Source organism: Salmo salar, chromosome 16 (assembly GCF_965601325.2).
Source record: "Salmo salar chromosome 16, fSalSal1, whole genome shotgun sequence".
In the NCBI taxonomy this organism is placed as follows: domain Eukaryota; kingdom Metazoa; phylum Chordata; class Actinopteri; order Salmoniformes; family Salmonidae; genus Salmo; species Salmo salar.
In genome coordinates this window covers 25,348,571-25,492,749 of record NC_138306.1, presented here as the reverse complement: position 1 = coordinate 25,492,749, position 144,179 = coordinate 25,348,571, and the positions used below count along the sequence as shown (strand labels likewise).

The 144,179-nt window shown below is 42.4% G+C and overlaps 7 protein-coding genes and 1 long non-coding RNA gene across 13 annotated transcripts in view; 5 read left to right on the top strand and 3 right to left on the bottom strand.

Moving 5' to 3' along the window:
• The window catches only part of LOC106573420 (CD9 antigen), a 6,471-nt gene extending 3,775 nt beyond the window's left edge, over positions 1–2,696 (top strand). For both annotated transcript variants that reach the window (XM_014148450.3, XM_014148451.3), the window contains exons 4-8: positions 552–626; positions 747–848; positions 1,133–1,219; positions 2,147–2,230; positions 2,378–2,696. In XM_014148450.3, coding sequence (XP_014003925.1) covers positions 552–626; positions 747–848; positions 1,133–1,219; positions 2,147–2,230; positions 2,378–2,443 — 414 coding nt within the window. In that variant the 3' untranslated portion in view covers positions 2,444–2,696. The remainder of the gene's footprint in view (positions 1–551; positions 627–746; positions 849–1,132; positions 1,220–2,146; positions 2,231–2,377) is intronic.
• A 9,880-nt stretch (positions 2,697–12,576) lies between these two features.
• Positions 12,577–23,275, top strand: zgc:77752 (protein tyrosine phosphatase domain-containing protein 1). The gene is made up of 11 exons (XM_082963249.1): positions 12,577–13,424; positions 13,563–13,643; positions 13,743–13,861; positions 14,165–14,302; positions 14,453–14,724; positions 18,641–18,943; positions 21,814–21,930; positions 22,187–22,288; positions 22,395–22,475; positions 22,592–22,702; positions 22,786–23,275. Exons 1-11 carry the CDS (start codon positions 13,249–13,251, stop codon positions 22,924–22,926), a joined length of 1,641 nt encoding a protein of 546 aa, XP_082819375.1. The 5' UTR covers positions 12,577–13,248; the 3' UTR covers positions 22,927–23,275.
• Positions 23,276–54,009: 30,734 nt separating this feature from the next.
• LOC106573419 (uncharacterized) lies at positions 54,010–59,702 on the top strand. Of its 2 annotated transcripts, XR_001321343.3 has the most exons (4): positions 54,010–54,245; positions 54,541–54,576; positions 55,519–55,830; positions 59,417–59,702. It is a non-coding gene; the product is annotated as an uncharacterized LOC106573419 (long non-coding RNA). The 2 variants fall into 2 exon arrangements; XR_001321342.3 differs by lacking the exon at positions 54,010–54,245 and having other exon boundaries at positions 54,311–54,576.
• A 2,481-nt stretch (positions 59,703–62,183) lies between these two features.
• Positions 62,184–70,074, top strand: bend7 (BEN domain containing 7). 2 transcript variants are annotated; one of them, XM_014148445.3, is made up of 10 exons: positions 62,184–62,579; positions 63,805–63,882; positions 64,040–64,384; positions 64,662–65,143; positions 65,271–65,378; positions 65,452–65,569; positions 65,688–65,801; positions 65,899–65,940; positions 67,517–67,567; positions 67,749–70,074. In XM_014148445.3, the coding sequence occupies exons 1-10, from the start codon at positions 62,510–62,512 to the stop codon at positions 67,805–67,807; spliced, it is 1,467 nt and encodes a 488-aa protein (XP_014003920.1). In that variant the 5' UTR covers positions 62,184–62,509; the 3' UTR covers positions 67,808–70,074. The 2 variants fall into 2 exon arrangements, with proteins under 2 accessions (XP_014003920.1, XP_014003918.1); XM_014148443.3 differs by having other exon boundaries at positions 65,896–65,940.
• A 1,888-nt stretch (positions 70,075–71,962) lies between these two features.
• LOC106573416 (selenide, water dikinase 1) lies at positions 71,963–84,901 on the top strand. Of its 2 annotated transcripts, none has more exons than XM_014148441.3 (10): positions 71,963–72,064; positions 74,899–75,027; positions 75,341–75,437; positions 75,523–75,626; positions 78,436–78,543; positions 78,645–78,799; positions 79,005–79,095; positions 82,461–82,560; positions 82,833–83,045; positions 83,150–84,901. In XM_014148441.3, exons 2-10 carry the CDS (start codon positions 74,932–74,934, stop codon positions 83,362–83,364), a joined length of 1,179 nt encoding a protein of 392 aa, XP_014003916.1. In that variant the 5' UTR covers positions 71,963–72,064; positions 74,899–74,931; the 3' UTR covers positions 83,365–84,901. The 2 variants fall into 2 exon arrangements, with proteins under 2 accessions (XP_014003916.1, XP_014003917.1); XM_014148442.3 differs by having other exon boundaries at positions 72,021–72,078.
• Positions 84,902–85,302: 401 nt separating this feature from the next.
• LOC106573415 (carnitine O-palmitoyltransferase 1, liver isoform) lies at positions 85,303–100,298 on the bottom strand. 2 transcript variants are annotated; one of them, XM_045697060.2, is made up of 19 exons: positions 100,234–100,298; positions 92,367–92,526; positions 91,967–92,106; positions 91,476–91,647; positions 91,228–91,329; positions 90,935–91,072; positions 90,680–90,757; positions 90,460–90,567; positions 90,089–90,173; positions 89,683–89,878; positions 89,377–89,562; positions 89,090–89,195; positions 88,086–88,202; positions 87,726–87,890; positions 87,396–87,530; positions 86,684–86,836; positions 86,456–86,569; positions 86,096–86,188; positions 85,303–85,971 (listed from the first exon to the last, which is right to left on the bottom strand). In XM_045697060.2, the coding sequence occupies exons 2-19, from the start codon at positions 92,505–92,507 to the stop codon at positions 85,873–85,875; spliced, it is 2,328 nt and encodes a 775-aa protein (XP_045553016.2). In that variant the 5' UTR covers positions 92,508–92,526; positions 100,234–100,298; the 3' UTR covers positions 85,303–85,872. The 2 variants fall into 2 exon arrangements, with proteins under 2 accessions (XP_045553016.2, XP_014003915.3); XM_014148440.3 differs by lacking the exon at positions 100,234–100,298 and adding an exon at positions 98,231–98,500.
• Positions 99,251–103,544, bottom strand: LOC106573414 (kelch repeat and BTB domain-containing protein 13). Its single transcript, XM_014148439.3, has 9 exons — positions 103,229–103,544; positions 102,619–102,877; positions 102,245–102,433; positions 101,906–102,090; positions 101,399–101,750; positions 101,156–101,301; positions 100,716–100,870; positions 100,397–100,554; positions 99,251–100,303 (listed from the first exon to the last, which is right to left on the bottom strand). Exons 2-9 carry the CDS (start codon positions 102,874–102,876, stop codon positions 100,121–100,123), a joined length of 1,626 nt encoding a protein of 541 aa, XP_014003914.3. The 5' UTR covers position 102,877; positions 103,229–103,544; the 3' UTR covers positions 99,251–100,120.
• Positions 103,545–125,499: 21,955 nt separating this feature from the next.
• LOC106573520 (zona pellucida sperm-binding protein 4) lies at positions 125,500–130,152 on the bottom strand. Its single transcript, XM_014148639.3, has 8 exons — positions 129,445–130,152; positions 128,993–129,180; positions 128,658–128,755; positions 127,514–127,671; positions 127,245–127,437; positions 126,763–126,910; positions 125,834–125,909; positions 125,500–125,706 (listed from the first exon to the last, which is right to left on the bottom strand). Exons 1-8 carry the CDS (start codon positions 130,073–130,075, stop codon positions 125,603–125,605), a joined length of 1,596 nt encoding a protein of 531 aa, XP_014004114.2. The 5' UTR covers positions 130,076–130,152; the 3' UTR covers positions 125,500–125,602.
• Positions 130,153–144,179: the final 14,027 nt, after the last annotated feature.

The window sequence follows — 144,179 nt, the reverse complement described above, 5'->3', positions numbered from 1 at the left end:
TTTGAATCTCCTCATGGACAACTTTAGCATTTTAGCTAATGAGCAACTTTTCAACTACTTACACATTTTTAAATACTTTGCAACTACTTAGCATGTTAGCTAACCCTACCCTTAATCATTTTAGCTAACCCTTACCCTAACCTCTAACCCCTAGCCTAGCTAATGATAGCCACTAGCTAAATTTAGCCACCTAGCTAGAATTTGTAACATTTCATAACTTTAGCAAATTCGTAACATATTGTATGTTTCACAATTTCGTAACATATAATACGAATTGTAATTCGTAACATATCATACGAAATGGGTGATGGACATCCACAAATTAATACATACGAAATGCAACATATCATACTAAATGGAGTGTCTCTGATTTACATACAGGATAATATGAACTGCACTGAGACCAGGTTGGTCTCGCTCTGTTTCTCTCTCTCTCGATTTCTCTCTCTCGTGTGTGTCCTAAGTCCCTTCTGACCAGGGAGTGCTTTGTGTCAAAGGGCACTTGTCAAATTAAATACACAGCGGTTCATGTGCGTATTGGTCTCTTGCAGTTCTTCTTCTTCCTCCTCATCATATTTGCCATTGAGGTCGCCGCTGGAATCTGGTGTTTTTCCAACCAAAGCAAGGTCCCAAAACATATTACATCCCCTGTTCTGTGTTACATTAAAGCCCTTCCCCTGCTATTATCTGTGTTACATTAAATATCTTTCCTTGCTTTGTGTCACATTGCAACCCTCTCCCTACAGGTGGTTGATGACATCACTCAATTCTATATGGAGACATATCAGAACTACCAGAACACTCGACAGGAAACACTGAGAGAGACACTCCGTCTCATACAGACTGGGGTAATCATGTGTTTAATTTGTGTTCAGCCATGTTGGGGGGGTTGGGAGCCGCCTTATGCGGTGGGCTCTGATTGTACAAGGATGCAAATGCAAAGTTCAAAAAAAATAATTTTTTGCATGAAATGAAATGTATGCTTTCACTACTGTAAGTCGCTCTGGATAAGAGCGTCTGCTAAATGACTAAAATGTCAAATGTAAAATGTAGGATGCAATTCACTACAATACACATTTCCACATAAAAACAGATGGACACCTAAATTACCATTCAACCTTATTTGTTACAGTTGGACTGCTGTGGTACAGGTTCCGTTGTGGACTCTGCCAAAGACACCTGTCCCCCAAGAGACGGGCTGGATAGCCTCATCACCAAGGTAACCCCCTGCTCTGTGATTGTGTTTGTGCTCAGGTGTTCCTTTTTCTGTATCTCTACAGTCCCTCCTTCTGTATCTTTACAGCCCCTCCTGATTTGGCCTCGTTTTTGAGCTTGGTCATTAATAAATGCAGCGGCTATGACTGAAGCAAAACGAGAGTTGTCTTGAGGGGGTGGTTTAATGCAGGCATCTCTTGTGTATGTGATCACATGTGGCAAGTGTTTGTATATTCACTCTGCCAAAACAGTACACAGTTACAGTCACTCACCCTTCTAGATAACTTGAAGCAGTCTAAACAGTTCTTGCATCTTGAAGTCGCCTAGGCTAGCTAGTGCTAGCTAGTGCTAGCCAAGTTCTTTCGCCAATTAGCTTCAGCCGGTTGGTGTGCGACCGTGGTAAAGTTGGTTTGACATTGGGTAGCCTATCTCTGAGGCTAGTTAGGGACCGTCAATAAATTACACAATGCAAATGGGACAGTATTTTAGTTGTCTCGTTAAATGCTTTCAATATTTGTAAATGCATGTTTTACATTCATAGTTGGTTTGAGGTTTTTCAAATATAGACATTTGGAGCTATTGACATTGTCCTATGTACATTGTGTATTTGACTGATGGTCCCTAACTAGCCCCATAGGGATAATGTCAAATCAAATTGACCATGGCATTGAGCCAGCTGTTGGCAGGATTAAAATAAACTCAACCCAAGGAAATCTGTTACAGTACCCTTCATTCTGTGACAGATATTTTTTTCCTATCATCTTTCACATTTCAGTTTTGGACAAGACTGACCTAAATTATTACTTTTAAACTTTGTAGTACATTTTGTCACTCAAATAAATGTTTTTGACTCACATCGATGCCACATTTTCAAAATGAGAAGTTGCTTTTTAGGGGCAGTCGCTCTTTAATATGTGTGTGTGTGTTGCAGAGCTGTCCTGATGCTATAGACGAATTGTTTGACTCCAAGCTGCACATCATAGGAGGAGTGGGCATCGCTACTGGAGTTATCATGGTGAGACACACACACACACAGTGCAATGGAAGACCATGTTATCCCACTACGCTCCATTACAGATAGATAGGCAAACAGGTTGACAGAGAGACTTCCCTACAGTAAAGAACTCTTAATTTACTCTGTATTTCCCATTCTATTCCACAGATGTTTGGGATGATCTTCAGCATGCTGCTCTGCTGTGCCATCAGGAAGTCACGGGAGATTGTCTGAGGATGTCATCGTTACCATGACGGCGGCCGTTAATGTTGCATGATGTCATTCCTAGTCACATTAATTTTGTCAACCAATAGAGAGGCTGTGTGTTGAGAACGGTCGGCCTGAGCGCTAGCAGCTGTTCAGGTCCACTGGCCAACCAACTGCCATTTATATGATCCGCTAACCTCTGTAACAAGGATCTGCTACACCTGGTTCACCTGGCATTAAGTGCGCAAGCGTTGCTAAATAAATATAAACATGCATGTTATTCAGTCATTTCATCCAAACTGCTTGCACGTATCAACTGGCGTCTGCGTAGCCAGGCACTAAAATAGAACTTGGTTCTATTTTAGATGCTTGACGTGCTGCAAGATCCGCCTCTCCCATCTATTCATTAGTTTTTACGAGTGTACTAACCCACGTGGGTGATTGAAAGATGAGGTCCACACTCCAGTCCAGTTGGTGGCAGTAATGCACATTGAAGTTAGTTTCCAACCGCCATATAAAATCCACAGAAGTAGAAGAACTATGACTGAGGAGAGATTAATCAAAGAAAACTAACTAAAAACGAACAAGGTTTTCCTTTATATGAGTGGATTAATTGTCGAAGTAGAGAACACACGACTTTGTATGATTCAAAATGGGTAGAAATTCTACAAAGATCCAGCTAATAAAAATACCATATGCATTTCAGGTAAAATAACAACCCAGTGTTTATCTCCCAGGACAAATTAGCTAGAAACAGCAAACTAGCTAAATGTCTATGAATGTTTCATGAGTGTTTCGACATGTCCCCTAATTACTATAGTTGGTCGACAGTTGGTTTTGGTATTTTAACGCGTCTAGACAAAATCCATGTTGTGCCGGTTTGGTCGGCATGTAATCACAGCGCTGCGCAAATCACCTTGGCTGCGTTTGCTCAGGCAGCCCAATTCTGATCTTTTTATCACTCATTTGTTTTTTGACCAATCAGATCAACTCTAAAAAATATCTAATATCATGAAGTGATCTAGATTAGCTAATCTGCGCAGTGCTTTTTCTCAGGCTGATCCTCTCGAACACAGTGAATCTGCCCAGTGCACAGGTTGACCCTCCTAAACCATCATGATGATAACATCAACAACATGCATGCCAGTCTTTCCTGGTTGACTACAACTCATCTTCTCCGTCTCTCTCTCTACCCAATTTGAAAATGCCTTGAAGTCTCTGTTTTTGTAAAGCAGTTTTCTATTTGTGACTGAATATCTAGGTGAGTTGTAGTCAGTTTTACAGCATATCTCGGTCTCTTCCAGATAAGACATTTTTATAACACTCTTGCCATCTTACACTGGACAGGTTGGTTGTTGCACAAAACAAATTAGCCAAATAAACTGTAACCTCTTGATCTTCATTCTGGTTTCACATTGATGTGTGTGTGTGTGGTGTGTGTGGTGTGTGTGTGTGTGTGTGTGTGTGTGTGGAATGGGTAAGAGAGGGACGTGTGTCAGCCTTCACAGCTTCCTGCCACTGTGGAGAAGAACAACCTGATCCCATCAACCTCTCCTTCAGTTTTCTTTATTCTCTGTCTCTCTCTCGCTCTCAGAGCTCAGACACCGGTAGGATTGTCAAATGTTTGCCTGCCGACAGTACTTAGCACCTCTGAACAGTTTCGGCAGTCCATCTCTTTTGTGTTCACACAGCAGACCTTGAAGTCGTCAACCACTCAGCCTTGTTAAAATACTCCAAACCAGAAGGTGGCAGTAGCGTTGTTTGTTAATGCATATCCATGTGGTTTGCTTTATGGTCCAGTCAATGCTAGCGAGGAGGAGGTGGACCGGAAGCAGGTGGCAGGTGCAGAGGCGAGCAAATGTGAGTGTTTAATCTATAAAAGGCAAATGTTACCTTTATTTTATTTTTTGGAATATTAACCGACGGCCTGTAAGGTCCGGACCAGTAGACATCTTATTATAAATGTCATCCTATGAAAATGGTGGCTTTTTGAAAAGCCAACTTTTACACATTTTTATTCCTTTTTTTTTATCAAAACTTATAGGCAGATAATAGTTAACCCCTTAACATTATAAATCAATATAAATGACAGCTTAACATATTTTTATATTTTTACGACATTACATAAAAAAAAAATGCTTGTGCTGCCGTTTTGTCACTGGTGTTACCTATATTTTAGATGACAATTCAGGCTTTCTAGAATGTAATTTCAGTCTAATTTGCATATATAATCAAAGACAAAAGGTTAATGATAATTCTAAGAAATTGTTTGGATTAGTAATAATTTACTTTAAACATGCATGTGTAAAGTTCTAATGTCTGACATTTTTCCATTTATACTAATGTCTGACCCACCATTTTCTTTGCTCCTGTCTTTTTTCCCTTTCTGTGAGATCCTTCATGCTCTTTCTTTTTTGACTCTCTAAATCTTTTAAGTAAGTCTGGTGTTTTTCTTTAAGGTAGGCTGCTCTGCGGTGTGGTTCAGCATCCCTGCGCTGTCTGTAGTCTTTGCTTTTCAGCAGCACCTAATTTCGCTATATCTATCAAAAGGAAAGCCATATGATGTGATTACAATATTGAACCAGTAATAAAATGCTAATAAGTATTTTTTTAATATAATTGTTAAGGGTTTTATAAAATATTACGTTGAGAAAAAAGATTGGTGTTATTGATTGTCACTGGCGTTATCGTCATGTCACTGGTGTTACCAGCAAGAACAGTAACACTAGTGATGATAACACCAGTGACAAATCTGTAGACAAGAAGGCATATCTAAGATGGTGGCCACTGTAGCTCAAACCACACTTCTTAAATTGTAAATTAATAACTTAATCATGTAATTTTATTAATAAATGTAATCCAATTTCCTTTCCCCTTACTGAGTAACACCAGTGACACATCTTAAGTACTCGCATGAAATTACCAAGTTAATCATCAAATTGTTAACATGTGAAGAGAGAGTGCACACTCACCATGTGCTTTTCAAAACAGTCCCATCTCCAATGAACCTTTGACCCAGGAAAAATTTGGCAAGGATGTTGCATTTTTTCAAAGTGGTGGTTTTTACACATTTTAACACCAGTGACATGAAATTGAGGGACAGCTATTACTTGTAAATTATTAGTAATATTTATTTGATATTTTAGTTTTTTAAATAGTCCACTAAATAACTATAGTACTTTCCTTTGAATTATGACATTTAAAGAGGGAGAAAAATATATTTTTAAACTCAAAATATGTAACTAAACCATGACTCCTGACCCGAAGCTAATTTCATGGTACTGACCGTGCTCTACAATATATAAAACATTGTTTGCAATATAGCTGTCTTACATATGTTTTATTAATAATAAAACACTTAAATTAAACCCCCCTCCAAAAATGTTGTGTCATTATCTCCCACTTTTAAGTGTTTCTCCTGGTGAATAAGCCCGGGACAGGAAAGCCACCATTTTTGTAGAATGACCCAATATTGTTTTTCCACACCTTGCAAAGGAAAATGCACAATAGCCTACTTACTATGATGTAGCCTACGATCACGGTTAAAATGCAAAGGTACATGTATTGATATTTATTGTAAGTGAAACCTGAGCTTCTCATCCTGGAGAATAAGACTGAATTAGACGAACTCAAGCTTTTCATTGACAATGCCTTCTTCAGGATCATTGGGGGAATGGACAGCATCACCGGCACCGATATCTCCACGGACATGTCAATAGAACAAGCTTCTCGAGATGCAGAAACTCATCTACAGACTTGGAATTACATCCAGTTGAAACTTATGTACTACAGTCCATCAACAATAAATGATTGATGCTAGAAGTTGTGCATAAAGGTCTTTGACCTAAAAGCCAGTCTGGAATTCAGCCAGGTCCAAATAAACGACTTGATCAAAGACAACCAACAGCTCAAAGGTAATGTCAAAATATTCACAACTACCATTAATTCATCATCAAGTGACAATAAAATGCTCAAAGAGACATTAGTCCTAGAGTCCCGTTCGATGAGAGAGAACCTGGTTTTCACAGGTCTTTCTGAGAATGATGAAAATGCTAAGGAAATTGTTAGACTTTATATGACCAAAACTACATATCCCAGCAGATGAGGCGTAAACATTTTTTGGCACCGAGTCCACGGAATGGGAGGCTTGGGAGTCAAAAGACCTGGTGCTCCTGGCTTCATCGTGGCCAAATTTGGTCATTACAAAGAAAAAGTGCCGGTTAAATCCAAGGGTAGAGAATTATAATGGACAAACTTTGGGCTTAATGACCAGTTTCCCAAATAAATAATAAATAACCCAATGCTTAAGGAAAATAGATGAACTGGCTTTGTGCCTATATTGTTTTTGACAAGGTCTATATTAAGACTTTGAAAAGGAATGTGGATGCTACCATGATTACGGATAATCTTGAATGAATTGTGACTAATGACGACTGAGAAAAGTACAGACGCACAAATATCATACCCCCCCAAAAAATGCTAACCTCCCCTGTTATTGTAATGGTGAGAGGTTAGCATGACTTGGGGTTATGATATTTGTGCGTCTGTAACTTTCTCACTCATCATTATTTACGCCAAAAGAAGAAAAAATGCTTAATTGTCCCAATAATTATGGAGGACACTGTATGTTACTGATGACCAGACATCCAAATATCTTGTCAAGCTTTCTTCTATGAAGTTACATCCCAGCTACAGAAAAAAACAGTGCTTTCTCAACTAAGATGCCCCAAAGCAACGTCTATGGTAAGATAAAATGACCTAGGTAATGCCAATTATAATTGTAATGCTCTTGCAAATTATACAAAAAGAAGAGGTGTTCACGTGGCTTCGAGATTTTATTTCTGTAATGAATAATGTAACAAACAATGATCAATTCATAGTTGTTGGTGATTTTCATAGTGTGCAAAATAGAAATCCATATAGATTGGGGATTCATTTGTATAATTATCATCCAAAAGCACTTTCTGCAATCTCTGAATGAATGTCTACTTTAGATCTGCTAGATGTTTGGAGATTAAGAACCCCTGCTCTGACTAGATAGACGTGGCATAGAAATAGGTAAGCTAGTGGCATCGCCTACTTCCTTATCTCCTTCACTCTGGTCTCAAAGATATCACAGTCTACTATTGTTGACCGTTCATGGTCAGACCATGGACTTATTTATTAGTCTCTGACTACAGTAGAATATCCTAGAGGACCTGGTTATTGGAAACTCAATTAATCACTGCTAAAATATGAAGAATTTGTTCATGATTTTGCCAAAAGAATGTGGGATTAGCTCAGGTTGTCTGGGACACTTTCAAATGTGTATTCAGATGCCATTCAATCAGGTGGTCATCATGGGGGGAAAAGCTATATCTTAGGAGGGAAAATGAATTAACTGAAGAGCTAAATGACAAGCATAAACAAAGTGAGTGGACTCTTCGATTGAAATGCTTCTTTTGATCAAGAGTAGACAACATGAGTTTGAGAGTCTTAATGCAGATGGTATATTATTTATAAATCAAGAGTAGCTTGGATGGAAAAAGTGGAAAAGTGTTTCTTAGGTTGAACAAAAGGAATCAACATAATAAAAATGTCACAAAACTGCTTTCCTCTGAAGTGCTTAATTTATTATCACTCCACCAGATATTGCAGGAGCAAGTACAATATTTCAGTATAACTTTTTATTTTGAGGAGCAGCTAACCCCATTATCAGAACTTGACTGTAACATCTTCTTAACCAGGTAACATAAATACAAAAAAGCATGAACTACTCATGGAATTTAAGTATTTTCTAATTGGTAAATCTCTTGGCTTTGACCTGTACAGGGTATTTTTTACAAAAATCATAGAACCTTTGCTCACCTGCTTACATTTTTCCTTTGAACAGGGGGAACTATCAACAACCCAAAGAGAGGGACTGATTACATTACCATTGAAGCAGGGAGCAAATGGCCAATATATGGAACTATGGAACCTTGACCTGTTCACCGGACGTGCTACCTGTCCCAAACCTGCTGTTTTCAACTCTCTAGAGACAGCAGGAGCGGTAGAGATGCTCTCAAAGATCGGCTATGAAAAAGCCAACTGACCTACTCTTGAGTTGCTGACTTGTTGCACCCTCGACAACTACTATGATTATTATTATTTGACCATGCTGGTCATTTATGAACATTTGAACATCTTGGCCATGTTCTGTTATAATCTCCACCCGGCACAGCCAGAAGATAACTGGCCACCCCTCATAGCCTGGTTCCTCTCTAGGTTTTGGCCTTTCTAGGGAGTTTTTCCTAGCCACCGTGCTTCTACACCTGCATTGCTTGCTGTTTGGGGTTTTAGGCTGGGTTTCTGTACAGCACTTTGAGATATCAGCTGATGTAAGAAGGGCTATATAAATACATTTGATTTGATAAAAGCCCTGTAAACCTCAAAAACTAGAGAACCCTCCCTTTATTGTGACACCCATATTCTATCAAAATGTTTAGTACTTAGAATGTAGAAAGTAATATGCAAAATGGCTCAAAGTGAGCAATCTGGTTTTATTGAGGGTTGCTACATTGTTGACAATGTCTGTTATTTTCTGGAAACTATTAGACATCATGAAAAGTAAGAAAAAGCAGGTTTGGTGTTTATTGAAGATTTTGAGAAGGCTTTTGAGAAGATGGGATTTCATTTATAGATGCCTTAACTATATACATTTTGGCAATCTATCGGCAGTCGATTGTCGGTGCTGTTTCATGCTTAATGAGTTACACGCACGCACGCAAACACACGCACACACACACACACACAGCTTACACAAGCCTTATAAATCTAAGTCCTCTTTTGGAAAGCTATAAAGCAGTGTCACAACCTGCACCTCACACACACACCTTGCAATGACATTGTGTGTGTATGTAGTTAGAGTTTAACTCTAATGAGTGCTTAGTTCAGGTCCATGTGGTTGGCTGAACCTCAGCCTTGGTACTGTAATGGTTGTCAGGGCTGGAAGTGGTAAGTGTGAACCATTGGAGTGTAGACAGCTGGGCGTAGGCCTCCTCACCCTGATTACATCGTGCGTGTCCTAACCCTAACCCTAGAGTGGTAATACATTGCACTTACAGCAGTAACTCTAACACTGACCCTAACCCTAAGGTGGTAATACATTGTACTTACAGCAAATTCTCTAGTGTACAAAAAAGATCTCCTCAGAGAGTTGAGTCAACTCTGAAAGTGATGAGTCTATGGAACCATATTGTAACACAAGCTAATTCTCAATTTTTGCAAACATGTACAAAAAGTATTTCAGCAGATTTTCAAATCAAATAAGAAATCAAATGTTAATGGTCACATACAATTATTTTGCAGATGTTACTGAAATGCTTGTGTTCCTATCTCCTACAATGCAGTAGTATCTGACAATTCATAACAATACACACAAATCTAAAAGTAAAATAATGGAATTAAGAAATATATAAAAATTAGATTGAGCAATGTCAGAGTGGCATTGACTAAAATACAGTAGAATATAATACAGTATGAGATGAGTAAAGCAGTATGTAAAATGATTTAAACATTATTAAAGTGACTAGTGTGCCATTATTAAAGTGGCCAGTGATTCCAGGTCTATGTATATAGAGCAGCAGCCTCTAAGGTGCAGGGTTAGATAACCGGGTGGTGGCCGGCTAGTGATGACTATTTAACAGTCTGATGGCCTTGAGATAGAAGTTGTTTTTCAGTCTCCCGGTCCCAGCTTTGATGCACCTGTACTGACCTCACCTTCTGGATAATAGTGGGGTGAACAGGCTGTGGCTCAGGTGGTTGATGTCCTTGATGATATTTTTGGCCTTCCTGTGACATCGGGTGTTGTAGGTGACCTGGAGGGCAGGTAGTTTGCCCCCGGTGATGCGTTGGGCAGACCGCACCACCATCTGGAGAGCCCTGCAGTTGCGGGTGGTGCAGTTGCCATACCAGGCGGTGATACAGCCTGACAGGATGCTCTCAATTGTGCATCTGTAAAAGTTTGTGAGGGTTTTAGGGGCCAAGCCAAATTTCTTCAGCCTCCTGAGGTTGAAGAGGCACTGTTGCACCTTCTTCTCCACACTGTCTGTGTGGGTGGACCATTTAAATGAAATTAAACTGAATATTGGTCTTCAAATCGTTTGACTGCTGGTTTCATCGTTTGATTCAGGTCTAGTGTGATGGAGGCAAAACTAATAGCTAAAGTCAGTGAGCTAGCTAGCTAAAGTTAGCCATCTTTTGGCTAGCTATAATTGTACAAAAGCTGACGAAAACTATCCAAGTTAATTTACTTCCATTGAAATGGGTCAAAAGACTACACAACATTTCATACACACAACAGCTGTTAGAAACAGCTACGTGACAGATAGCTAGAGACTAGAGCTGAACTGGCTGTGGTAGCTACTAGCTCACTAGTTCATTCTCTTCAGACAGAACTTCAGTCGAGAGGGGATGAAACATTACTGTAGCTAACGTTACATGTCAGTTACACAACTAGCTCAGCGCTGGAAATAAATACTTTTTTCTGTTAAGTCAAACAGCAGTTACATTGCCAGCTACACAAGTCAAATAAAGATTAGCCAGTTTCTGCGCAACACACACAGAGACAGCAGCAACACTGTGCCTTTTCAGAAGCTTTGCATTCACGCAGACTGTCTGCACACTCTGTGGTGTCCACACGGTCCTAAATTCAGCCGGCCGAAACTGTCAAACAGCCTACCTGACCGCTCTGAGGCATCCACATGGTCCTTAAGAACATCTTTCCCAGTGAAAGTTGGCCCCTGGATTTCAGGCTGTTTTGAAAACCCTTTTCACAACAGATACATACTGACCTCTCATGGACACTGCCTATAGCTGCATGTGGTCTCAATAAAATGTATACACTCATCTTTATGTGTCTCTATTGGGATATAATTGACCTATTCAATTGTCTTGTATTTAGGAACAGAATAGTAATGCAATTTTAATTGAAAGATGCAGTAAATCATTTTTATTGTGCTAAGGTCAAGTCAACAATAGTGAAATAATAATTTCTTTAGCTTTCCAAATGTGCAATATCACAATCACAGCAACACTTAAAGACATAATCAAAACGTGTCCAGATGGCTGAGAAGGATAAGGTTCATGTAGGCAAGGCGTGGACAGGAGTACAGTATAGGTCTTATATAACAGAGATTACTATGATTTGTGAATGTCTGTTCTAATGTTATTATGACAGCTAATAAGGCTTAGAGAACCTGGGGCGGCACACAGCAGTGCGTGTGTGTGAAATGGAGCTCGCCTCTCTCTGAGATGTCACCACAAAGGTAAGACACGATACAGAGAAGGGTATTGTTTTAAATTAATGTACGTAAAATGAATCAGAAAGAGATTATTATTATCAGTCAATTAATTATTATTATCAGTCAATTAATTAGTGGCACTTTAATGCAAGTAAAGTTGTATGGTGTGGTGCCGGACAAAAATATATTGTTATTATCATCCAATTCGATGTATTAAATAACTGCACTTTACTTTAACCCTATTCTCAACCAGCTGGTAGAGCATGTTTGACAATTACTTATTTTCTGGGGACAAAATATCTTCACTTGAACTTGATTGGTCAACTACCCCAGCCCTCCTGCTCAATTTACATAATTTGTATCCTTTTTGGTTGCTGCAGTTCAGTGTTGTGGCACTCTAACTTTGCCCACTAAGATGGCTGTAAGAAAACTCAAAATCAGTCACCAAAGGTATGGGATAAACGGCAGGATTTAATTTGTTGAGAGATTTATATTGCAATATTCCTGTTATTAGAGACCTTGAAGAGTATGAATATGAAAATAAATAGTTAAAATGTAAAAAATATAAAAAGCAATACTTTAAAAATTAAATGTGCTCAACCAGGCGATTGATATGTCAGTAGAAACGTATGGTGGAATAAGAATAGGGTACATTTATTTTGATGAATAATATGAATGAATTGGCAACATAAATAGGTTAAACCACATTTTATGACCCATTGGGTCAATTAATCAATATTGAGACTTAAAGGGGTACTCCACTCAAACTATCTTTTAGATTTAAAAAGAAATGTCCACTTGTTGATACAGTCGCAAAATATTTTGCATGTTAGCAGTCAAGTTTTCAAGATATTGGATTTTCAAGAATCATAGTGTAAAAAAAAAAAACGATCGGAAGTTCTTATTTGAGTTTTTAGTCATAGGAATTTAAGGTTAAATATGTTTTAAACAAGAGACAGTTAAAGGGTTTTAAGCAATCAACTGTCTTGTTACGATGCTGGTCAATCTAGTCACTAGAATGTTTATAATACTGTGATAGAGAGACATATCTGCAACATTTATTGACTATATTTTCTTTACTTTTCCAATTGTACCAGCTACTGGACTCTTCATTTACCACACAGTCCCGTAGGTGAAGTTCGCCAGTTCTGTAACCCTACAGAAGCTCTGTCAGTAACTTTAGACCTAGCCGCCTGCATACTGTATGTACATTAGGATACTTCCAAATTAACCAACTTGTTGTTCTTGAGGGCATATTGACTTTACATCTCTGCATGAGGCTGAGCTAAGTCTGTGAACTACTCCTGGTATTTGCACTGCACATGTTTATCCCCTCCCACTGGACCAAGAGGCTATCTTGTCTCTCTGGAAGTCAACAAATTAATTCAGGTGTCTGCATAAGGCCAGCCACCACAGTATACTACACACTATAACCCTGCACTTCATCATACAATATTGTCCACTGGGCTAAGGAGCTAGCTTGTCCTCCATAGGTTCAACAATTTACTTCAGTTCTAAGGTTTAAACTGACTCTGTGAACAACCCCCACTACGGTACATACTATCCACTATGCCCACGGTGCCGGTGCCTCGTCCAGCCTACTCCCAGGCCAGAGAGAATCTGGTGAAGGCCATCCCACCCAAGATCATTTGCCTACTGGCCTGCGGAGGATGGGACTGCCGCTATGAAGGACCAGCCTGCTGGAGGCCCAGCCAACAAGCTGTACAGGGACTCTTCTCACACTGGTGAGGAGGGGGGAGAGGGAGGGAAGGAGGGAAAGAGATTCAGAAGAGAAAGAGGTGGGGAGGGAGAGATCTGCATGGTAAGGGATGGGAAGGGAGTGATGATTGGAAGTTCTATATTCACTTCTGTTCTGTTCGCAGGGTGACTGATGACATTGTGGCCATGGCACGACCCTCCTCTCACCTCATCAAGAAATACAACATCATAGAGCAGTTCCAACGGTAAATAGTCATGTATATGTGCATGCTTGCATGTCTACCGACGTGTGTTTGCGTGTCCACCCTCTTTCTCCTCTAACTGATCCTGTTCTCTCTGACCAGGCTGAACATCAAGTCCATCATCAACATGCAGTTGCCTGGGGAGCATGCTCACTGTGGCCCTCCACTGGAGCCAGACACTGGATTCACTTATTCCCCACAAACCTTCATGGAGAATAATAGTAAGACTATACTGTATTTATACCTACAGTATATCTACAACACACACTTTACTTTAGGATTGTCTCTGTGGCCTTTCGTAAATTAAATATGTGTTCTTGTCTTTCCTTCTGTGTGTGTGTGTGTGTGTGTGTGTGTGTGTGTGTGTGTGTGTGTGTGTGTGTGTGTGTGTGTGTGTGTGTGTGTGTGTGTGTGTGTGTGTGTCTGTGTGTGTGTGTGTGTGTGTGTGTGTGTGTGTGTGTGTGTGTGTGTGTGTGTGTGTGTGTGTGTGTGTGTGTGTGTGTGTGCGTGCGCGTGTGGTGCAGTCTTCTTCTTCAACTTTGGCATGCCGGACTTCGGTGTGTCGTCTCTCGTGGGGATGATGGATGGAGTAAAGGTGTTAGCCTTCGCTGTGAAAGAAGGGAAGGTGGCGGTGCACTGTCACGCAGGCTTGGGGAGGACAGGTGTGTGTATATGTTTGGAGAATATGGTTCTCAGTACATCAATTGTCTTTATTGTTCACTTCATTTAGAATATACATTGACTGCAATCAGAAATATATTGTCCATAAACGATCCTGCAAAAATGGGCACACCTCCTGTCATTGTTGACAGGTGTCCTGATAGCCTGCTACCTGGTCTACACTCTGCGTGTGAGCCCCAGTGAGGCTGTCCACTACGTGCGTATCAAACGCCCCTGTTCCATCCAGACCAGGGACCAGATCAGCCTGGTATTTGACTTTGCTCGTCTTCTGGGCCCTCAGCTGGCCCAGTACCCTGACCTCAGCCTGCGCCACGGGGCCCAGTTCACCCTGCTGCAGTACCTGCACCGTCAGGCCCTCCTCCTCCATGGCCAGGAGGCCCGCACCCTCAGGCACACTCCCAAGGTGTCTGTTTTGTATAATTATTTTGGCAACACTATCTTTCTTTTAGGTAATAAGTAATGTAGGGTAGAGTGGGGTAAGTTGACATGCAGGGGAGAGTGGGGTAACTTGTCAAGTAGGGGAGAGTGGGGTAAGTTGTCATGTAGGGGAGAGTGGGGTAAGTTGAGCCAAACCTTGCTTCTAGGAAACCATATACAAAATGAATCATTTTACAAAATTGAGCAAGAAGTCCTAATTTCATGGAGTCTGTGAAGGAAGAAACCACATGGAAAAAGTGGAAAGCAAGTTGGGTAAAAAAAAAGAAGGATTTTCACGAAGTCAAATGAAGTCATTGTGTTAGAGCAGTGGTTCCCAAACATTTTATTGTCCCGTACCCCTTCAAACATTCAACCTCCAGCTGCGTACCACCTCTAGCACCAGGGTCAGCACACTCTCAAATGTTGTTTTTTACCATCATTGTAAGCATGCCACACACACACACTATACGAAACATTTATTAAACATAAGAATGAGTGTGAGTTTTTGTCACAACCCGACTCGTGGGAAGTGACAAAGAGCACAAATAATAATATGATAATAATCAATAATTTTGCTCTTTATTTAGCCATCTTAAAACCTTATTTGTTCATCAGAAATGGTGAATAATTCACCACAGATTAATGAGAAGGGTGTGCTTGAAAGGATGCACATAACTCTGCAATGTTGGGTTGTATTGGAGAGAGTCTCAGTCTTAAATCATTTTCCACACAGTCTGTGCCTGTATTTAGCTTTCATGCTAGTGAGGGCCGAGAATCCACTCTCACATAGGTACGTGGTTGCAAAGGACATCAGTGTCTTAACAGCACGATTTGCTAAGGCAGGATACTCTGAGCTCAGCCCTATCCAGATTAAATTCTGATTAAATTCTATTCTCACAGAACCGCTTGTTGCAATTTTGATGAGGCTCTCTTGTTCAGATATCGGTAAGTGGACTGGAGACAGGGCATGAAAGGGATAATGAATCCAGTTGTTTGTGTCATCCGTTTCGAGAAAGGACCTGTGTAATTGCGCACCCAGCTCACTCAGGGCTTCGCTATATCGCATTTGACATTGTCCATAAGCTTGAGTTAATTTGCACACAAAAAATCATACAATGATGGAAAGACCTGTCCTTGTTATTGCAGACAGAGAAGAGCTCCAACTTCTTAATCATAGCCTCAATTTTGTCCCGCACATTGAATATAGTTGCGGAGAGTCCCTGTAATGCTAGATTCAGATCATTCAGGAGAGAAAAAAACATCACCCAGATAAGCCAGTCATGTGAGAAACTTATGCAAGCGGTCAGACAAGTGAAAGTTATGGTCAGTAAAGAAAACTTGAAAAATGGGTGGCTGATTATTTCTGGCTGGCTACTCTCCTGACATAATCTAATGTTTTGCTTTCGTTGTAAAGCCTTTTTGAAATCGGACAGTGTGGTTAGATAACTTCTCTAGGGCCAGTGGGACGAAATCGTCCCACCTACGTAACAGCCAGTGGAATCCTGTGGCGCGTTATTCAAATACCTTAGAAATGCTATTACTTCAATTTCTCAAACATATGACTATTTTACACCATTTTAAAGACAAGACTCTCGTTAATCTAACCACACTGTCCGATTTCAAAAAGGCTTTACAACGAAAGCAAAACATTAGATTATGTCAGCAGAGTACCCAGCCAGAAATAATCAGACACCCATTTTTCAAGCTAGCATATAATGTCACATAAACCCAAACCACAGCTAAATGCAGCACTAACCTTTGATGATCTTCATCAGATGACACACCTAGGACATTATGTTATACAATACATGCATGTTTTGTTCAATCAAGTTCATATTTATATCAAAAACCAGCTTTTTACATTAGCATGTGACGTTCAGAACTAGCATCCCCCCGCAAACTTCCGGTGAATTTACTAAATTACTCACGATAAACGTTCACAAAAAACATAACAATTATTTTAAGAATTATAGATACAGAACTCCTCTATGCAATCGCTATGTCCGATTTTAAAATAGCTCTTCGGTGAAAGCACATTTTGCAATATTCTAAGTAGATAGCCCGGCATCACAGGGCTAGCTATTTAGACACCCACCAAGTTTAGCCCTCACCAAACTCAGATTTACTATAATAAAAATGTTATTACCTTTGTTGTTCTTCGTCAGAATGCACTCCCAGGACTTCTACTTCAATAACAAATGTTGGTTTGGTCCCAAATAATCCATAGTTAAGTTCAAATATCCTCTGTTTTGTTTGTGCGTTCAAGACACTATCCGAAGTGTAAAGAAGGGTGACGCGCACGACGCATTTCGTGACAAAACATTTCTAAATATTCCATTACCGTACTTCGAAGCATGTCAACCGCTGTTTAAAATCAATTTTTATGCCATGTTTCTCGTAAAAAAGCGATAATATTCCAACCGGGAAAGCGTGTTTACGTTCAAAGAGAGAGAAAATAAAAACATGGGATCCCCTCGTGCACGAGCCTCAGTCTGATGGTCCTCTGATAGAGCACTTACCAAAGGCGCTAATGTGTTTCAGCCTGGGGCTGGAATTACATCATTCAGCTTTTTCCCGGGTTCTGAGAGCATATGGGAGCCTTAGAAAGTGTCACGTTACAGCAAAGATCCTACATTTTCAATAAACAGAGCCAAGAAGCCCAAGGAATGGTCAGAGAGGGTACTTCCTGTACAGAATCTTCTCAGGTTTTTGCCTGCCATATGAGTTCTGTTATACTCACAGACACCATTCAAACAGTTTTAGAAACTTTAGGGTGTTTTCTATCCAAAGCCAATAATTATATGCATATTCTAGTTTCTGGGCAGTAGTAATAACCAGATTAAATCGGGTAGGTTTTTTATCCGGCCGTGTAAATACTTCCCCCTAGCCCTAACAGGTTAAAGGAGAGTCTTGTCTTTAAAATGGTCCAGATACCAATACATCTTGACCACCAAAGTCCATTTGATGTCACAAAGCTGTCCAGTACTTTAAAAATATCCTCTCCTGTTGTCCTGGTTTCCAGTGGTGTGCAGAAGAGGATGTCTTCCTTAATTGATCCCAAATAAATGTAATGGACACGATGCTTGTTTCTAAACCAAAGTAAATCATTTTAAGATTGTTCTGTACAACTTTATCATCCAAAGTAAGTCTGCTGCTCTTGTGTTTAAAAATTGCATGTTTCAATTCTCTCTTCCACAGCAGGTGTTTTGATATCAAATATCCCTGCACTCACATTTAAAGTGGGACATGGTTGATTCTCTGCTATGACATCACCTTTCTCTCCTTGATTCTTATAGACACTTTCAGTGCCCTTCTCATCCACATGCATTTCCTTCTCTTTTTCACTTTCGATGGTCACTGTCATTAGGCACTGGCTGGTTGTGGGTGGGACATTACTGTTAGGAGCACTCCCACAGTCATCCATACTAGTGAGGTTTGACATGTGGTGACCTGCTCCACTGCTAGGGTCTGGGTTCCATGTAGAGTCAGATATGAGGTCCTAAACCTAGCATGAAAGTACATCATTGTAGCTGTGTGGGTTTAATATAGTCAAAATGTTTACCTTGGGGGAGGCTATATTTTCAAAACCTGTAATGTTTACATGAATTCTGATTTTTTTTCCCCCAGGGATTCACAACATCCTGAAATATTAGTAGACATCATTGTTAGAAAGAATACTATATGTACCTTGACGGAGTGATACTGAATTTAAAAAATGGCTCAACTTACCCCACTCTCCCCTACCTCCTTTGTGGTTGTCTGGAGGGTCTGGCTTTTGGTCCAACAGACAGATCACTCCCCATTCACTCTGCTCTCTCTCCATCTTCCACTCTCCCCAGTATCCCATGGGTTCCTGTATCTGTTTCTAAAAGCTATCTGTTTTCATGATGATCATCATCTAGGTGATGTACCTGCTGTGTGGCCGTCTTACTGCCCTGGCCTTGGGCCTGCCTGCCTCTCCGGAGGTGCATGCTGAGCTGGAGAGAAGGGCAGAACTGCGGGCCCTGGGCAGGGCTGTGAGGGAGACCCTGGTGGCCAAGCAGTACCTGCCCCTGCACCGTGAGGTCCATTGGGGTTCCTGGGGAGGGTCAGGGTCTGTGTCCTCCTGGGATGAACCAGAGGGGTTTCTGGAGAGGAAGAGACAGGTACTGCTGGATAAACGCAGCTACAGTGACTCAGACCTCAGCAAGATCACTGTAAAACAGGTAAGGTTAACATCAGGGTTAGACTGAGCATACACGTCTTCTAAAATCTGAATAACTTGGATGTGTTCACATTATCCGATTTCCTTGTCCCAAATCTTTCATTCCGTCCATCCTCAACCCTAGGACGTGGGTGCTCACATTACAGGATGATTTCCTAGTTCACCCTGCCCCACGTTTCTCGGTTGTCATAGGAAAAAAATATAGACATGCAAACAGCAAGCTACTTTATTAAATGTGCACATTATTTTGTGAAGAAACATAAAAAAAGAGATGGATGTGCAGAATATAGACCCGCAAATGGTTGGGCATCTGTGGGCACTTTCTATTCTACAGAGGGAATTTGAGGTAATATAAACCCTTTAATATTGAAAAGGCAGCTGTGTTCTCTCCACAGCTCCACAAACCTGTCCATCATCTCAGTCAAATCAAATTAAATTGTATTTGTCACACACGCCGAACACAACGGGTGTAGACCATACATGCTTTTTTCCAAGCCCTTAACCAACAATGCTGTTTTGAGAAAAATAAGTGTTAAGTAAAAATAAAATAATAATAATTAAACAGCAGCAGTAAATAACAGTAGCGAGGCTATATATAGGGGGTACCGGTACAGAGTCAATGTGCGGAGGCACAGGTTAGTCGAGGTAATTGAGGTAATATGTACATATAGGTAGAGTTAAAGTGACTATGCATAGATAATAAACAGAGAGTAGCAGCAGAATAAAAGGGGGGTGGACAATGCAAATAGTCTGGGTAGCCTTTTGATTAGATGTTCAGGAGTCTTATGGCTTGGGGTTAGAAGCTGTTTAAAAGCCTTTTGGACCTAGACTAGGCGCTCCGGTACCGCTTGCCATGAGGTAGAAGAGAGCACAGTCTATGACTAGGATGACTGGAGTCTTCTGCAATTTTTAGGGCCTTCTTCTGATATCGCCTGTTATAGAGGTCCTGGATGGCAGGAAGCTGGCCCCAGTGTGCACTGGGCTGTACGCACTACCCTCTGTAGTGCCTTGCGGTCAGAGGCTGAGCAGTTGCCATACCAGGCAGTGATGCAACCAGTCAGGATGTTCTCGATGGTGCAGCTGTATAACTTTTTTAGGATCGGAGGACCCATGCCAAATCTTTTCAGTCTCCTGTGGGGGAATAGGCTTTGTCGTGCCCTCTTCACGACTGGCTTGGTGTGTTTGGACCATGATAGTTTGTTGGTGATGTGGACACTAAGGAACTTTAAGCTCTCAACGTGCTCCACTACAGACCCGTCGATTAGAATTGGGGCGTGCTCGGTTCTCCTTTCCCTGTAGTCCACAATCATCTCCTTTGTCTTGATCACATTGAAGGAGAGGTTGTTGTCCTGGCACCACATGGCCAGGTCTCCTCCCTATAGGCTCTCTCATTGTCGGGCCTACCACTGTTGTGTCATTGGAAAACTTAATGATGGTGTTGGAATTGTGCCTGGCTATGCAGTCATGAGTGAACAGGGGCAATATGTTGGGGCGGTATACAAATTGGAGTGGGTCTAGGGTTTCTGGGATAATGGTGTTGATGTGAGCCATGACCAGCCTTTCAAAGCACTGAATGGCTACAGACGTGAGTGCTATGGGCCGGTAGTCATAGAGGCAGGTTACCTTAGTGTTCTTAGGCACGCGGAATATGGTGGTCTGCTTGAAACATGTTGGTATTACAGACTCAGTCAGGGACAGTTTGAAAATGTCAGTGAAGACACTTACCAGTTGGTCAGCGCATGTTCGAAGTACACATCCTGGTAATCCGTCTGGCCCTGTGGCCTTGTGAATGTTGACCTGTTTAAAGATCTTATTCACATCAGCTATTGAGAGCGTGATCCCATAGTTGTCTGGAACAGCTGATGCTCTCATGCATGGTTCAGTGTTGCTTGCCTCGAAGCGAGCATAGAAGTAATTTAGCTTGTCTGGTAGGCTCGTGTCACTGGGCAGCTCGCGGCTGTGCTTCCCTTTGTAGTCTGTATTAATTTGCAACCTGCCACATCCAACGAGCGTCGGAGCTGGTGTAGTACAATTCAATCTTAGTCCTGTTTTGATGCTTTGCCTGTTTTAGGGTTCGTCGGATGGCATAGCGGGATTTCCACACGTTGCGTGTTGTTGTTGCTTTCCTCTTCACCATCAATGTTTTGGTCTCACATGCTGAGTGCTGCATTGGCTATTGGCAGTAGTCCTCGCCCAATCGCATCGTAGCCCTGCTCATACTTTAAGATGCACCACCAAATGTCCGAAAATTATCCAGACATCCGACTGGGGTCTGGAGAATGGAATAGCCGTCACCGGTCCTGACGTACTGATAATAGCCCAAGTTCAAAGGATTTCAGTAGTATTTGTTTTGGACGGCAACAGCGAATTCCTGGCGAAATTGAGGAGTGTATCCCCGGCATTACTGGTTACAGGTGGTACATTCTTGAACATTAGTTTAGAAAAATCTGCGTTGGTACTGGCAACATTCAGAGCCTTGATATTAACCACATTGCTTTATTTTTTTCCAGGATCTTGAGTTGGGCTCATACTGTACTGTACTAGATAGGAGTAAGAGAGACTGGTCTGGGTTAGAGCAGATTAGACCTGACGTGAGACCTATGAGTCCAGTCCTGCCCACGCCTACAGTTGGCCTCTGTTCCAGTCCTGAGGACTCACAAAGACTCAACCTCCCAGCAGGCAGTGGGGCAACCAACAGTAACTGTTCTTCGAAGAGTTTAAAGTGCACTGCCAAGAGGGCGCCAGCGTTTCACAAATTCAACTCTTACATTGAGGTGAGTATCAGACTGTGTTACTGGGGGCATACTAGTAAAAGTGTCACTTTTTTATATAAAGCACATTTCTTAATAAACTATTTCCTGTGCTCTGAAGGTACGTAAAAACCAGCGTAAGTCCGGACAGGCCTCAGTGGCTCGGGCAGTTGCCAAGGAGATGGCAGATCTAAATCCCCCTGGTGAGACTGTTCTACAGAGGACAGCACTGCTACAGGTAATAAACTGTTACAGCAGGTTATCACAAGTTGAGGTGTAGTGTAGACTGTCTGGAAGTTACTAAGCTACTAAAGCCATTGAAGCTTATTCTGCGGATCTCAAGATGTGAGCCCTCCTGAATTGACTTAAATGAAATGGAATTTACCATAACTATGATTACAACATATTGGAATGGGATACCTTAATCTGTCATGGGCTGCCTACCAGTAACCGAAATCCTGACTGCACTCTGTTCTGTCTGTGTTGACTGACAGGAGGAGTTGAACAGCAGTGAGTGTGCCTGGGCCCTACTGGTCACAGAGTCTGATCCGCACGTACTCAGCTGTCTATTGTGGACCTGGCTGGAGAAACTCAAGGTCAGAGGGCTCAGATAAAGATCTCTCTCCCTCTCTCTCTCCCTTTATACTCTCACTCTCTTACACTCTCCTGCTTTTTATACTCTCTTTTTATCTCTCTCTCCAGGAGCCTGTTCTGAGTGCAGATGACGTAGAGAGGTTGACCTCAGTATCTCAACACGTGAACCATCTCAGTGTGCTAACGAAGGTGAGAGACCCAGTCAGACCATTGATACACGTTTAACCATGTCATGGCTTACTTCGGGGTCTTCAACCTCCTCAGCAACTATTGTGTATGTGTGTGTGTGCATGTTGTCCCAGCAGCCCCAGCGCCACACCATGTCCTGTTTGCTGGGTTGTGTGGGTCAGGTGACCAGTCTGTGTCCTCAGAGAGAGGAGGCCGTGCTACGACGCCTGATACAAGCACTCACCAGGGTGAGTCTGTGGGTGTGTGCGTGAGTGTGTGGGGCAGTCATAGTTCAAATTGATGTCTAACTATTGTTCTGTGTTTTCAATAGCACCCTCAGGAGGAGATGGAGAGCTATAAAGTCCTGATGAGAATCCTCAAGTCCAGCATCAGACAAACACTCCATAACCATAACTCTCTCACACAGACCTCAGACTACACAAACACTTGCTCAAGAAGAGGAAACAATTGATTGATTGGTTGATGGGTTAGTTGGTTGTACAAACTTAACTTTATAACCCTTTGTATGAAGGGTCAAAGATTTGTTCAATTTCTAGTGTTTTCTTTTCTATGACTAGGTGCAGTAAGCTCTTTACTGTTTTAGTGGTGCTTGGATGGGTGTAGATTTTATGAAGCATGGCCATGATCCTGATATTGGAGTATATTCTCTCTGCACATTACACAATACAAATATTTGTACCATTGACCTCATCCCAGCGTGTATTATTGTTAAAATCTTATGTACACACTGAACAAAAATATAAATGCAACATGTAAAGTGTTGGTCTCATATTTCATGAGCTGAAATAAAAGACCCCAGAAATGTTCCATATGCATAAATGCTTGTTTCCCTCAAATGTTGTGCACAAATTTGTTTACATCCCTGTTAGTGAGCATTTCTCCTTTGCCAAGAAGCTGATTAAACATCATGATAGTTACACAGGTGCACCTTGTGCTGGGGACAACAAAAGGCCACCCTAAAATGTGCAGTTTTGTTACACAACACAATACCACAGATGTCGAAGGGTTTTGAGGGAGCGTGCAATTGGCATGCTGACTACAAGGATGTCCACCAGAGCTGTTTCCAGAGAGTTGAATGTTCATTTCTCTACCATAAGCCGCCTCCAATGTCGTTTTAGAGAATGTGGCAGTACGTCCAACCAGACCTCACAACTGCAGACCATGTGTTACCACGCAAGCCCAGGACTTCCACATCCGGCCTCTTCATCTGCAGGATCGTCTGAGACCAGCCACCCGGACAGCTGATGAAACTGTGGGTTTGCACAACTGAAGAATTTCTGCACAAACTGTCAGAAATGGTCTCAGGGAAGCTCATCTGTATGCTCGTTGTCCAGGGTCTTGACCTGACTGCAGTTCGGCATCATAATTAACTTCAGTGGGCAAATGCTCAGCTTCAATGGCCACTGGCACGCTGGAGAAGTGTGCTCTTCATGGAATAATTTGTATGGCGTCGTGTGGGCGAGCGGTTTGCTGATGTCAACATTGTGAACAGAGTGCGCCATTGTGGCATAGGGGTTATGGTATGGGCATGCATAAGCTACAGAAAATGAAAACAATTGCATTTTCCCAATGGCAATTTGAATGCAGAGATACTTTGACGAGATCCTGAGGCCCACTGTCGTTCCATTCATCTGCCGCCATCCTCTCATGTTTTAGCATGATTATGCACGGCCCCATGTTGCAAGGATCTGTACACAATTCCTGGAAGCAGAAAGTGTCCCAGTTCTCCCATGTCCTGCATACTCACCAGACATGTCACCCATTGAGCATGTTTAGGATGCTCTGGATCAACGTGTATGACAGCGTATTCCAGTTCCCGCCAATATCCAGCAACTTCGCACAGCCATTGGAGTAGAGTGGGACAACATCCCACAAGCCACAATCAACAGCCTGATCAACTCTATGCGAAGGAGATGTATCGCACTGCATGAGGCAAATGGTGGTCACACCAGATACTGTGGCTGGTTTTCTGATCCACGCCCCTACCTTTTTCTTAAAGGTATCTGTGACCAACAGATACATATCTGTATTCCTGTGAAATCCATCGATTAGGGCCTAATGCATTTATTTAAATTGATTGATTTCCTTACATGAACAATAACTCAATAAAATCTTTGAAGTTGTTGCATGTTACGTAATGTCACATTGGTATGAAGAGATTCGGGAGACAGGCGCAGGAATGCGTAATCGTTTTTTTTATTAAGCCCCAAATTACGTCGTGCCGTGTAAAGGCACGGGGACAAAGACTAAACAAACACGTAACAAAAACACAGGGTTGAAACCCAAACAAAAGAGTTAGGAGTACAGTAATTTCCGGACTATTAAGAGCACCTGAATATAAGCCGCACCCACTGAATTTAAAAAAAATATATTATTTTGAACATAAATAAGCCGCACATGTCTATAAGCCGCAGGTGCCAACCGGTACATTGAAACAAATGAACTTTACACAGCCTTTAACGAAACACGGTTTGTAACAAAAATAAATAGGCTTTAACGAAACACGGCTTGTAACAAAAATAAATAGGCTTTATTAACGAAGCACGGCTTGTAGCAAAAATAAATAGGCTTTAACGAAACGCGGCTTGTAACAAAAATAAATAGGCTTTAACGAAGCACGGCTTGTAACAAAAATAAATAGGGTTTAACCTGTTAGGGCTAGGGGGCAGTATTTACACGGCCGGATAAAAAACGTACCCGATTTAATCTGGTTATTACCACTGCCCAGAAACTAGAATATGCATATAATTATTGGCTTTGGGTAGAAAACACCCTAAAGTTTCTAAAACTGTTTGAATGGTGTCTGTGAGTATAACAGAACTCATATGGCAGGCAAAAACCTGAGAAGATTCCTTACAGGAAGTGGCCTGTCTGACAAGTTCTTGTTCTTCTTGACTCTCTTTATTGAAAACTGAGGATCTTTGCTGTAACGTGACACTTCCTACAGCTCCCATAGGCTCTCAGAACCCGGGAAAAAGCTGAATGATGTAATTCCAGCCCCTGGCTGAAAAACATTAGCGCCTTTGGTAAGTGGTCTATCAGAGGACAATGAGACTGAGGTGCGTGCACGAGGCGACCCCATGTTTTTATTTTCTCTCTCTTTGTACTAAAACAGAGATTCCTGGTCGGAATATTATCGCTTTTTTACGAGAAAAATTGCATAAAAATAGATTTTAAACAGCGGTTGACATGCTTCGAAGTACGGTAATGGAATATTTAGAATTTTTTTGTCACGAAACGCGTCGGGCGCGTCACCCTTTCGGATAGTGTCTTGAACGCACGAACAAAACGCCGCTATTTGGATATAACTATGGATTATTTTGAACCAAACCAACATTTGTTATTGAAGTAGAAGTCCTGGGAGTGCATTCTGACGAAGAACAGCAAAGGTAATAACATTTTTCTTATAGTAAATCTGACTTTGGTGAGGGCTAAACTTGGTGGGTGTCTAAATAGCTAGCCCTGTGATGCCGGGCTATCTACTTAGAATATTGCAAAATGTGCTTTCACCGAAAAGCTATTTTAAAATCGGACATAGCGAGTGCATAGAGGAGTTTTGTATCTATAATTCTTAAAATAATTGTTATGTTTTTTGTGAACGTTTATCGTGAGTAATTTAGTAAATTCACCAGAAGTTTGCGGGGGGTACGCTAGTTCTGAACGTCACATGCTAATGTAAAAAGCTGGTTTTTGATATAAATATGAACTTGATTGAACAAAACATGCATGTATTGTATAACATAATGTCCTAAGATTGTCATCTGATGAAGATCATCAAAGGTTAGTGCTGCATTTAGCTGTGGTTTGGGTTTATGTGACATTATATGCTAGCTTGAAAAATGGGTGTCTGATTATTTCTGGCTGGGTACTCTGCTGACATAATCTAATGTTTTGCTTTCGTTGTAAAGCCTTTTTGAAATCGGACAGTGTGGTTAGATTAACGAGATTCTTGTCTTTAAAATGGTGTAAAATAGTCATATGTTTGAGAAATTGAAGTAATAGCATTTCTAAGGTATTTGAATAACGCGCCACGGGATTCCACTGGCTGTTACATAGGTGGGACGAAATCGTCCCACTGGCCCTAGAGAAGTTAACGAAACATGGCTTGTAACAAAAATATATAGGCTTTAACGAAACACGGCTTGTAACAAAAATAAAAAATTTGCAGTAAACAGTAGCCTACCAATAAAGTCATTGGTCACCATCTTCCTTCTCCTGTGCACTGAAACCACTGAAACCATCTCCTTCGGTGTCGGAGTTGAATAGCCTCAGAATTGCTTCATCCGATATTGGATAGTTTTCATTGTCGCTCTCGTCACTTTCATCCGGAGGCAAATCCCCCGCTGAGCCCTCTTCAACACGCAGCAGTCCAGCCTATCGAAACCCGTTGATGATAGTGGATTTTTTGACAATGCTCCACGCTGTCTGGACCCACTGGCAGACTTGACCATAAGTTGCTCTTCGCATGCGGCCCGTTTTAGTGAAGGATTTCTCCCCACTTGTCATCCAAGCCTCCCGCTGAACATGGAGCGCCACCTTAAATGCACGATTTACACTGATGTCGAGTGGCTGCAAATACTTTGTTGTGCCCCCAGGAATCAGGGTGACAAAATGACTACCGTAATCAGAATGATGGGAAGTTTGAGAGTGCTCGATTTAATCTAAACAGTAAACAAAAATAGTTGTTTGACCTTAACCCGTTCGGCAATTTCATTGGTCTAATGAAAGCTTCATGCCGCCAAAAAACTGAGCACGTCACAGAATGTGTTTTTTGGAGAAAAAAATTGAAAGCGGGAAAAATCCATATATTAGCCACGTCATTGTTTAAGCCGCGAGGTTCAAAGCCTGGGAAAAAAGTTGCGGCTTATAGTCCGGAAATTACGGTACCTCGAATAAATAACACTAGCGCACAATGATTATCACACGGGACGAGACCTGTAATCATCTGCTCAATCCACAAGGGCACGAAAGCCCAAAGCACACAGCACAGGTACTCACACGCAACAACGGACATTGTAACAATAATCGACAGCACCATGGTGAACAAAGAGCACATATATACAAATACAATCAGTGGGAATAGGTGCCAGATGTGTGCAATGAAAGTTCCAAAGGGATCCGTGATTTGTATCAGTCCAGTGTGGTAATGGCTGAGTAAGCCACTTATTATGGCACTTCAACATGATACCCTCTCCTACCTGTGTTACTACTAACTTACTCACTCCTCTTTTTAATTTTTTTTATTTCACTTTTATTTAGCCAGGTAGGCTAGTTGAGAACAAGTTCTCATTTACAACTGCGACCTGGCCAAGATAAAGCAAAGCAGTGCGACAGAAACAACAACACAGAGTTACATGGAATAAACAAGCGTACTATAGAAAATAATATTTAAAAAAATAAGAAAGTCTATATACAGTGTGTGCAAATGGCATGAGGAGGTATGGCAATAAATAGGCCATAGTAGCAAAGTAATTACAATTTAGCAGATTAACACTGGAGTGATAGATGAGCAGATGATGATGAGCAGATGATGGTGTGTAAGTAGTGATATTGGTGTGCAAAGGAGCAGCAAAGTAAATAAAAACAATGTGGGGATGAGGTAGGTAGATTGGGTGGGCTATTTACAGATGGACTATGTACAGCTGCAGTGATCGGTTAGCTGCTCAGATAGCTGATGTTTAAAGCTAGTGAGGGAAATGTAAGTCTCCAGCTTCAGCGATTTTTGCAATTCGTTCCAGTCACTGGCAGCAGAGAACTGGAAGGAAAGGCGGCCAAAGGAGGTGTTGGCTTTGGGGATGACCAGTGAGATATACCTGCTGGAGCGCGTGCTACGGGTGGGTGTTGTTATCGTGACCAGTGAGCTGAGATAAAGTGGAACGTTACCTAGCATAGACTTGTAGATGACCTGTAGCCAGTGGGTCTGGCGACGAATATGTAGCGAGGGCCAACCGACTAGAGCATACAGGTCGCAGTGGTGGGTGGTATAAGGCGCGTTGGTAACAAAACGGATGGCACTGTGATAGACTGCATCCAATTTGCTGAGTAGAGTATTGGAAGCTATTTTGTAGATGACATCGCCGAAGTTGAGGATCGGTAGGATAGTCAGTTTTACTAGGGTAAGTTTGGCGGCGTGAGTGAAGGAGGCTTTGTTGCAAAATAGAAAGCCGATTCTAGATTTGATTTTGAATTGGAGATGTTTGATATGAGTCTGGAAGGAGAGTTTACAGTCTAGCCAGACACCTAGGTATTTGTAGTTGTCCACGTATTCTAGGTCATAACCGTCCAGAGTAGTGATGCTAGTCAGGCGGGCGGGTGCGGGCAGCGAACGGTTGAAAAGCATGCATTTGGTTTTGCTAGCGTTTAAGAGCAGTTGGAGGCCATGGAAGGTGTGTTGTATGGCATTGAAGCTCGTTTGGAGATTTGTTAACACAGTGTCCAAAGAAGGGCCAGATGTATACAGAATGATGTCATCTGCGTAGAGGTGGATCAGGGAATCACCGCAGCAAGAGTGACATCGTTGATGTATACAGAGAAAAGAGTCGGCCCGAGAATTGAACCCTGTGGTACCCCCATAGAGACTGCCAGAGGTCCGGACAACAGGCCCTCCGATTTTACACACTGAACTCTATCTTCGAAGTAGTTGGTGAACCAGGCGAGGCAGTCATTTGAGAAACCAAGGCTATTGAGTCTGCCAATAAGAATACGGTGATTGACAGAGTCGAAAGCATTGGCCAGGTCGATGAAGACGGCTGCACAGTACTAACTTTTATCGATGGCGGTTAGGATGTCGTTTAGTACCTTGAGCGTGGCTGAGGTGCACCCGTGACCAGCTCGGAAACCGGATTGCACAGCGGAGAAGGTACGGTGGGATTCGAAATGGTCAGTGATCTGTTTATTAACTTGGCTTCAAAGACTTTAGAAAGGCAGGGCAGGATGGATATAGGTCTGTAACAGTTTGGGTCTAGAGTGTCACCCCCTTTGAAGAGGGGGATGACCGCGGCAGCTTTCCAATCTTTAGGGATCTCGGACAAAATGAAAGAGAGGTTGAACAGACTGGTAATAGGTGTTGCAACAATGGCGGTGGATAATTTTAGAAAGAGAGGGTCCAGATTGTCTAGCCCAGCTGATTTGTACGGGTCCAGGTTTTGCAGCTCTTTCAGAACATCTGCAATCTGGATTTGGGTGAAGGAGAAGCTGGGGAGGCTCGGGCAACTAGCTGCAAGGGGTGCGGAGCTGTTGGCCGGGGTTGGGGTAGCCAGGAGGAAAGCATGGCCAGCCGTAGAGAAATGCTTAATGACATTTTCGATTATCTTGGATTTATCGGTGGTGACCGTGTCGCCTAGCCTCAGTGCAGTGGGCAGCTGGGAGGAGCTGCTCTTGTTCTCCATGGACTTTACAGTGTCCCAAAACTTTTTGGAGTTAGAGCTACAGGATGCAAATTTCTGTTTGAAAAAGCTAGCCTTTGCTTTCCTGACTGACTGTGTGTATTGGTTCCTGACTTCCCTGAACAGTTGCAAATCGCGGGCACTATTCGATGCTATTGCAGTCCGCCACAGGATGTTTTTGTGCTGGTCAAGGGCAGTCAGGAGTGAACCAAGGGCTATATCTGTTCTTAGTTCTACATTTTTTGAAAGGGGCATGCTTATTTAAGATGGTGAGGAAAGTTATTTTAAAGAAAGACCAGGCATCCTCGACTGACGGGATGAGGTCAATATCCTTCCAGGATACCTGGGCCAGGTCGATTAGAAAGGCCTGCTCGCAGAAGTGTTTTAGGGAGCGTTTGACAGTGATGCGGGGTGGTCGTTTGACCGCGTACCCATAGCGGATGCAGGCAATGAGGCAGTGATCGCTGAGATCCTGATTGAAAACAGCAGAGGTGTATTTGGAGGGCAAGTTGGTCAGGATAATATCTATGAGGGTGCCCATGTTTACGGATTTAGCGTTGTACCTGGTGGTTTCCTTGATAATTTGTGTGAGATTGAGATTCACCCCCATTGGGACGTACTGCAAGGCCACAATAAGCTCCCTCAACATCTTCCTGTGTTACTATGGGTGCATCATCCCAATAGTCTGAACTGGCTTCCTCTTCTTGTCTCCTTCCCTTCATCTACACACATTGCTTTCACCTATCCTGTTTTTTTACATTTCACTGTACTTGTGCATGTGACATTAACACTTGAAACTAGTAATGATGGAGGAGTGAAGATAAGGAGAGGGAGCTACATTAGACTTTTGAGATAGATCCGGCTGCCTGCCACTCAACAACACTACAAGTCCTGTTCAGAGGCAGTTCTATGTCTCTCAGTTCTAGAATCTTCAAAGCAATTCATCGATTCTTTGCAGTAAAGGTGTTGTTACAACAGAAACCATTTGTTTCTGGTTAATGCCCAAGGTTTATGAGTTCTACGATGCACCAGGCACATACCGTAAATAACATCTTCCAAATGTATCAAAAACACAGAATAGAACACACTGTGATGGAGAGTGGGGTAAATTGAGCCAAATGGGTAAGTTGAGCCCCCCTTGTTTCTAGGAAACCATACACAAAATAAATCATTTTACCAAATATTTCGGAAGAGGTCATCATTTCACGGAGTCTGTAAAGGAAGAAACCACATGGAAAAAGTGGTAAGCGAGTTAGGTCCAAAACACAGATTTTCACCAAGTAAAACTTATTTATTGCGTTAGAGGTTTCATGATGCTTGTATCTAAGAAAGATACACGAGGCAGCAAAGAAACTCTATCATATGGTTCAAGTTTCAGTTCAACCCACAGAACATCTAGAGCAAAACTGCATCTTGATACTCTTTAACAGGTTCCTTTCCATCATCCATCTATCTGAAATTACAGAATTGGTTGGATGACGGAAGGTAAGAGAAGTAAGCCACTGTAGATTACTGAGACACACCCTAAAACAGAGGTCAGCAACAGGCGACCCATGGGATTTATTTTGTCCCACCAAGGTTTTTAGCCAAAAAACGTTGTGATTAAAATGTTTGTTAAAAAAAAAAAATAAAACCACCAACAATTCAGCAAAGAGTTTCATTTAGGAAATTGATTCCCCAAGTATTCCCACAAATAAAAAAAGAGACGTGATTGTGTCTCAATGTAATCAAATACAACCTATTTTTGGGGCTTAGTTATGGTTAATTTGTAGTGTACAATTGTTATTTGTACACTACAAATTGCTGACAAAAATCTGCCTGTGTCTGAATCTAGAACCCCTACCCTAAGATGTCCCTGAAATAATACACTGACACATGCACTTTGGTCCTCACCGCACAACGTACACAAAGGCTATAGAGCTTGTTCCCGGTCAGGGCTAAGCCCAAGTGGTCCCATTACAGATATCTTCATAGTCTCCTTCCTTTCCTCATCTCATTTCCTTGTCTTCTTCCCCACTGATTTGACCCGGCAGGGCAGGTGAAAGCCCTATGATGGGAGTCAGTCCAATCCATAGCCATTAGCATTGGCAAAGTCTCCATCAGCACAGTTTCACACACATCTCCAGCTGTCACTCAAACATGAGCCCCCATAAATCCATAGAGTTTCCTGGTCAGGTACTCCCTTCACTCGCACAGAACCCTCTTCGTGCTCCTGATCCATGGGACAACAATTGCAAAGCAACTTTTTTACGTTTAGTGTGAAAGACACTTCTCTCCTTCAGCTTCCCCATGCATCCCTGTGTGTTCTCTCTGCTGTCACTCGAACATTGTGTGTGGCAGACCAGTCTGCCTGAAGGTCTCAGCCACCGGTCTGGAGTGCTGGATCTTGGCGGACAGGGCCTCCAACACGCCGTTCTGGTCCACAGCCGTGGCCGTGCGGTATACAAAAGTCTCCAAGGATTCAAGACCCCTCATCCCTAGGTTCACCCCACAACCTGGATGGAGTAGGGGGGATGGAAAAGGAGAGGAAGGGAGGAGAGAGTGGGGGGGATAAGGGAAAGAGACAGAGACATGTTTTATCCTTGCTATGAGTTCAGTATCTATCAAACACACACTACCGGTCAAAAGTTTAAAACACCTACTCATTCAAGGGTTTTTCTTAATTTTTTACTATTTTCTACATTGTAGAATAATAGTGATTACATCAAAACCATGAAATAACACATATGGAATCATGTAGTAAACAAAAAAAGTGTTAAACAAATCCAAATATATTTTATATTTGAGATTCTTCAAATAGCCACCTACTATTAACCACCTACTACTATTGATGATTCCATTTGTGTTATTTCCTAATTTTGATGTCTTCACTATTATTCTACAACGTAGAAAAAAAGTTAAAATAAAGAAAAACCCTTTAATGAGTAGGTGTTCTAAAACTTTTGACCGGTAGTGTACATAGTAAGAAGAAGAATCTGAAATAATTAGGTCTTGGGAGAGATACAGTACGTTATATTGTACTCTTATCAAATCAAATGTTATTTGTCACGTGCGCCAAACACAACAGGTGTAGACCTTACCGTGAAATGCGTACTTACAAGCTCTTAACCAGCAATGCAGTTCAAGAAATAGAGTAGAATATATATATTAAATAGAATAAATAGAATATATTTACTAAATTAACTAACTAAAATTATAAAACAAGTAACACAAGACAATTATATAACAATAACGAGGCTATATACAGGGGGTACCGTTACAAAGTCAATGTGCAGGGGTACAGGTTGGTCGAGGTAATTTGTAAAGTGACTATGCATCGATAATAAACAGCGAGAAGCGGCAGTGTAAAAACAAAAGGGGGTGGGGATCAATGTAAATAGTCCGGGTGGCCATTTGATTAATTATTCAGCAGTCTTATGGCTTTTGGGGTAGAAGCTGTTAAGGAGCCTTTTCGTCTTAGACTTGGTGCTCCGGTACCGCTTGCCGTGCAGTAGCAGAGAGAAAAGTCTATGACTAGGGTGACTGGAGTCTTTGACAATTTAGTATATATGTCCTGGATTTCAGGAAGCTTGGCCCAGTGATGTACTGGGCCGTATGCAGTACCCTCTGTAGCGCCTTATGGTCAGATGCCGAGCAGTTGCCGTACCAGGCGGTGATGCAACCGGTCAGGATGCTCTCGATGGTGGAGCTGTAGAACTTTTTGAAGATCTGGGGACCCATGCCAAATCGTTTCATTCTCCTGAGGGGGAAAAGGTGTTGTCGTGCCCTCTTCACAACTGTCTTGGTGTGTTTGGACCATGGTAGTTCGTTGGTGATGTGGACACCAAGGAACTTAAAACTCTTGACCCACTACACTTCAGCCCCGTCTATGGTAATGGAGGGCCTGTGCAGCCTTCCTTTTCCTATAGTCCATGATCAGCTCCGTTATCTTGCTCACATTGAGGGAGAGGTTGTTGTCCTGGCACCACAATGCCAGGTCTCTGACGTCCCTATAGGCTGTCTCATCGTTGTCGGTGATCAGGCCTACCACTGTTGTGTCGTCAGCAAACTTAATGATGGTGTAGTCATTCTTGGCCACTCAGTCGTGGGTGAACAGGGAGAACAGGAGGGATCTAAATGGGCACCCCGAGGAGTCCCAGTGTTGAGGATCAGAGTGGCAGACATGTTGTTGCCTATCCAGTTGCAGAGGTAGGTGTTTAGTCCCAGGGTCCTTAGCTTAGTGATGAGCTTTGTGGGCAATATGGTGTTGAACGCTAAGCTGTAGTCAATGAATAACATTCTCACATATGTGTTCCTTTTGTCCAGGTGGGAAAGGGAAGTGTGGAGTGCGGATGAGATTGCCTCATCTATGGATCTGTTGGGGCGGTATGCGCATTGGAGTGGGTCTATGGTTTCCGGCATGATGGTGTTGATGTGAGCCATGACCAGCCTTTCGAAGCGCTTCATGAATACCGACGTGAGTGCTACGGGACAGTAATCATTTAGGCAGGTTACCTTCGCTTTCCTGGGCACAGGGACTATGGTGGTCTGCTTGAAACATGTAGGTATTACAGACTCTGTCTGGGAGAGGTTGAAAATGTCAGTGAAGACACTTTCCAGTTGGTCAGCGCATGCTTTGAGTACACATCCTGGCAATCCGTCTGATCCCGCGGCCTTGTGATTGTTGACCTGTTTAAAGGTCTTGCTCACATCGGCTACGGAGAGCGTGATCACACAGTCGTCCTGAACAGCCGGTGCTCTCATGCATGCTTCAGTGTTGCTTACCTCGAAGTGAGCATAAAAGGCATTCAGCTCATCTGGTAGGCTCGCGTCACTGTGCAGCTCGTGGCAGGGTTTCCCTTTGTAGTCCATAATATTTTTCAAGCCCTGCCACATCCGACGAGCGTCAGAGCAGTTGTAGGATTCAATCTTTGTCCTGTATTTACTTTTTGCCTGTTTCATGGTTTGTCTGAGGGCATAGCGGGATTTCTTATAAGCGTCCAGCTTAGTGTCCCGCTCCTTGAATGAGGCAGCTCTAGCCTTTACCTCGGAGCGGATGTTGCCTGTTATCCATGGCTTCTGGTTGGGAAATGTACGTACAGTCACTGTGGGGACGTCGCCATCGATGCACTTATTGATGAAGCCGGTGACTGAGGTGGTATACTCCTCAATACCATTGGATGAATCCCTGACTTGCCTAGTTAAATAAAGGTTAAATATATATATATTTTTATGAATCCCGGAACATATTCCAGTCTGTGCTAGCAAAACAGTCCTGGTGTGTAGCATCCACATCATCTGACCACTTCCGTGTTGAGCAAGTCACTGGTACTTCCTGCTTTAATTTTTGCTTATAAGCAGGAATCAGGAGGATAAAATTACAGTCATTTTTGCCAAATGGAGGGCAAGGGAGTGCTTTGTATGCGTCTCTGTGTGCGGAGATAAAGTGGTGTAGAGTTTTTTTCCCCTCTGGTTGCACATGTGATATGCTGGTTGAAATCAGTTAACCTTTATGGGCTAGGTGGGACGCTTGCCAGTGTAATCCCGTGGCGCGTTATTCAAATTCCTCAAAAATGCAAAAACTTCAATTTTTCAAACATATTACTATTTTACACCATTTTAAAGACAAGACTCTCGTTAATCTAACCACACTGTCCAATTTCAAAAAGGCTTTCCACATGAAAGCAAAACATTAGATTATGTCAGCAGAGTACCCAGCCAGAAATAATCAGACACCCATTTTTCAAGCTAGCATATAATGTCACATAAACCCAAACCACAGCTAAATGTAGCACTAACCTTTGATGATCTTCATCAGATGACAGCCCTAGGACATTATGTTATACAATACATGCATGTTTTGTTCAATCAACTTCATATTTATATCAAAAACCAGCTTTTTACATTAGCATGTGACCAGCATTCCCACCGAACACTGCCGGTGAATTTACTAAATTACTCACGATAAACGTTCACAAAAAGCATAACAATTATTTTAAGAATTATAGATACAGAACTCCTCTATGCACTCGATATGTCCGATTTTAAAATAGCTTTTCGGTGAAAGCACATTTTGCAATATTCTCAGTAGATAGCCCGGCATCACAGGGCTAGCTATTTAGACACCCAGCAAGTTTAGCACTCACCAAAGTCAGATTTACTATAAGAAAAATGTTATTACCTTTGCTGTCTTCGTCAGAATGCACTCCCAGGACTTCTACTTCAATAACAAATGTTGGTTTGGTTCAAAATAATCCATTGTTATATCCAAATAGCGGCATTTTGTTCGTGCGTTCAAGACACTATCCGAAAGGGTAAATAAGGGTGACGAGCATGGCGCATTTCGTGCCAAAAAAATTCTAAAAATTCCATTACCGTACTTCGAAGCATGTCAACCGCTGTCTAAAATCAATTTTTATGCAATTTTTCTCATAAAAAAGCGATAATATTCCGACCGGGAATCTGCGTTTAGGTAAACAGACGAAAGAAAATAAAGCATGGGGTCGACTCGGGCACGCGCCTAAGCCCATAGTACTCTGATCGGCCACTTGCCAAACGCGATAAAGTGTTTCAGCCAGAGGCTGCCTCGATATCGTTCAGCTTTTTCCCGGGCTCTGAGAGCCTATGGGAGCCGTAGGAAGTGTCACGTTATAGCAAAGATCCTCAGTCTTCAATAAAAAGAGCCAAGATGAAACACAACTTGTCAGACAGGCCACTTCCTGCATGGAATCTTCTCAGGTTTTGGCCTGCCATATGAGTTCTGTTATACTCACAGACACCATTCAAACAGTTTTAGAAACTTTACAGTGTTTTCTATCCAAAGCCAATAATTATATGCATATTCTAGTTACTGGACAGGAGTAGTAACCAGATTAAATCGGGTACGTTTTTTATCCGGCCGTGTCAATACTGCCCCCTAGCCCTAACAGGTTAAAACGGATTTAACTTTCTCTGCATTAAAGTTCCCGGCCACTAGGCGTGCCGCTTCTGGATAAGCATTTTCTTCTTTGCTTATGGCCTTATACAGCTCATTGAGTGTGGTCTTAGTGCTAGCATTGGTCTGTGGTGGTAAATAGATGGCTACGAATAATATAGATGAGAACTCTCTTGGTAGATAGTGCGGTCTGCAGCTTATTATGAGGTATTCTACCTCAGGCAAGCAATAGGCCGAGACTTCTTTTATATTTCACATTGCACACCAGCAGCTATTGACAAATAGACACACGCCCCCGCCCCTCATCTTACCAGACGTAGCTGCTCTGTCCTGCTGATGCACGGAGAAGCCAGCCAGCTCTATATTATCTGTATCGTCGTTCAGCCACATCTCGGTGAAACATAAGAAATGACAGTTTTGAATGTCCCGTTGGTAGGATAGTCATAATCATAGATTGTCCAGTTTGTTTTCCAAAGATAGCACATTGGCCAATAATATGGAGGGAAGTGGTGTTTTACCTACTCGTCGTCAAATTCTTACAAGGCAGCCCGCACTCCTCCCCTTTTCCTCCATCTTTTCTTCACACTGATGACAGGGATTTGGGCCTTGTCTTGACAAAGCAGTATATCCTTCACTTCGGACTAATTAAATAAAAAAATCTTTGTCCATTTCTAGGTGAGTAATTGCTGTTCTGATGTCCAGAAGCTCTTTTTGGTCATGAGAGATGTGATAAGGGAATTATATAATAAAGGTAATTGAATAAAGAATCCATACTGATTAGTAATTAATAGTTATGTAGCATGTGTAATGAATAATTAAAGTACTGAACATAAGTCCCATAAGGTCTAGTAGAAGACCCGGGAGGAAGGGAAATGTGTGTGTGTGTGTGTTAGTTAGACTAAAGGAACTGTAGACATGTGTTTGACCTGACCTGGAGAGACTTAGGAGAAAACAGGGAGTAACCTTCAAGGTCCCCCTAATCTAGGGGGAAAGGAACAGACAGCACTGGATAGGGATTAACAGTGATGGGAACTCCAGGGAGGGATACAACTCACCTACTGTTCGTGTGTATGTATGTGCGTAGGATATCTACTGTTTGTGTGTAGGTATGTGCATAAGCGGGGAGTGAGCATAAAATGAACATCTTTGTGTAATGTACCTCAGAACGTTCTCTGAATAAACTGTACAGACCTTTTGCAGAAAGCTGAGTCCTTGCCTAATTATTATTAACCCAGTGTCTTACAAACCTTGGGGATTAGTCAAGGCTTATTGATTGTTAATTATTATCATTGGGATTCGAAAATACCCATGACAGCTTGGTCCTTCGAGCCGGATCTCAATACCTGCTCCTGTCGTTCCATGGAGACAACGAAACCGTGCACGGGCGGATGAAATATTCGTAGATTAAAGACCTGGCCCCTTGCTGAGGGTTCTTTACAGGCCGGTGGCGAATTGGTATACGACAGAAGCGGTGACGAGATCCTACCAACATTGAAACCTCAGCTGCAAAAAAATAATGTCAGTGCTCTTTATTCACAGATTTGGGGGATAGGACCTGTATGATTGCATTAAATGTTGAATTAGTGATGTGAGAGTGAAAGGCGGGAGTGTTTCTAAAGGATTTTAATGTACTCTGGGTGTTAGACGCTGGTATATCCGAAGGAGTTTATATCTGGTGACCTGTCTTTAGGATTTTGTGTGGAGAAAAATGTTTTAAAGGGAAACAAGTATTCTGTGCAAATGGAAGATAGGAATCGGGTATCAATCCAAATAGGAGGAGGAGGGGTCCGGAATGACTCCACGGTATCTGTGGCCACTACCAATATAAACTAGCTAAATGTTGAGACCTTAAACGTAAAATTGGTTGAAAGACATTGGCACAAACGTAAATTGGAAGGCGAAATATAGTAATATAATTATGAGGGAGGAGGTTAGAGACATGATTACATTAATATAGGTCGCCTGTCTAAATACGCCTAGGAGGGGATGGTCAGATCTTCCGGAGGTGCAAATCACGGTCTGATTATCCATTGAAGGAGGGAAACCTAATATAGCGGAGTAAGATACGTGATTTTAATGAGTCAATAATTGCAAGGAACGACAGAAAAATAGGCTGTTAACTAGGGCTTTACGACCCCTGGAAAATAGCTTATAGTCGTAGACGTATGCGACCTAATGTCCGATCAAAAGTCACCTCTATAGATAATGTTTCAAGAAAGAGATACACATAGCGACACATAGACACATTGGGAAATTTCCACAGGGGTAAGAGGATGATTACGTGTGAGACAGATATAGTGGTCAAAAGCCATACATGTGAGGCCTAATAAATCTATCAAAAGTCATAAAAGTAATTATTCTAAGATCCTAGAGGAAATTAACAGTAGGTAGAAGAAGACACATAGACACATTGGGAAATTTCCACAGGGGTAGGAGGATAATTGCGTGTGAGATAGATATATTGACCAGTCAAAAGCCATAAGTAACAATGCAAAAATGGGCTGTTGACCAGGGCCTTAAAACCTCTGGGTAATATCTTATTGTTGGATACATGTGAGACCCAATAATCTATCAAAAGTCATAAAAGTAATTATTCTGAGGTCCTAGTGGAAATTACCAGTAGGTAAGAGATACACATAGAAGTAATTGAATCAGAGTTTTAAAAAGTACATAGAATAAGAAGATAATTATTTGTGTGTGAAATAGATATATTGACCAGTCAAGAGTCGCAAGGAACGTCATAAAAAGGAAAATTATTTATGGTCGTATACGTGTGAGATCTAAATAATGTATCAGGATTCATACAAATAATTATTCTGAAATTCTAGGAAAGATTAACTGTAGGTATTTTTCAAAAGAGGTTAAGGATAATAACGGTAGAAAGCACACACATTGAAGTTAATAGCAAGTACATTTACACATTGAGGTTAATAGCAAGTATATATATTTTGTGAGAAGCATAATAACTGCGATAGTAATTAAACGAACATGGGTAGTAAATCCTCTAAGGGAATCCCGGTATTAACCGGAGATGAGCGTTTTATGCTGGGAAAAGATAAAAGAAACATCCATTTTGGCCCGAAATGGAGGAAGAAGTACAAATTTGATGGATGTTTAAATATAGAAAAACTGGAATCAATGATTAAACAAATAAAGAGGATCTGTGGGGATAACATTGAGAAGCAACGAACAGAAGGCCTCGATACCGCTCGTGTGTGGCTGGCTGAAGCTAGAAAAAGAGCGGAGGGGGCCAAGAGAAAGGGAGCTACTAAGGAGGAAGAATTAGGTAGCCAGGAGCAGACAGAGAGGACTCCCACGGCTCCCACAGAGACACCACCTAAGCCCAAATTGTACCCCTCCCTGGCAGACCAGGGGTGGCGGGAAAACCCAGATAACAAGGTGGTGGTAGTGAGACAGAGGCAATCACACCAGGTGCTGCCCGTCCCGTTATCCCCTCCCCCATATGCTGGTCCTCAGGGAGCCGAGGGAGGTAGAGAGGAAGAGACACAGAAAAGAGGACAGGATTTAGCAACTTTATTGAGAAAGTGGATAGACACAGAGGAAGGGAGAAAGATGGGAACTAAGGGAAGAGAGCGTGTTCGTGGTGCTGCACGACCCAGAGCCCTCAGTAGACTCGTTTCCCATAACCATAGTCCGGATAGGTATAGACAAGAGGAAAGTGGGGATGATTCTGAATGGATAGAGGAGAAGGATAGGACAGTCAGTCAGTACCCTCTGATAGCCTTACCTAACCCCTGAGCTGGGGACGACGGACAGGGGCCAACACTGGAGGTATATAGAGCATGGACTCAGAGGGATGTAGCCAGGGCAGTAGAAGGGGTAGGACATCCCAAGACAGGAATGGATGAGTTCAAGAGAGATTTGGAGGCTCTGGCAGCCATTTTTAAACTTAACACGGGTGAAGTAGAGAGAGCAGTTTGACAGCTGGTGGGAAAAGATTGGGCAGCAGTTCGGGGCAATTGGGTACCAGGACATGGTGATTTGGTAGTAGTGCCCTGGGCGATAGATGGACAGTATGTTGAGAAAATCACACAGCTGTGTAATAATCTGAGGGAACACTATCACCGACATGCAAATTTCTCCAAGGTCCACAAGTGTAAACAAGAAGACAGTGAGACTATAAATCAATACTTAGAGAGATTAAAAGACATGTTCAACGCAAATAGTGGGTTAATAGAACCCCCGGTAGTGGATGGATTTGATGCTCCGTATTATTAGCAATTAAAAATTGTTTTCCTCAGTGGAATGCGTCCCGAGATAAGCCGTGCCATCAAACAGAACCTCGTAGGGTGGGGGCTAGCAGATCTGAGGGAAGTAAAGTGATATGCAGTCCACTATGAGCAGCACGGGAAAAGTGAGAGAGAAAAGAAGGAACGGAAGGGAGCGGAGTATTTGATGGCCACTAAGAGAGATTGCAGGGAAGGGTAGAGGTGACAGGGGAGGAAAGAATAGCAAGGCAGGAGAGAAAGGGGGAAATAGATGTTACAATTGTGGCGAGACAGGACATTTTGCTAGAGAATGTGAGGAGCCATGTAAACACTGCAATAAAGTAGGCCATAATCACCGAGACTGTAAAAATAACAAAGACAGGAGAGGCAAGAGAGTGGGTGTCAGGTGCCCACAGCAAGAGAGAAGAAGGTCAGGTGCCCACAGCCAGACTCAGTGGAGGATGAGGAAAATGAGGCATGACTAAGTAGGGGGAGCAGGGGAGTAGACTCCAGTGAGATGAGGGAGGATTTTCAGGATTTGGTTATAAACGGTGATTGTGAAGTTTTTGAAATGGCTACGATTGATTTGGCATTACAACAGGAACAGAAACCCTATTTGACACCAACAGTAATGGGAAAGAAAATTAAATTTCTGTGTGATACTGGGGCTTGTCGTACAGCAATCTGTGCAGACGATGCTCCCAATGGGGTAAAGTGTAATGGGGAACAGATAATAGTACAGTCAGCATCACAACATCAATTCATGGAACGGCTATTCGCTCCTGTAACACTGAAACATGAGTCATCTGGGGTAGAAGCCACTGTCCCAGTTCTAATATCCAAACTATGCCCTGTCAACTTGTTAGGTCAAGATGTAATGACTAAACTGAATGTGGCCGTCACTCCCACTGAGAGGGGAATGAAGACATACATGATTGTCTGTGGGGACGGGGAACCATGTTATTGGTACAGTCAGGATTTGCTGGGGGGGGGTTACTACTCTGGCCCAGAAACTAGAATATGCATATTAGTAGTAGATTTGGATAGAAAACACTCTGAAGTTTCGAAAACTGTTTGAATGGTGTCTGTGAGTATAACAGAACTCATATGGCAGGCAAAGACCTGAGAAAAATCCAACCAGGAAGTGGAAAGTCTGAGAATTGTAGTTCTTCTTTTGAACCTCTATCGAAACTACAGTGTCTGTGGGGTCACGTTGCACTTCCTAAGGCTTCCATTGGCTGTCAACAGCCTTCAGTAAGTTCTTTCAGCATTCTCCTGTTACTGAGCAGAGATTAGTAGCTCAGTCAATCAGTGGACTGCCTGGGGACAAAGGGATTGGATATGCGCAATCCCGCGAGCGCGCCGTACCTTCTTTTTCTTCTTGAATGAATATGCTATTGTCCGGTTGGAATATTATCGTATTTTTACGTTAAAAATACCATAAAGATTGATTTTAAACAACGTTTGACATGCTTCTAAGAGCGGTAATGGAACATTTAGACTTTTCGTCTCTGGTACTGCGCTCGCGCGTTATGCCTTTGGATAGTGCTCTGTAGGCACGAACAAAACGGAGGTGTTTGGACATAAATATGGATTATTTTGAACAAAAACAACATTTATTGTGGAAGTAGCAGTCCTGGGAGTGCATTCTGATGAAGATCAGCAAAGGTAAGAGAATATTTATAATACTAATTCTGAGTTTAGGTGACCCCAAACTTGGCGGGTGTCTGTATAGCTTGCTGTGATGGCGAGCTATGTACTCAGAATATTGAAAAATGTGCTTTCTCCGTAAAGCTATTTTAAAATCTGACACAGCGGTTGCATCCAGGAGTAGTCTATCTATAATTCTTTAAATAATTGTTATATATTTTGTCAACGTTATGATGAGTATTTTTGTAAATTGATGTGCACATTCACCGGATGTTTTGGTGGGAATACATTTTCTGAACATCACGCGCCAATGTAAAATGCTGTTTTTGGATATAAATATGAACTTTATCGAACAAAACATACATGTATTGTGTAACATAATGTCCTAGGAGTGTCATCTGATGAAGATCGTCAAAGGTTAGTGCTTCATTTAGCTGTGTTTTGGGTTTTTGTGACACATGTTCTTGCTTGGAAAATGCCTGTGTGGTTATTTTTGTCTATGTACTCTCCTAACATAATCTAATGTTTTGCTTTTGCCGTAAAGCGTTTTTGAAATCAGACAATGTGGTTACATTAAGGAGAAGTGTATCTTTAAAACGGTGTAAAATAGTTGTATGTTTGAGAAATTTTAATTATGATATTTTTGCTGTTTTGTATTTCGCTCCATGTTATTTCACTGGCTGTTGAATAGTGTGGGACAGTCACGTCCCACCTTGCCCAGAGAGGTTAAACATATTTAATAATGATCTCTTATCTAGCTTCATGACTGGGCATTTTTTGTTACTTTATGTTGTTCTGAAAAGAGACGGCTAGAAGGACCATGAGTCATATTAGATTGTTTAGAAATGCAGGAAATTTGCTTTAGATGCCGCCAAAAATGGGAGGTCCCCAGACCCCCCACCAAGTTATGTCCCCCCCACTTCTAAAACCAAAGTTGTGTCCCTGCATACAATATAACAGTGATGTATAATCTGACAGCCGGAGAACAGACTAAGAAAGTAAAGAACAGAGGAAGACACCATGGTAATTCCATATACATGTAATTAGATTGTTGTATCATATGAATGCTGTATGGTTACACATACAGTATATAGCAAGTGTACATTTTTCACAAATCATTGCAAAGTATTGTTGGCCTATTGTCCTGCAATTGTGTAGTAACAGAAACCAATTCCACACTTAATATAGACACATATCAGAATGTATGATACTTACGACACTGTGTTACAACAGGACTACTTTATGTTGTTAAATAAAACAAATCCAACAACTGGTTGACTCAACTACCTGAAACAAAAAGCTACTTGTATCAAATTATGATTAGACGGTGCTATAGTCTGCTAAACTCTTTTAGCATACTGTAGGAAAACACTATCAACCAGATCTAAAGGAGATCTGAGAACTGAGTACGGTGGATAAAGTAATCCTTCTAACCCCCCCCTTAAAAGATTTAGATGCACTATTGTAAAGTGGTTGTTCCACTGGATATTATAGGTGAATGCACCAATTTGTAAGTCGCTCTGGATAAGAGCGTCTGCTAAATGACTAAAATGTAAATGTAAAATGAACTGAGGAGCTAATAATAGACACTTTCTGCTGTTCAGCTTCTGTTCCATATTACACATCTTCCTGCTCAGACCACATCAAGACAGGCTTGTCATATAATTTGAAGGATTAATAACCAGTGAGGATTATTTATAGAGTAACACAAATCAGGCATATCACTGGTGTATTTTAAATACAACTGAAAAGGTCAACTGGACTACCTCACTCCTATTTTAGATACTATTGAATGTGAGACACCATCACTGGCCTACTCAGGGCCGGCCCTAGCTTTTTGGGGGCCCTAAGCGAGATTTGGTTTTGGGGCCCCACACCTCATGGGTATAACATTTTAGTAGTCTCCTCTTGACGGCGGTGAGAAAATATTAAGGTTTAAAGTATACAAATTAAAGTTGGTAACCTGCAATTCTACGCATTGTGCCATGGGGTGTAAAGAAAATGTTGTGGTTTTAAAGCTAATTTCATGTAATTCTACTCATTGTGCTATGAGGCGGACAGAACAATTTGCAGTTTTAAATCACATTTCCTACAATTTTACACATTTTCTTATGGTCATATGATATCTGAGTGAGAGTGACTAACAAAATCATTGGGGGCCCTCTGGAGGTCAGGACACCTGGGCACATGCCCTGTATGTCTGGTCAGTAATTGGGCTATGATTACTACAAGGTGTAGATACTGTAACTGGCTAGATTAAACATTAGCTGACATAGGCACATTGAGTGACGGTCAGTAACTAACATTACAAGAGAAAAACTGCTGCACTACCAAATGTAGGAATGTATTTTTTTATACTTTATTTTGCTTTAGGGCACCCTAGAGGTTGGGGGCCATAAGTGACCGCTTGTCAATTAAGTCCAGGGCCGGCAAATCTTTGGAACGGTTGTAGAACGTTAGAAACTCTGAATACACCCCAGATCTACTGGAATGAACTGAACCAGACACAGGATCATACAGTATATGGTATCTGTGTGTGAGTGACTTTGAACAACAAATATTGGGTTTGTGGCATTTTATTTCCTTCAACAGGCTTGGCCCATAGAGACAACTAAACCAGATTAATCGATTCTCTACTGAAAGGTTTTGTACAGTCAGTGTTACACAAAGTTTAATATTCCATTGAGGTATGTGTGTAAAGCTATTTTGTAGGCAAACTGAATGCGCACAACAGTAAACAGATAATATCATAGATAACCTCACCTGAAAATGCTTCTAAGAACGGTAATGGAACATTTAGACTTTTCGTCTCTGGTACTGCGCTCGCGCGTTATGCCTTTGGATAGTGCTCTGTACGCACAAACAAAACGGAGGTGTTTGGACATAAATATGGATTATTTTGAACAAAAACAAAATTTTCTTGTGGAAGTAGCAGTCCTGGGAGTGCATTCTGATGAAGATCAGCAAAGTTTAATATTCCATTGAGGTATGTGTGTAAAGCTATTTTGTAGGCAAACTGAATGCGCACAACAGTAAACAGATAATATCATAGATAACCTCACCTGAAAATGCGAGTAACTGCTGCCCTCTTCTGGTCTATTCACAGATGTCAAGTACCATAACAAACCTAGTTCCTCATACATCAAATCAAATCAAATTGTATTTGTCACATACACGTGTTTAGCAGATGTCATTGCAGGTGTAGCGAAATGCTTGTGTTTCTCCAACGTGCAGTAATATCTAACAAGTAATATCTAACAATTTCACAACAATACACACAATACACACAGATCTAAAGTAAAGAAAATGAATAATAAAGAATACATAAATATTTGGGCAAGCAATGTCAGAGCAGCATAGACTAAGATACAGTAGAATAGGATACAATACAGTATATACATAGGAGATGCGTAATTGATAATATGTAAACATTATTAAAGTGACTAGTGTTCCATTATTAAAGTGGCCAGAGATGATTTCAAGTCTATATCGGGCAGCAGCCTCTAATGTGCTAGTGATGGCTATTTAACAGTCTGATGGCCTTGAGATAGAAGCTGTTTTTCAGTCTCTCGGTCCCAGCTTTGATGCACCTGTCCTGACCTCACCATCTGGATGATAGAGGGGTGAACAGGCAGTGGCCTGTGTGGTTGTTGTCCTTGATTATCTTTTTGGCCTTCCTGTGACATCGGGTGCTGTAGGTGTCCTGGAGGGCAGGTAGTTTGCCCCCAGTGATGCGTTGGGCAGACCACACCACCCTTTGGAGTGCCCTGCGGTTGCAGGTGGTGCAGTTGCCGTCCCGGGCGGTGATACATCCCGACAGGATGCTCTCAATTGTGCATCTCTACAAGTTTAGGTGCCATGCGCCTTCTTCACCGCACTGTCTGTGTGGGTGAACCATCTTAGTTTGTCAGTGATGTGTATGCCGAGGAACTTGAAGCTTTACACATTCTCCACTGCGGTCCCGTCGAAGTGGATAGGGGGGTGCTCCCTCTGATGTTTCCTGAAGTCCACGATCAGCGCCTTGGTTTTGTTGACGTTGGGTGAGAGGGTATTTTCCTGGCACCACTCTCCCAGGGTCCTCACCTCCTCCCTGTAGGCTGTCTCGTCATTGTTGTTAATCAGGCCTACTACTGTTGTGTCATCTGCAAACTTGATGATTGAGTTGCAGGCATGCGTGGCCACACAGTAATGGGTGAACAGGGAGTACAGGAGGGGGCTGGGCACGCATTCTTACATAGGTATTCCTCTTGTCCAGACGGGATAGGGCAGTGTGCAGTGCGATGGTGAGTGCATCGTCTGTGGATCTATTGGGGCGGTAAGCAAATTGAAGTGGGTCTAGAGTGTCAGGTAACGTAGAGGTGATATGATCCTTGACTAGTCTCTCATTGCACTTCATGATGACAGAAGTGAGTGTGCTACGGGACAATAGTCATTTAGTTCAGTTAACTTTGCTTTCTTGGGTACAGGAACAATGGTGGACAGCTTGAAGCATGTGGGGACAGCACACTGGGATAGGGAGAGATTGAATATGTCTGTAATCACTCCAGCCAGCTGGTCCGCGCATGCTTTGAGGACGGGGCTAGGGATGCCATCTGGGCTGGCAGCCTTGCAAGTGTTAATATGCTTAAATGTCTTACTCACTTCGGCCACAGAGAAGGAGAGCCCACAGTCCTTGGTAGCAGGCCACGGAGGTGGCACTGTGTTATCCTCAAAGTGGGTGAAGATGGTGTTTAGCTTTTCCGGCAAGACGTCGGTGTCTGCGACAGTCAGCAGGCTGATCGTCAGTTATTATCTAACTCCTGGAATATTATTGTGCAAGGGAAGGGTACCTGGATTAAGGCCAGTCAGAAATGTAAATGTCAGTGAACTAGCAGACTACACAGTTTGCCTGTAAACAGTCTCAGTCAACAGACAGATGGGGGAAAAAATAATATTTGTGTCAGCCCGTTATTGTTATGCAAAAGCCTGCTTGTCTCACGGTAATTGTCCATTAATTAACATGTTTAGTGTCTCTAGGCCTCCATGCATACAAGCTGATGATGCGCTGCTTTGGAACATCTACATTTTAAAAAGTGTAATAAATCAAGTGAATATACACCATCACAAGAAATCCATTATTTATTTTAGGCAGGTCTAAACAAACATTATGATATGAAGAAAATGCATTTCAGAAAACAGAATATGAGTTGGCCTACGGCATCTAATCTGGCATATGTACCATGCCATAGGCTGTAGACTTGTGCATTTAGCTTACAATAGCATACAATGCAGTATGCTTTTACAGTAAGTCCCGTGCCATTATTTTACATTATATGACTGTATAGTAAGATGAAGTATAATTGAACTTAGAAAGGATATTTTTCCCATTCAGGAGTGCGCATATGAAATGGCTATGTTGAGCATAAAAGTGATCATTTGAAACAGGTCATATAAGCTACCTTTAGAATTATTTGGCAACTTTAGTTGTGAATGATACAAACCTTAGAATACCTTAGAAATCAAAAGATATATGGGCTGCATGATGCAACTATAGGCTATTGATGATTTGAGAAAGTTGCAAATAAGCTTGCGCTCTGTTCCTTGCCTCGGGCTGTACACGCTGTTCTCTCTTCAAGTGATCATATTTTCACCCATCAGACTATTCTCAATTTAATTTTGTCTTTAGTAATTTGTAAAATTTGCTTATAGAATATAGAATGGCCCATTATCAAATGTGCAGGAACAGGGGCAGGAGAAAAATAAATGTCATCCATAAGCAGTTCCAATAGTGAATGGAAGCCTCTTTCCCACCGGTTCTTTTCCGGTTATTTCACTCTATGCATCAACTACTGTTTGAGGAGCATGCGGCCTCTTTCCGTGATAAGTGATATTCCGCCCAAACTCTGTATGGCATGGGCTCTCCAACCCAGTTCCTGTAGCTACCCAGTGCTTAATTTGGGAAACCAAGTGAAATCTGTTCATCGATAGTAACATGTTTTCACAAGGAAACATATTTAATTAAACTGTTGACAGCCCCTTCCTCTGTGCCCTTGAGAAAGGAATGAAGGAGAGAGGGCAGGAGATGGAAACGCACAGTGGTGATATATTCTGAAGCTAAAGATAGCCTATTAATTATGAAAATATATAAAATGCTCTATTACTAGACTATTCAAAATCAAATACAAATTCACTATAATTGTAGGCTAACTCTGAATTTAAGTTTAATTTAGGCTACCAATTATGTACCAAAAATATTACATCTGTTTTTTAAATGTTTTTCTGCTGTGCTTAATTTAATATGCGTAGGCTATGTATTCTACAACGGCACAATCATTATTTTAATTCAGGTTATCTTTCAGGCTTGAGCTGCATTGACTAGCTCTTGACAAACAGACCATAATTAAAAATGATTTATGGCAATAAACTAAGCTACAGTGAGGGAAAAAAGAATTTGATCCCCTGCTGATTTTGTACGTTTGCCCACTGACAAAGAAATGATCAGTCTATAAATTTAATGGTAGGTTTATTTGAACAGTGAGAGACAGAATAACAACAAAGAAATCCAGAAAAACGCATGTCAAAAATGTTAGAAAATGATTTGGATTTTAATGAGGGAAATAAGTATTTGACCCCTCTGCAAAACATGACTTAGTACTTGGTGGCAAAACCCTTGTTGGCAATCACAGAGGTCAGACGTTTCTTGTAGTTGGCCACCTGGTTTGCACACATCTCAGGAGGGATTTTGTCCCACTCCTCTTTGCAGATCTTCTCCAAGTCATTAAGGTTTCGAGGCTGACGTTTGGCAACTCGAACCTTCAGCTCCCTCCACAGATTTTCTATGGGATTAAGGTCTGGAGACTGGCTAGGCCACTCCAGGACCTTAATGTGCTTCTTATGGAGCCACTCCTTTGTTGCCTTGGCCATGTGTTTTGGGTCAAAGTCATGCTGGAATACCCATCTACGACCCATTTTCAATGCCCTGGCTGAGGGAAGGAGGTTCTCACCCAAGATTTGACGGTACATAGGCAGCATGCCGCCTCCTCCAAACACGGCGAGTTGAGTTGATGCCAAAAAGCTCCATTTTGGTCTCATCTGACCACAACACTTTCACCCAGTTGTCCTCTGAATCATTCAGATGGTTATTGGCAAACTTCAGACGGGCATGTATATGTGCTTTCTTGAGCAGGGGGACCTTGCGGGCGCTGCAGGATTTCAGTCCTTCACGGCGTAGTGTGTTACCAATTGTTTTCTTGGTGACTATGGTCCCAGCTGCCTTGAGATCATTGACAAGATCCTCCCGTGTAGTTCTGGGCTGATTCCTCACAGTTGTCATGATCATTGCAACTCCACGAGGTGAGATCTTGCATGGAGCCCAGGCCGAGGGAGATTGACAGTTCTTTTGTGTTTCTTCCATTTGCGAATAATCACACCAACTGTTGTCACCTTCTCACCAAGCTGCTTGGCGATGGTCTTGTAGCCCATTCCAGCCTTGTGTAGGTCTACAATCTTGTCCCTGACATCCTTGGAGAGCTCTTTGGTCTTGGCCATGGTGGAGAGTTTGGAATCTGATTGATTGATTGCTTCTGTGGACAGGTGTTGTAACGTCCTGAACAGTATAGAGTATATTTGGTTATTGTAGTTTGGTCAGGACGTGGCAGAGGGGAGTTGATGTATGTTTATGGGGTTTGTCACTGGTCTATGTCTGTGTTTCTATGTCTAGTTAATTGGGGTTGGACTCTCAATTGAAGGCAGGTGTGTTGAGTTGCCTTTGATTGGGAGTCCTATATAGTGGGGTGTGTTTGTCTTTGTGTTTTGTGGGTAGTTGTTTTTTGCACTGCTAGTTATAGCCTGCGAAACTGTCTCCTGTCGTGTTGTCTGCATTTATTGTTTTTTCGTGATCAACGTGTTTAATAAACATGATGTTGAGCACACAACCTGCTGCGTATTGGTCCACTTTCTCCGACAGTGATTTCGCGATATCGTCAGAAGACGAGGATCGTGACAGGTGTCTTTTATACAGGTAACAAACTGAGATTAGGCGCACTCCCTTTAAGAGTGTGCTCCTAATCTCAGCTCGTTACCTGTATAAAAGACACCTGGGAACCAGAAATCTTTCTGATTGAGAGGGGGTCAAATACTTATTTCTCTCATTAAAATGCAAATCAATTTATACTTCCAAAGGACAACAATGTCAAGGTATTGGAGTGGCCATCACAAAGCCCTGACCTCAATCCTGTAGATAATTTGTGGACGGAACTGAAAAAGTGTGTGCAAGCAAGGATGCCTACAAACCTGACTCAGTTACACCAGCTCTGTCAGGAGGAATGGGCCAAAATTCACCCAACTTATTGTGGGAAGCTTGTGGAATGCTACCTGAAACGTTTGACCCAAGTTAAACAATTTAAAGGCAATGCTACCAAATACTAATTGACTGTATGTAAACTTCTGACCCACTGGGAATGTGATGAAATAAATAAAAGCTGAAATAAATCATTCTCTCTACTATTATTCTGACATTTCACATTCTTAAAATAAAGTGGTGATCCTAACTGACCTAAACCAGGGAATTTTTTCCTAGGATTAAATGTCAGGAATTGTGAAAAACTGAGTCTAAATGTATTTCGCTAAGGTGTATGTAAACTTCCGACTTCAACTGTAGTTACATGTTGAACTTCCATCCTCTCAGGCCAGCTGGAGCACAATGTATGAATTTATGGTTCGATCAGAATCGCCATTATAATAATTGGCCTGTACGACGAATGAAGTAAAACAACAAGTCCAAATATCTATGTCCATACATTGGTAATTTAGGAAAGGGACGATTTTAACTAGCTAGTCAACAGAGGACAGCAACACAACAAGATGCAACAATTCAAGTTTGTTTGTGTCAATAATGATGTTTGGCCTGTGATGTGACTGGTCTGAAGCCAAATCCAAACTGGCACGCCAGAACCATTCACATCTGAACTCGCTCAGTTTAGCTCAACAGTGATTGACTATAATTTTAATAATTGTTTTATTTTACCAAGGAAGGCCAAATGCTCGCTGGCTTCCCTTGCATTCAATGCTACAATGTCATAATCTTTCTGAACAGACAGCATCAGATAGATACGCTGTTTCGTGTGCTCGGATGGTTTCTTCGGTGAGATAAATTCAGCCTTTTGCGAATTTAAATACATTTTGGAAACACAGAGAGACAAAATATATTTTGTATGTTTTTTTTCATTTTTACTTGGTCCGTTTTTGGGGGAAGCTTGCTTAAACTTGTATTAAGCATGGTCAAATTAATGACTGGGGTGGGGCTCATTGATCATGAGTTATCATATTAAAACTGCAAACATTTGCCTCCTATAGCAAAATATGTAGAATGGCAGGAAATTAGCTGCAAAACTGCTAATGTTTCTCTCCACCCCATAGCAAAATGAGTAGAATTGCATGAAATTTGTTATAAAATTGCTAAATCTTCTCTCCACCTCATGGAAAAATGTGTACAATTGCAGGAAATGAACTGAGATGGGGGTGGATGTGGGTACACAGACCCACGAGCCACTGCAGCCCCTCATGATGAGTTCACTTTTTTGTGGTCCCCACCCCCATCACAGTTGCCCATCCCTCTCTAAACCCTCAGTGGTAGTAATCACACTGGTGGGGGAGGGGGCCATTCAACTTACTGAACCACATGACCTTTGTTTTTAGGTGTTCAGAACAAGGTTAAGGGCAGAGAAAGCTTACTGGACACCAAGAAAGCTTTGTTGTAGAGCTTTGTTGCTTAACACAAAATACGGGGAGGGGCAGCAGAGTATAAAACCATATCATCTGCATATACAGCGCTTTCGGAAATTATTCAGCCCCCTTGACTTTTTCCACATTTTGTTACGTTAAAGCCTTATTCTAAAATTGACTAAATACATTTCTTCCTCATCAGTTAGCAAATGTATTAAAAATGTGAAAAACAGAAATACCTTATTTACATAAGTATTCAGACCCTTTGCTATGAGACTCAAAATTGAGCTCAGGTGCATCCTGTTTCCATTGATCATCCTAGAGATGTTTCTACAACTTGATTGGAGTCCACCTGTGGTAAATTCAATTGATTGTACATGATTTGGAAAGGCACCCACCTGTCTATATATGGTCCCACAGTTGACAGTGCATGTCAGAGCAAAAACCAAGCAATGAGGATGAAGGAATTGTCCGTAGAGCTCCGAGACAGGATTGTGTCGAGGTACAGATCTCGGGAAGGCTACCAAAAACTTTCTGCAGCATTGAAGGTCCCCAAGACCACAGTGGCCTCCATCATTGTAAATGGAAGAAGTTTGGAACCACCAAGACTCTTCCTAGAGCTGGCCGCACGGGGAAACTGAGCAAATGGGGGAGAAGGGCCTTGGTCAGGGAGGTGACCAAGAACCCAATGGTCACTCTGACAGAGCTCCAGAGTTCCTCTGTGGAGATGGAATAAACTTCCAGAAGGACAACCATCTCTGCAGCACTCCACCAATCAGGCCTTTATGGTAGAGTGGCCAGACAGAAGCCTCTCCTCAGTAAAAGGCACATGTCAGCCCACTTGGAGTTTGCCAAAAGGCACCTAAGGAAGCCTGTAGAGAATACAAATATTCCAAAACATGCATCCTGTTTGCAATAAGGCACTAAAATAAAACTGGAAATAAATGTGGCAAAAAAATGTATACAAAGAGTTATGTTTGGGGCAAATCCAACACATCACAATCATGGTGGTGGCTGCATCATGTTATGGATATGCTTATCATCAGAAAACAATCTAAGGAGTAAAAAGAAACAGAATAGGGCTAAGCACAGGCAAAATCCTAGAGGAAAACCTGCTTCAGTGACAGATCTTGAATAATTTTTACAAGAATAATGTGCTAATATTGTACAATCCAGGTGTGTAAAGCCCTTAGAGGCTTACCCAGAAAGACTCACAGCTGTAATCGCTGCCAAATGTGATTCTAACATGTATTCACTCAGGGGTGTTAATAATGATGTAAATGAGATATTTCTGTATTTCATTTTCAATAAATTTGCTACAATTTCTAAAAACATAGTTTCACATTGTTATTATGGGGTTATTGTGTGTAGATGGGTGAGAAAAACATCAGTTTAATCCATTTTGAATTTAGGCTGTAACACAACAAAATATGGAATAAGTCAAGGGGTATGAATATTTTCTGAAGGCATTGTAAGTATCATGATAATATCGTATCGTGAGGTCCCTGGCAATTCCCAGCGCTATACTGTACAGTACAGAACAGTAGAGTAAAGAAAAGTATAGTACAGTACAGAACACTAAAGTAAAGAAAAGTACAGTAGAGTTCTTACTATACACAGTAAAATCACCAGTGTTATATTCACTGTGACAAAAGTGATCGACTCCCATAGAGTTGTTTTCGCAACTGGCAGTGCCAAATGACCCCTAGCGTCAGTGCTGATAACTGGTGTTAATTACTAAGGTATACAATTTCACTCTATTAGTATAGACATTTACTCAGTAAGTGTAAACAGCATCACAACCCCGCACATAAGTTCACTTTCTGCGTTCAAATTTCCTTTTCGCGACACCATTGTTGGATCAACAAAATCCTAATTTGTTCCACGACAAGTGAGTTTTAAACAATTATTTCACTGATATTATTTAGCTATTTTAATTTAAATACTTGATACTGCCGTGTAACATAAAAAGTAGCAGTTTTGATTGTGTGTGTGCAGCTAATGTTAGAGTTACTTGCGTTTCACTTTTTGCACGTCTTTGCTAGATAGCTAGCTAGCATGCTAGCTAACTAGCTCGCCCCTGTCCTGTGCAGTTAGTCTGCTCCACGTGGCGGTTCCATGGGCACGTATCTCATTTCAGCACCAAGCTTTATTAGCCTCATGCTAGTTTGTTCTCTTTATTTCAGCTGCTTACTATATATTGAAGACTAATCTGATTTAAGGTGAGTTGTTTATTTAGCCAAATTATAACTGCATTTTCGACTTGTGGGTGATGCTTATAGATAAATATTGCGGCCATTGCATCGGCAGCTAGCTAACTGCGTTTTTGACTCACTTAATCACCAGTTCATTTTGGCGGTCTTGTAAGACTGCTCCTAGAACATGACAACATAATATAGTGACTAGCTGGAGATAAAAGTGTATTTTACTGGACTAATTAGGCCGTGTCCACATTCCGGGACAGTGAATGTGAGTTGAATAGTCTTTTTGCTGTAGTTGGGACCTGCTTCAAGTAATATCAGACAAGTTCTGGTCATGATCCAATATTTTCAGAATATACTTTTAAATTAGCATTGCTAAGTAAAGGAGTATTGGTGAAAACGTTTGCAGTCAGCCTGATATAATGTGTCATGATTAAAATACAAATGTAATGCTTTTCATCCATTTTGGCCTTATCTAGTACCATTAACTGCTTTCAGACCTAATCATGCTGATCAGGGTGAAATTCAATGGTGAACAAAAATATGTCAAGATCATTTTGACCTGACACTTGAAAACCTTTTGATTGGAGGTAAACTTTTAATTTGTGAATGGAAATAAATGTTTTGTGTTCATACATTTACAAGTCAGTCTGAGTACTCTTACCATTACGATTGCAATTCTAATTGGAGGTTGTTGTTTTAATGTTTGTCACAGCTTTCCTGAAATGTGAGATCCCACTAGTTTATCAGAGGCAAAGCTGTATGATGGGTCTGGAACTAAAGTTGAAGGGGGGGGGGGGGTGTTTTAGGAGGTGGTGAAACGGCTAGATCTTTGTGTTTTCAAGCTCACACTGAACAATGATGCTAAAGGTATGTGCTGGTTTTCAAGTCTTGACTACTTGTGGCATCACTTTCAATATAACCATACATTTGACATGCCTGTATTGTCATCGTGTATTTCAGAATCTTCCCTGATGAGTCCTGTCTCTGCCAGTTCTGTGATCGGTGGTTCAGACCATGAGTCGGATGATACAATAATTTTGAGTGATGGAAGCTCCTCACGACAGCATCAAAGATCTGATGACGAAGCAAAAAATGTACGTTTGTAATTCATTCTTCAATTCACTTGCCATCAAAGCTAATAGAGAGCATACTGAAGAAAAATCCTGGTGGAGAGGTTGTCATCAAGGAATACTTCAAAACTAAAAGCCTGACTGACTGCACCAGATGAAAGATGATCAACATTCTTGTTTCAGCGATGACAGACTCTCATGGGTAAGTTTAAAGGAAAGATTCATAATGAAAATTGTTGAGCATTACTTGCTCCCATATCTGCTGAATGTTAAAAATGACTTCTGTATCAGTATCTCAGTCACATAATTGGTTAGGCTACTGCTGACCATCCACTGCTATTGGTAGAAGATTTCTCTTGTATCAAACTCAATGGGCATGATACTGATTCAAAAATCACTCCTGATATTTAGCTTACTGGGGACCAATTCTGCTTGTGGAGACTCTGATTGCTGGCTAAACACAACATTATATTGTCAGGACATCACCACCTCGCAGTGTGAGGAAAAACGTTTGCACAAGGCATCATATCCTTGTTCCCATACCCGAAGGATCCCTACACCGCAAATGGATATATAACAATACATTTCAACTGATAAAGGGCATCTGCGTTTAATTCGTCTGGTATGGTATCTGAGTAAATGGGACTTGGTTATTTGTTTTTTCTTTCAAGATTAGTAAGATTAGTCATTTTCTTAAGGAACATTATTATGACCCTAATAGTGGAGAAGGGTACCTCTCGTATGGAATGAAAACCGTTCAGAGGAATTTGGCTTCATCTGAGAAACGGCCCACTCAACTATACTCTGGAGGGCCAACTGCTGAGAGGGAGTCCAGTCCATCCACTTTGGCTACCCTGAGTGAAGACCGGTGCAGAGAGGCCATTTCGAAGGCAATTTCTTTCTCACAAAACATTCCATTTTAACCTCAGAGTTTGAGTAAATCACCAGCCTACACATAAGAGAAATGGCCTTAATCGACATCTACGGCACCCAGGGAACAGTGGGTTAACTGCCTTGCTCAGGGGCAGAACAACAGATTTTTACCTTGTCAGCTCGGGGATTTGATCCAGCATCCTTTCAGTTACTGGCCCAATGCTCTAACCACTAGACTACCTGGGTGCAAAACTTTAAATGTGTGAAGGGATAAACTGATAACAGAGCCTAAAATCATTCTCAACTCCACAACATGGCCATATCCCAACTCTCCATTCCTTGCCCCCTCTCCTTCCAGGTAACTGACCAGTGAATTGACTGAATACCCCCCACACATACACCACAAAGTACCGAGTAAAGGGTCTGAATGCTTATGTAAATGTAATATTTCAGTTCTCTATTATTTTATTTTTTCCGAAAATAAAAAATAAACGTTTATTTTTTATTTTTGTCATTATGGGGTATTGTGTGTCGATTGACGACGGGGAAAAAACAATTTAATACATTTTAGAATACAGCTGTAACATAAGAAAATGTGGAAAAAGTCAAGGGGTCTGAATACTTTCCGAATTCACTGTGCATCACTATGATTAATGACTTCACATTTAACTGGCTAGCTAGACACAATTGTTACCTTGTAGCTACAACTTTTGAAATACTCCTCTTCTTTTCGTACAAGCTCGGCTTGTTTCAAGTATTTCTTTGAATCCTGTAAATAGAAACATAAACTAACACCACATCTCAACAAGAAGATGCAATGATTACAACATTTTAATCTGACAAATTATAGCTAGCTAAACCAGCTGAGCTCTGAAACTACTGTAAACTAAAGTAGCTAGCTGGCATGAGCTTGCCGCTAACCTCAGACACATAGTGTGCAGGGCAAACCCGTTTTGGTGATTTCGGCAGAGGCGGCTACAGAGGGGAGGACGGCTCATAATAATGGCTGGAACGGCGCGAATGGAATGGTATCAAACACATGGAAACTATTTGTTTGATGTATTTGATACCATTCCAGTGATTCCGCTCCAGCCATTACCACGAGCCCGTCCTCCCCAATTCAGGTGCCACCAATCTGTGGATTTCTGGAATATCATCAAAATAAATAAATCACAGCACGTTTAGACTCATTCTGCAGTTTTTACCTGATTAACTACAATCCCATTGGAAATTAATTTTGAAAGTTTATATTTCTAAATTCAAAATGATGCTGTCGCTGCTTTCTGTTGACAAGACATTGATAAATAGCAGTGGCGACCCGTCATACAGGGCAGTTGGGGCAGAGCAAAAACAGGTGGGGAGTTAGTTGCCTGTTTTGCATGTTATTTTGGCATTAATTCGTGTCACATATCAGTTTGCAAACAATGTAAAAACAAATGTATTGAGTGAATAAAGCTGCATACAAACATGAGCTCTTGCTTTCTTGAGTAAGGTAGCTCCAAAATGCAAGTGTTTCAGCCTAGCTCATGTTTGATTTCTGTGGAATCTGCAGGGAGAGCTAGGTAGTTCAAGCTCTGTTGGGTGCTGCTGTAACCTGTACCGGTACCTTTCTGCGTTGTGTTCTGGTGAGGTGTAGGTGGAAGAGAAGGGAAAGCTCTGGACACAATTCTGCCGGTTGTCTCTCTTTTAATGACTATATAGAATAGATACAAATGCAAGGCAAATGTTAATGCTGCCGTCTGGACTCTCATACACAAGTATATTTGCCTGATAAAAGACAAAAGACAGTGCAGAATGCCCGTGACAAAATCGTCAAAAAAATGATCTCTACGGTAGTAGAGGGCTGTAGTACCTGCTGTTCCCGACAGAGATCATTGCGGCATAGTTGGCATTTTTCATGCTGCAGTTGGGAGCGGGCAATTTTGCGATTAAAATATATTGTTGTCTCATAGATTATTTGAAAATGTTCGTCTTTCTGCTTTGTATGCGTTAGCCTACCTGTTGTATTATTAAAAGCACATCGTTGTCAAATTATTCACACAATCAGAATTCGCTGCTTCAAGTTACTGTAAGTAGCCTACCTCTCCTCGTTGGGCGTGCGAGATCAAGTGTCCTAGTATATGTGTGGTCTCAATGAAATAGAGTAGGCAGCCTAAGCATGGGCGGAGAAGCACGGGGCAGTTAGCTTTCCTAGGACATTTACTTCCTAAATATGATTAGGCTATAGTTTACTACATTGCCTAGAAATAAATATTGATCACCCATATTTGGATACTGATTGGCTAAAACAGCATTTAGCTGTGTGTGAGACGGTATACCATGACTGACTGTTTAGGCTTGTCACCTTGATATTCGTGTGCCTTTTCACCTCGATAAAATGGCAACATCATCAATAGTTCGACATGCCGATGTAGAAAATAAGCCATTAGATCAACTTGATAGAAACCGAAACATACTAAATGGGCACTTGCCTGCTTCACTGACTGGTGTGCAGAACATGGGGTACATTGTGAGTTTGGGAATACAACAAAAACGGAACCGAACGTCATTCTATGATACTTTCATGGTTCAATGAGAAACATGTATGACGAAGAATATAGGATTAGCAGCTAACGTTACGCTGGACTCGGAGCTGGTTTGAACCGACATATCAACGACCCCTTTTAGTCTGGCATGGAGTATACAGAAGGACACCCAATTCACAACGAGCAACAATGTGTCTATCGGCGTAATTAAAAAGTTGAGGAAAGAGGGGCGCGACAAAGCTGCCCACCAGTGAACTGATACATATGTAAGTTAACTGTTAACGTTAGCTAGCTAGTTAAATCATTCTAACGTACCCTGACAATGTAACCGGTAGTTTTGTAGGCCTAAGTTAACTATTAGTTCACGTTATTTTGTCTTATATTTTTCAGGTACACAAAAGACGAGCCGATGGGAGTGACCACCCTCACCCCTGCAAAATAGCTGTCCCGTCGCAGATTTAAACAAGCCACTGCCTCCGAACCACCTTGATCCAGAAACTGTCGGGCAGCCCCAGCTGTTTTGAGCGCCACACTTTTAGGTACTAAATAACAAATTCAAGTTTTATTTTGGGGAGGGCTTGCCTGTTCTGCATGTTAATTTGGCATTAATACATGTCATATCAGTTTGCAAACAATGTAAAAAAATAAATAAAAATAAAGCCGCATACAAACATGGTCACTTTTGCTTTCTTGAGTTATGCAGCTCCAAAATGCAGGCGTTTCAGCCCAGCTCAGTGCTTTCTGTGGTGGTGGGACTAGCCAGTAGAAAATACATGAATGTCTTAATCGAAATTACGGGTTGCCTCTCATCGGTTTGTCGTCCTCTTATACCATCATTTGTACATCTCTACTGTTAGTGGAAACCACATTTGTTTCAGCAAGTCTGCCATATCAGCTATGTGTTTTTTTTTAAAGGAAGTAAATGAGGCTGAATGAACTGTTTCGCTGCCAGACAAGGCTCAGCTGAAAGCCAGGTTTAGCAGTAGGAAGGTGTTGGGACTCTGCTGTTGGGACAGCTTTATGTAGGCCCTACCAGTTTGTCACCGTTATAATGCAAATCATGTATTGTTTAGTATTGTGTAGTGGCTTTGCTGCCATGCATCCCACATATTTTTTTGCCCCATCAAGATATACATGCTAAAATCGCCGGTGCGGTTGCTTGACTAGAGGCGCGAGGAATACTCTGTCAAGAGGACACAGATTCGCAACCTCTCTTCAAAGTTACAGGAGGCCAAATCTGGAAGCATTATTCTCAGACAGCACAGCAGCAGCTCCCCCAGCTAAAATAACGGCTTCTATTTCCAGCAGCGTGGAGCCAACAACCAACGATAACATGGGACATTTATTTTCATTTGTACACAGTAAATAGCAACATTCAGATCAACATTGATAAATAAATCATTTGAATGTGTTGGTCACTTTAGAAGTGGCGCTAATGCTCGTTTTTTGCCTACATTTAATGTAAGCTTGCTAGCTAGCCTGTGGTTGTTGCATAGTAATGACACTTTTGTCTGGACTACATTTTCTGGCGGAATTGATTTATTAAAGCAACATTTTCAATTTATATGTGTAGTTCCTTGCCTTACTGTGTTGGCAACCGGTTTCTAAAAGCAATAAGGCACCTCGGGGGTTAGTGGTATATGGCCTATATACCACGGCTAAGGCTGTATCAAGGCACTCCGCGTTGCGTCGTAGAAGGAACAACCCTTAGCTGTGGTAAGTATGCCTTATTGCTTAAATATAGCCCAGTAATACCGAAATAAAATCGGATAGAAAATCACATCTATTTTGACTGCCTGTATGCGTCTTGCTTGTGTTTGATATTCTTGCCTAAATATACTGTTACAACAAAGTTTGTACGAACATGTCTATCATGTATTTTTGTGTAGGCTACAACATGAAAAAAAAATCACGCTTGAGCCATGGAATGCATATATCGAACATGTTGACCATATCTTTAGTGTACAACATGAAGTTTCCCCTCCGTGTCAATAAGGGGGAAGAGGCAGCGGAGCACTGAGCAGAAGCTACTTGGGCACCCAGCTAGCACCAGGACTCATGCCACACTCGGTTGAGTGAAGGCATGATCGGCTGAGAGTTAGCGTTGGGTGTCGTCAACTGGACCAACACCATGCCGACTTTGAGGGGGGTGGATGGGTAATATTAATAGGAATTTATTAATATGACTTTGCATCGGTACACTTCTGGTGGGATTCTGGCAAGATACCGACTCCAGAGTGGCGCAGTGGTCTAAGGCACTGCATCTCATTGCTAGAGGCGTCACTACAGACCCTGGTTCCAGGCTGTATCATAACGGCCTTGATTGGGAGTCCCATACTGCAGCGCACAATTGGCCCAGCGTCTTCAGGGTTAGGGTTTGGCCGTCATTGTAAATACGAATTTGTTCTTAACTGACTTGCCTAGTTAAATAAAAAATACCAAAAAGTTCTGGTAGACAGAATCAACCCGATTCTGGGCAGTCATTAAATATGGCACCCGGATTCTACTGATTAAATCAGTTCTGGCTCGCCAGGATTGGGCCAAGTCCTTGTTTCTAGCTGGGCAGCAGCTACATAAGAATCACACACGTGCAGAAATCTATGTATAATTAGCCACTGTAAATCGGGTTCCAGAAAATCCGGAACCGCAGACACACCGTTCACCAAAACTCTGTGTTGAAAAATAGAGTAGCTCAGTTGGTAGAGCATGGTGTTTGCAACGCCAGGGTTGTGGGTTCGATTCCCACGGGGGGCCAGCACAAATAAAAAATAAAAAATGTATGAAATGTATGAATTCACTACTGTAAGTCGCTCTGGATAAGAGCGTCTGCTAAATGACTAAAATGTAAAAAATATAATATGAAATTAAGAATGTGTTATTAAGACTGAATAATCAAGTCTTATAAAATAATTTACATCACAAGACAGAACAACACTCTATCGCCAACAGAATATAGAATATAATATATTCATGTAGCTATTCTAATTTCTAAATCCTATTAATCTTTTCAATTGTTATTTAAGTGATAATGCCCGAGAAGCCGGTGTTTGGAGAATATATTGGCACAGGTGTTAGGCAGAGACGAAGCCGGCTTCTCGGGCATTATCACTTAAGTGTTGACCCTCCAGTCCATAATATAGCAGAGAACTGGATTGTTGCGACCATCAGGTGGCGCAAAGGCATAGATGTGACGAATTTGTAAGTATTAAGTCATTTATTTATTTACATAGCCAAAAAACGGACAGCCCTCTGAGGACAACCCATTTAAAAGATGACTGTGATGAAAAACAATTAGTTCCTCAGTTATTATTTGAAGAGCTTTTACAGAGGGAAGGTTTGATGGAACTATAAAAGATCTTGAAGGCGAATTTTAACGGAGCATTATTAGGGCAGACGGTCAGTGATCTTCTGTGTGCGGATGCACTGCGCGCTTCGCTTTCTGATGAGGCATCCTCGGCTCTACAACACACAGATCCTGTAAAGATGGAGTTTAGCGAGAGGAAAAGAAGAAGGAAATCTCAGAGCTTCAAACTGGTCCATGAGCAAGAGCAAGGTAGGGGATACGGGAGACTGCGTGTCTGTCTCTGTGTCTGTGAACGTCTGGCGTTGTGAGCAAGTCAGTGCTACACTGTAAACAATAGGCTAGAGATGGCTACGTCAGTACATAGGTATGTACCTGTTATGCATGTATAACTCACTCGTCATGGTTTCCAAAAAAATAGCTAGGTGAGTGAGCATTAGAAAAAGGAAATTCAACCAACGCAACGAACTAAGCAAATCGAGAGAGCATTTAGGCAGTGGATCAGTGATTTTGTACAGAATATGATTAGAATATTATTTTATGTGTTTTACTCTTGTATTTGGCTAGCCTTTAGGGCACTTTTTTTGTGAACTAGTGAGAATAATCTTTCTGAGAGCTGCAACTGAGAGAGTGTTTTTAGTGAGAAAGATTTCATCATACAATACCATCCACAGGTGGTGGAATCTGGGCTGAATGGGAGGAGGGTGGAGAATCATTGGTTTACATCACAGCCCACAGAATTACCATAGCATAGTGCATGATGTGGGCCTAGACAGAGGAATGCAATGTTTTCATACATACACTGAGTGTACAAAACATTAGGAACACCTGCTCTTTCCATGACAGACTGACCAGGTGAATCCAGGTGAAATCTATGATCCCTTATTGATGTTACTTGTTAAATCCACTTCAATCAGTGTAGATGAAGGGGAGGAGACAGGTTAAAGAATGATGTTTAATCCTTGAGACATTTAAGACATGGATTTTGTGTGTGTGCCATTCAGAGGGTGAATGGGCAAGACAAAAGATTGAAGTGTCTTTGAAAAGGGTATAGGTGCCAGGGACACCGGTTTGAGTGTGTCAAGAATTGCAATGCAGCTGGGTGTTTCACGCTCAACAGTTTCCTGTGTGTATCAAGAATGGTCCACCACCCAAAGGACAGCCAGCCAACTTGAGACAACTGTGGGAAGCATTGGAGTCAACATGGGCCAGCATCCCTGTGGAACACTTTCGACACCTTGTAGTCCATGCCCCAACGAATTAAGGCTGTTCTGAAGGAAAAAGGTGGTGCAACTCAGTATTAGAAAGGTGTTCCTAAATGTTTGTACATTCATTGTATGTCAACCCTCATATGTATATTATCATCAGTCAAACAAACATAATTGTATTTATTTTAATGTCATTATTTTGGATATACACCAAACTACCCTGATTGTACCCTACATATTACAGATCTCTGGTATTTTTATTTTCACAGATTTTGACGCAAGGAGTTTTGACAATGCCATCAATATACATGTCAATGGAGCATCAAAAGATACTGCCATGCCAGAAGGTATGATATTCATGCTCTTTATTTTAGTCAGGAAAAATACACACACACACACACACACACACACACACACACACACACACACACACACACACACACACACACACACACACACACACACACACATCCTCTCTTTCTAACTCCTCTCTTTCCTCACCAGCCTGGTTGGGTGATGAGGGTGTGGAGATTAAGAGACAGATCACAGGCATGATGCGTTTGCTGAGTGACAAGGCCGGCCGGATGTACCAGCGTGTGGGAGCAGAGGGAAACAGCCTCAAACAGGAGCCCCAGGAGGAGCACCTGAGCTGGGCGCAGCCTGCTGCTTTGCCCCCAGACCTGGAGGACCCCCAGATCAGTGTCTGGAGCTCAGCAGGGGAAACAGAGCCCAGTCCCATGTCTATACCCAATCCAGTCCCCAACGGCCAGGGGTCTGGCCAATACGGCACACGCTCCAAGACCCAGAGGATGCTCAACACAACCACCAAAGGCACAGTCAAAACTAATGGTAATGGGGGGGGGGGGGGGGGGGGGGGGGGGGGGAGGCCTATCATCCATCCAGACAATGTCTGCAGAACCAGACAACCACATCATTATACAGAGCAGTGACATCATAAAGAGGCCTCTATCAGTCCCTGTCTGGTAAGGCAGACAGACAGTGGAGAAGCTTGTGTCATTTAAACAGTCAGACAGAGGCATGGGGTGTCAGAGCTGCCTGGGCAAAACGTTTGTCCCATGTAATGACACGTGTGTATGTGAATGTGTGTCTGTGTGTTCCCGTGCAGATGAGGCTCCTGCAGTGGTCGAGGCTCCCTGCTGTATGTGTAACTGTAAGAGCACCTTACAGGCCATTCTACAGGAGCTACGCACCATGAGGAGGCTAATGCAGACACAGAAAGGTTCCCAGGAGAAGCAGGAGCACAGGGCCCCTCCCTGCCCCCCTTGCCCTGTTCCTACAGCTTCGCGTCGCAGACCCCGCAAGAGACGTCCTGTCCACAAGGTTGCTCCACTGAGCGCACCCAGCATGAGGGCAGCTGTTCCCCCTCTCCCCCCCTCATCCCCCACCTGTGTACCCCTGGAGTCCGGGGGAAGGAGGGAGAGGGGGAGCAGAGAGCTGGAGAGACCTGTGCACACCCCTGCCTCACCCTCTATCTCCACCTCACCCGAGCTCTCAGTACAAACCCTGTCCATGCAGAACAAGCCCATCCCTGGTGACGACACACACAATCCTAACTATAGACAACCCAAAGGTCTTCAAACCTCAGAGGTATGGTGCACTGTGGGTGTGTGTGTGTGTGTGTGTGTGGGGGGGGGGGGGGGGTACTATCAGTCTGTCTGTCTCTGTTGTGGGACGAATATGCCTCTCTCTCTCTCTCTCTCTCTCTCTCCCCCAGAGTGAGGTGCGTCTAGCGGAGGACTATGAGGTGTTTATTCCCAAGGCCCAGCTGGACTCAATCCTGGTCAACTACACACGCTCTGGAAGCCTGCTCTTCAGGAAGTTGGTGGGTCTTATTAACCTTATCACTGGCTTTATTCACTTTATTTATGTTGATTGACACACCATCTTGGTCACAGGTGTGCGCCTTCTTTGACGACACCACGCTAGCTAACTCACTGCCCAACGGCAAGAGGAAGAGAGGTCTGAACGACCAAAGGAAAGGACTGGACCAGAACATTGTGGGAGCCATTAAAGGTAGGAAAAAAACACACCGTGAGAGTGGAGTGGAGAGAGATCGGGCGTGGAGCGAGAGAGAGATGTAATATCTATTTGTTTTGTTGGGTCTTCTGTAAATCTCCCATGCTGTGTCTAGTGTTTACAGAGAAGTACTGCACAGCTCACAGAATAGAGAAGCTGCCAGGCCCTCGAGATTGGGTCCAGATACTACAGGACCAGATCAAACTTGCCCGCAGACGACTAAAGAGAGGTAGGGGTGTGTGTGTGTGTGTGTGTGTGTGTGTGGTGTGTGTGTGTTGGTTCAGAATGTATCTTACTGAAACTCTGTTGTTTTGTGGACTCAGCAGAGGCTACAGACCCTCAGGATATCTTCAACAGACCTTGCACAGGTACACACATATGCACACGCATGACAACAGTCGCTGCACCTGACATTCCCCCTGCCCCTCCCTCGCTCACCCATCCGTCCCTGGTTTATGCACCTTGGGTGTAATGGCTCTGTCTTTGTCCGGTATGTTTAAGTGAGGCGATCCCCCTGACATCTGACATTCTCTTCTCAGACTCCCAAAATGTCAGCTAATTAGTTTCACACGGTGCTACTCTCTCTCCTGCTCCTCTCTATTTCAACTTACTCTTTCACAGACACTCCCCTTCTCTCTCCTCTGTCTCTCACGCTCTTTCACCAATCCCTCTACTCTCTTTCTCATGTCTCCCATCTTTATCTCTCGCACTCTTTCTTTCTTATTATTTCCCTCGTTCCCTCTCTTTTGCCCTCCACATCTGTTTCTGACTTCTCTCCCTCTCTGTCTACCCTGCTCCTTTCTCCCTCTGTCTGTCTGTAGTTCTCTATTACCTCATCATGTATCAGTCCAGAAGTTCTGTAACATTAGGGTGGGGGATGTGGACACTGTCCAGAGGATGTACTGAACTGTGTTAGACTGGACTGAGCTCACCCCCTTTAACAGCAGCTCTCATATGAGAACATCAGTACACTGGAGACTAGCAAACTCTCTACATTAACAGTAGTCAGTGGTGTAAAGTACTTAAGTAAAAATACTTGAAAGTACTACTTAAGTAGTTTTTTGGGGGTATCTGTACTTTACTTTTCCTTCACTACATTCCTAAAGAAAATAATGTAGTTTTTACTGCAGACATTTTCCCTGACACCCAAAAGTACTCTTTACATTTTGAATGCTTAACAGCACAGGAAAATGGTCCAGTTCACACACTTATCAAGAAAACATCCTTGCTCATCCCTACTGCCTCTGATTTGGCGGACTCACTGAACACAAATGCTGCATTTGTAAATTATGTCTGAGTGTTGGAGTGGGCCTTTGGCTATCCTTTTGATACTTAAGTATATTTTAAAACTAATACTTTTAGACTTTTACTGAAGTAGAATTTGACTGGGTGACTTTCACTTTTACTTGAGTCATTTTCTATTAAGGTATCTTTACTTTTACTCAAGTATGACAATAGGGTACTTTTTCCACCACTGACAGTAGTATCGTAGTAAATGCTGAACATCTGTATGTTTGCTTCACAGTAAACTGTGAACATATTGTGAGGTGACACTTTCCACATTATCATTTAATTTTCCCCATTTTGTAATGGCCACACACCTTTTATTTTCTTTCTCGTCCTTGGGTGTGTTTTAATTTTAATTTAATTAGGCAAGTCAGTTAAGAACAAATCCTTATTTATAATGACGGCCTACCCCGGCCAAACCCTAACCCGGACGACGCTGGGCCAATTGTGCGCCGCCCTACGGGACTCCCAATCATGGCCGGTTGTGATACAGCCTGGAATCAAACCAGGGTCTGTAGTGATGCCTCTAGGACTGAGATGCAGTTCCTTAGACCGCTGAGCCACTCGGGAGCCTAGTTAAATAAAGGTTAAATAAATAAATAAATACATGTTTTAATGTGGATTGATAACTATGGTGATATCATATTCTTGCAATAGAATCTCTTCAGCTGTCTGGAGAGAGGGAGGAGAGGGAGTTTCTAACAACAGGTAACACCACACACACACACACACACACACACACACACACACACACACACACACACACACACACACACACACACACACACACACACACACACACACACACACACACACACACTCAGGTTATAATTTGATGATTTAATTACATTTGATATAACAATGTTTTAATTGAAAATGTGTCCTGTAGGCTGTGACTACAACAAGCCAGCATGTTTGGTTAAGGTGGGGAAGAATGTGACTGATTGATGCCGGTGCTGTGAACCAACAACTTGCAATGAAGATACAACGCACTGTACTTTATGTCTTTGTTGCTCCACTAACTTGATGCGTTGTGCCACTTTAGAAAGTCAATTTTGGAAGATGTATTGGTCTTTTACAGCTATGTCAAAATTGTATTGTGGTTGTAGAGAAAAAAACATGACAGTGACCAAAATAAGTTGGTTAGTGAAATGTAGTTAGTTTCCATGGACTGCTTTGTTTTACATATGCACAGCACATGCACACACACAGACACACACAGAAATACACACACACACACCAGTCTGACCAGTATAGTCTAGCTAGTTCTGCTGGCTGACCAGCAAAGTCTAGCTAGTTATGCTGGAAGACCAGCATGGTCTAGCTGGTCTGACCAGCATGGTCTAGCTGGTTATGCTGGCAGACCAGCCTTCGTTGTGTTTTCACTGATGACCTACCTTCATTGTGTTTTTGCTGGTGATCAGCCTTCGCTGTGTTTTCGCTGGCAGACCGGCCTCTGTTGTGTTTATGCTGGTGACCAGCCTTCGTTGTGTTTTCGCTGGTGACAAGCCTTCGTTGTGTTTTTCGCTGGTGACCAGCCTTTGCTGGGTTTTGGACACTGGTGATCATTGAAAAACATGCTAGCAGATACCCAGAGACATAGAAATGGTATCCACAAGTTCATCTGACTCTGGGGAAGTAGATGAAGGGCCTCATTGCCAAAATTCTCACGTATCTCTTTAACTGAATTGTTCGAAACAAGATTCATGTTAGAAATGAGAGGATCGTCCAGAGTCGAGGTCATGTGGGAAACACTCCCAGCAACAAGCAAATGTGTGCTTCCCCACCATAGACCAGGGTTAAAATCCGACTCCACCCTTAATGCTATGTGTCTGTCTAAGTAATACAAAAAATACTAAATGTAGAGTGGAATTCCACTCTCCATAAAATTAATGAGAGGTTTTTTAGTGCAGGACTTAAATTAACACAGTGTTGTAAAATAACCCCTTGGTGTTAATAACCAGAGTTGAGCGTGATTGTATCCTTTCTACTCTGTAGTAAAACATTGACACTCAAAATCACGACTATCATATTTCCCAGCATGCTTTATTGCAGGTATATTTTTTTGAATTGTTGGTTTCAATATCTGTGTTTTTGCATGCACGTTGACTGATAAATGGATTGATTGAGTAATCTTATGCTGTACAAAGCTAAATAACATACCTTTTCCTAAACTAATCCAATCCATTAGCAGTTGGACTTATTGCACCCTTTACTGAGATGGTTGTTCCAGTTTAAATGGTTTAGGTGGCTCCCTTTTTGTAAGCCCGCACTCTCCCTCAGATATCATATTAAAAACTGCAAACATTTCTCTCCACCCTATGGAAAAATGTGAAGATTTGCAGGAAATTAGCTGTAAAATTGTGAAATCTTCTATACTCCCAATGGAAAAATATGTAGAGTGGCAAAAAATTATTTCAGGAAATTAACTTCCGTTTTTTTTCTTCTGTCCAGCAGGGACACTAAAATGTTAGGGCCGGCTCTGACTGCATATGTGGGTATGGATGTGGTTACGCAGACCCTTGAGCCACTGTGGGCCCCTCATGATGAGTTCAGATTTTTTTGTGGCCCCCAACCCAATCAAAGTTGCCCATCCCTGGTTTCGGTAGTCTCCTTTGTCCAATTCTCCCTACCTTGGCAGTCATTCTAAATGCAGGTTGCAAATTCCAAGTACATTCTCCACTTCCTGCTTGAATTCGAGAATTGAATTTGAAATAGAATTGGAATTGACCCCAACCCTGCTGGTCACCAGCGAAAACACAATGAAGGCTGGTCACCAGTCTGTGCTGGTCTATGCTGGGTTTTTTTCAGCAGGGTTGTTGTCTCTTTATGACTGTTTATCTGAAAACAAAGGTGGATAACTTCCTAGTAACTCTTTGTTTTGCACTTGTAAAGTCCCTCAGTCCTACAAAATAAAAACAACATCTCTTCCAGGTGACATCTTTGAACTTATGAACCTCAAATGTACGGATTGCGCCTTTTAAAATAGTTCTGGTTTTGTATACCATGTAGACTGTAATGTGTTGTCTTAATGGCATTCTAACCTGCCACTCACTATGCACCTCAGTGCCATTTATGTTATTAATGTGACCAATAGGACAGTACAGTTTTTATTTGTGTTCACTGTGCCACCTGCCAACACCTTCATGTAAGGCTCCTTTGTGTACATGTACAGTTGACTGTGTATAATACATATTAAACTAAATATGATCTGATGGTACAGTGTTTTAGTTGATGATGAGTGCTGCATTGAGAGCAAACACTGTAATTGATAGCTCCTTTGATTATCAGTGTTGTGCTAGAATTATGAACAAGAGTTCAAGTGAGATTGTCAGAACTGATAATGAGCAAGTACACAGTGTTGGGGTGAAATTAGGGTTCGAGTTAAAGGGCAATTCCACCACTTTCCAACCTAATTTTCATTATCTCCAGCACAATACCAGTGTATATGTGAAAATACAAAGTTAAAAAGTTCTACCCAATGACATCAAAAGTTTAAACATTTTTAAAACAGTGATTTTCTACATCTAGTGTTTGCCAGGAGCCCAACACCATTCTGGTTCTGTTGGAACATATCAAAAGCCTCCTCTCCTTACCACAGACAGGTGGAAACATCTTGGGTGCGTTTGAGTGGTAAGGCGAAAGCAACTGACTGTAGACAAAAGTTGCGGAATGAAGTCGGGGAAGGTGTATGCGACATCCGAAAGTCGGACACTAATGTAGTTTTCCAACAGCAAGGCTCACATTGCAGTGTTGCATTTGTTTATAAACATTTTTCTTTATAATGTTGAAATAAACATGGCTCCAACCCTTACATCACAAACTGAAATCATATGTGTTTACATTGTACAATCAATCAGTGAGAGAGCATCAAATATCACATTCATTTGTACGTATCCACTGTATACAGGAATCACGGCAAAGTTGTTTCCTGTTTCAGTCATGTCTTTGGTCACATTTGCGTGGGTCCAAAAAAAACACTGTAATGATTGGTTGGCAATAGTCTCCCGCAATGCAGGCGATGGCTGCAGGATGAAGTTGGTAACAACTGCAGAAACTTGCAGTCGACTGCAGTCAAAAGTTCCGTTCCTCGGATCAGACGCTGCTCAGACATTGCTGATACCTGCCAGATCTTAAAACACCTCAATATGTTACGTATTAGCTAACCACATCATATGTTATAGCAATATTGTGCCCAACTGCACAGTCGGTTGACGTGGTATGCAACGTCTGAGCCGGGGAACACGACCAAAACCTTAAATGACCTTTGATCACATGATTTTTGTAAAGTTCATACAGTCGACATGTAGGCGCTAGTCGGACATTTTTAACCCCATAATGCAATACACTTTGAAAGATGGTCACCGACTTTACAAAAATGATCCACTCGAACGTGCCCCTAAACATTATGAATTGTCTACTATAAATGATACTTCATGTTCCCATTGCTTAACCCTCATATCAGCACCATTCAGTAGTTCCAGATGCATCAATGCCTTTGTGCTGTACATATTAGGAGTATAATTGTAAGACCTAATTAAAATTACATTTAGCAAGTCGATTAATGCAAATCATTCATTCAGTCATTCATTTGCAAAGTTATCAGTGTCTTTTCCCACATGGTTAAAACCACACACAAATGACACGTTTTATAAAAACCGATAGCCTACTGAACATATACTGGAATTCAGAGGTAATTTAACATTGCATGTGCAATCATATAACATTATGCATGCACTGTTTCTACTGTGAATACTATGAACTAGATTACAACATATGTAATACTACTGATGTGAGGGATCACATTGGAGGGAAAATACTAAATTAAAGGTACAATCCATTGTTGACTTTTTATTGCCAGACTCTGCGGTTCTTTAAAGGGGAGGTAAAAACGCCAGTCTCCTTGTGAAGGACCCTTTGTGATCTCGTGCCACAGACAAAATAGTATTTTTGCTCGTGCTTAATCAAAAAAATGCCCCAGTTGTGATTACTTTCCTCACGTTGCGATATAATCTGACGCATGTACATCTATTTATTTTATGCACCTCCCAACGCCGAATAAATGTAATATTCTGTTAAAAAACAAGAAATAAAAAGGAATGTATTTTTCGTCAGGCTATCTTCAGAGGCACCCGATTTACTCCAAATGCATTCTGGTACTGTCCCTTCTCTTGTATCGGGAGACCCGAAGCTAAAGCAAAACCGGTAAGGATAAACTGGTGAGAGCAATTAAAGGGGAAATGTTATAGGAATATACCTCCGCTTCAGCCCTGTAAATGCAAGGGGGGGTACTTTAAATATATCGTAGGCAGCATATGATGAGAAACTGTGTGCAAGTTGCATGTAATGGCGCTATTTTATTGTTACAAAGTCTGTTGTTGCACGTCTCGCATGGCGCTGGACACGAAGGGGTTAATTTTTTCCACCGCCGACATTTTTATACACTGCGCCTCCCGCTTACTTCGAACCATAAAATGCTCCTTATTGTTCTGGTTTCGATAACTGAAATGATGAATACAGTACTATTTTATACGCTTTTTAAATCCTGTATGAGGCCCAGTCAGTCACACTTGATTGATAGCTAACTCTTTGATTAGCAAACGTTAGCTCTCAGGCAGGTTTGTTCAAATCGGTGGGCTTTTCCAGTCTTGCAGCTAGCCCACCGAATTATTGTTAACATAATGTTTTGCTGTCTGTAGATAGTTCATATTTCTAACTTTTGACTGCTGAAGTTGAAAGTTGGCTGCAAATGACTGGTGCATGATTTAACTGGAGCTGGCGCACACTAGCCCAACTTCACATCCTCCTCGCACTGTTTCAGGAGCCTCCAAAACGCCCCTGTTAAACCGTTTCAAACTAGGCCCTGAGCGCAACAATTTAGCCAGACCCATGATGAAACACAGGCTCGATCACACAGGGAAAGTTTGCTCCTAGTCCTAGCCTGCTGCTGGGATTTTGTTTTATAGAATGTATTCTATTTCTGTTTTATTTATTAAAGAAATTACATGAGTTAGGTCTGATTCTATGTCTATAAAGGTGTTTGTAAACAGTGATGTAGTGCTATTTTCTTTAGGGGAGGGAGCGAAAAAAAAAAGATGTCATCATTTCTCAATTAAAGTTTGTACCAACAGATGTAGCCTATTTAATATCATTGTAGAACAGGCCTATGCATAAAATGCATCCTCCAAATATAACGTCTTCCTATGCCCACACATATTGTCAGAACATTTAATATTTTTAATACCCATAAACACCAAGTTTGGCATACCTCATTTCAATATAGGCCATCACTGTCAATTGTGAATGTTAAATCTTCACGTTTTACCAGTGGACACTCCAAACTGCATGCCAATCATTTGATCTCAATAAGTTTCATGGGAATATGTTTTTTGATCTTCTTGAATTACTGTTTCTTACGCAAATTAAAGCAGATGGTGTTAACAAACTATTAGCCTTTATTGTAGGCCTATATTGTTTAAATCAAAACATAGGCTTATATCCTGCCTAGTTTTGGCCACGAGGGGGAAAAAAAGACTATTCAGCTTCAGCTAAGAAATAACTGAGGAGGTGTTTTTGGTGTAACATATAATAGGCCTAGTAAGCTACAGTATATAGGCCCTACTATTGTTTTCAGTTCTGTTATGTAACATACTAATTAATAATTGTGAGCTTGCAAGGCATTGATTCAGCTTTGATTACTAAACAATCACCATTGTGAGAACTGATGATCTTCTATTTGTAATAATAATAATAAGTGATGACTAGGACTATTAGCATGGGCAACATATCTTGTTCAGGGTTATTGTAAGCGATTTGAGGGCCCTTTGAATTGTGGTGAAAGGACTGCACCTTAACCAAGTGGTCACACATTGTTCTGGGTTCCACTACGCAAGAGGGGTCCGTGGAGTTTTATGAACATCAAGGCAGGCACAGTGAATTTGGTTCCTAGATCTTGTTAGTTTGATGATTCATGGGGTGGATCTGTTTGTTTGCATATGGAATAGGGGTGGTTTGTTGCTGTAAGCTAAGCGCTCGGACAGTAGGGCGAGTTCAAGTGCATCGTACGTGATCCCGAAGTCCATAACGACCTGTTTTGAGGACAGCTGTTTTAGCAACCCCTGGTGGAGTTTTCTGTCTGGCTGTTCTTGTTACGTTGGATTTGGCCCGCACAAAATGGTCAAGCCTCTGACCGACTGGCTTCTGCACACACGCCAGAGAGAGGGAAGGAAGGGAAGAAACCACCATTTACCTACCTATAGGCTAATATAGCCTACATATTCATTTACTATAATTTTCATGGAATTTGAGTCGTAATTAAGTAACATTTATCAGAATACATTTCCTGAAATATTTTCACCAGCTTTGTATTCTCAAATTGCGGCTCTGCCTGTGCACTACATCCCTGGTAGGCAGCTCACTAGAACAATCAAAAAAGATTTAGCAATGCTGGCTTTGAAACAATCTGTCTAGATGGATTTATCCTACTTTAAAGATCTCTGACAGTTCTAAGAAGTTAATTTTTTTCCCTCAAATGTATTTCGATTAATTCATTTATGATTGATTTTAGATCGGATTTTTCAACAAATTAAAAACATGAATCAACTGATTCAGCCACTAAAAGATACATAAATTAAAAGGCAGTTTTAGTTGTATTAGGTATTTGCAAGTTCTCACTTTGGACATGTTGGAGTTATAACCTAATCTCAATTAATAGCACTATAACGTTGTCAATCATTCTTCAACATTCTTCAACACTATTGATACCCGAGGATACATTTTAACCAAATGTCAACATCCACTATACCTGTACCTTTTCAGTTTAGTCGTAGTTACACAACTGGATATTTCATGTTTTACACCCTCTCCTTCACTCATTCCTCAGTCCTTCTCTGTTCCGTTATCCTTAGTCACTGTTTCCTGATCCTAGATGCTGATTGGTTGAACAGAGTAGAGGTGTAGTCAGTGGTGAATGTCCAGTGTTACTTGAGACATGTTTCTCATCCCTCTCTCCTCTTTTCCCGCTCTTCTGTCCACCTCAGGTTATTGACTGAGATCCCAAAGTGTTTCCAGCCATGTCTGTCAGAGAGTCGTTTAACCCAGAGAGCTACGAGCTAGACAAGAGCTTCAGACTCACACGCTTCACTGAGCTCAAAGGAACGGGCTGCAAGGTGGGTTTTTCTACGCCCCTGGCGCTGTAAAGAGAGAGTTATTAGGCAACATCTAAGACTGCCTACTGGTATAATGGCATTAAATAGAATGATAATGTCCACTCAGTCTTTGCTGCTTACGAATATTACTTGCTGAATCCCTAGCTTCAATATTAAATAATGTTTGGGAGCAATGAGCAGACATTTACTTTATGTTCATAACTATACAATGTAAACTGTGATGAGTGTGAGAAGCACTACAAATGTTAACATTAGGATGATTACGATTATGCTTGACTTGTACTTCTAAGGTAATCTGCTTGTTATTCCCTAGGTGCCCCAGGATGTGCTACAGAAGCTTCTAGAAGCCCTGCAGGAGAACCACTATCAGGAGGATGAACAGTTCCTTGGGGCTGTCATGCCCAGACTTGGTATGAACACATACACATATGCACTTTAATCACATCCATTCTTAAGATAACTTTTACAGTTTAATAATAACTCTGTTCTATGCAGGCATTGGTATGGACACCTGTGTCATCCCCCTCCGACACGGAGGCCTTTCTCTCGTCCAGACAACAGACTACATCTACCCCATAGTGGACGACCCCTATATGATGGTATGTTTTCATTCTGTACCACTCTTTGTGTTACTGTTTTCAGCTATACCACATGCTTTAGGTCCTGTGAATATCATATACAGTGAATTCTGAAAGTTATTCAGACCTCTTGACTTTTTTCACATTGTGTTACGTTATAGCCTTTTTCTAAAATGGATTAAATCGTTTTCCCCCCTCAATCTACATACAATACCCCATAATGACGAAGCAAAAACAGGTTTTTAGACAAATGTATTAAAAATGAAAAACGGGAAATATCACATTTATATAAGTATGCAGAGCCTTTACTCAGTACTTTGTTGAAGCACCTTTGGCAGTGATTACAGCCTCGGGTCTTCTTGGGTACGACGCTACAAGGTTGGCACACCTGTATTTGGGGAGTTTCTCCCATTCTTCTCTGCAGAGCCTCTCAAGCTCTGTCAGGTTGGATGGGGAGCGTCGCTGCACAGCTATTTTCAGGTCTCTCCGAGAGGTTCGATCCGGTTCAAGTCCGGGCTCTGGCTGGGCCACTCAGACATTCAGTCACTTCTGCGTTGTCGTGGCTGTGTGCTTAAGGTTGTTGTCCTGTTGGTAGATGAACCGTCACCCCAGTCTGAGGTCCTGAGCACTCTGGAGCAGGTTTTCATCAAGGATCTCTCTGTACTTTGCTTCATTCATCTTGCCCTCGATCCTGACTAGTCTCCCAGTTCCCTGCCGCTGAAAACATTCCCACAGCATGATGCTGCCACCACGATGCTTCACCGTAGCGATGGTGCCAGGTTTCATCCAGAGGTGACGCTTGGCATTCAGGCCAAAGAGTTCAATCTTGGTTTCATCAGACCAGAGAATCTTGTTACTCATGGTCTGAGAGTCCTTTAGGTGCCTTTTGGCAAACTCCAAGCGGGCGGTCATGTGCCTTTTACTGAGGAGTGGCTTCTGTCTGGCAACTCTACCGTAAAGGCCTGATTGGTGGAGTGCTGTAGAGATGGTTGTCCTTCTGGAAGGTTCTCCATCTACACAGAGGAACTCTGGAGCTCTGTCAGTGATCATTGGGTTCTTGGTCACCTCCCTGACCAAGGCCCTTCTCCCCCGATTGCTCAGTTTGCCGGGTGGCCAGTTCTACCCTTCCCCAGATCTGTGCCTCAACACAATCCTGTCTCGGAGCTCTGCAGACAATTCCTTTGACCTCATGGCTTGGTTTCTGTTCTGACATGCACTGTCAACTGTGAGACCTTTATGTAGACAGGTGTGTGCCTTTCCAAATCATGTCCAATCAATTGAATGTTCCACAGGTGGACTCCAATCAAGTTTTAGAAAGATTTCAATGGAAACAGGATGCACCTGAGCTAAATTTTGAGTCTCATAGGGTCTGAATAGTTATGTAAATAAGGTATTTAAAAAAATAAAATTGCAAACATTTCTAAAAACCTGTTTTTGCTTTGTCATTATGGGGTAGATGGTAGTGTGTGTTGACTGATGTAGACTGATGAGGATTAAAAAAAAAATGTATTTCCACAAAATGTGGGGAAAAAGTCAAGGGGTCTGAATACTTTCCGAATGCACTGTAGATTGAGTAGTTACGGAGAGCTTTGGACAGAAGTCTTTCACCTTGAGCGGAGTATGTGTTATCTTCATTCATACTTTTGTATATATAGTGTATGTGGACACCCCTTCAAATTAGTGGATTCGGCTATTTCGGCCACACCGTTCCTGACAGGTGTATAAAATGGAACACACAGCCGTGCAATCTCCATAGAAAAACATTGGTAGTAGAATGGCCTTACTGAAGAGCTCAGTGACTTTCGACGTGAATCATGGGATGCCAACATTCCAACAAGTCAGTTTGTCAAATTTCTGCGCTGCTAGAGCTGCCCCGGGTCAATTCTAAGTGCAGTTATTGTGAAGTGGAAACGTCTTGGAGCAACAACAGAGTGGTAGGCGTCACATGCTCACAGAATTGGACCACCGGGTGCTGAAGCGCGTAAAATTAATCTGTCCTCAGTTGCAACACTCACTAACGAGTTCCAAACTGCCTCTGCAAGCAACGTCGGCACAATAACTGTTCGTCGGGAGCTTCATGAGATCGGGTTTCCAAGACCGTCGGCTGGAGTGGTGTAAAGCTCGCCGATATTGGACTCTGGAGCAGTGGAAACATGTTCTCTGGAGTGATGTATCACCATCTGGCAGTCTGACAGACAAATCTGGCTTTGGTGGATGCCAGGAGAACGCTACCCGCTCCAATGCATAGTGCCAACTGTAAAGTTTGGTGGAGGAGGAATAATGGTCTGGGGCTGTTTTTCCTGGTTCGGGCTAGGCCCCTTTGTTTCAGTAAAGGGAAATCTTAACGCTACAGCATACAATGACATTCTAGATGATTCTGTGCTTCCAACTTTGTGGCAACAGTTTGGGGAAGGCCCTTTCCTGTTTCAGCATGACAATGCCCCGATGCACAAAGCGAGGTCCATACAGAAATGGTTTGTCGAGATCAGTGTGGAAGAACTTGAATGGCTTGCACAGAGCCCTGACCTCAGACCTAAACCCCATTGAACACCTTTGGGATGAATTGGAACGCAGACTGTGAGCCACGCCATATCGCCCGACCTCACTAATGCTCTTGTGGCTGAATGGGAAGCAATTCCTCGCAGCAATGTTCCAACATCTAGTGGAAAGCCTTCCCAGAAGAGTAGATGCTGTTATAGCAGCAAAGGGGGGAACCAACTCCATATAAATGCCCATGATTTTGGAATGAGACGTTCGACGAGCAGGTCTCCACCTACATTTGGTCATGTAGTGTTTCTAAATCATGTCAATAATGCCTTACTGTCTGCAGGGGCGAATTGCGTGTGCCAACGTTCTAAGTGACCTGTATGCCATGGGAGTGACGGAATGTGACAACATGCTGATGCTACTGGGGATCAGTAACAAACTGTCAGAAAAGGTAAATTGCATTGACACACACACACTCACACACACCACCACCACCAATGGGTAGCACCCAGCCACTAAATGGTCCCTCTCTTTTCTCTATGCCCCTGTCAGGAGCGGGACAAGGTGATGCCTCTGATCATCCAGGGTTTCAAAGACGCGTCAGAGGAAGCAGGCACGTCTGTGACGGGGGGACAGACGGTGCTTAACCCCTGGGTGGTCATGGGGGGTGTGGCCACCACCGTCTGTCAACCTAATGAGTTCATCATGTAAGAACGCTCTCATAGACAGCTACCCTCTTGTCCATCTCTTGCCCCCTCTCGGTCGCTCTCTCTGTCTCGTTCTCTGTTTAAGCCTCTGAACTATTGCTAGTTTGTTCATGTGAGCTGTATTTTGTGTTGTGATAGTCATGATATCAGAATTGATCATGATATCAGAATTGATCATGTTGATGTGTTCTCTGCTGTCCCTCAGGCCAGATAACGCAGTGCCAGGAGATGTGTTGGTGCTCACCAAACCTCTGGGGACTCAGGTGGCTGTGGCTGTACACCAGTGGCTGGACATCGTAAGTGTCAACACACAAACCACCTTTCATTTGATTTAATAGCCTATATTGTAACTTCAACACTAAAATGTCAACAAACAAGGTGTCTGTATTTGTCCCAAAATATCAACCTCTACAGTACAGTTAAAGCTTTATCGGTGGTTTTCATTCATTCAAAGTGGTCTAATGTCATGTGTATGTATACAGTGCCTTCGGAAAGTATTCAGACCCCTTTACTTTTTCCACATTTTGTTACGTTACAGCCATATTCTAAAATTGAATTGAAAAATCTACCCACAATACCCCATAACAACAAAGCTAAAACAGTATTTAAAAAAATAATAATTTGCAAATGTATTATTATGCCTTATTTACATGAGTATTCAGACCCTTTACTATGAGACTCGGAATTGAGCTCAGATGGATCCTGTTTCCATTTATCATCCTTGAGATGTTTCTACAACATGATTAGAGTCCACCTGTGGTAAATTCAATTGATTGGACATGATTTGTAAAGGCACACATCTGTCTATATAAGGTCCCACAGTTGACAGTGCATGTCAGAGCAAAAACCAAGGAATGAGGTCGAAAGGAATTGTCCGTAGAGCTCAGAGACAGAATTGTGTCGAGGCACAGATCTGGGGAAGTGTACCAAAATATTTCTGCAGCATTGAAGGTCCCCAAGTACACAGTGGCCTCCATTCTTAAATGGAAGAAGATTGGAACCTAGAGCTGGCCGCCTGGTCAAACTGAGCAATCGGGGCAGAAGGGCCTTGGTCAGGGAGGTGACCAAGAACCCAATGGTCACTCTGACAGAGCTCCAGAGTTCCTCTGTGGAGATGGGAGAACCTTCCAGAAGGACAACCATCTCTGCAGCACTCCACCAATCAGGCCTTTTAAGGTAGAATGGCCAGACAGAAGTCACTCCTCAGTAAAAGGCACATGACAGCCCGCTTGAAGTTTGCTAAAAGGCACCGAAAGACTCTCAGACCATGAGAAACAAGATTCTCTGGTCTGATGAAACCAAGATTGAACTCTTTGGCCTGAATGCCAAACGTTCCGTCTGGAGAAAACCTTCCACCATCCCTACGGTGAAGCATGGTTGTGGAAGCCTCATCCTGTGTGGATGTTTTCAGCTGTCGGGACTGGGAGACTAGTCAGGATCGAGGCAAAGATGAATGGAGCAAAGTACAGAGAGATACTTGATGAAAACCTGCTCCAGAGTGCTCAGGACCTCAGACTGGGGCGGAGGTTCACCTTCCAACAGGACAACGACCCTAAGCACACAGCCAAGACAATGCAAGAGTGGCTTCGGGACATGTTTCTGAATGTCCTTGAGTGATCCAGCCAGAGCCCGGACTTGAACCCAATCGAACATCTCTGGAGAGACCTGAAAATAGATGTGCAGTAACGCTCCCCATCCAACCTGACAGCTTGAGAGTGTCTGCAGAGAGGAATGGGAGAAACTCCCCATGAACAGGTGTGCCAACTTTGTAGCATTCTACGCAAGAAGAGTCAAGGCTGTAATTGCTGCCAAAGGTGCTTCAACAAAGTACAGAGTAAATGGTCTGAATACTTATGTAAATGTATTATTTCAGTTTTTTTATTTTAATACATTTAAAAATGATACAAACCTATTTTTGCTTTGTGATTAATGGGTATTGTGTGTAGATTGATGAGGATTTATTTTTTATATATAAAAAAAATACATTTTAGAAAAAGCTGTAACGTAACAAAATGTGGATAAAGTCAAGGGGTCTGAATACTTTCCGAATGAACTGTGTATGTATGTACAGTACCAGTCATAAGTTTGGACACTTACTCATTCCATTTTCATTCCATTTTATTTATTTGTACAATTTTCTACATTGTAGAATAATAGTGAAGACATCAAAATGATGAAATAACACATATGGAATCATGTAGTAACCAAAAAACTCTTAAACAAATAAAAATAGTTTCTTCAAAGTATCCACACTTTGCCTAGATGACAGATTTACACACTCTTGGCATTCTCTCAACAAGCTTCATGAGGAAGTCACCTGGAATCAATTTCAGTTAACAAGTGTGCCTTGTTAATTTGTGGAACTTCTTTCCTTCAATCAGTTGTGTTGTGACAAGGTAGGCGTGGTATACCGAAGATAGCCCTATTTGGTAAAAGACCAAGTCCATATTATGACAAGAACAGCTAAAATAATGAAGAGAAACGACATTCCATCATTACTTTAAGACATGAAGGTCAGTGAATCCGGAATATTTCAAGAACTTGAAAGTTTCTTCAGGTGCAGTTGCAAAACCCATGAAGCTGTCGATTATGACGAAACTGGCTCTCACGAGGACCGCCACAGGAAAGGAAGACCAAGAGTTACCTCTGCTGCAGATGATAAGTTCATTAGACTTAACTGCACCTCAGATTGCAGCCCAAATAAATTATTTTCCGAGTTCAAGTAACAGACACATCTCAACATCAACTGTTCAGAGGAGACTGCGTGAATCAGGCCTTCATGGTCGAATTTCTGTAAAGAAACCACTACTAAAGGACACCAAATAGAAGAAGAGACTTGCTTGGGCCAAGAAACACAAGCAATGGACATTAGACCAGTGGAAATCTGTCCTTTGGTCTGATCAGTCCAAAATTGAGATTTTTAGTTCCAACCGCTGTGTCTTTGTGAAACGCACAGTAGGTGAACGGATGATCTCTGCATGTGGTTCCCACCGTGAAGCATGGAGGAGGAGGTGTGATGGTGAGGGGGTGCTTTGCTGGTGACACTGTCAGTGATTTATTTAGATTTCAAGGCACACTTAACCAGCATGGCTACCACAGCATTCGGCAGCAATACGCCATCCCATCTGGTTTGTGCTTAGTCCCACTCTCATTTGTTTTTCAACAGGACAATGACCCCAGCACACCTCCAGGATGTGTAAGGGCTATTTGACCAAGAAGGAGAGTGATGGAGTGCTGCATCAGATGACCTGGCCTCCACAATCACCCGACCTCAACCCAATTGAGATGGGTTTGGATGAGTTGGACTGCAGAGTGAAGGAAATGCAGCCTACAAGTGCTCAGCATATGTGGGAACTCCTTCAAGATTGTTGGAAAAACATTCCTCATGAAGCTGGTTTAGAGAATGCCAAGAGTGTGCAAAGCTGTCATCAAGGCAAAGGGTGGCTACTTTGAAGAATCTCAAATATATTTTGATTAACACTTTTGGTTACTACATGATTCAATATGTGTTATTTTATAGTGTTGATGTCTTCACTATTATTCTATAATGTAGAAAATAGTAAAAATAAAGGAAAACCCTTGATTGAGTAGGTGTGTCAACTTTTGACTGGTACTGTATATATTGTGTGTGTGTGTGTCTGTCTGTCTGTCTGTCCTTCAGCCTGACAAGTGGAATAAGATCAAGCTAGTGGTGACTCAGGAGGATGTAGAGCTGGCCTATCAGGAAGCCATGATGAACATGGCCCGGCTCAACAGGACAGGTACACATGCACACGTGTGTAAAATACTGAGGCTGGACTTTTCCTCATGAAGGACAATGAAGCGTGATTTATATGAAGCTGTCGATTTGATACGATTAGTTAGCTTTAATTTGTCTTAAACACACACACACACAGCCTGACTCGACAGACCAAGTACATGTCCTCAAGTTGTTCTCCCTCCCTTCTTTCTCTTACTGCTCCTCTCTTGTCTTCTACCATTGTTTGGACCAATGTGATTTTAAATATTGATGTCGTTGTTTTTCTCTCTACAGCCGCTGGTCTGATGCACACCTTCAATGCTCACGCTGCCACTGACATCACTGGCTTCGGGATCCTGGGCCACGCCCAGACATTGGCACGGCAACAGCGTAGCGAGGTGTCGTTCGTCATCCACAACCTCCCCGTGCTCGCCAAGATGGCAGCTGTGTCCAAGGCCTGCGGGAATATGTTTGGACTCATGCACGGAACCTGCCCTGAGACATCAGGTGTGTGTGTGTGTGTGTGTGTGTCTGGGCGTTTTTGTCGGTCTGTTGTCTGTCTTGCTTGTCTTTCACACACATAATCATCACCCACCTCTCTCTACCTGTAGGGGGTCTGTTGATCTGTCTTCCCAGGGAGCAGGCAGCTCGTTTCTGCGCTGAGATCAAATCTCCTAAATACGGCGAGGGCCACCAGGCCTGGATCATCGGCATCGTGGAGAAGGGCAACCGCACCGCCCGCATCATCGACAAACCACGAATCATCGAGGTCGCTCCTCAGCTCTCCACACAGAATGTCAACCCCACCCCCGGCGCAACCTCATAATAACCCCCCCACCCCCCTGCAACGCAGACCAGAACCACAAGCTTGGACAACCTCATAATAACCCCCCCACCCCCCTGCAACGCAGACCAGAACCACAAGCTCGGACAACCTCATAATAACCCCCCCACCCCCCTGCAACGCAGACCAGAACCACAAGCTCGGACAACCTCATAATAACCCCCCCACCCCCCTGCAACGCAGACCAGAACCACAAGCTCGGACAACCTCATAATAACCCCCCCACCCCCCTGCAACGCAGACCAGAACCACAAGCTCGGACAAGTTTTTTTTCTTTTTTCGCATATTCTTAAACTAGAGCGTGTGTGTGTATGTATGTATACATACATACATACATACATACATACATACATACATACATACATACATACATACATACATACATACATACATACATACATACATACATACATACACACAATTAACTGGGTTGCTGTGTATGCACACCTGCCTCAGACAGAAGCCTTAGGGGCAGGTCATCACACAACTAAAAATAAAAATTCTCTCAAAAGAATAGAACGAAAGTAAAAATCCATTTGCCTTTTGTGTCTGTTGTAATCTGTTACGTTTAATTGTAGAGGCAGGCAGCTTCTGGGTTTGAGAATTGATGATGATGATGAAGATTATCCGATACTGTTGATTCATTTTGAATCTTTTGGAGACTCTGGGTGTCCGTTGCCTTTTGGGCTCTTTTTAAAGGGTGCTAAGCGTGTGTAAGTGATGGGTAGCGAGATAGCGTTTTTGTTTGTCCGTTCACTATGTGTACAGTTCAAAAGCCTAGTTCAAGTTGAAAGCTATAAGCGATGCCTTGAAAGATTGAAAAATGCCTTTAAAGAGTGTGAACGTAAGGGTTGCTTTTTTACTTTCACTTTTTGTATTTTTTCCCCAAAATAAATAAAATAGATGTTTTATTTTCTTGCGTTGTTTTACGAGAGCACTATCAAACTGATGGAATCTCAGGTGGACTCCGTCTGTTCACATTGCTGCCCTGAACTTTAAGTCAGTGATATGATCATTCATAACAAGGACATTAAATCATTTTACAGGAAATGAACACAACGGCCTGGGATAATTTGATATACTCACCTATAGAGATGTGGTCACACAATAGGATTTTGAAGAAGTCGGTGCATTCTGTCTCAACTCTGTTGCATTGTACGACTACCTTTTCAGGAAGCAGGGGTCATGATATGAGGCAGGTGAAATTGAAAGCACTCAAGTCTTGGTTGACACTTTTCTCCATGAAAATAATACCAGTGCATCCATCTGTAGCAGAGCTTACTCTGATGTTCCATATAATCTTCCAGTACCTAGAGGTTCCATCATTTGTATACCGGTAGTATACTTTGTTCACAGTATCTCAAATCTACAATCTGTTTCTAATCATCCTGGTTGGGATCAGTGTAGTCTTAATACTCTCCAGTCATCTGATATAAGGACTTTTCTAATATCGGGTACCATAAAGGGTTGTATGGCACTGCTTCCAAACTGAAATAAAACTGGATCCTCTTACACTGAAGGACTGTGTGTTCTCTCATCTTCTTTCTTAAAGCAGGAAGTAGCCATCTACACACAGCAACATCAAGGGCTCTATTCAATCTGTCCCATGGAAGTTCAGCATTACAGCGTGAATGAAATTTAAAGGCAACGTTCCAGCATTAGCGGAGACTACATTCACGGTAAACGCTGCATATGTCGGCTCAATTGGAAACGACCTTAACATTTCCAGTGCGCAATCTAACTCTTCAGCGATCCAGATTGAATAGAGCCCTAAATTGTCATTATGCCATATAGTAACTAACCACTTTGTACACCAGAATATAATTCCTCTATTATACATGGCAACGGCAGCAGTTGGCCACACAGTTGAGGTATGAGAGTATTCATTTCTAACTGTCCTGGAGTCCAAAGAAGAAGTCAAACAATCAACATATCCTTTATTATAATATACTAATAAACACAAATACATAAGCATAACAGATTCAGATATACAACCTTATTTATTACAACACTTAAAATACTCAAAACAGTGGTATTTACAAGTGTACACATATTACAATCAGAAGCAAATACTATGACCTCTGTCTAAACAGATGAGTGGCCTATCCTTACAAGGCTACATTCATATATCATTCTACTACAATCAAAATCAGATTAACAATTGTTCTATATGGCCACCAAGGCATTATGTGCTCCATTGCTCTTGCCAGAATCGGTTCAAAACTATACTCAAAATTCACTGCTCTTTTATAGAAAGGATAGTGTCTGAAAAGTAAAAATGCTATATTAAATATGTATTCTTTCTGCAAAGCTATTCCTCCTGCTATCTGAGTAGATATCCAGAAGTTTTATAACTTGACCCAGTCTAAAGTCGTTACCCAGAAGAGACTAGTCGTGACCAGCCGTTTGGGAAACAATGTTGTAAAGTCACAGAGCACAAAAATGTGGTATGAAGGCTATAAAGACCTTCCAGTCTGTCTACTCATCACATCACATCTCTTTCTCCTTCTCCTTCTTGTCTTTTTGGTCGAATAGCGCACGAATGTCCAACATGGCCTGTCGAATGTTCTGTCCAAAGCGGTACGAGTCCTACAGAGAACAAGACAGTTGTTTAACCTGATAAATATTCACCTAGATTGCCATTAAGGTAATATGTGAGGGCTATATACTGTATGGTTCAGTAGGTTTGTGTAGTGTTAGACAGTGGTCTCACTGTCTCAGGGCTGGAAAACTTGCTGGAGATGTGGAATGTGATGAGGTTCTCTCCTATAATGATGTAAGAGACGCCATAGCCGTCATCAGCCACCTGGGGGCGCAGGAGAGACACATCACTACTACTCACCCCTAACTCTGACCACTACATAGAAGTAAAAGCAGACATAGAAGAAGTAACAGAGAAGGACACAATGGCAGTAGGACTTGAGATTCTGGTACCAGCTAATTTCTTACCGTGTGTGTGTGTGTGTGTGTGTGTGTGTGTGTGTGTGTGTGTGTGTGTGTGTGTGTGTGTGTGTGTGTGTGTGTGTGTGTGTGTGTGTGTGTGTGTGTGTGTGTGTGTGTGTGTTTGACTCACAGGGCCGAACCCCCCTCCTGCGCTCACGTATCTGGGGAACCTCTTTATGTCGACCATGTTGAGTTGCTGTTGAGGAGTCTGACTAGTGGACAACCTCCAGGGTTCTGACAACACCTAAACCGAGAGGGAGAAGGGTGAGGGAGTAAGCGTAAATCTCTGATATCATTTCACTTGGCCACCAAAGTATCATTTAACATGTATAATGGTGTTAACATCACACCCACACACCTGTTTGAGGAATGGTGAGTCGATGCTGAGGTACTTAGACATGATGTAGAGACAGAAGAGGTGTCTGTCGATGCCAGAGCCTGTCATGGCCAAACGGTACATGTTCTGGTGCTTGTCTGCGGCCTTCCGGAAGAGGTCCAACCTTTGGGCACTCTTTCCACAGAGAAAACGGAGGATATTCAATCAAAACCTCGATCCAGCTCAAAAACACAGCAGATAGAGCAGTGGTGGCCAACCCTCCACCTGGAAAGCTACTGAGTGTGCAGGTATTTGGTGCAGCCCTACTCAGACACACCTGATTCTACCTATCAGCTGTTTATCAGCACTTTGATTAGGTAAATCAGGTATGTTAGCACAGGGCTGGAGCAAAAATAAAAAGTACATAGCCAGTAGCTGGCCAAGTTCAGAGATCAGAGTCCAGAAACAGACATTTGGGTCCTGGTGACCTAGTTTTCAGTCAGAGTGACCTGAGCCTTACTGGAAGTTACATCATGTCACTCTCTATCAGTAACTCCCACAGACAAGGCTACTGACTGTGGAACTACTGATCTGCAGTGCTGAACCCACACTGTGTTTAACATCAGATACTGTCAACCGTCTGATGGTCTAGAAGGTTCTAGCATGTAAGTGGAAGGTGAGTGTTACTGCTCTTGTGTTGTCATTAGTTAATTCTATATTTTCTCTGACATGATTAACTGAGGCGTGTCCTCACCGTAGTGCTCTTGTCCTCCATGGCTCTGACAAAGGCTGTGGACTCTGAGGTGCAGGAGCGAACCGTCTCTGTCCTACCCTCACGGAACATCCGGGTCATCGAGGCCTCATACGTCAGACAGAACTCCCCCTTATCCTACAACACATAGACAACAAATACATTCAGATGCATTGCTATGGACTTGATAGTGTCTTGTGTTGTTAATGTTAACCTAATCATTGTGTTGTATTGTTTGTCTGGTATCATCCGTTGACATCAGGTCAGGTGTCATGACTATTCATGACGAAAGCACACACACGCACGCACGCACGCACGCTCACGCAGTCATACCCTGAATTGGGCCAGCTGCAGTGCTAGCTGTATGAAGGCATCAGGACTGGTCCTACTCTTCTTGATCAGGCCTTTCCCAAACTCATCAAACAGACAGCCATGAAAGTCCACGTCATCAGCTATCACCTTGGCAACCATGTAGGAATCCTCAATGACCTCCTGGCACTGAGGGACGAGGAGAGACCAGAGGACATACAGGGTCAGCAAGACACAGGGCAGCCTGTAGAAGCTACTGAATGGTCTACTGAACACAACACAGTCTAAACTAGTGTTACTGACTCTACAGAGAGAATTTGCATTCATCCCCTTTCCTCTTTACTAAAGCTACAACTTTTATCCCTAACACATTAGAAGTCATACTTCCAGTGGAATGTCCCATTGTAGTTTGATGGGGGGAGGCAGGCCGTTGCTGATGTCTCCTTTGCAGTGCCCCTCCTCTGTGTAGCCCAGATGGAAGCAGTCCATTGCTAGGACATACTACACAGAGACAGCACAACAATCATTAGACTCACACAACACACATCCCAATTAATCACAATGTCATACACTGAGTGTACAAAATATTAAGGACACCTGCCTAATATTGAGTTGCACCCCCCCCTTTGCCCTCAGAACAGCCTCAATTCGTCAGGGCATGGACTCTACAAAGGTGTCGAAAGCATTCCACTGGCCCAAGTTGACTCCAATGCTTCCCACAGTTGTGTCAAGTTGACTGGATGTCCTTTAGGTGGTGGACCATTCTTGATACACACGGAAAACTGTTGAGTGAAAAACCCAGCAGTGTTGTAGTTCTTGACACAAACCGGTACGCCTGGCACCTACTACCATACCCTGTTCAAAGGCACTTAAATCTTTTGTCTTGCCCATTTACACTCTGAATGGCAGACATACACAATTCAAGTCTCAATTGTCTCAAGGCTTAAAAATCATTCTTTAACCTGTCTCCTCCCCTTCATCTACACTGATTGAAGTGGATTTAACAAGTGAGTCTATGTCATGGAAAGAGCAGGTGTACTTAATGTTTTGTACACTTAGTCTATATTTAGGCAATAAGGCACGGGGTGTGGTATATGACCAATTTACAACGGCTAAGGGCTGTTCTTAGCACGATGCAACGTGGAGTGCCTGGATACAGCCCTAAGCAGTGGTATATTGGCCATATATCACAAACCCCCGAGGTGCATTATTGCTATTATAAACTGGTTACCAACGTCATACAGGTGGTATATGGTTTGATATACCATGGCTTTCAACCAATCAGCATTCAGGGCTTGAACCACCCAGTTTATAATGTGTTTTAGAAAAACTTGTTTGTTCATTAATGCAATGCATCATTAATACACCACCAATAATATGGTTATTACCTCCCACATGTGTCCTATAATGGGAGCGTCTGCCCATGAGTGTTCTGCATTAACCCCCAGTTTACCGTTCTTATAAGCGATCAGAGTGAAAGATTTGTCAAACCACCTGAGAGAAAGAATGCATATCGGGTTAAACACTGTAACACACTCATCACAAGGCAGTGCACAGAACAACAATTTACCACTAAACTACAGTTTACTGAAAAATAGGCCTGCTTTACAATGGATGTTTTCTTCCTTATTTCCTGTCCTGTCCTACCTGTCATAGCACTTCCTGTTTGTCTCACCTGTCATAGCACTTCCCGTGCAGCAGGGACTTGGCATACAGGTCCAATGACCTCAGCTTTTCAGGGTCATAACCATGCACCTCGTCATCAAGGGTGAGGAAGAAAGCTGACGTCTCGATGGCTTCCAGAGAGGCTTTGTTAACACCCTGGCTGAAGTACTTCAGACGAGCTCGCGCCCACGGAACTCTGGAGGAGAGGTGGCTGTTTTATTTCTGATGTGTGTGTAAGGAAGGGGGGTGTATATGTACCCCTCTGTGTGTGTGTGTGCAGGTGTGTCTGCACTTTCATGCCTATATGTGTATATACCTGTTGCCGGCTGTGAGGGCAGCCAGTTTGAGTTCCCCAGGCTGTGGCTCGGTGGTGTCGTCGAGGATCCTCTGGAACTGAATCTCCAGCTCGGAGGGCCAGAGGTGACGTCCCCCGTAGTACAGCCACACCTTAAAGAAGCGGCCCTTATGGTACACCACCAGGTGCTTCCGGTCACTCAGGTGCTGAACAAAGTCTGGATCACGGAGAAGGAGAGGGGGAGAGGAGAGAACATAGAACATTATTTGGGGGTGGGGGGAGGCACATAACGCTTCTCTTGAATTATAGCTTTTGTCTACGATTTCGGAAGATGTGTCTAACACAAATGCATGTTCATATTTAGTCATGCAACTACCCAGCGATAGTCTGATAGTGTTATGCCCCCAGCAGGCAGCAGTGTGCTCACCTGTCTCTATACCAGGGATACGTGTGGTGTTGAACATCCTCTCCATCTGATAAGAACACATGGGCACCACCCCCAGAGCCCTCAACTAGTGAGAGAAAGACAGAGGGAGAGAGAGAGAGGAGAGAGAGAAAAGAGAGAGAGAGAAAAGAGAGAGAGTGGGGTTACTTTAGTAGAGCAGAAATAAGTCAAAGGCAGTGGGAGGATGATTTAGGTTAACAGAGAAGGAGGAGGGAGATGACCTGGGTTATTTAAGGGGTAGAGAGTGGGCCAAGGGTCCAAGGGGAAATGGGGGAGGGACCTAAATACTCTCAGGGGAAGGGAGATAGGGAGAGAAGAGGGGTAAGAGAGACAGAGAGAGGGGTTTTCGTTACCGGTGCATGTTCTCCTCTCTCTAGTTTGCGGCGGTACTGCAGCATAGCGTGAACAACATTCCCTGCCCGAGCTGCCTGTCTGTGTGTGGGAGTCACGTACAGCAGATCCTAAATCAGATCATCAGTACAGCATTAGGGAAGCGTTACTGGATGCATCTTAATTAATGCCATGTTCCCTGTATAATGTCTACAGTACACGTACAGTACAGACATGTCTTACCATGGCGTAGAAGTTACTGTTGACCATGATGGGACTCCTGCCTCTAAGGTAGATGTACTCCTCCCACCAATCACTCACCTGCAACAGGTAAAGCAATCTATTACAATCATTTGTTTGACACCTATTTTGTTTTAAAGAGCAATTTCAACACTCACCAAAACAGTAATACAGTCATTTATTTTTGATAAATAAAGCTACCAACATTATTGTTTAATGTATCCTAACATGCCACTTTGAAACAATCGGAATACGTACATAGTTAGTAGCCCACCAGGATTTGAGGATGAGGTATTTCTGGAGTTTGGGTGCCTGGTCCTTCTTGAAGTTATTGGCCACCACCTCCATCTGGTTGTACTGCTCATCATCCAGCAGGGGGCGAACTGACTCCAGGTACTGCAAGGTCATAGAGAGATTATATGATATAATACCGATATGTAGTGTACATATATGGTTATATACTGGTCATGGTCTCTCCTGAACAAATTATCAGTTTGATATTGTAATTCAACCAAGCATATGAGACACATAATCATCTCTCTTTCTCTCACTCTGGTTATGGTGTCATCAACGCGAGGCACAGGTAGTCTGGGTAGGGAGGTCTGGAAGCTATAGAGGAGAGGTCTGCGCCCAGAGAACATCTTCACCAGACTCTGAGGAGAAACAACACAATGACTGGGTTAATTGCCAGAATGATCAAATACTGAGCTCAGACAATATGTTGTCTTGATTCTGAGCTATGAGTGAGCTGCTCTTTTGGTCATGTTGATTTTGAAATAGAGACATTTAACAGACATACCAGCCAGAGTTTGGTGCAGAAGCTAATTTTGCCGTGGGACTCAAAGATCCAGGCGTGGTAGGAGAGAAGGGCCTTGAGAGTGTACCTCAGCATGAGGATGAGAGAGAGCCACAGCCCTGTGGAAAACAGGATGGCACTAAACACTGTCTGGGTCTGCACTGTCATGTAGCCACTGGAGTGAGGGGAGACGAAAGAGTGGAAAGGAGAAAATCCAGTCAGGTACTGCAGCAAGCAAACTATTTAAAATTGTTTTTCAAACGGAATGGCACTCATCACTGTCATGTAGCCACTGGACACAGGAGAGAACACAACTTTACCTCATTTTATCACAACAAAATAGCATTAGGCAAAAAAATCGAACCATCAAACAATCAAAATTATGTTTATTGTCCTTCACGAGGAAATTATTTTGACAGATAACCACAGGCTGAAAAGAAGACGTATCGCTGTTCCACAATTCCTGTTCATCATTGTGTTATTTGCTCACTGACCTGACAGACATGGTCCTCTTGATGGTGTCTATCATTCCCAGTGATGGGTCTATCCTGGCATATATGGTGCTCATGGTGGCTATCACCACGATCAGCAAACTGGATGGGCTGGCAGGGTAGACCCCTGTCAATATCCCATTCTGAAATAAAATAATATAATTCAATGTTCATTTAGGTAGTTAGCCTACAAACAGACCAACTAGGCTATTCCTAGATGTGCAAGCATTTGTCCCAGCTCAGCAGTAGGCTACACACACCTGAATCAATCAAGGCAATAATAATAACTTTAATAATAACTTTAATAATTTGTTTTATTGCTGTACTGCAACAAACACCAAGCTAGCTATCAGGTCCAGGATTGGTAATAACTGTAGGGCTACTTAATAATTGGAAAACAAACCTTAAATCTTATGGCACGCTTTCTCCATGACGTCACTCCCGACAGATAGATGTGTTTGAGTACCTCGCGGCTCAGGTGGAGGTCGATGCCGTCTGGGGTGACGGTGAACTGGAAGCCAACTGCCTGATGTGCCTCTGCCATCCCGGTGACGTCGAAGACCCTGTTAAAAAAAAGAGAGATATAGACAGAGAGGCGTTCAACTTTTTTAACCCTAATTGAGCCAACACATTTTTATCTTAAAAGTGCGAACAGGGGTACATTTTTACCCCAAATTGGTAATGACTGTGAAAAGATACTGTCTGTGAAGTAGTAACACTTTCTTTCATTAACTTTTTGTAACACGTTATTGGTTTTAATTCTCAAAAAGCTTGGAAAGACAGTACCGTGCAGTATCGAAGAGCCCTCACTGCTGCTCGATCATCCTATTTTTCCAACTTAATTGAGGAAAATAAGAACAATCCCAAAAAATGTTTTGATACTGTCGCAAAGTTAAGTAAAAAGCAGCATTCCCCAAGAGAGGATGGCTTTCACTTCAGCAGTGATAAATTCATGAACTTCTTTGAGGAAAAGATCATGATCATTAGAAAGCAAATTACAGATTCCTCTTTAAATCTGCGTATTCCTCCAAAGCTCAGTTGTCCTCAGTCTGCACAACTCTGCCAGGACCTAGGATCAAGGGAGACACTCAAGTTTTTTTAGTACTATATCTCTTGACACATTGATGAAAATAATCATGGCCTCTAAACCTTCAAGCTGCATACTGGACCCTATTCAAACTAAACTACTGAAAGAGCTGCTTCCTGTGCTTGGCCCTCCTTTGTTGAACATAATAAACGGCTCTTTATCCACCGGATGTGTACCAAACTCACTAATAGTGGCAGTAATAAAGCCTCTCTTGAAAAAGCCAAATCTTGACCCACGAAATATAAAAAACTAATCGGCCTATATCGAATCTCCCATTCCTCTCAAAAATGTTAGAAAAAGCTGTTGCGTAGCAGCTCACTGCCTTCCTGAAGACAAGTAAGTAAGACTGGTAAGTTGGTGGTTGAAGATATCTCTCTAGTGGTGTGGGGGCTGTGCTTTGGCAAAGTGGGTGGGGTTATATCCTGCCTGTTTGGCCCTGTCCGGGGGTATCGTCGGACAGGGCTAGGGTCAGTCTGTTATATTGGAGTACTTCTCCTGTCTTATCCGGTGTCCTGTGGGAATTTAAGTATGCTCTCTCTAATTCTGTCTTTCTTTATTTCTTTCTTTCTTTCTCTCTCTCGGAGGACCTGAGCCCTAGGACCATGCCTCAGGGCTACCTGGCCTGATGACTCCTTGCTGTCTCCAGTCCACCTGGCCGTGCTGCTGTTCCAGTTTCAACTGTTCTGCCTGCGGATATGGAACCCTGACCTGTTCACTGGACGTGCTACCTGTCCCAGACCTGCTGTTTTCAACTCTCTAGAGACAGCAGGAGTGGTAGAGATACTCTGAATGATCGGCTATGAAAAGCCAACTGACATTTACTCCTGAGGTGCTGACCTATTACACCCTCGGCAACCACTGTGCTTATTATTATTTGACCCTGCTGGTTCTGTTATAATCTCCACCCGGCACAGCCAGAAGAGCACTAGCCATCCCTCATAGCCTGGTTCCTCTCTAGGTTTCTTCCTAGGTTTTGGCCTTTCTAGGGAGTTTTTCCTAGCCACTGTGCTTCTACACCTGCATTGCTTGCTGCTTGGGGTTTTAGGCTGGGTTTCTGTACAGCACTTTGTGACATCAGCTGATGTAAGAAGGGCTTTATAAATACATTTGATTGATTGATTGATTCTGTGAATGGAGTAGCACACAGCGTTGTACGAGATCTTCAGGAGTTTGGCAATTTCTCGCATGGAATAGCCTTCATTTCTCAGAACAATAGTAGACTGATGAGTTTCAGAAGAAAGTTCTTTGTTTCTGGCCATTTTGAGCCTGTAATCGAACCCACAAATGCTGATGCTCCAGACACTCAACTAGTCTAAAGAAGGCCAGTTTTATTGCTTCTTTAATCAGAACAACAGTTTTCAGCTGAGCAAACATAATTGCAAAAGGGTTTTCTAATGATCAATTAGCCTTTTCAAAGGATAAACTTGGATTAGCTAACACAACGTGCCATTGGAACACAGGAGCGATGGTTGCTGATAATGGGCCTCTATACGCCTATGTAGATATTCCATAAAAAAATCTGACATTTCCAGCTACAATAGTCATTTACAATATTTTCAATGTCTACACTGTATTTCTGATCAAATTGATGTTATTTTAATGGACAAAAAATGTGCTTTTCTTTCAAAAACAAGGACATTTCTAAGTGACCCCCAAACTTGTTAACGTTAGTGTAGGTCCGGGATGTCAGGAAGCTTGGCCCCAGTGATGTACTGGGCCGTACGCACTACCGTCTGTAGCGCCTTATGGTGAGATGCCGAGCAGTTGCCATACCAGGCGGTGATGCAACTGGTCAGGATGCTCTCGATGGTGCAGCTGTAGAAGTTTTTGAGGATATGAGGACCCATGCCAAATCTTTTAAGTCTCCTGAGGAGGAAAATGTTTTTTTCGTGTCCTCTTCACAGCTGTCTTGGTGTGTTTGGACCATGATAGTTTGTCCGTGATGTGGACACCAAGGAACTTGAAACTCTCGACTCGCTCCACTTCAGTCCTGTCAATGTTAATAGCGGCCTGTTCGGCCCTCCTTTTCCTATAGTCCACGATCAGCTCCTTTGTCTTGCTCACATTGAGAGAGAGGTTGTTGTCCTGGCAACACACTGCCAGGTCTCTGACTTTCTCCCTATAGGCTGTCTCATCGTTGTCAGTGATCAGGCCTACCACTGTTGTGTCGTCAGCAAACTTAATGATGGTGTTGGAGTCGTGCTTGGCCACGAGTGAACAGGGAGTACAGGAGGGGACTAAGCACGCACCCCTGAGGGGCCCCAGTGTTGAGGATCAGCGTGGCAGATGTGTTGTTGCCTACCCTTACCACCTGGTGGTGACCCATCAGGAAGTCCAGGATCTAGTTGCAGAGGAAGGTGTATAGTCCCAGGGTCCTTTGCTTAGTGATGAGCTTTGAGGGCACTATGGTGTTGAACGTTGAGCTGTCGTCAATGAACAGCATTCTCACATTGGTGTTGCTTTTGTCCAGGTGGGAAAAGGCAGTGTGGAGTGCGATTGAGATTGCGTCATCTGTGGATCTGTTGGGGCGGTATGTGAATTGGAGTGGGTCTAGGGTTTCTGTTATGATTGTGTTGACATGTGCCATTACCAGGCTTTCAAAGCACTTTATGGCTACCGACGCGAGTGCTATGGGGCAGTAATCATTTAGGCAGGTTACCTTCACTTTCTTTGCCACATGGACTGTGGGGGTCTGTTTGAAACATGTAGGTATTACAGTCTTGGCCAGGAAGAGGTAGAAAATGTCAGTGAAGACACTTGCCAGTTGGTCAGCGAATGTTGACCTGTTTAAAGGTCTTGCTCAGATCGGCTATGGAGAGCGTGAACACACAGTCGTCCGGAACAGCTGGTGCTCTCATGCCTCGAAGCGAGCATAAAAAGCATTTAGCTCGTCTGGTACAATCATGTCCCTGGGCAGCTGGTTTCCCTTTGTAGTCCATAATATTTTTCAAGCCCTGCCACATCTGACGAGCATCAAAGCCGGTGTAGTAGGATTCAATATTAGTGTTGTTGCCGGTGGTTCAAAACCCCACCCATGCAAAACAAGCAAAAATGTCAGGCGGGCTTTTCAAACAGCTCATACACTAAAAGGACATTATCATCATTTTCACAATTTCACAGTATTATTCCAACTTCATAGTGTGGAAATATATTTAAAATATGAAATCCTTATTTTCTTCGCCCAATTATCAAATAGAGCATGTCAGCTTATATTCCTAAAAACCAGGAAATTAGTTATTTCTGGTTTGTTCAGCCATTCCTATGGGGGGAATGAATGGGGAAAGAATGGGGTTTTGGGATACATGCCGAGAATAAGGTCTAACGTTAACACAAGCTTACGCCTGTCGCACAAATATATTATGACGCCATTTTGTGCCGTTTTTGTTAATTTCGGTGTTCGGCAGGTTTTTTTCCAGCTCTTCGCCACACACATGTTTCTTGAGGCAAGTTGAAGTCTGGTAGCCGATATCTATGCCCCTTCATTGGTGATCAGTCAACAGTAGGGGTAGGACCTATGGACGGGATTGTTCAATGAAGTGTTTGCTGTCATCCAACGAGAGACAAGAGAGCGCAGCAGCAGCTAGGCCCTACTGTATGTGCACTACTAGTTTTCATGCACATTTTTTCACTTGAGAAGTACTGCACCAAACATCTTAGGTAGATGTAAAACGTAAAAACGTATTACAGATTTCTTGATTTTTCTATGATTCATTCTGACTATTTTGAGGAAGTGCATGGAAATGTTGTTGCCATGGTGGCTCTAGGGACAAACAACAGTTATATTGCCTCTTTTTCTAGTTTTTCAAACGAAGGTCTTTAAGGAGTATGCGAGCACAGACGTTCACTTCTCCTAGCCGAGTTCTGATAGGACCAAACAGAACCTATGTATGCGCCTTTAGGAGATCTTATACTTTGTTCTATGAGATAATATCAGTCAGTTAACATGAGCTGTATGAATATGAAGCCTTTATGTGCTTGTTTTGATTACATATATGCTTCAAAATTCACAAAAAGTTACGTTAGCCGATGAAGATTATCTTCTTATCTTCTTGTTAACAAAACGTATAAGATCAGTCTGTGTTTACCACATACCTCATTTTCGGCGTTTGTCCAAAAACACACCAAAAAATGTATAATTTTTCCATAGGCATTGGCCAACGAGCCATGGCGGAGTTAGTGCCTACTAAAAGACGCCATTACTATTGCTTTAGCCTAACGGTTAAAACCAAACCAACTTTAGGCTAACGAGTGGGAATGGATGCATGCAGGAATGAAGTCGAACCTTCATCAATTTCAGGTGAGAGAAACGTTCATTTTCCTAGACTCATGGAAACAATTACTAAGAAATAGCCCTAAGCAGCCCTTTTGTAATTTCAAGGATTAGTTAAATATTTGTATGTGGAGGTCATAAATCTGTTTATGTTGTGGCCCGGTTGACTGACAAGTTGGGCTTGAATTCCTTTTTCCATGTCATATGCCGGGCCGGCAGCCAAGTAGGGCAAAGTTGAAATGGCAGATATAGAGGCCGGTGTAGCCTGGGTTACTGGAATGCGCTCAGTAGGAGGACCGGTTTATAAATATAAACACTGCAGACTAGGAAGAGCAGTCTACTACACCACTGACAACATAACGAAACATATTGCATGGTGTATTCATAAAGAATATTCTAATAATTAGGTTTGATCATCAGGGCCATAATACAGTGCCAAATACATAATACAGTTCCATCAGTGCCAAATGGATATTTCTCCAGTATAGCTTTATAATATGTGTCCGGTCAGCTAAAAGTTTAGATTTTAACAATATCAACTGAAGAATGAGACAATTAATTTCCTTCAGTTAACATTTACTTTTTCAAATCAATTGTGAGGATGCAGACTTCCTATGAATTAACTTTCCGTTAGCCTATTACACACACTTATTGTGTGGCACAAGGGGGGTAGAGAATAAATCACTTTTGGCTTGCTTTTGTTAGTCAAACTTCTGAAATGTTTCCCATAGCTATCAGGTGCATAGACGGTGACACCCAACCCAACACCAGCAACAAATCCATATGGTAACTAACTACACTAGTACAATATTACATACTTAAGTGTTTCTCAGAGATATAGACAGCTACAGTAGCCAAAGAATTGATACATAATAGCAATCCAAAAACCAAACATTCAGTAATTCAATACCTTGAAAATCGATTCAATTCAAGCTTGCTGAAGTGAAACAGAAGAAGACAGTGACTTTGGTTTCTCCCAGTGGAATTCCTCTGGACCAGAGCTGAGCTCTCTCTGTGTGTGTGCTGCCTCTGTGCTCTGTGTGTGACTCCTATGCCCTTGAAGCAGCTTTCCTCAGGTACTGGGAGCAAAACGCTACCCCCTTTTCTTTCTGTAGCTGGACACCATCTAGAGCTAGACTGTATCCTCATGTGCCTGCTGACCACATAGCATTCAAACACCTACAGAGTACCACTAGAAATACCTAATGTTTATTCATCCATCTATTTACGTATATACTACGTTTTTACCATGGTATCCTGTGACAAATGGTTAATAATTCATAGTTATGAGGCAACTTTTGAGGCGAGTTTCATCTCTCTGTGAACAGTGTGTCTATCGTGGCTGTGTTACGTAATAACCCACCATGTTCCATTTTTCTATCACTACATCTGTGGACACACTGTTTTTTTTAATGGTTTGACAGGCTTTAAGCTTTAGGCAGTCAACCAAGCAGTTAACTCTCCTTTAACCTCTATATCACAAATACATTTGTCACAAAGTGCTTATAAGTAAGTAAACCTCCCAAAAGAGTAAACAAGGGTAATAGTAGCTATATTTCAATCCAATTGGCAACTGATTTTCAAACACGAATACTAAAAATTCTGCATATAGAAAATGTGTGCATTTTCCCACCAGTGTTTCCACCAAACTGACATTTTTCTGTTAAAAATCAGTATGTGATGATGTAGTGCATACTAATGTTGTAGTGCACACAAGCTTTCATGTACCGAATAAATATCTAGAGTTCATTGTGTTTCTATGCCTATCAGACTCTACCAATAATTTTGTCATAAAAACTGTTGCATTAAATAGCAAATGTGCCTACTCTGTACTTAGCATGTGGGCTCTAGCCAAGAGCTGGCAGATACTGTACAGTGCGGGTAGGCTGTGCACAATGTATGTGTAGGCTAGTGAGTCTACATGATGAGATTATTATGGATAAGAGACAGAATATTTTTATTTGTCAAATGGCAGTCAAGCATCAATCATCATGTCACACTCAACATTTACTGGAAAGGAGCATCAAACTCATCACCGTGCACTTATGTAAAATTCATCATAACTTATTTCATCTGTATCCTAATAAACTGCATGATTTCCCGAGTCTTAGTCACACCATATCATCACACGTGACTCCAAGTTACCTTCGATATTGTTATAATATATCAATATTTGCGCATTAAGTTGTTTCCACTGCACCACCATTTCTCGCATAATGAATTTTACAAACACAAAAAGATCCCACCATGTCGAATGCACAAATTATCTGTCGGCATTTATACAATTGTACCAGAACTTCCTGTTTCAACCACAGTGATTTATTTTTTGTATGGTATAACTTCACTCACATAAAAACTGGAAGGAAACGTGGTTACTGGGAAAAACTCCCTAGGAAACCTTTAAAACGAATCTGACTAAGAAGAAAACGAGATTAGGAGCCAATCCTCCTCCGGGTAAAGATTTAAGAGACGGCCAGACCAGTAGGATTGTCTAGCATCTGCTGGCGAGAGTGCTTAGTACCTCTGAACAGAGTGTTGGCTGTAAATTGCAAACTGAACACAAACCGGAGGACACCGTGCACGGCCCCCTACTGTACAGACCGACAATCGGTCCGGTGAGTTATCTCCTTTAGAGTAGGCCTACTTAAGTTAAAAAAGTTGTCATGTAAGGCAGAGTGAAAGCAGGACAAGGCATATTGTTACTGACACAGAATGGTGAAGTTCACATGTAGCAAAAACCCTGACCTGAACCCCAGAAACAGCAAGGCAAGGCAAATCAGACTAATTGATGAAAGTTGTTTTAGAAGGAAAGGTGAAGGAGGGCTTCATAGCGAATGCAGATGGGTAGAGGAGGGAGGACAGTGAGAGACAAGGAGTGGAGATCCAGCCTTACAGCAGCGTTGTGTTCTATACCTGGCATGTACACCTGGTCACCCAGCACTGTTCCCTGTCCAGCTAACGCTACCTTCTCAGCCCCTTTCACCTAGGACCAGAAATGAGAGGATTAGATAGATAGGCCTATGGCATTAAAAGCAACTTAATCTCATTGAAGAGAACGCTTAGGTGGTGGTCTCACCTGCCCCCACTTCCCAGACTCCACACAGAATGATGTCACCACATTCTCTGAGTTGTTTCCTCCAATCACAAACAGCCGGTCCGTGGCACCCAGGAAGTAGAGGCTGGGGAGGTCAGCGTTGGCTTTGGTTAGGGTAGGGAGCAGCTCAGACCATAAGTCTGGGAAAGACAGAGATAACAGGAGTGTGCATGTTTGTCTGTATGTGTTTGTATGTGTGTTTTTCGGGCTCAAAGGCTGTTATTGATTAGACTACAGCCTGCAATTGACCAACATGTAAGGTTGCAAGGAACAACTCCACTCAAGATTGATACTGCTTTACCTTGCCTGGTGTCATACTGTAGAAGCAGCTTTTCTCCAGTCCTCTGGATGTTCCCCAGGACATAGAGACAGGAGCCCAGGCTGGTGGCCAGAGGGAGGTCATGGGACAGGGACATGGTGAACTGTAAGTCAGTCAGAGGCAGAGAGGAGACAAACCTGCAGCAGAGAACACACACAAACCTATAGGTTAGACTAAGAGGTACAGTAGCAGCTAGGGCTGTCAGAGTTAATCAGTCAACTCGAGTTACTTTGGACAAAATCAAGACATCAATATTCTTGTAATGCTTTTTGTATATATAAAAAAATCTTCAAATTCTGAATTTGTGATTAATCGCGAATAATAACAGCAAATACTGTGATTAAGTCGATTAAATGTTTTTATCGTTTGACAGCCATAGTAGCAACATAATAATACACATCCAGGTAGGAGCCGTATCCTACGTCCATGTGTTGTCCCAGGGGTGGTATCGCTCCACAGCAGTGTACAGGGCTGTGCTGGAGTCAGGAGTCACCAGAGAGTCCAAGTACCAGCCTCCCACAGCATAGATACAGCCATCACATGACACCGCACTGAAATGCCTCCTGTGCTGTCGGGAAGACAACAGATACAGACACTTAATATACGTTTTATATAACAATGATTAACAATGATTGATTTTCATAAGGTGGATGTCTTTCCTGTACCTTGATGAGAGGTGCAGTGGAGACCCAGGTGTTGGTGAAGGGGTTGTACCTAAAGGAGGCCATTTTGAACTCCCAGCCCCTTTTGGCCCGCTGCCTGTAGCCACCGATGAGGTAGAGGTAGTTGAGTAGAACCACCGTGGTGAAGCACCACTTATCAGCCATGAAAGGGAGCTCTGTTATTGGACGCCAGTCACCAGTGACCTCTGATCCATCCAGGGTGAAGAGGTGGCGGGAGGCTTCTGTTTCTAGGTCATTCCAGGAGGTCAGGTTCTCCTTCCTCACGCAGCAGAGCCGGAGATCACCCTGCCACCTCAGACGGGCCAGTTCAGCCCTGTCTTCAGCCGGCAAACACCTGGCCATGCATTCACAATATGAAGAATAATCTGTTTTCAATTGAAAGGAGAGTTCACCCCTTGCAACTGAAGATTATTTGCTTGGTGTGGAAATTGAAACCCATGAAGTAGGCCGATTAAATGAGGTCAGGTATTGGGGAATGTCATGCTGTACCTGGTGAGGTGAGGCAGCTCCAGCAGGTGTCTGCTGAGGTAGGAGAACACAGTCGTCTCCAGCTCAGTACAGCAGATGTCCCGGGCCAGAGCCAGGTAGGACAGACAGGAGTCTGGGGTTAGAACACCAGACAGGGCCAACAGGCACTGCGACACAAAGGCCTCAGCCAGCAGGTAGCTGCCCACCTCCAGAGTCAGACAGAGAAAGAGAGTTATCATACATATGAGATTTAAAACAATAAATTGCTGGTTCTCTGTGTGATGTGCCAGCCTGGGACAGATTCATTTCCATATGAGTGGAAAATAAGTATGATATATGGGGAATAAGACGTCCACCCACTTGGATGTGTTCTCCCAACTCCTCCTGGGGAACGCTGAAGTCATTCCGGAAGCAGAATTCTAGGAGGGAATGGAAGACTGAGGAGGGAATGTGGTCCAGGACAATCAGGCTCTCTGTGGTCTCTCTCATACTGGACTGGGACAGGGCTCTGAAGTACTCACTACAGTCAGTCAGACGACCAAGGTTCACCTTATACACCCAGATGAAAGAACAAAAAAACATAGATGGAAGGTTTATCTTTGTCATTATGTCAAGTTATGGAAAAATTCTGCAGTATGTCTGATGAGACAATCTCCATAATGGAGAAGAGCGGTGTACCATTTCTAAAGGCAATGCAGGGATGATGTGATGACATACAGCAGCTGTTAACTTACGTGGAAGGCATGTGTGCTGGTCTGGACTGTAACCATTGTTCCACTTCCATCTCCATGGTGATAGGTACGATACATCTCATTGGTTAGCCACTCCTTTGACACCCTGTCATACAGTCCTTCACCTGAGTTGCCTGGTGATGTCACCCAGGTGTGTGGCACTGAGAACGGCATTCTCCACACCCTCTGTAAAGCATACTTCAACCACCCGCTGATCCACAGCACCACAACTTTCACATACGGTCTGAGAAGACTTATCATACTGAGGAGAAAAGATGATTTACTAATATTAAAGGGCGTTACCTCATCTATCTCACAAATCAATCTTATTTTCTGTCTCTCAAAACTGTGTTGGGACTAGCCAAAATATATCTGTGTCATTTTTTAAAGATTTATGTAATACATTTGACCAATTATTTGTCATTGGAAGAAAAACAGGCCTATGGTAGGCACTAACTGTGAGAAACCCAGATTTAAACTTAGATCCTAGAAACATTGAACAACCTCCTGCTATAGAGAACTCAAGGAGAAGGGCTTGCATTACACAAAAACAATACTGAGCATGAAGGAAACACACTGAACACTGAACAGACACTCGAGGGTCCTAACACACATTTATCTCCCTGATCCATCGCAGCTCAGAGTCACATGTCTGATAAGATAACAGTCCAGCAGCAGAAGCAGCTATAATACTAGCTGAATGCCACACACCAGTGGCCACACAAAAGAAGAAAGAAATGCAATAGGCCAACAGCAACTATGTTGCTTGGACCCCTAACAATGACATCCCAAATGTGCATAAATCCAAAATCCAGCTTTGATCCCCGTGTGCGAGTAGACAAGGTCAGTTATAAAGCCTCTCCTACATCGACAGTCCAAGCAGGGCTTACATGGAACTGGGTGCAGAAAAACAGCTCTACAGGACTGATCTATTTTAGGCATCATGGGGGACTTGTGCCTAATTCCAAATCAACCCCTAGCCCCTACCCCTAGGTACTCCCCATTCCCCTTACTTCTACGCACTGAAAGGAAAAAATATAGATGTTAGTGATATAGTGAAACTCCCACCTAGTTAAGAGGCGCAGCTATTTCCATATTGACTATCTACCCAATCCTTACAGATTAGCATTAAGTATGCTAGTGTGAAATACGACTCCCCTAAATCTGCTAAGAATTGTACCATTAGGGGGAGCTCTGGTTCCTGAACATGTATTGTTTTACTACAGTACACGTACAAGGTGAAAAGAACTGTTGCCATATCAATAAATGAATATTCGTAATCAATCAGGTATCAAGCATGTTTATTAGCTGTTAAATTATCATATTTACACCGCAGTTGCAGTGCAAGGAGGATTTTGGACAGGATTGAGATGTAATGAAAGAAAAATACAAAAACATTTTGCTAGATGATGACGCACTGGCTTCTAAAGTAGGCAGTTTCATATTCTCTAAAATCTAACATTGGCCTACATCCACAACATACATTCTAATTCTGATATTATAGGGTCAATTGATAGGGAAACCTTTATTATAACTGACATACCAAAACTGAGGGTACTGCACTTAGCAAACAAATATACTAAATCATTTATAACATTAGAAATTATATTGAACAACATTTTGACGTGTTCAAATGATTGCCATTCCAAGGAAAAAAATTACTTTTCTTTCAACCTGATCCCATTTCCATCATCTTTGGACCTGAATTAAAAAATCATGCAGATGATATTACACTTGGTTTAAATAATATTTTAGGCATACGCAAACAGTAGCCAAATACACATTTAAATCAGACACAAAATCTGTTGTTCAAAGTCATGGACAGTTTTGTTTAGCTATTGTGGTTCTTGGTCTGAAATGGAAAAGGACAAACATCGAAACCTTGGGCATAGTCAAATCGTGACAGACAGTTCTATACCATTTTACTAGTAATGGAACAGCATTAGAATGCAAGGTAAACCTAGTCAGATTTCAATGACTTCATAAAAGCCAGACGGCTTTCAGCAACAACAACAAAAAGGATGACGATATTTAGCACATTCTGATACTGAAAGCTGTACAGTATATAACTGAGATTATTATTTTCAAAAGCTGCTCTCTGAGATATGTTGTGCAATTAGCTTTCATTGTCTATAACCAAAAACATGTTACTTTTTGAATCCCTTTGTAACGGTTGTCGTCGGGAATAGAGGACCAAAACGCAGCAGGAATGTGGATGCTCATCTTGTAATTTATTTTAAATAAAGAGATCACCAAAATAACAAAACAAAGAACTCACAAACAACAAAACAGTCTTGTCATGCTCACACAGGCAAAACAAGAAACAATCTCCCACAACACCAAACCAAACAATTACCCACATATAGGACTCTCAATCAGAGGCAACGAGAAAGCACCTGCCTCCAATTGGGAGTCCAACCCCCCATCATACTAAACATAGAAATACAACAAACCAGAAAGAACATAGAAATACAAAACATAGAACATAGACCAAAACCCGGAAATAATAAATCAAACACCCTACTACATAAATCACCACCCCGAACCACATAAACAAAATACCCTCTGCCACGTCCTGACCCCAACTACAATAACAAATAACCCTTATACTGGTCAGGACGTGACACCCTTAGTTTCACTCTTTTATACATTTGCTCATTTGTCATTCAAACATAAAATGTGTAAAATCATCCTGATTGTTGTGAAGAAGTAGAATGACTCAAGAGACTCTTAAAACAGATTGGCTATATAGTTTGACTAGAGAGAATGCTGAAACAGGTAGGCCAAACATTGAGTTTAGGCCCCATTCAATCAGAACCCATCATAGAGAAAGGTCAAAAACAACATCCTGTTAAAGAACATATTTGACTTACCATGCAATTGAGCGTCTGCTTTTTTCCACAGCGTTAAGACTCACTGATAGATGAAGATGATCATAAATGTTAACATACAATCTTGCCCGGCAACAAAGTTGTTGTGTTCCTCCGGCCACTTAGTTACTATTTCTAAATGAATAGGACCATCAGTCTGTGTTCCATACTGTACTACAAAGCAACGGATAACTACAGTATGAATGGAGTTCTGAGCTGCAGCTTGATTCTCTGTCATTCTGTATTATGTCCATGCCAGCACCCAAAACCATGCACAGAACACACATATAACAAACAAGAACACACATTTAACAAACAAGTCAAGAACAAAACAGACAACACAAAATGTGCATATTTTGACCCTGAAGTAAAATGTGTACTGAAGTACAAAATGTACCATTTAAATTACGAGGTGGGGTAAACAAAAGAAGGTAAATTGAATGACTGTAAAAGAAAGCACATGAATAGAGAACAATCTAACTACAGGTTTTGAAAATAAATGTATGGAACCAGTAGATAACTAATGTAAACAAACAGCATACATTTTTGCTGTGCTTTTTCACTGAATTTCATATTTCATAGCAGGGGTTGATGAGTGCATTTTGTTGGATTGCAGATAAGTCCCTGCTTCACCGTTACTTGTCACAGGCAGTGCAAAGTATTGGATGCTACTAAGCAAAGATACTATATGGATGGTATAGTGGTATATTATAAATATAAAAGTTCAAAGGATGGATTATCTTGTAAAAATCCACCTCAGACTCTTTAGTGGGTATTTTTCCCCTTATTTGGCTTGGTTTCACCACTTAATAAATCTGCCTAGCTGACCATGTTTCTGCTATGTTATCATTTCACCCAACTCCCTTTATACATACTTTGAATAATAAATGAACCAAACTAAAAAGTAGCTTTTTCTGCCGAAGTAAGCATCAAATCGAGACTGGGCATAGTCCTGAAATGACAATGTAAATATTGATGTGTTTTGGAAGCACATGCCACTGTTTATCCAGGTCATAGAACAACTCACTTAGCAACAGAAAGAGAAGTGGAGAGACCATAAAACACCTAAACCTGCAATGTCATGCGAATTACATTAATTGATGTTACAATACACTGAAGCACTACTTTCAAAAGTAAGCACCACATTGGTGGTGGTAAAGGTGAGTTTTCCACCTTATTATGTAAAGCGCTTTGAGCACCTAGGTTGAAAAGCGCAGTATAAATCCAATCAATTATCATTATAATTATTATGACAATCATATAATGAAAAGTAGTGTAGATTACTTTTGAATTTAGAAAATCAATCTTCGATTTAGGAGTTAACTATCTCTTTTGGGCTAATTTGTGGTAGATATTTTTGTCTTACCGATTTGCTTCGACGAACATCTCCAGCTCTTTACGAGCTTGATCCTCGTGCATAGTGCTCTCCGAATAACCTCCCATCTCCATCAGGTAGTTAAGAATGAAATGCAGCTGAAGAGAAAAACACACTCGCTCAGAGATGAGGGACACCAAATAGATTTAATCTATACATGGATTTCCCTGGCTTGTATCAATAACCTGAAAATAATGCATTTGCAATTGTGTCATTGTATTAGACGTTTGACTTCATGAGTTCTGGAAATGTGCATACATAGTTTGTTTCCACTAGATGGTGATGTGGTCAGAAAAACAGTTCCATACAACTGGACAGACTGGACAGACATAATGTACATCACACAATTAGGAAATAAAAGATATACACTGGCAGTGAACCCACAGAGTTTCTAAACCCATAGGCGCAACATTGCGAGACTTCCGGGAACGTTTGTAAAACAGACCAAGCAGACCCGGCTGGGGTTTGAGAAGTCATTGGGCTCGTTTGTGTGGTAAGGCTAAAGAAACTGACCGAAGACAGAAGTCGAGGAGTGAAGTAGGGGGAGATACATCTGCAACAGCCGAAAGTCAGACACTAAAGGGGTTTTCCAACAGCAAGGCTCAGATCAACATGGGAGTGTTGCCATTTAGGGCTAGGGTCTTTTCTCTCTCAATTTCTGCCTGACTGACATGCCCAAAGTAAACTGCCCGTTGCTCAGGCCCTGAAGCCAGGATATGCATATAATTGGTACCATTGGAAAGAAAACAGTTTGTAGTTTGTAGAAATGTTAAAATAACGTAGGAGACTATAACATAATACATATGGTAGGAGAAAACTCAAAGAAAAACCAACCAGAATAAAACAAATTTGAGAGCCCATGCTCTTACGATGGAAAGTATAGGGAAATAATTAAATCTAGCTCCCAGTATGCAATTCCTATGGCGTCCACAGGGTGTCAGCACTCTACGTTCAAGGTTTCAGGCTTGTTTCTTCCAAAACGAGTAAGAAATTTGAGTTTTAGTATTGGGACACACTATTGGAAATTCGTGTTTGGGTGCACGAGGAAGACAAGGTGCACCTGCTAATATCGGTTTCGTATTGAACATACTTCTTTTTATGAAATATTATAGTTTGATTACATTTTAGGGTATTTGAGGAGTCAATAGAAATGTATTTTGACTTGTTTTAAAAAAGTTTAGCGGTAGATTTTTGGATTCCTTTCTCTGCATGTTGAACGAGTGGATTACTCAAATCGATGGCGCCAACTAAACTTACTTTTTGGGATATAAATAAGCATTTTATCTAACAAAACGACACTACATATTATAGCTGGGACCCTTTGTATGACAAATCAGAGGAAGATTTTGAAAAAGTAAGTGAATATTTAATCGCTATTTGTGAATTTATGAAACCTGTGCCGGTGGAAAAATATTTTGATGTGGGGCGCCGTCCTCAAACAATCGCATGGCATGCTTTCACTGTAATGGCTACTGTAAAGTGGACAGTTCAGTTAGATTAACAAGAATTTAAGCTTTCAACCGATGTAAGACACTTGTATGTACCTACATGTTTAATGTCCATAATTTTTATGATTATTTATTTGAATTGCGCGCCCTCCAGTTTCACCGGAAGTTGTCCCGCTAGCGGGACTCCTAGCCCTAAGAAGATTTACGAAAGTTTTTCTTTATAATGTCGAAATAAACATGTCTCCAACCCACATATCACACACTCACATACTGGAATCATGTGTGTGTACTTTGTAAATCAATTGAGAAAGTGAGAGAGAGAGACTCATATCACATTCATTTGTATAATCCACCGTATACATGAATCGCGGCAAAGTTTTTTTCCTTTTTTCAGTCAGTCTTTGGTCACATTCGCGTGGGTCAAACATAAACACCCTAGGGATTGGTTGATAATAAAGCCTCCCTCAATGCAGACAATGGCTGCAGGGTGAAGTTGGTGAAGAGCAACTGCAGAAACTTGCAGTGGACTGCAGTCAAAACTTAATGACCCTTAATCACATGATTTATGTAAAGTGTACGCAGTCTACATGTAGGCGCAAGTCTGACAATTTTGATCCCCATAATGCAACACTCTGTTACCAGGTTGACTCCCTCAGGCAGTAGTATCCGACTGTAGACAAAAGTTGCCAAGTGAAGTTGGGAGGTGCATCTGCGTCAGCTGAAAGTCAGACACTGTACTGAGAAAAACCCATTGTGAGTAGAGAACCTGAGCCAATATATCAGACCAGAAAAGACCAATATCGGTCCATCGGCCCTTCTCGATCGGATTTGCAGATAGTTCCTCCACAAAGCAAAACTGCTGCTATGCCAGCCGCCACAAGCTCATTCTCCAACTGAAAGGTGCAGTATTGAGAAAAGGCTGAATTGACACAGTGACCAAAATGTAACTCCTGTTGTAAATAGTTTAGTTGGTGAAGTTCCTATTATTAGTGAACTGATGGTTCGTCAGAGGGCATAGCAGGATTTCTTATAAGCGTCCGGGTTAGAGTCCAGCTCCTTGAAAGCGGCAGCTCTACCCTTTAGCTCAGTGTGGTTGTTGCCTTTAATCCATAGCTTCTGGTTGGGGTATGTACGTACAGTCACTGTGGGGACGACGTCATAGATGCACTTGTTGATGAAGCCAGTGACTGATGTGTTACAAGCAACACTGACGCATGCATGACAGCACCAGCTGTTTCTGATGACTGTGTGATCACGCTCAGCTTAGCCGATGTGAATAAGACCTTTAAACAGGTCAACATTCACAAGGCCGCAGGGCCAGACAAATTATTGTCTTCACTGACATTTTCAATCTGTGCCTGGCCGAGTCTCTAATACCTACATGGTTCAAGCAGACCACCATAGTCCCTGGGCCATGAACACCAAGGTAACCTGCCTAAATGACAACCAATCTGTAGCACTCACGTCTGTAGCCATGAAGTGCTTTGAAAGGCTGGTCATGGCTCACATCAACTGCATCATCCCAGAAACCCTAGACCCACTCCAATTTGCATACCGCCCCAACAGATCCACAGATGACGCACTCTCTATTGTACTTCACACTGACCTTATCCACCTGGACAAAAGGAACACCAATATGAGAATGTTGTTCATTGACTACAACTCAGCGTTCAACACCATAGTACCCTCAGAGCTCATAATTAACCTGTTTGGGATAGGGGGCAGTATTTTCACAGCCGGATAAAAAACGTACCCGATATAATCTGGTTATTACTCCTGCCCAGAAACTAGAATATGCATATAATTAGTAGATTTGGATAGAAAACACCCCAACATTTCTAAAACTGTCTGTGAGTATAACAGAACTCATATGGCAGGCCAAAACCTGAGAAGATTCTATATGGGAAGTGCCCTGTCTGACCATTTCTTGGCCTTCTGTAGCCTCTTCATCGAAAATACAGGATCTCTGCTGTAACGTGACATTTTCTAAGGCTTTCATTGGCTCTAGGAAGGCGCCAGAACATGGAATGATAACTCTGCAGTCTCTGGGCGAAAAACAGTAGGGGTTTTGGTGAGTGGTACTTCTGAGAACAATGGCACTGGTGCACGCGTGCATGTGATGACTCCATTTTCTTCTTTCAGTGTTTGAACGGATACAACGTCTCCCGGTTGGAATATTATCGCTATTTTACGAGAAAAATCGCATAAAAATTGATTTTAAACAGCGTTTGACATGCTTCGAAGTACGGTAATGGAATATTTTGACTTTTTTGTCACGAAACGCGCCGGCGCGTCACCCTTCGGATAGTGTCTTGAACGCACGAACAAAACGGAGCTATTTGGATATAACTATGGATTATTTGGAACCAAAACAACATTTGTTGTTGAAGTAGAAGTCCTGGGAGTGCATTCTGACGAAGAACAGCAAAGGTAATCCAATTTTTCTTTTAGTAAATCTGAGTTTGGTGAGTGCCAAACTTGGTGGGTGTCAAAATAGCTAGCCATGATGGCCGGGCTATCTACTCAGAATATTGCAAAATGTGCTTTCACCGAAAAGCTATAACCTGTTAGGGCTAGGGGGCAGTATTGACACGGCTGGATAAAAAACGTACCCGATTTAATCTGGTTACTACTCCTGCCCAGTAACTAGAATATGCATATAATTATTGGCTTTGGATAGAAAACACTCCAAAGTTTCTAAAACTGTTTGAATGGTGTCTGTGAGTATAACAGAACTGAAATGGCAGGTCAAAACCTGAGAGATTCCTTTACAGGAAGTGGCCTGTCTGACCATTTATTGTCTTTTTTTGACATCTCTTTCCAAAACTTAGGATCTCTGCGGTAACGTGACACTTCCCACGGCTCCAATAGGCTCTCAGAGCCCGGGAAACACCTGAATGTCGTCATTCCAGCCCCAGGCTGAAACACATTATCGCCTTTCTCAAGTGGCCGATCAAGGGACAGTGGGCTTAGGCGCGTGCACTGGCCGCCCCCGTCTTTGTGTTTTTTCCTCTGTTTACCGAAAAGGAGATTCCCGGTCAGAATATTATCGCTTTTTTACGAGATAAATTGCATAAAAATTGATTTTAAACAGCGGTTGACATGCTTCGAAGTACAGTAATGGAATATTTAGAATTTTTTGGTCACGAAATGCGCCATGCGCACGACCCTGATTTACCATTTCGCATAGTTTCTGGAACGCACGAACAAAACGCCGCTATTCGGATATAACGATGGATTATTTTGGACCAAACCAACATTTATTATTGAAGTAGCAGTCCTGGGAGTGCATTCTGACGAAGACAACAAAAGGTAATCAAACATTTGTAATAGTAAATCTGATTTTGGTGAAGGCTAAACTTGCCGGGTGTCTAAATAGCTAGCCCGTGATGGCTGGGCTATGTACTTAGAATATTGCAAAATGTGCTTTCACGAAAAAGCTATTTTAAAATCGGACATATCGAGTGCATAGAGGAGTTCTGTATCTATAATTCTTAAAATAATTGTTATGCTTTTTGTGAACGTTTATCGTGAGTAATTTAGTAAATTGTTAGTAAATTCCCCGGAAGTTTGTGGGGGGTATGCTAGTTCTGAACGTCACATGCTAATGTAAAAAGCTGTTTTTTGATATAAATATGAACTTGATTGAATAAAACATGCATGTATTGTATAACATAATGTCCTAGGGTTGTCATCTGATGAAGATCATCAAAGGTTAGTGCTGCATTTAGCTGTGTTCTGGGTTTTTGTGACATTATATGCTAGCTTGAAAAATGGGTGTCTGATTATTTCTGGCTGGGTACTCTGCTGACATAATCTAATGTTTTGCTTTCGTTGTAAAGCCTTTTTGAAATCGGACAGTGTGGTTAGATTAACGAGAGTCTTGTCTTTAAATAGCTGTAAAATAGTCATATGTTTGAGAAATTGAAGTAATAGGATTTTTAAGGTATTTGAAAATCGCGCCACTGGATTACACTGGCTGTTGCATAGGTGGGACGATTACGTCCCGCCTAGCCCAGAGAATCTGACACCGCGATTGCCTAAAGGAGTTCTGTATCTATAATTCTTAAAATAATTGTTTTTTGTCAACGTTTATCGTGAGTAATTTAGTAAATTCACCGGAAGTTTTCGGTGGGTATGCTAGTTCTGAACAAAACATGCTAATGTAAAAAGCTAGTTTTTGATATAAATATGAACTTGATTGAACAAAACATGCATGTATTGTATAACATAATGTCCTAGGAGTGTCATCTGATGAAGATCATCAAAGGTTAGTGCTGCATTTAGCTGTGGTTTTGGTTTTTGTGACACATATGCTAGCTTGAAAAATGGGTGTGTGATTATTTCTGGCTGGGTACTCTCCTGACATAATCTAATGTTTTGCTTTCATTGTAAAGCCTTTTTGAAATCGGACAATGTGGTTAGATAAAGGAGAGTCTTGTCTTTAAAATGGTGTAAAATAGTCATATGTTTGAAAAATTGAAGTTTTTGCATTTTTTAGGTATTTGTAATTCGCGCCACTCTATACCATTGGATATTGGTGAGGCGTTCCGCTAGCGGAACGTCTGTCCCTAACAGATTTTAAGCTAAAAACCCTGGGACTAAACACCTCCGTCTGCAACTGGGGTAAGGGTAGGCAACAACACATCTGACACGCTGATCCTCAATACGGGGGCCCCTCAGGGGTGTGTGCTTAGTCCCCTCCTGTACTCCCTGTTGTAGTCCCTGCGTGGCCAAACACAACTCCAACACCATCATTAAGTTTGCCAACGACACAACGGTGGTAGGCCTGAACACCGACAATGATGAGACAGCCTAGAGGTACGAGGTCAAAGACCTGGCAGGGTGGTGCCAGGACAACAACCTTTCCCTCAATATGATCAAGACAAAGGAGGTGATCATGGACTACAGGAAAAGGAGGGCGGAGCACGCCCCCATTCTCATCGACGGGGCTGTAGTGGAGCAGGGTGAGAGCATCAAGTTCCTTGGTGTCCACAACACTGTTGTGTCTTTGGCATCGTTAAACTGAAGACATGTTTATCAAATAACTCTCTGTAATTATTATTACGCGATTAAAATGATTAATCGTGTAACTGTAATTAACTAGGAGGTCGGGGCACCAAGGAAAATATTCAGATTACAAAGTTATAATTTTCGTAATATAGCTTTCAGATATCATAATATCTGATCTCTGAGTCTTCGGATTTAATGACGTATTCTTTACCTTGGTCAGTCTCATTCGAAACGTCGTAAATTGTTGGTTATCTGCACGAACCCAGTCTTCACTATGGAGTCATCCATACATCAATTGTCTTAAAATCATTTATTTACTAAACTATATAATTCACAGAAATGCATAATCAAACAGATATGGTTACAAAGAAATGATAAAGGAATGTGCCATAGTGGGCTAAACCGGCATGGCGGCTTGTTAGACAAAAGGGGGGTGGGGGCAGCGGAGAAGACACTACAGAGTTGATAAATATTAACAATTGAAATGCTAATCCTTTGCACAATTGTTCACTCATTCAGGAACAATTGCAATCAATATATATATTCACGCTCAGTGTGGCGTCGGGATCTCTGTTGAAAAGTTCTGTTCTGTTGGAGAGTTTTGTCCTCGCATTCACTCTCACTCCCTCGGTTAGAATGGATCTTTCAAAGCAACATTCATTAACCTGTTAGGGCTAGGGGGCAGCATTTGCACGTCTGGATAAAAAAAATGTACCCGATTTAATCTGGTTACTAATCCTACCCAGTAACTAGAATATGCATATACTTATTATATATGGATAGAAAACACTCTAAAGTTTCTAAAACTGTTTGAATGGTGTCTGTGAGTATAACAGAACTCATTTGGCAGGCAAAACCCTGAGACATTTTCTGACAGGAAGTGGATACCTGATGTGTTGTATTACCTTTAAACCTATCCCATTGAAAAACACAGGGGCTGAGGAATATTTTGGCACTTCCTATTGCTTCCACTAGATGTCACCAGCCTTTACAAAGTGTTTTGAGTCTTCTGGAGGGAGATCTGACCGAACAAGAGCCATGGAACGATGATGTCCCATTAGACACCTGGCGCGCGAGTTCATGTTGGGTACCCTCGTTCCAATACGTTATAAAAGAGTATGCATTCGTCCACCTTGAATATTATTCATGTTCTGGTTAAAAAAGGCCCTAATGATTTATGCTATACAACGTTTGACATGTTTGAACGAACGTAAATATATTTTTTCCCCTCGTTCATGACGAGAAGTCCGGCTGGCTTAGATCATGTGCTAACAAGACGGAGATTTTTGGACATAAATGATGAGCTTTTTTGAACAAAACTACATTCGTTATGGACCTGTGATACCTGGAAGTGACATCTGATGAAGAGAATCAAAGGTAATGGATTATTTACATAGTATTTTCGATTTTAGATCTCCCCAACATGACGTCTAGTCTGTATCGCAACGCGTATTTTTCTGGGCGCAGTGCTCAGATTATTGCAAAGTGTGATTTCCCAGTAAGGTTATTTTTAAATCTGGCAAGTTGATTGCGTTCAAGAGATGTAAATCTATAATTCTTTAAATGACAATATAATATTTTACCAATGTTTTCTAATTTTAATTATTTAATTTGTGACGCTGACTTGACTGCCGGTTATTGGAGGGAAACGATTTCCTCAACATCAATGCCATAGTAAAACGCTGTTTTTGGATATAAATATGAACTTGATAGAACTAAAAATGCATGCATTGTCTAACATAATGTCCTAGGAGTGTCATCTGATGGAGATTGTAAAAGGTTAGTGCATCATTTTAGCTGGTTTTATGGTTTTGGTGACCCTGTCTTTGACTTGACAAAACATTACACACAACTCTTGTAAATGTACTGTCCTAACATACTCTAAATTTATGCTTTCGCCGTAAAACCTTTTTGAAATCGTAAAACGTGGTTAGATTAAGGAGATGTTTATCTTTCAAAGGGTGTAAAATAGTTGTATGTTTGAAAAATTTGAATTTTGACATTTATTTGGATTCAAATTTGCCGCTCTTGAAATGCACCTGCTGTTGATGGAGTGCACCACGGGTGGCACGCTAGCGTCCCACCTAGCCCATAGAGGTTAATGTCGTTATAGAATGGATGTTTCGTCGGTCTACACGTTCAATGATACCTAATTCCTAGCTGCAGACTAGTAATTATTAATATCAAAGACTTGTTCTTATTCTGTATCGATAGTCTAATAGTTTAACCACGTGGTATGGTTAAAGTTCAGTAGAGGGATGCATGGTCAAACCTATTAGCCAACTCGTAATGGAGTGGAGGCCTGGTCTGGAAAAAGAAACCCTGGGTGGGGGTTTATATACTGAACGTTGAAAAGGCTGTCACATGATGCCAGGTCCTGTCTGTGTCTCTGGGGGCATGCCGATGACTTAGTTAATTATTATCATAATTTTATTTTTTTTACTTATCTATTTTTTACTGAACACTTATTATTTCTTAACTGCATTGTTGGTTAAGGGCTTGTAGGTAAGCATTTCACTGTAAGGTCTACACGTTGTATTCGGCACATGTAACAAATAAAATGTGATTTGATTTGAGACTATGTTAACTTCTGTACTGACAATGTGGTGCCAAGCAAAACAGTGAAATGCTATGCAAATAATAAACCATGGGTCACAAAAGAAATCAATGAGGCACTGAACAGGAAAAATAAGGCTTTTGAAACTGGAAATAGGAATGAGTTGAAAGTAGTACAGATGGAAATTAAAGAGCTGATCAGGAAAGGCAAACACGAATACGAACTAAAGCTAGAACGTAAGCTGCAAGTAAATAACATGAAGGATGTCTGGGATGGTATGAAGAAGATAACTGACTACAGAGTGATGCGACAGAGCCTTTTTTCTCCCCAATTTCGTGGTATCCAATTGGTAGTTACAGTCTTGTCCCATCGCTGCAACTTCCGTACGGACTTGGGAGAGTAGAAGGTCGAGAGCCATGCGTCCTCTGAAACACATCCCAGCCTGGACTCAAACCAGGATCTCTAGTGGCACAGCTAGCACTACGAGGCAGTGCCTTAGATCATTGCGCCACTCAGGAGGCCATAACCAGTTTTTTTTTACCAGATTCAAAAGTACGATTTCTCAACAGAGCAACCGCAGATAGGGGAGGTGCTGGACTCTGATCTGGGAAGCACTGAGCCCATGAGAATCTCGGAGAAACAAGCGGTGAAGCAGCTGAAGAGGATCAATCCCAGTAAGTCAGCAGGGCCTGATGTGGTTAATGCCAGAGTACTCAAGGTATGTGCTAATCAACTTTCATACTGCAGTATACAGTATATTTCAACCCTAATACTATGAGATATTCCTACTAAATGGAAAACATCCTATATAGTGCCCATCTGAAATAAAGCAGGATGTACAGCACTGAAAGACTTTAGACCAGTGGCTTTGACATTACAAGTAATGAAAACCTATGAGTGGGTTTTAATACACTTATTTAAGAGTTGAGGTGGCAGCCTATCTGTATCCTTTGCAATTTGCCTACCACCCAAAAACTGGTGTTGAAGATGCTCTGCTCGATCTCTTCTACAGAGTATATGAGCACCTGGAGAAACCCGGCTGTGTGGTGAGAACAATTTTCTTTTGACTTCTCCAGTGTTTTCAATACCACACAACCCCAACTGCTGGCCCAATAGACTACAGTTCGTAAGACTGAACCAGGCACTATCAGATCGGATATGTACAAACATGGGGGCACCACAGGGGACGGTACTGTCACCTATTCTGTTTACCCTTTACACAAATTACTTCACACACTAATGAACTGAGCTACTTAGAGAGATTCTCTGATTGCTATAGTAAGCTGTGTCAGGAGAGGAGACAATGCTCATCACAGGGATATAAGTCCTTTGTGGAATGGTGTGAGGCCAATTAATTGGACCTGAATGTACTGAAGTATCAAGGAGCTAGTGGTACATTTTAGGAAAAAGAAAGATGCTTTAAATCCCATTTCTATTAAGAAATTGGCACTGTTGACTCTTATAAGTACTTGGGTGTAATAATGGACAACAAACTGAACTGGAAGGAGAATTCTCAGTGTCTACAAAAAATCCCAATCCACACTGTACTTTTTAAGGAAGCTTAGATCTTTTAATGTATGTGACAAAATTCTTCGTATGTTCTATAGCAGTGTCGTGGCGAGTGTAATGACCTATGCCATTGTGTGCTGGAAAGGGAATTTAGCTAAGGAAGACTCTAACAAGCTTGACAATATCATTATCAAAGCCAGTGCTACAATTGGCAGCAGCCTGGAATCAATGCATGACATGTTCATAAAAAAGGCTGCAAGTAAAAACACATATGGTCATGTACAATGTCACACACCCACTCCACAGCACTCTAATGCAACACAGGAGCAGCTTTAGTAGCAGGTTAATCCTGCCCAGATGTTCTACAGAGAGGTTTATACAGTCATTTTTACCCACAGCCATGAGGCTTTTTAATGGGTGTAATTGATTAACTGTTTTATGGGGTCTTTCTATTGGAAAATGTTGTTGCCTGTTTTCCCCAGAGTAGGATAAAAAACAACACTTTAATCAGACTATTCTTTTAGGGATACTATGGTTGGTGCATGTGCCTTTGTCTTAATGTGTTTTTTCCCTTCTTTTTATCATGTTTTGGTCATTGTTGTGTGTTCTGTCATTGTAAGTCATTGATGAAACGTGCTGAGATAAAACAGATATTACATTATGTTACATGTTTTCTCAAATGTTAGGATTATACAATATAACTTTGCAAACAGGTTGATAACTTTTAGCTACACAATTCCCTTCCATTCATGACCCCCTTTCTTATGTGCTAAAGGGTCATTGCTGAGGAAGGCCTGCAGGATGAGGAGGACCATGAGGTCATGGACTTCTTGGAGGAAGATACTTTTGATGAGGAGCTACTTGATGAAAAAGAGGATGAAGATTTTGAGACACACACATTTACGTTTACATTAACGTCATTTAGCAGACGCTCTTATCCAGAGCGACTTACAAATTGGTGCATTCACCTTATGATATCCAGTGGAACAACCACTTTATAATAGTACATCTATATATTTTTTGGGGGGGGGGGTTAGAAGGATTACTTTATACTTTCCCAGGTATTCCTTAAAGAGGTGGGGTTTCAGGTGTCTACGGAAGGTGGTGATTGACTCCGCTGTCCTGGCGTCGTGAGGGAGCTTGTCCCACCATTGGGGTGCCAGAGCAGCGAACAGTTTTGACTGGGCTGAGCGGGAACTGTGCTTCCGCAGAGGTACGGGGGCCAGCAGGCCAGAGGTGGATGAACGCAGTGCCCTTGTTTGGGTGTAGGGCCTGATCAGAGCCTGAAGGTACGGAGGTGCCGTTCCCCTCACAGCTCCGTAGGCAAGCACCATCGTCTTGTAGCAGATGCGAGCTTCAACTGGAAGCCAGTGGAGTGTGCGGAGGAGCGGGGTATTGACAGGTGATATTGACTGGTAGAGAAGTAGCTGAACTGGTTCCCCCCTAACCCTCCTAAGTCGATGCTGGTGAAGGTGGCTGCTGTACATACCAAGCTGGTGGTGCAGGTCATAGAAATGGTCTAGCCTGGTCCCAGATCTGTTCATGCTGTCTTGCTAACTCCTAATGTATGATAGTTCTCATGCCATGTTACCATAGCAGTTGGCTATACAGCACAAACAGATCGAAGACTAAGCTAACGTTTGCCTGATTTTCAGAACAGAAAGAGTGAAACTTCAATTTACTTGGTGACTGCTCTAGAAATTCTTGGCTTTATTACAGGAAAGATAGAAAGGAGAATATGATGTGGTTTGGTTGTGTGGCAACTTTTTATATAACCTTTATTTTGACAGGGAAGACAAATTGAGACCTAGGTATCTTTTCCAAATGCGCCCTGTATAATACAATTTAAAATACACAGTAAACAAACCAAAAAAAAACGTATATACATACAGTGCATTCTTCAGACCCCTTGATTTAAAAAAATATTTTGTTACATTACAGGCTTATTCTAAAATGTATTCAATAGTTTTTTCCCCCTCATAAATCTACACATAATACCACATAATGACAAAGCAAAAACAGGTTTTTAGAATTTTTTGCAAATGTATAAACAATGTACATAAGTATTCAGACCCTTTAGTCAGTACTTTGTTGAAGCACCTTTGGCAGTAGTTACAGCCTTGTGTCGTCTTGGGTATGATGCTACAAGCTTAGCACACCTGTTCATGGGGAGTTTCTCAGATTCTTCTCTGCAGATCCTCTCAAGCTCTGTCAGGTTGGATGGGGAGCATCACTGCAAAGCTATTTTCAGGTCTCTCCAGAGATGTTCGATCGGGTTATAGTCCGGGCTCTGGCTGCGTCACTCAAGGACATTCAGAGACTTGTCCTGAAGCCACTCCTGCGTCGTCTTGGCTGTGTGCTTAGGGTCGTTCTCCTGTTGGGAGGTGAATCTTTGTCCCAGTATGAGGTCCTGAGCGCTATGGAGCAGGTTTTCATGAAGGATCTTTCTGTACTTTGCTCCGTTCATCTTTCCCTCGATCCTGATTAGTCTCCCAGTCCCTGCCGCTGAAAAACATCCCCACCGGATGATACTGCCACCACGCTTCACCATAGGGTTGGTGCCAGGTTTCCTCCATACGTGACGATTGGAATTCAGGAGTTAAATCTTAGTTTCATCAGACCAGATAATCTTGTTTCTCATGGTATGATAGTCATTTAGGTGGCAAACTCCAAGTGGGCTGTCATGTGCCTTTTAATGAGGAGGAGTGGCTTCCATCTTGCCACTCTAAAATAAAGGCCTGATTGGTGGAGTGCTGCAGAGATGGTTGTTCATCTGGAAGGTTCTCCCATCTCCACAGAAGAACTCTGGAACTCTGTCAGAGTGACCATCAGGTTCTTGGTCATCTCCCTGACCAAGGCCCTTCTCCCCCAATTGCTCAGTTTGGCTTGGCAGCCAGGTCTACTAAGCAAATGTTGTCCATTTAAGAATGATGGAGGCCACTGTGTTCTTGGGGATCTTCAATGCTGCAGAAATGCTTTGTTAACTTCCCCAGATCTGTGCCTCGACACAATCTTGTCTCTGAACTCTACGGACAATTCCTTCAACCTCATGGCTTGGTTTTTGCTCTGACATGCACTGTCAACTGTGGGACCTTTATATAGACAGATGTGGGCCTTTCCAAATCATGTCCAATCAATTGAATTTACCATAGGTGGACTCCAAGTTGTAGAAACAGCTCAAGGATGATACATGGAAACAGGATGCTCCTGAACTCAATTTCGAGTCTCATAAGCAAAGGGTCTGAATACTTATGTATATAAGGTATTTCTGTTTTTTATAAATTTGCACAAATGTCTAAAAACCTATTTTCACTTTGTCATTATGGGGTATTGTGTGTAGATTGATAAGGAAAATGTTTTATTTAATCCATTTTAGAATAAGGCTGTAATGTAACATGTGGAAAAAGTCAAGAGGCCTGAATACTTTCCAAATGCACTGTATGCACACATTAAAATACAGGCTGTATGACAACCGAGTCCCCTAGGGCGATTGGCCCAGCGCCGTCCAGGTTTGGCTGATGTAGGTCGACATTGTAAATAATAATTTGTTCTTTACTGACTTGCCTAGTTACACAAAGGTTAAATGAAAAAAATTATTTAAAAAATCATTCTGAGAACAAATAAAACATCCCAAATCACCCAGAAAAACAGTTACTTTCCTCCACAAATAAATCAATAAATCAATAAATCAATCATTTAAGTTGCTCGAACAGCACCAGAACATCAAGATTAAATGTATTTTTAAAATGTTGTTCCAGCAACACGGTGCATTAAAACTAAAAGCACATTTACCTAGCTCGGTGGTGTAATGTAAAGGCAGGGAGTCAGGAAGCAGGTGCAGAAGGTTAGTTTACTAATAAGAAACATGAAGATAAACAAAATAGGAGTAACATACTGAACATAAACAAAACCAATACTGCCTGAAGAGGGAGGCTAATGAGGGCTAAATAAAGGGAGAGTATTCAGGGTGATGAAGCTCAGGTGTGTGCAATGATGGTTGCCAGGTGTGCTTAATCTGGGTTGCCTGGACCGGTGGTTAGTAGAGCAGTAGTAGGCATGAGAGTACCCCCCGCCTCCTGTTGTGCGGCTCCAGCCGCAGGACGACGCCGGCCAAGGGGATGACCCAGATTGCGAGGAGCGGGCCGGGCCGGACCGTGGAGGTGGAAATCCCGGACGATGTCAGGATCCAGGATGTCTTCCACCAGGACCCAAAAGCGCTCCTCTGGACTGCACCCCTCCTAGTCCTCCAGGTACTGGAGCCGACCCCCACAATGTTGGGAGTACAGGAGAGACCTGACGGCATAGGCGGGGCTCCCATCAATGTCCAGGGGAGGTGGAGGGTTGTAACGGGGAACAGCACCAGCCAGAGGACCAGGAACCACTGGCCTGAGGAGGGAAACATGAAAATAGGGTGAGATTCGGTAGTTAGTGGCGAGTTGTAATATATACGTTACCTCGTTAACCCTCCACGGGCGTAAACCTCCGTCCTTCTAGGCTATGAAGAAGAAGCCTGCTGACGCCGGGGAGATTGATGTGCGGATGAAACCCTGTTGGAGAGGATGGATGTACTCCTCCATAGCCTTGGTTTCAGCCTCAGAAAGAGGGTAGATGCAGAGGCGCAGAGCCTGCATGCAGGTCCATGGCACAGTCCCAAGGGCGATGAAGAGGGAGACAGGTGGCGTGGGTCTTGGAGAAAACCTCCCTGAGATCCTGGTATACTTCCGAGATGTTAGGCTGGAGGGCACCACAAGACTCTCAACCGACGTGGAACCACAGGGGAAGGGAAAGCATGTCCTCCGGCATTCAGGTGCCCAGTCGGTGATTCTTATGCTCGACCATGAGATTGTGGGGTCATGATGTTGGAGCCAGGGGAAGCCGAGGATGATTTTGTGTACTGGTGCATTCATGATGAGGAAGGCTTTCTTGATGCATGGGTTCCAATGTGAGGGTGAGTGGTGCTGTGATTTGGGTTATGGTGCTGGATCCCAATGGTTGACTATCCAGTGCTTGGACCGGAAAAGGAGAAGAGAGCAGGTATAAGGTGATGTTTAGGGAGGAGGCGAGGGCCTGGTCGATGAAATTTCCACCGACCCTGGAATCTACTAGAGCTGTAGAGACAACACATGAGGGATAGCCAGCCAGTGAAATGGAAACCAGAAAGGGTTTTAGTGGAAAGTGATGATGTAATACTCACGCCTACCCCGGGAGACGGTTGATCACGTGGCCGCCCCTCTGCCCTCATGGACTCCCGGTTGGAACGCACCGTACACCGCTGAAGTTCCTGTCCACAATAGGAACAGAGCCCTAGCTGTTTCCGGCTATGCCGCTCTGCCGCAGGGAGGTGTGTTGCCCCTACCTCCATGGGTTCAGGCTCTGTTTCAGGACGGCCAAAGGAGGAAGGCGAGAGACGAGGAGGGTGCTGGCGCTCTCAAAGAAGGTTATCCAGACGGATGGCCAGTGCTATGAAAGCGTCCAAGGAAAGGTTGTTGTCCCAACACGCCAAATCCGTCTGGACCAAAGCAAAGTTAGATAAAATGGAAGTTTATGAAGTAAATGCGAGGGCAAGCGGTTGTGTATGATTTTATGGTTATGATAGTGATGTAACTTGCACTTTGTTTTCAAGTTTCAATGATATATTCCCCTAACCTTTTCATTTCAATAAAGTTATTTTTTTTTAATAGTATATTACTTGTGCATGTCTTTCCTTATAACACTCAAGGCTTTCTGTAATTTGTGTTTAATTTACCATCCAGATAAAATGTCTGATCATGGATAATTCCATTGAATTTGAGAAAAGTACCATCAGTCACTAAAACAGGTGTTATTTTAACTTGAAAAGGTACTTAGATGCCATGATTTTGTCCTTCGTTATAACCTTGATTACGATCTGTGTATTATGTAATGTAAATAACTGAAACGAGAATTTAAGAATGACAACAAACCTTCATTGCAGTCTGGTTTCTTTATTTATAAAAAAACGGAAACATTCCAAAGTGTGTAATTCAAGAGTGTTTACTCATTTGAATTTTTTTTACAAGTTATAATCTCCCGTATCAATCTCCAGTATCATCACAGTCTATTTCGCAAAATTATGAAATAGACTTTGTGATGAAACTGAAGATTACACCATGGGCCTATGTGCGTCTAAGGCCTAACATAGCAAGTATTACTTACTGCAGGGTTTCCAAAACTCGATCCTGGGGCTCTCCCTGGGTGCACTTTTTTTTCTTCCCCTAGCACTACACAGCTGATTTAAAATTAATCAAAGCTTGATGATGAGTTATTTGAGTGGCGGGGGCGGGCGAGTTTGGAAAACCCTGATTTACTGTGTTTGTCTTTTGATATGCCGAGGCCTATCGTATGCCCTTTATACATGGAGGCCTAGTGTCTGCAGGTTTTTTATTTTTCCTTTCAATTAAGCCCTAGACAACCAGGTGTGGGGAGTTCCTTACTAATTAGTGACCTTAATTAATCAATCAAGATCAAGGGAGGAGTGAAAACCCGCAGATACTCGGCCCTCCTTGGAATGAGTTTAACACCTGTGCTGTAGATAATCATGGCATTCTGCAGGATGGTCCATAATGCAAACAGGCTGTTCTGGTCCTACACCTTCTGCTGACCTACAGCGTCTTCTGGTGAAAACTGTACAACAATGATATAGCAAATTAAGATGTGTGATGTATGCCTTTTGTTTTGATGACAAAACAAAATCAGAGCCTTCAGTGACGGTCCACGGTCCGGAGCCTCCAGTGACGGTCCACGGCCCGGAGCTTCCAGTGACGGTCCACGGCCCGGAGCTTCCTGCGCCGGTGCCATGGCCGGAGCCTTCCACTGCGCCGATGCCCAGTCCAGGCACAGTGTCCAGTACCGCTCCATGGCCGGAGCCTTCCTCTGCGCCGGTGCTCAGTCCAGGCACGGCGTTCAGTCCCGCTCCATGGCCAGAGCCTTTCTCTGCGCCGGTGCCTAGTCCAGGCATGGTGTCCAGTCCCGCTCCATGGCCGGAGCCTTCCTCTGCACCGGTGCTCAGTCCAGGCACGGCGTCCAGTCCCGCTCCATGGCCGGAGCCTTTCTCTGCGCCGGTGCTCAGTCCAGGCACGGCGTCCAGTCCCGCTCCATGGCCGGAGCCTTCCTCTGCACCGGTGCTCAGTCCAGGCATGGCATTCAGCCCAGCTCCATGGCCAGATCCGCGGTCTGAGCGGGTGCTACGTCCCGCACCGGAGCCGCCACCAATGCTATTTGCCCACCCTAACCCTCCCAGGTTTTGCGGTCGGAGTACGAACCTTCGGGGGGGGGGGGGGGGGGGGGGGTGTATGGGACTGTCAGGGCGTGACTAGGGGGATTTCTAGTGTGTTTATTTCTATGTTGGTGTATGTGTATGGTTCCCAATTAGAGGCAGCTGATAATCGTTACCTCTAATTGGGCATCATACTTAGTGTGTTCTTGTTCCCACCTGGGATGTGGGATATTGTTTTGTGTGAGTGCCTTTGTGCGCTACATTTTTGCACGATCGTTATATCTTTGTTGTTATTTGAAGTTTCACGAGCAATAAAAATGTGGAACTCTACTCACGCTGCGCCTTGGTCCAGTTATTTAAACGACGGTCGTGACACAATAGGCTTTCAAATGTAAAAATACAACGCCATACTCCCGAAATATTTTGAATGAAAAGCTTGGGCTGTGTAATTCCCTTCTGATTTAAAAACAATAGCTTGAATATATCCCGAGTCAAAATAATGTGTTAGCCCACTGATCTAAAGCCTATACACTAGCTCAAGGAAGGGGCTAACACAATTCATCTCCATGACAAGGTTACTCATCACTTAGACCAAGCCTGTCACTTCTGACACCAATGTGACGGACTGGGGCTCAAACTATGTGCTTCACCTCTCACACACACACACACACACACACACACACACACACACACACACACACACACACACACACACACACACACACACACACACACACACACACACACACACACACACACACACACACACACACACACACACCAGTGGAGGCTGGTATCACTTTAAAATAGAGGAAGGCTCACTGTAATGGCCGAATGGACTGAATGGAACTATAACCCAAAAATGTACAAACAACAAGTTCGAGGACAGTCAGATTTATTTGCACATGCCTCACTGTGAAGTCATCATAACAGCCGACAGCACCACGGTGACAAAGTGCTTGAGTTAAGTCAAAAGATTTTCTAGTTGGTAAGCTCCTTTGGGTCAATCAGGATCAGTTCGCCACTGGAAACCAAATTAGACTTGATTCTGGATGTCTTCTGAACTGCAGCAGGAATGTCTCTCCCTGGAAAAAAACATTTTATGAGGTCAGTTGCAGAAAGAGGGACAAGACTCAAACTGTAGGGAAGGGTAGAGGGGATTTAAACTATTTGCTGGAATGGAATGCAGCCTATCAGAGAAAAGTAACTAACTCTTTCTGAAGCATCTTGGTTCACAGGTGTCTCCAAGGGATGACTGGCACACATCTGTATTACAATGGATGAACACCTGCAAGAGACAGTACAGATAGTTTTTTTTAAATGCAATAATTATCTAGCGAGATAATTACTACCCAAGAATAAATTAGAGTAGTTTAATATTTATGTAAACTATATGCTTTTATATTACTTATGTAATTGTAAGAAATAGGCCTACCAGAAAGTACCAATTGTGACCAAGCAAGCCGATACAATTTTGTTAAATCATTAATTACCAGTAATTAGTGGCAATAATTTCACAAATACCAATTGTAATAGGACAGTGAAAAGTGTTATCAAAAATCTAATGTAAGTACAGCACTTCTATTTCATGCTGTCACGTCCTGACCATAGTAAGATGTGATTTTCTATGGTAGAGTAGGTCAGGGTGTGTTTTGTGTTTTTCTATGTTTTCTATTTCTATGTTTATGTTCTAGTTTTTCTATTTCTATGTTTTTGGGGGGTTGATTGCCAATTGGAGGCAGCTGGTCCTCGTTACCTCTGATTGGAGATCATATTTAAGAATGGGTTTTTCTTCCTGGGTTTTGTGGGTGATTATATTTTGAGTAGTGTTTGTTTCTCTCTGCGTCACGGTTTGTTTTGTCAATTTCAGTTATTTATGTATTGCAAAAGTTTCACGGATTTAATAAAATGTGGAACTACAACCACGCTGCACTTTGGTCTGCTCCTTTCGACAGACGTGACACATGAATGAATTGAATAAACAGTGTTAGCATGATAATCAACAACATCAATGTAGTTGTTTCAACCCTCTTATTATGATTAATTTGAACTCTATGGTTCCAGTAGAATTAGAACACAGTCATACCCTCAGAATTAAATAGAACAATATCTGTAACATAAATGTATCTCTATGGTCATACCGTCTCCCGCAGGGGGGTCATAGACATTGGATCCACAAAGGTGAACATCTTAAGGACGAAGCGCCTGTAGTGGGTTGGGAAGGACAGACCTGAAGAGGGTCCCACAGGGATGAGAGTGGTCAGGTAACGGTCATCCTGGTAAGAACATCTAATGATATGAACAGAGAGAGAGAGAGAGAGAGTGAGACGTAGACAGACAGACAGACAGAGTCATGGTCAAGTATCTTTCTGTCTGCGTCAGGGTTGGCATGCCGCATGCCATGTTACGACTCTCAATTTGCCGTTACCCCCTTTACACCAGCAAATACATTGATCAAGGCAATGAGATGACACATTGGTTTTGATAATAAAGAGGTATTTTTTAAGTGAATAACTCCAAGAGCTGCTGAACATTTTCCTCATCTTCACAAGGAACGGCAGAACAGTAACTGGACGAAACAGTTACTAAAATGTTTACTACTTCTACCTATTCAGATATTTACCCATCAATGAGAAGGTCCCACTGGGGCAGGCTTTGAGGGTTTGGGGTTGTGGTAGCCCAGCAGCGACCCAGGGTCAGCACAATGTTGGGATCTGTCCTCGCCAGGATGCGAACCTCAGTGTACACAGGATCCCTGAGGACCTTGGTGACAGGGTAGTCTGCCTCTGTGTAGTAAGAGGTGTAGGCCACGTCCTCTGTTTCAAAAGCGGAAAGATTCATTAATTCACCCATTTATTAATCCAACCAATCAATGAATATAGTGCCACATACCTTCATTACATCCCTTGGTAAGGCATCCTCCGCTGCCCAGTCTGAGCTCAACTGTGAGGGGTCCAGGATCTATCGCAGGATTTGGAGGAGGAACCGGCTTCACGTCAATAACCACAGCCACAATGGTGCTGCCCTTATATCTGCACTGGAATGTTAGACTGGGAAGAAATGGCGTGTGGTCAGACATCTTGAAGGTGTCTGAGAGACTTTAAAGCCGGACATATAAGGTGATGACTAAAGATCCCATTGCTTATTTAACAATAAAAATTGTGTTAACTCCAGTGTTTTGTTAAAATTTCCAACCAGGGGCCTCACTTATCGAAGGTGAATGCACACAAAAGAGACTCTAAACCTTGTGTTCGCCAGTTTTCCCATAAAGGTTGGCATTTATCCTTGTTGACAGGAAAGTGTGGGTATCTCCATGCAAATCTCTGACTGTGCGTACACAGTACTTAGAGCGGGTGATCAATTGTATTGCAAGCAAATATTGTTATTTTGAAGGAAATGAATGTGTACTGGAATTATAATAATGGTAGGCTAATAAGAACAGAACGTAGGCCTAATCATAACATGTATACATTTTCCATTAGTAATGTATGTTGCCCAATGTGTTTCTTTAACTTTTATTATATAGGCCTAAATTAGGTCTCTCCTTTTCTCACGTCTGGTTTATTCCCACTACACAACAAATATTAGCCTACCATTTATCCATCGCTCATTTAATAGCCAAACATGCTCGGAAGTGAAGACCGGTAGCCTATTTAAATTGGGTAGGCTACAGTATTGTTAGGAATGCAACATCAAAGCCTATTTAAATTCAGAGCCTATACCAAAGCAGGATAAGCCAAATATTTAACAACAATTCGTATTTTCACAAGTGCAAAAATATAGTATGGCTCTAATTTATCAATGAAAACATGAGTATGTGCTGTGTTTGACAGTTTGAATGATCCTGATAATTTGTTGCTCAAGCTAATCCTAGAATCTCCACGTACCACAGAATTTTGTAAGAAATGTATGCACGGTTGATAAATGAGGCCCCTGGCCCCATACATAGTACACAACAATTTAAAGTGATGGTTCCTTAGGATGTTGTTGTTTTTGTGGTGTTATTATAATCATTTTGTTTTTTTATATCACCTACTCATATTGGCTGTCCCTGGTGATGGAGCCAAAGGGGCCAACCCCCACTTGATATGAAGAGGACATCCTATTCTCATAGATAATAGTATCAGTTTCCTCCTGCAATAAACACAACTATGTTGTACAGCTCATCTTTAAGAGGCAAAATCACTATAGCTTTGACAAAGAGCTTTTGTCACAATGTGGCAGCATCTTTAAACCTGAATAAACAATCAATGACATGATCATGATATGATCATTGTTGCAACCAATACACAAGATGTGATCCAATTATTTGAAGGAGAGAGGAGCTACTTCCCTGTACTGAGACTGAAGCCAGGCACAGGTGATACGTACCGTCATGACAGTTCCACATTCAGTGACTTTAAACTGGTAGATGGCGAAGACAGAAGTTGTGCCAATAGCGTTGCAGTGGGGTCCGTTTGCCCCCAGCAGGCTGATGGAGTCCAGTTCCAGGTTGGGCAGAGTGGCATCCCTGGCCACCACCACCACAAACTGGCCATCTTTGGTACACTGAACAGTCACTGGTGACAAAGAGCATAACAAAAACATGAAGTTAGTGTCCTTGAGTAAATTGGAGCATGTTGGAACATGTTGATTTTAAACTGCTTTGGATAAAGATTGTCCATATATAAGTGGAAGTGGAATCAGTGAGAGTTCATAATACAATGATTTGTTTTCTGGTGAAGTGCGATAAACAAGTTTCTCTGAGGGGGAAATACATAAAGTAAAACCGTACTGTTACAACATAGAGTTCTAGAGTAAAATGAGCATGGTCAAACACCTACCTGCTTTTCCGTAGAAGCACATCCGTCCATCAAAACAGCAGTTAATGGCCTCACAATAGGCGGCATTGATGTCAGGAAGTCCACACTGCACCTTGTGTTGGCCATCAACATCACAGCTCTGCTTTGAGCCTGGGTCAGAGGGATATTTAGGCTTCTGAGACGGCTTTTGGGGTTGGGCAGGCCACTGAGGGGGTTGAGCAGGCCACTGAGGGGGTTGGGCAGGCCTCTGAAGGGGGTTGGCAGGCCACTGCTGGGGTTGGGCAGGCCTCTGAGGGGGTTGGGCAGGCCTCTGAGGGGGTTGGGCAGGCCACTGCTGGGGTTGGGCAGGCCACTGCTGGGGTTGGGCAGGCCTCTGAGGGGGTTGGGCAGGCCTCTGAGGGGGTTGGGCAGGCCACTGCTGGGGTTGGGCAGGCCACTGCTGGGGTTGGGCAGGCCTCTGAGGGGGTTGGGCAGGCCACTGCTGGGGTTGGGCAGGCCTCTGAGGGGGTTGGGCAGGCCTCTGAGGGGTTTGGGGAGGCCATGACGGTGGTGTCTGGATGGGTGGCCACCCTGGTTTTTCCAAGAAATTCTGAGCATCACACAGCCAGCCAAGCGTGGCCACTGCCACTAGACAAACTGCACTCCACTTCATCGCAATGGCTTCGCTACAAGAACTAATCCGCAATGTTCACTGGATGCTGTGATGAGGATGAAGGAATTGCGGCCACCTTTATAATAGATGTTGAGTGTTGTTTACTTATTGGAAATCCGCCCCCTCTTTATCTGACCGTTCCTTTTCTGAGGGGTCAAGGTTTTAGCCAATCAAATTCCCTGGCTAATGTTCCTTTAGTAGCACACTATTCAAAACAGTTGTGTAACATTTGCGAACATCCAACATTTCGGTCATGGCCTTGAGAAAGGTCTTTGTGACCGACACGTCATGACATTGGAGGCTTTGCCAGTTCTGTCAGTATCTAATTTGCTCCTAGTTGTTGTATGTGACAATATATATATATATATATTTATTTTGATAGTCAGAAACAATTCAAAATGATTTACGCATTATAAATAGATAATTAGACAATTTTGTATATATTACATTTTTTTTTCAATCACTTTTGTGCCATTTTCACAAGTATATAGTGCATTTTCACAACTCTACAGATCATCAAAATGGCTTGTGGTCAAAGCTTTAAGCACAGTACAACAAACTAATTCATAAAATGACTTTTACACTGCACCAAATCACTCTTAAAATCTGCTTTTCAAAATGCAATATTCACATTACATTTGATGTTTTTTTCTTGTTATTTGTTAACAATTCATTTAACTAAACACTTAATCAAACTGCTCAAAACTGATAAATACTGAACCAAAATGATTTAGTGCATAGTTCACATTTAGTTTGATAACTGCTGAACACTGTGAAGTTCTAAATTCTTACATCATTAATGTATCAATTGACAATTGACAGGGCGGCAGGTAGCCTAGCGGTTAAGAGCATTGGGCCAGTAACCGAAAGGTCGCTGGTTTCGAATCTCTGAGCTAATCAGGTGAAAAACATGTCGATGTCCCCTTGAGCAAGGCAAGGCTGGGTTTTTCACACTCAACAATTTCACATATGTTTCAAGAATGGTCCACCACCTGAAGAACATCCAGCCAATTTGACACAACTGTGGGAATCATTGGAGTCAATATGGGCCAGCATCCCTGTGGACCGCTTCTAGAATTTATCCCAAAACGAATTGAGGCTGTTCTGAGGGCAAAAGAGGGTGCAACTCAATAGTAGCAAGGTGTTCTTAATGTTTTGTATACTCAGTGTATAGTGTAGTGTACAATGCATTTCTGAAATTCCTGGGTTGTATATACTGTTTTTTCAACCATTTTGGCACATTTTTCAGAAATGGTATATTTTCAAAACTCTAAGTAAAAAACTCTAAACTGATAACACTTCTAATGCCCCCTATCTTATATTCAGAAGCTTCGATTGTACATTCGTTGGGGTTTCACACACCTTCACATTTAGTCGTTTATGCAAAATCAAAGTTTTCCTTGAAATACCATGTGCACCTTTTGATTAGTTACCGATACAGCAGATAATGATAGGCTCACCATTTAGTCATTTTAACTACCATTTAATCCAATAGAATAAATTACAGGATACACATTTCAAAACTTATTTTTGAAGTGCTGAATAGAAGGAATAGTAGATATCATTTTTATACATTATTTGATTATAACTTGACATGCACACTTTTTAAAATAACTTGTGTCAAATGGCAGGTTGTGAGTATGTTGACAAATATGTCAGTCTTACAGTTTCATTATCCTTATACCATCGTGTCCCAAACTAGGGGTCGTGACCTAATGTGGGGTCACGAGCGAAACTGAAATAAAATGTATAAAATTGAGCTTGGCTGACAGAACCGGCATTAGGTCAGTAACCTCTGGTTGCCGCTAGATGTGTTTGAAATAAACAGAGCGGTTTCTGTTTTCTTCCTACAAATGTGGCTCTATCTTTTAAACTGTTTAAGCTACAAAATATTATGACCCAATCGCTGAAAGATAATATTCTCAGGAACACGTATGTGTCTTCTGTTTCCCTCTACAAGCCGCACAGGACTTGTGGACAAGACCAGGTACTAAATCAGACTGGGGGAAAAGATCATCATCAAGAGCACACAAAATGATTGCCTGATGATCTTCTGAACATTCCAATACCTTTCTGATGCATTTCAGTCACTTCAAACCATACTTCCTTCAGATTGAAATACTTTAAAAAGTACTGTAAAACTGATTTGTAATAAACTGTCATAGCCCAAATAAAAAAGTAAATATTTGCCGTTTATAACATAACATTTTTCACATGGTGGGGTTGCAAAAACATTTTAAAATCAAAATGGGGTTGCGGGCCAAAAAAACTGTTTGGGAACCCCTGCCTTATACACTACATATATAAGACAGAACCAGAAATAGGTGTATTGTAAAGCAGTTTCACAGCACTACTGTGAAAACATAGCATGTTGTTGTTTGCCATTTCTGCCCCATGCAACATTGTACAAGATCACCTTTTCTATGTGACTTGTCAACTGCCTCTCTAATTGAAATGATATACACTGCTCAAAAAAATAAAGGGAACACTTAAACAACACAATGTAACTCCAAGTCAATCACACTTCTGTGAAATCAAACTGTCCACTTAGGAAGCAACACTGATTGACAATACATTTCACATGCTGTTGTGCAAATGGAATAGACAACAGGTGGAATTATAGGCAATTAGCAAGACACCCCCAATAAAGGAGTGGTTCTGCAGGTGGGGACCACAGACCACTTCTCAGTTCCTATGCTTCCTGGCTGATGTTTTGGTCACTTTTGAATGCTGGCGGTGCTTTCACTCTAGTGGTAGCATGAGACGGAGTCTACAACCCACACAAGTGGCTCAGGTAGCGCAGCTCATCCAGGATGGCACATCAATGCGAGCTGTGGCAAGAAAGTTTGCTGTGTCTGTCAGCGTAGTGTCCAGAGCATGGAGGCGCTACCAGGAGACAGGCCAGTACATCAGGAGACGTGGAGGAGGCCGTAGGAGGGCAACAACCCAGCAGCAGGACCGCTACCTCCGCCTTTGTGCAAGGAGGAGCAGGAGCCCTGCCAGAGCCAGAAACAGACTCCATGAGGGTGGTATGAGGGCCCGACGTCCACAGGTGGGGGTTGTGCTTACAGCCCAACACCGTGCAGGACGTTTGGCATTTGCCAGAGAACACCAAGATTGGCAAATTCGCCACTGGCGCCCTGTGCTCTTCACAGATGAAAGCAGGTTCACACTGAGCACGTGACAGACGTGACAGAGTCTGGAGACGCCGTGGGGAACGTTCTGCTGCCTGCAACATCCTCCAGCATGACCGGTTTGGCGGTGGGTCAGTCATGGTGTGGGGTGGCATTTCTTTGGGGGGCCGCACAGCCCTCCATGTGCTCGCCAGAGGTAGCCTGACTGCCATTAGGTACCGAGATGAGATCCTCAGACCCCTTGTGAGACCATATGCTGGTACGGTTGGCCCTGGGTTCCTCCTAATGCAAGACCAATGCTAGACCTCATGTGGCTGGAGTGTGTCAGCAGTTCCTGCAAGAGGAAGGCATTGATGCTATGGACTGGCCCGCCCGTTCCCCAGACCTGAATCCAATTGAGCACATCTGGGACATCATGTCTCGCTCCATCCACCAACGCCACGTTGCACCACAGACTGTCCAGGAGTTGGCGGATGCTTTAGTCCAGGTCTGGGAGGAGATCCCTCAGGAGACCATCCACCACCTCATCAGGAGCATGCCCAGGCGTTGTAGGGAGGTCATACAGGCACGTGGAGGCCACACACACTACTGAGCCTCATTTTGACTTGTTTTAAGGACATTACATCAAAGTTGGATCAGCCTGTAGTGTGGTTTTCCACTTTAATTTTGAGTGTGACTCCAAATCCAGACCTCCATGGGTTGATAAATTGGATTTCCATTGATTATTCTTGTGTGATTTTGTTGTCAGCACATTCAACTATGTACAGAAAAAAGTATTTAATAAGATTATTTATTTCATTCAGATCTAGGATGTGTTGTTTAAGTGTTCCCTTTATTTTTTTGAGCAGGATATATTACTGTAATTCAAATAATGAGTGGATTATATTGTTATATACAACCCAGGTAAGTAGTGCATTGTACACTAAACTATATTTCCAAAATATAGCACAGAGTGACTCTTTCAATTGGAGAATGATGATGCAGTATTTATAGCCACATCCATATATTATTTGGTTGCAACATAAATTGATGTCAAATTGATGCATTATGAGGTAAAAGATAGACATTTACAGTGTTTACTAGTTATCAAACTATATACGTTAAGTAGCAAATCCAGCACTTGCAGAATAAATTAGGACAGTATTCACACCACTTGACTTTTTCCACATTTTGTTATGTTACAAAGTGGGATTCAAATGTATTTAATTGTCTTTTTTTTGTTAACAATCTACTCAAATTACCCTCTGAAAGTGTAAGAAAATGTTTAATTTGTAAATAAAAACATGAAAAAAAAGTGTAAGAAACTGATTTGATAAGTATTCAACCCCTTGAGTCAATACATGTTAGAATCACCTTTGGCAGCGGTTACAGCTGTGATTTTTTTTCTGGGTAAGTCTCGAAGAGCTTTCCACACCTGGACTGTGCAATATTTGCCCATTATTGTTTTCAAAATTATTCAAGCTTCATCAAATTGGTTGTTGATCATTGCTAGACAACCATTTTCAGGTCTTGCCATAGATTTCCAAGCAGATTCAGGTCAAAACTGTAACTCAGCCACTCAGGAACATTCACCGTCTTCTTGGTAAGCAACTCCAGTGTCGATTTGGCTTTGTATTTTAGGTTATTGTCCTGCTGACAAAGTTGTCTAGGAGCTGGTTACAGGGCGACCGTGTCTGTCGGTGGGATGTTGTTATAATCCCTCTCTAGACCAATTACCCTGAATTTAAATTCCTTATCTTCTTTCAACTCAAGCCAAACTCAACCCAACTACCTCAACTCATGGCAGATTCCAAAGACAAACTTAAAACCTCCCAACAAACTAAGAGCGGTAAATCTTAATGTCCACTGAATTCTGAAAACTTTCAGGAATTTGGGGAATTAGCTTTAACATGTAAGATATATAAAATAATACAAGAAGATGCTTTACAAATTAAAACATACCATCATAAAGACGTAAAAATAATGCATTCAATTAGTGAAAATCATAGAAAAGTAAAATTGTGTTTATATGAACAGCATGAAATAAGGCTGAAAATGTGAAATACTCTATTCCACTCGGTAATGGCTACTGTATCATTCATTATTGTGTTATACAGTTTTTCCCCCAATTGGTTTGGAACATTGTGGGGATCAAAGCTCCATGCTCTAAAAACAATCACCAAAACAACCTTTTTATGAGATTTGGAAGCACCTAAAACACATTTGCTACTCTTTTTTAATATTCAAACAAAACCTTGTATGTAACATGCCCTTTATCTAAGTTACACATCATTTTGTCAGTTGCTTAAGTGTATAGGAATGAGTGGATCATAAAGACAGATCATCAAATCTGTTTGTAGTAGGATTAATTGTACCCATTAACGAGATGGTTGTTCCCATTTAAATGGTTTAGGTTGTCTCCTTTGACCAATTCTTCCTACTATGGCAGTCATTGTAAATGCATTTTGCGGGTGATTAAAAGTTCCAATTGCTGGATATCTTTACTTTGGCTGGATTCCAACAGGAATTAAATATCACTTTTCAAGCCAACATAATGTGACTTGCCTGATGTGGCCTGCAAACCAGGAGTTTCAGACCACAGTCTTATGGTAATACTAGGCTGTTGAGGTATAGCTTTAAGGATGATATAGTAACTTATGCACTCACTTGGTGAAGGATTAATATATATTGAATGCAACAACCATGTCTCTGCCACTAGGAAACACGGCTATGAAGGGTAAATTCCTACGTTTATAACAGGCACTCTGAGATATATGCATATATTTGCTTACATTTGCCTATATCCCAGTATGCCTTTTGAGTGAATGTTGGAATTACCACCCATGACTGTGTTTATTAGTGACAGAGTTTGTCATTGCATTCACCTGCATGTTAAGTGCTTATCAAGGGCTGCAGTAAAAGATATGTTGTTATGAGTGTGCTCAAATACCAGAAGGTATACCTTTTTCAGTTTTTTTTTCAGTTTACTATTGGCTGAGTCAACCAATAGTGTTGCACCTTTAACCTTCAACCTTTAACTTTCTCCAGGATCATCCGCTTTCATACCACAAGGTAAGATTAAAAACAACATGAATTATACTTCAATGGTGATATTAACCAGAGCCAAGTTGTTTTCCAAAAGTATAATTTAAATAGTAACGGCTAACTTGTGGCTATCAAAAGTTGCTGCTTAGCTTATCTGCCTGGCAAGCTATCTAGCTAGCATGGTAATGGTACAGTAAACTTACTGTAGCTCTAGCATTCATTTTCATAGGTAAGAGAACTGTCAAAGTTGATGAGATCTGAAATAGAATGCAATCTGCTAACGTTACCAAGATTAAGTTATTGCCCATTTTAGTAAACACAGTTTAGCTATTTCAGCTAGCTAAGTTTGTTAGTTATCTAGCTAACATTTGCTATCTAAACAGCTTACAGTACGGTCACACATATCATTTGGTAAAGTGAATGTAGCATTCACTTTCAATGGGGGGAGCTGTCAGAGTTTGTGTAACCTGATTTTCTTTTGACTTTTTTTTGCTAGGTAGCTATATTATTATGCCAGCTAATTTAGATAATGCCTTGATATCCATGGGATAAAATGTGACCTGATTCAGGAAACTAGGCGTATGTCGTAAGTTACAACTTCACAGTAGAGCCGTTTGAATGTAAAAAATTTATAGAAATGTATCGCGTCGTAAAATTGCATAAACCTAATGTCAAGTTAAAGTGTACTGTTTGCTAGCTAACGTTATGTGTATGTTCTCCACTTTCTGGAGGACTGAGTTCTGAAATCAGCAGAATTCGAGTATGATAGCTAACGTAAACTCACTCACTTTTGTACATCGCCTTGGTCCGTACAATTGACTTTATTTTAGCGCCACAAAAATGTAATACTTCCAGGTCTACTGTAATGTCAATACCATTGTAAAGCGCAATTTCTCCCCTTTCCAACAGAATCAATGACATGAGCTCCACGATGCCCATTTCTGCATGATTCAAGAAGGCAATGAGCTCCGTCGGGTCTTTTTAAAAATGGCGGGTGGGGAAGCGAAACTAATGCGTGATAGTGAGAAGGAGAGATGTCATGTGGGAAAACTGCTTTTTTTCACTCGATCTGTCCAACTTATCACCTTATCGCCTCTAAAATGTAAATAAAACACTATAAAGAGTTTATATAATGTGTCATTACATACCTGTTCGAAGGTTTGTGTCGAATTTGAATCGGGTTTTTAGGACGGTGCTAAAGCGATCTTCAGAAGTAAACATTGTCTTTTGAGAGTCATGATTGCTTGCAGTGACGACGCAAAAAATGACTAGGTATCCCCCCTTACCCCCATCACTGTCCATTTCTTGTTTTTAAACGATGAGAGAAGTGCTACACCTGGTGGAGAGAGATTGTAAGACAGAAATAGTTGCTTTACACGTGCTGTAAGTTACGGCATGACACGTCACGATGTAACGGTGGGTCAGTTTTTTCAACTTTTCTCCAATACTATAGATCCATTACCATGTCGATCAACGCTTCAATAAAAACATAGCTCACACCCCAGATTTTGAAGTCAACACAGTTGCTACAGTCTCATTAGTTTTCTTTGCAGCCTTGTTTGAATTTCGCGGTTGCGCACATTTGTAGGGAATGGGGTGAGTTTACCTTAAGGAGATGGAGAAGACATCAGTCTGGATTACATCTTCAAACTAAGGGCAACCATGCATGGCATCAGACAGGAGACACGTCCAACCATGATGTATATGGGTAAGATAGTCTAGCTAGCTACATTTTCAGATATTAAACGTTTCTAATTTTGACAGAAAGTGGTTTCATTTCAAGTGTACTGTTAGTTAACATTAGCTGGCTGGGTCGCTAGCTAATGTTATGTGTATGATCTTATTCTTCGTATCTCAGACACATTTGCTTGACTAGTTGTAGCCATAGAACCTGGATGGTTAGCTACCTGCAGATTCATGCAGGGTAGTAACGTCATGAGTTGGGATTATGGTCCATTGTTTCGCTAGTTAGCTAGCTCCATGTCTTAACAAAAGACTCCACTGAAGCAAGTATCCATTTCAATGCAACTGTTGATAGATGCAGAATCTGGTAAATTCGCTCTGGCTATCTACTCCGATTTCAGACCACAGGTAAGATAGTCTAGCTAGCTACATTTTCAGATATTACGCGTTTCTAATTTTGACAAGGTATTTTCATTTCAAGTTAGTGTACTGTTAGCTAGCTAAGTAACGTTAGCTGGCTGGCTCGCTAACCAACATTAATTCATGCGTTGGGATTAATTGTTTACCTAGTTAGCTATCTAGATATATTTCTTAGCAAAAGTGTGCCAGAGCGCAGAATAAGTGATTAATTTTTAATCCTAAACACCAGTTGAATATGTCCAGTGTCAGTAAACGTAGGCAACAAAGTGTAATTCAATTGTGGCCAGCAGCACAGTTACAGTCACCAACGCTCTGGATAACATGAAAACGGCCAAACCAGCTCTGCTAGGGTGAGTAAAATGGTCAGAGTGGTGTGTTCTGTCATTGTGTCTGGAAGTAGCTAGCCAATGTTAGCCAGTTAGCTTGGGTGCTTGACTGTAGTTGTGAGGTCAGAGCTTTCGGATCAACCCTACTTATTGGCCAGAGCGTCCATTGTGCGCTCTGAACGCGAAACGCTCTGCGTTTACGAATGGACTATCTGACAGCACACCAAGATAACATAACAGCCTAACCAGCTCTGCTAGGGCGAGTAATGTTTAGTGAGCTGTTCTCTCTCTCTTAATTGTCTGGAAGTAGCTGGCAAGTTAGTACAGAACGCTCGGATCAACCCTTAAAGAGATGGGTGGCGATAAGGCTTAACCTCTGTGAACAATGCTGAATAGGTGTAGACAAAGAAGGGATCTCCAATAGTAGTACCAAAACATTGAAAGACGGTTTTCTCAAAAGTGAGTTTACAAATTGATCAACTTTCAAAGCAGAATTACTTTCCCATTGTGTCCTCAAATGCAGTGTATGATATACTGTTTTGTAGCTCTCAGTCTCTACATTTATGCAATGTAAAAAACAGAAATTCAAATGTTGCTACTTAAGACAGAATCCAGGTGGTGAGTTACAAATGTGTTATAAACATCTAGCCATAGCGAACATTACCTATATATCTATTTATTTGTTTATTAATTAAAATCAGTCAGTCCATGATATAGCCTATATAGCTGATAGAGCCTAAATTGACACATTTGCCATGATGCTTGATTAGCATACTTGCTTGAACTCTGACAAATTTCCCAATAACATCATGTATTCTTGTAGGCTGACTATTATCCAATTTTACATTAGGTTTGCTATGTATTTCTAATTGTTATTGTGGTAGTGTGATACATTCATCCTGTTTGTTTCAGATGTCTAAAAAGCCCCATAAGCCCCGTAAGGGAGTGCGTACAATTGCCACCACAGGGGTTTGGCCTGCCGATGCGGGCAACAGGTGGTATGACCTTTCATAGGTATCTATTATGACAAGAGATGATGGCAAAACATGCATAGGCCTATGATATTTGAACTTTGTGTTCCTCTAGAAAACATACTGTACTACTAGAACTACCTGTCATTAAATGTAGGCCTTTACTACTAATGAACAGCAACTTTATTATAATAATTGGCCATCAAATTGTCATTGCAACAAAGAGACTATTCACAGTGTCAAAGTCCCAAGCTGTGATCTTGTCCACCAATCACAACAGGTTAAGGGAAGTTCCAGAGAGAGCTAGATTTCATCACCCTTTGACACTGTGGGGGATGGATAGTGGGGTTAGCTGGTTGAAAGAGCTGTGAGATGATGAACTCACCAGCAGGGGACTTCCTAACACAGGCTTCCTTATTTATTGTTACAGATAGAGAATTGTCAAATGCAGGTCTGTGGACAACTCTCCTCGGGGGGCTTCAGAGATGATGCGTTTGTGGATTTCACCCCCAGAAGTTAGGAGTTAAAATGAATAAAGTTAACAGGCTAAAACAACATGTATTCTCTTTTCTGATTGACTGAAATTAGATACCGTGTTGTAGTGTTGTCGCTGTATTTTCCCCCTATATTTTAAGCAGGTCTCTACCAGTGGATCTACTGGACAAGTACCTACAGCTCCACCAGCGCCTGTGTCTGCTGTTCAGGCTCCTTCATTGAGGACTGCATTGAATTTGTCAATGGTAAATATTACATTTGTTGTCACATTATTTTTCCTAAACTACTATGGCTCTGCTGCCATGATAGAACACTGACTCAGATTATCCTTTTGACAGGTGAATTGGTTTCCTCCTCGGTTCATCGGGACTTAGGTTTTACTCTCTCTTTTGCAGGTTTAATAAGCAAATGTTTTGGGGGCTCATATGTCTGCAGCAAGACCAAACCTTAACTTGGCAAGGAAGCTTGCTCAGCCAAATACAATACAGGCTAATCTGTCAAAAGATTGGTTTGTATTGATAATCTGTTTCCACAACAGTATAACTTTAAATAATCTTAATGCAACTACATATTTGTTAGACACAACATGTCCGTAGCCCGGCCAAGTTGTCTACAGCCTTTGTGAGTGTCCCCACTCTTCCACCGGCCTCTGTGAGGGCCTCATCCCTTTTCTGGCCTCTGTGAGGGCCCCCACCCCTACTCGGCATCTGCGAGTGCCCAAATCCCTGCAATGCTGTCAAGAAGTTACATTTTACCTACTACACCATGCACTGTTGTCATTTTAGAACTACAGTGCCTTCCGAAAGTATTCACAGCCCTTGACTTTTTCCACATTGTGCTGTGTTACAGCCTAAATTTAAAATTGATAAAATGTAGATTTTGTGTCACTAATCTACACACAATACCCAGACACAACAGTGGTAGGCCTGATCACCGACAACGACGAGACAGCCTATAGGGAGGAGGTCAGAGACCTGGCCGGGTGGTGCCAGAATAACAACCTATTCCTCAACGTAACCAAGACTAAGGAGATGATTGTGGACGACAGGAAAAGGAGGACCGAGAATGCCCCCATTCTCATTGACGGGTATAGTGGAGCAGGTTGAGAGCTTCAAGTTCCTTGGTGTCCACATCAACAACAAACTAGAATGGTCCAAACACACCAAGACAGTCGTGAAGAGGGCACGACAAAGCCTATTCCCCCTCAGGAAACTAAAACGATTTTGCATGGGTCCTGAGATCCTCAAAAGGATCTACAGCTGCAACATCAAGAACATCCTGACTGGTTGCATCACTGCCTGGTACGGCAATTGCTCGGCCTCTGACCGCAAGGCATTACAGAGGGTAGTGTGTATGGCCCAGTACATCACTGGGGCTAAACTGCCTGCCATCCAGGACCTCTACACCAGGTGGTGTCAGAGGAAGGCCCTAAAAATTGTCAAAGACCCCAGCCACCCCAGTCATAGACTGTTCTCTCTACTACCGCATGGCAAGTGGTACCGGAGTGCCAAGTCTAGGACAAAAAGGCTTCTCAACAGTTTTTACCCCAAGCCATAAGACTCCTGAACAGGTAATCAAATTGCTACCCGGACTATTTTGTCAGGTTCGTCGTAAGAAGTGGACCAAAACGCAGCGGGGATATGAATACTCATCTTCTTTTATTAGATGGAAACCAAAACAAAACACTATTACAAAAACAACGACGAAAAACAGTCCTGTAAGGCTCACAGCTATACACGGAACAACTACCCACAAAACCCATGGAAAAATACCCCTACTAAATAGGACCTTCAATTAGAGGCAACGAGGAACAGCTGCCTCCAATTGAAGGTCAGCCCAATAAACTAAACATAGAAATATAAGAACTAGAACAAACATAGGAATATATTAACATAGATCATAACCCCCCCCAAAAAAAACACACAAAACAAACACACCCCTGCCACGTCCTGACCAACTACAATAACAAAATTACCCCTTTTCTGGTCAGGACGTGACAGTACCCCCCCCCCCCACCCCCCCCCCCCAAAAGGTGCAGACACCGAATGCACCTTAACCATAAGACAAACAAAAACCCCACAACAAAAACCCAAAACTACAGGGAGGGAAGGGAGGGTGGCCACCATCACCGACGGTTCCTGTGCAAACACCCCCCCTTCCCCAATACTCCCCCCTACGGAGGTGGCTCTGGTTCTGGCCCTAGTCCCCAACCTAACCTGTCCACCCCTGCTGAAGGCTCAGGGCTAAGGCACGTCGCTGGAGACCTCGGGCTGAGCCGCGTCTCTGGAGACCTCGGACTGGAGGGCGACTCTGGCTGCGCCGGTTCCGGACTGGAGGGCGACTCTGGCTGCGCCGGTTCCGGACTGGAGGGCGACTCTGGCTGCGCCGGTTCCGGACTGGAGGGCAACCCTGGCTGCGCCGGTTCCGGACTGGAGGGCAACCCTGGCTGCGCCGGTTCTGGACTGGAGGGCGACTCTGGCTGCGCCGGTTCGGGACTGGGGGCCGTCTCTGTCGGTTCCGGACTGTGGGCCGTCTCTGTCGGTTCCGGACTGTGGGCCGTCGCCGGAAGCACTGGACGGGGCAGTGTCGCCGGAAGCTCTAGACAGGGCACTGTTGCCGGAGACTCTAGACGGGGCACTGTCGCCGGAAGCAATAGACGGGGCACTGTCGCCGAAACTCTAGACGGGGACTGCGAACTAAAGGCCTGGTGCATGGGGCTGGCTTTGGAGACACCAGACTAGGGACGCACACCACAGGGCTAGTGCGAGGAGCAGGAACAGGACGTACTGGACTGGGCTGACGCACTGGAGGCCTGGTGCGTGGGACTGGCTTTGAAGGCGCCAGACTAGGGACACGCACCTCAAGGCTAGTGCAAGGAGCAGGAACAGGACGTACTGGACTGGGCAGGCGCACTACAGGCCTGGTGCGTGGGGCTGACTTTGGAGGCGCCAGACTGGTGACACGCACCTCCAGGCTAGTGCGAGGAGCAGGAACTGGATACACGGGGCCTTGACTACGCACTGGAGGTCTAGAGCGCACAACCTGCACAACCCGTTCTGGCTGGATTGTTACCATAGCTCGGCACAGGCGGAGTGCTGGCACAGGGCGAACTGGGCTGTGCTGAAGCATGATGGCTGCTGTGCGTATTTCCACATAGCTCGGTGACTTCATGATCCGTTGCTCCCCATAATAAGCACAGGGAGTTGGCTCAGGTCTACGACCTGACTTAGCCATACTACCCGTGTGCCCCCCCAAACATTTTTTTGGTGCTGCCTCTCGGGCTTCCTTGCCAGCCGTGTTCCCGCATAACACTCCCGGTCCTCTCCAGCCTTCCTCCATGGTCCTTCTCCAGCTAGTATCTCCTCCCAGGTCCATGACTCCCTATAGCTCCTTTGCTGCTCCTTTCTCCGCTGCTTGGTCCTGGTTTGGTGGGTAGTTCTGTTAGGTTCGTCGTAAGAAGTGGACCAAAACGCAGCGGGGATATGAATACTCATCTTCTTTTATTAGATGGAAACCAAAACAAAACACTATTACAAAAACAACGACGAAAAACAGTCCTGTAAGGCTCACAGCTATACACGGAACAACTACCCACAAAACCCATGGAAAAATACCCCTACTAAATAGGACCTTCAATTAGAGGCAACGAGTAACAGCTGCCTCCAATTGAAGGTCAGCCCAATAAACGGAACATAGAAATATAAGAAATAGAACAAACATAGAAATATATTAACATAGATCATAACCCCCAAAAAACGAAACACACAAAAACAAACACACCCCTGCCACGTCCTTACCAACTACAATAACAAAATGACCCCTTTTCTGGTCAGGACGTGACATATTTGCATTGTGTGTTCCCCCCAACCCCTCTTTTTACGCTGCTGCTACTCTCTGTTTATCATATATGCATAGTCACTTTAACTATACATTCATGTACATACTACCTCAATCAGCCTGACTAACCGGTGTCTGTATGTAGCCTCGCTACTGTATATAGCCTTGCTACTGTATATAGCCTGTCTTTTTACTGTTGATTTATTTCTTTACT

Bases quoted from the DNA above. Each gene is read 5' to 3' on its own strand.
- zgc:77752 (XM_082963249.1), top strand. From the start codon at position 13,249: ATGCCCACGGTGCCGGTGCCTCGTCCAGCCTACTCCCAGGCCAGAGAG. The intron at 13,644-13,742 runs GTAAATAGTCAT...CTCTCTGACCAG, and splicing joins ATCATAGAGCAGTTCCAACG to GCTGAACATCAAGTCCATCA. The intron at 22,476-22,591 runs GTGAGAGACCCA...TTGTCCCAGCAG, and splicing joins ATCTCAGTGTGCTAACGAAG to CCCCAGCGCCACACCATGTC.
- bend7 (XM_014148443.3), top strand. From the start codon at position 62,510: ATGGAGTTTAGCGAGAGGAAAAGAAGAAGGAAATCTCAGAGCTTCAAA. The intron at 63,883-64,039 runs GTATGATATTCA...TTTCCTCACCAG, and splicing joins AGATACTGCCATGCCAGAAG to CCTGGTTGGGTGATGAGGGT. The intron at 65,570-65,687 runs GTAGGAAAAAAA...TGCTGTGTCTAG, and splicing joins CATTGTGGGAGCCATTAAAG to TGTTTACAGAGAAGTACTGC.
- LOC106573416 (XM_014148441.3), top strand. From the start codon at position 74,932: ATGTCTGTCAGAGAGTCGTTTAACCCAGAGAGCTACGAGCTAGACAAG. The intron at 75,438-75,522 runs GTATGAACACAT...TGTTCTATGCAG, and splicing joins GGCTGTCATGCCCAGACTTG to GCATTGGTATGGACACCTGT. The intron at 75,627-78,435 runs GTATGTTTTCAT...TACTGTCTGCAG, and splicing joins TGGACGACCCCTATATGATG to GGGCGAATTGCGTGTGCCAA.
- LOC106573415 (XM_014148440.3), bottom strand. From the start codon at position 98,469: ATGAGGATACAGTCTAGCTCTAGATGGTGTCCAGCTACAGAAAGAAAA. The intron at 91,330-91,475 runs GTATGTCTGTTA...GTTTCTCCTCAG, and splicing joins TCTGCACCAAACTCTGGCTG to AGTCTGGTGAAGATGTTCTC. The intron at 85,972-86,095 runs GTGAGACCACTG...TGTTCTCTGTAG, and splicing joins AGTTTTCCAGCCCTGAGACA to GACTCGTACCGCTTTGGACA.
- LOC106573414 (XM_014148439.3), bottom strand. From the start codon at position 102,876: ATGATAAGTCTTCTCAGACCGTATGTGAAAGTTGTGGTGCTGTGGATC. The intron at 101,751-101,905 runs GTACAGCATGAC...ATGCATGGCCAG, and splicing joins GAGCTGCCTCACCTCACCAG to GTGTTTGCCGGCTGAAGACA. The intron at 100,871-101,155 runs GTAGGATACGGC...TCTCTGCTGCAG, and splicing joins CCCTGGGACAACACATGGAC to GTTTGTCTCCTCTCTGCCTC.
- LOC106573520 (XM_014148639.3), bottom strand. From the start codon at position 130,075: ATGAAGTGGAGTGCAGTTTGTCTAGTGGCAGTGGCCACGCTTGGCTGG. The intron at 129,181-129,444 runs GTAGGTGTTTGA...CTTTGTCACCAG, and splicing joins GTGCTTCTACGGAAAAGCAG to TGACTGTTCAGTGTACCAAA. The intron at 127,672-128,657 runs GTAGGTGATATA...ATTTCTTCCCAG, and splicing joins ACCAGGGACAGCCAATATGA to TCTAACATTCCAGTGCAGAT.